Source organism: Paramormyrops kingsleyae, chromosome 19 (assembly GCF_048594095.1).
Source record: "Paramormyrops kingsleyae isolate MSU_618 chromosome 19, PKINGS_0.4, whole genome shotgun sequence".
Taxonomy (NCBI): Eukaryota; Metazoa; Chordata; class Actinopteri; order Osteoglossiformes; family Mormyridae; genus Paramormyrops; species Paramormyrops kingsleyae.
The window spans coordinates 395,096-512,029 of record NC_132815.1 but is presented as its reverse complement, the minus strand read 5'-3'; the positions used below and the strand labels follow the sequence as shown (position 1 = coordinate 512,029).

The following is a 116,934-nucleotide window of genomic DNA, read 5'->3' as shown; positions in this document are numbered from 1 at the left end:
GAGGAGGGAGGAATCAAAAACGTGGACTGTCTGGTTCCCCGAGGACTGGTTTGGGAAACAGTGCTCTACATTATCTTGAGTTTACAGAGACTGGTGTGATAGCAACAAAACATCATCCAAAAAAACATCAGTAACACTTTACTTGAGGGGACATGAATAATGTAGTACTACATGCTTACTTAATGCATTAATTAACTATTTAGTCATTTTTGCCCCCTCAAGTGAAATCTTACCAATATTAACTAATTAGATAAATGTTAATAAACATAGTGGCTGAATGGAGTATATGAACCATCACGATTGATTGATGGTGAACAAGTACCTAACTAACATTTGGTTAATCAATGCATTAAGTAAGCATGTACTACTACATTATTTATGTCCCCTCAAGAAATGTATGACCAAAACATCGAATAAGAGGCAGCGTTGTGGGTGGGGAACGACCAGACTCATTAGAGCTAACAGGAAGGCCACAGGAGCCAAAATAACTGCTTAGTACAGCACCGGCATGCACCGCTGAGCAGATGAAAATGCAATTTGAACATTTTAAGTGGAACAAAATTAAATTGTGTTATAAAGTAATATTTGGAAAATGTGACTTGTGTTAATCATAGCAATGTGTAATAATAATTTACTGTATATGTATTTATTTTTGACAAATTAATTTATCTGAATGAATGATCTCTTGCACACCCTGGGAGAAGCGCTCGATCGGACTCACCTCTGGGATTGCAGAAAGGCTGCTCCCAATGCACGGTCCCTTGGATGTTACCTTACCTGGGACTGCAAAAAGGCTGCTCCCAATGCACGGTCCCTTGGATGTTACCTTACCTGGGACTGCAAAAAGGCTGCTCCCAATGCACGGTCCCTTGGATGTTACCTTACATGGGACTGCAGAAAGGCTGCTCCCAATGCACGGCCCCTGGGATGTTACCTTATCTGGGACTGCAGAAAGGCTGCTCCCAATGCAGAGATGTCTAACAAAGTGGTCACTGACTGTATGTGACATGCAGTGGCCTCTTCATCCATCTCCTCCAGGCAGGAAAAGAAGGGCTGCGCGGTAGCCTACCATGACTCATTCACACAGACCAGCAAAATATATGAACAGCTTAACAGCGTAAATAAACAAACCACTTCCACACGCCACTTTCACTCATGGAGGAAGAAATAAATTCAAAACAAAGAGGAGGAATCAGTTTTCATTACTGGAAATATGAAGTGTTTTAGACACTTGATTGAGCAAGCCCAGTGCCAACATCCTGCTTTCTCTTACGTGGATGATCTTGTCCCGGTTTGTCTCTTCATGACCCTGCACTGAGGTGTAGTCTCTGGCTCACACTAACAGGCAAATGTGGTTCACCTGGCTTCCCCTGCGCCGATGGATTTGGACTCAGGAGCCCTGAAATTCAATGTTTCGATGGCAATGGCAAGTGCTGGAATCGCAGCCTCCATGCTCAGCAACAGCTAAAGGACAGTGCTTGTGGATTTTTCCATCATATTCTGTGCCAGAATAATTCTGTAACATTCTGTGATTATGCAGTGCACACAGATTTACTAAAAATAAAAATGAGGTTTAGTGCTTTGCCTCCTGTTGCGTCTTTGGCAAGTGAACAGAAAATCATCCTACCTGACGCTGTGTTTATAAAATTCTCCTTCAGTCAGAAATGACATCAATACATGCAATTCTCCTACCCCCATTACCACTTTGAAAGTATCACCCCTGGACTGCAGAATGCATCTGGGTGGGGAGGGGGCAGGTCCACCTGTCTGTTTGCTTTTTTAAAAAACTCAGATACTGTATATTCTCCTTATGTTATTTATTTGATTAAAATATTACAATTTAATTTTAATTCTTTATTTTTACCTTGTTTATTGTATTATTGTTTTGGATTTGATTTAAATTTTATTACTATGCTATTTATTTTGCTACCTATACTGAGACCTGAGTATGTCATTCGTTACCTTCAGGTACAACATGTTTCAGAATAACAATAAACATCCTTAAAAAATGTTTTGACTTCAGACTGGTGCTGGTGCTGCTTCTGATGGCAGGACAAACAGTTGAACAGAAGCAGGGCATTCAGGAGAGACGTCACAGGCAGAGGGACAGACAGGCTGGATGGACGTCACAGGCAGAGGGACAGGAAGGCTGGATGGACGTCACAGGCAGAGGGACAGGCAGGCTGGATGGACGTCACAGGCAGAGGGACAGGAAGGCTGGATGGACGTCACAGGCAGAGGGACAGGAAGGCTGGAAGGACGTCACAGGTAGTGGAGGCCTCGCAGGCAGCAGGGTAGGCAGGATATCTTGAACATTTGTGGTCTCCAGACAGCACAGCCCAGGAGGGGAAATACAATGTGCAATTTTGTGCAAGAGGCTGGAAGAATCACACGACCAAGCAGTTACCCGGGCCCCCAATGCAGTGAAAATTACCGGCAAGTTGACACTGGGACCCAGCCCTGCAGTCAGCACCACTGTGTTTACGGCTGCTGGAATGTAACATTAAAAACACACCATTCCTGTAGGGGGGGTCTTCTACAACCAAGAGTTCTTAGTCAATAATGATTCTGTGGCCTCCAGCCTATAACGTAAGTGATTATAAACATCTTAACACGCATTTAAACTCAATATGTGTCATATTCATTGTATTATGCAGGTAATAACCACATTTATCCATCCATCCATCCATCCATTTTCTGTAACCGATTGTCCTTTTTTTTTGGGGGGGGGGGGGCAATGTCATGTGCGCCTGCCGTTCTGATATAACCTTCTGCCTAAACTGCCGAGGCCACTCACACTTTTCTCCCTTACGATGCATGTTGACGTTTGGCTAATGCTGCCGATGATGTTAACTCCACACATACAATCTAATTTACCAAATCTCAACATTCAATATCTATCCAATATTGTTTGCTTCGCCTGAAATTCACATTTTCGTTTTAAAAATCAAAGGTTTGCTGCAAACTTTTATTAATAAAGTTTTTTTCGGTTTGCATTAAATCATTTCTTGGTAATTCTTGATTATTCATCGCTACCTTTTAAATGATGTTTCAGAAGTCACCCGGGCACAGCTCCTCCGCTTTGCAGTCCATGGTATCAAAGGGCTGCAGCACAACTGCATTTCTTTGCAGCTCAAATTGAACTTCTTTAGACTGATTCCTAAGAGGCACGACAGACGTTTCCCCACATTCTGAACACAATTTATGAAGAAAAAGAAAGAAGTGCAAAGTCGCCTCTGACATTTCAGCTGTAAATGAAGCATAAAAATTTGCATATTGAAATTTGTTTGTGTGTTTTACATCAAGTGTGAAAAAGTATGAGTCCTCAGAAAATTCTCCAATTCAATTCTAATTAACCAGGACCATGGAACATACAGCATTTTTCCTTCATCCAGGATCTGGGCTGCTCTTTAACGTCTCTGAGACATGGCCAGACTCAAACGGAGTCATAAATGTTTGTGCAGAAACAGTCAGAGAACTAAAATGTGTGCCGTGGATGATGCAGCATGCCTGGATGTCGGCGATAAATCCTGCCACAGATCTCTGCCTTGAAAAACTCCAAACACAGCAAACCGTCTGAATCTTCAACGGAAACCTGGAGTAACATCCGGAAGCATTCAAAGCTTTCAATCTGAAAGAGATTCAACTTTGGTCTTAATCTGAGTGCAGCACACCTTAGCTTGCAATCTGTGCCTCAATCCTCCAAAGGAGATCCATTGCTTAGAAGTTGCTACTCTAGTATGTAGGGCTTGGCTTATCTTGGCTTGGCTTGACTTGGCTTGGCTTGACTTGCCTTAGCTTGCCACACCTACTAACGTGGAGCTCTATGGTAGGGTCTTGTAGAATGAGGTTGTTCTGATCAAGGCCCAGAAAAGGTTCTGCTGTACCTTGGAAAAGCTTAAATTGGGCAATTGAAAGTCTATGACCATAAAAAGTGCACATTGTTGTGGTTTAAATCACCTGCTAAAAAGCTATACCAAAAACGAATCATTACCAAGCACGTTAGCAGAACTATAGGGCTTTGAACGCAAAATCTGTCACAAAGCGAAATCTGGGCTGCTCTTCTTTCAGCAGAAACATCCCCAATAGTCCAAAGACAACCACACTGTTGTCTCTCACAGAGATTAAACTAGGGTGATAATCCATGTCAAGGAGGACACTTTGAGCTATTTCAGGTCTTACAAACACCCTTAAAACTGAGAAGCTCCTGTACTCGGCTAAATAGTTCCATTCTTTTTGTGCTTTGATTTGTTTCCTTGACTGAAAGACTCATCCAGCTGTTGCAAGACTGAATAAATTGATACATTCTCAGCGATACACAGGCTAAAAACTCATCCTCAAAAGACACCCTTGTGTCCCAGGAATAAACCTGCAATTATATCTAAAGTCCCAGCTGTTATCGGGGTGACGGGGTCCTTCAGGGACTCTTCAAAATCCATTAAATTAAAGACTCATGAAGGTAAAATAGAGGCAATGAAAAAAAAACCAAGTCTGCCGCACATAAACAATCATAGGACAAATCAACTAAAATTAGACACCTATTCATAACTAAAGAGAACTATTCACAAAGCATGAGAGCGCATTTGAACGTGCAGCCAAGAGATGCTCTTCAATCAGATTGGAGTTGTCCACTCTTTTAAATGGAAAGGTACTTGAGTGCAGCACACATATCCAGCAGAATAATCCAGACTTTCACAAACAATCCCCAGACTAGTTTATATGGGGAAGACAAACTACCTTACTGGGTCGCTAGAAGTATTAGCACTTAAAATGGACATAACAATTCTGTTCCCATGGAGTAGGAATGTAAGTTGGGGCTTGTTGTTATGTGACACAAGGGCTAAACAGGGAGTAATTCAATAATTATTACATTGCGGAGACAGAGTTCTCTTCAGACTGGCCATTTTGGACTGCACCCCTTATGTTCTATTTGTTAATTGCCTGTTTTCATTAAATTATTACATAATGAAAGAGATCAGCACATCCTTGATTTTTCATATGTATAATATGGTTCCTGGTACTTACCTGTAAAAGAAGTTTGAAGCAAACAGTATTAATCCATTTTGAGAAAATATAGGGTCCAAATTCAACCCCAAACTGCTTTTTATTCTACTGTAGTGGCATTTTCATGGCACAGTGGAGCTTCTGCCTTTTTATGAAGGAGAACAAAATGTTTAAACTTGACAGCTTTGTAAAATCTGGGAAAGATTTATAAATTTTTTCCCCCTGAAAAATTAACTGCAACTATTTCATTTTATTATTTTTTGTTTGTTAGCTGTGCTATAAGTGGGATAAACCACTTTGTTAGTTATGCTAGTTTTAGTCACCTGACAATGTTTAAAAGACTTTGGTTTCATTTTAAAACTAGTAATCTGATTAAATCAAACTCTGTAACACCATTTATCTACCATCTTTCGTAGGAGAAATGAGACCATTGAATGTCGCTAATTTATTTCATAGCTATGCACGTCCTATCAGTGTGGCACATTAGTCCTGCCCTTTTCCACGTAACTATACACGCAGTACTATACACCGGCCTGAAGTCTATTCCACGAGGCAGAGCATGCCAGTCTGCACGCCAGTCTGCACGCCAGTCTGCACTCACTCCCACACACAATGGACACGTCATACTCGCCAATTCCCCTAAATTTCACAGCTGTCTTCACAATAGCTCCCTTATAATAAAACACTACATAGAATGTCTGCCAATTTGTAGTGTTGTTTGAATTATCAACAGCAAACTGGCTGACTGTAGTGTACTATGAAGGACCCATAATGCACAGCAAAATGCATTACACCAGGGTTCCCCATTTCCAGTCCTGCATGATCAGACTCCAGCTCCCTGCTGAGACACACATAATGCAGCAGGTAATTGACTGATTAAGGTGTGTTTAACAGGGACCCTTTTAGCCAATGACATGTCAGTAAGCAGCGCGCACAGGGCACTGCTGCGTCGGGATGCTTTCAGGGCCGCTGCCAGAGCTTTTAGCCAATGACATGTCAGTAAGCAGCGCGCACAGGGCACTGCTGCGTCGGGATGCTTTAAGGGCCGATGCCAGAGCTTTTAGCCAATGACATGTCAGTAAGCAGCGCGCACAGGGCACTGCTGCGTCGGGATGCTTTAAGGGCCGCTGCCAGAGCTTTTAGCCAATGACATGTCAGTAAGCAGCGCGTACAGGGCACTGCTGCGTCGGGATGCTTTAAGGGCCGCTGCCAGAGCTTTTAGCCAATGACATGTCAGTAAGCAGCGCGCACAGGGCACTGCTGCGTCGGGATGCTTTAAGGGCCGCTGCCAGAGCTTTTAGCCAATGACATGTCAGTAAGCAGCGCGCACAGGGCACTGCTGCGTCGGGATGCTTTAAGGGCCGCTGCCAGAGCTTTTAGCCAATGACATGTCAGTAAGCAGCGCGTACAGGGCACTGCTGCGTCGGGATGCTTTAAGGGCCGATGCCAGAGCTTTTAGCCAATGACATGTCAGTAAGCAGCGCGCACAGGGCACTGCTGCGTCGGGATGCTTTAAGGGCCGCTGCCAGAGCTTTTAGCCAATGACATGTCAGTAAGCAGCGCGCACAGGGCACTGCTGCGTCGGGATGCTTTAAGGGCCGCTGCCAGAGCTTTTAGCCAATGACATGTCAGTAAGCAGCGCGCACAGGGCACTGCTGCGTCGGGATGCTTTAAGGGCCGCTGCCAGAGCTTTTAGCCAATGACATGTCAGTAAGCAGCGCGTACAGGGCACTGCTGCGTCGGGATGCTTTAAGGGCCGATGCCAGAGCTTTTAGCCAATGACATGTCAGTAAGCAGCGCGTACAGGGCACTGCTGCGTCGGGATGCTTTAAGGGCCGATGCCAGAGCTTTTAGCCAATGACATGTCAGTAAGCAGCGCGTACAGGGCACTGCTGCGTCGGGATGCTTTAAGGGCCGCTGCCAGAGCTTTTAGCCAATGACATGTCACTAAGCAGCGCGTACAGGGCACTGCTGCGTCGGGATGCTTTAAGGGCCGCTGCCAGAGCTTTTAGCCAATGACATGTCAGTAAGCAGCGCGCACAGGGCACTGCTGCGTCGGGATGCTTTAAGGGCCGCTGCCAGAGCTTTTAGCCAATGACATGTCAGTAAGCAGCGCGCACAGGGCACTGCTGCGTCGGGATGCTTTAAGGGCCGATGCCAGAGCTTTTAGCCAATGACATGTCAGTAAGCAGCGCGCACAGGGCACTGCTGCGTCGGGATGCTTTAAGGGCCGCTGCCAGAGCTTTTAGCCAATGACATGTCAGTAAGCAGCGCGCACAGGGCACTGCTGCGTCGGGATGCTTTAAGGGCCGCTGCCAGAGCTTTTAGCCAATGACATGTCAGTAAGCAGCGCGCACAGGGCACTGCTGCGTCGGGATGCTTTAAGGGCCGCTGCCAGAGCTTTTAGCCAATGACATGTCAGTAAGCAGCGCGTACAGGGCACTGCTGCGTCGGGATGCTTTAAGGGCCGATGCCAGAGCTTTTAGCCAATGACATGTCAGTAAGCAGCGCGTACAGGGCACTGCTGCGTCGGGATGCTTTAAGGGCCGCTGCCAGAGCTTTTAGCCAATGACATGTCAGTAAGCAGCGCGTACAGGGCACTGCTGCGTCGGGATGCTTTAAGGGCCGCTGCCAGAGCTTTTAGCCAATGACATGTCAGTAAGCAGCGCGTACAGGGCACTGCTGCGTCGGGATGCTTTAAGGGCCGCTGCCAGAGCTTTTAGCCAATGACATGTCAGTAAGCAGCGCGCACAGGGCACTGCTGCGTCGGGATGCTTTAAGGGCCGCTGCCAGAGCTTTTAGCCAATGACATGTCAGTAAGCAGCGCGTACAGGGCACTGCTGCGTCGGGATGCTTTAAGGGCCGCTGCCAGAGCTTTTAGCCAATGACATGTCAGTAAGCAGCGCGCACAGGGCACTGCTGCGTCGGGATGCTTTAAGGGCCGCTGCCAGAGCTTTTAGCCAATGACATGTCAGTAAGCAGCGCGCACAGGGCACTGCTGCGTCGGGATGCTTTAAGGGCCGATGCCAGAGCTTTTAGCCAATGACATGTCAGTAAGCAGCGCGCACAGGGCACTGCTGCATCGGGATGCCTTCAGCTGCATTCGGAAATTACAGTTTTCCGCTCAAATCTTTGCCCGATCTCCTCATTGGTATATTTTAATGTTCAGAGACTGAGAAAACTGATTGATGCAATAGTTAAACTGCACATATACAGATGATTCAAACAAAAGCGTAGATTGTATAAGTAGATATTCCTATAGATAGAGTCAGAAGGTGTGAGCTGGATGCTGAAATTTTATGGAAGAAATTGCTACATTATTCAGGTATAGTTGTCTTTTTGAAACCATACATTCTACTTAAATACTGGACATTATTCAGAAACAACAATCTTAAAGTCCATTCACACTGAGGTTTGTACATGAAGCCCAGATTCTCAAAGTTTATGGTATGATTCATTTGCAGCTCTATGCAGACACACAGTATTTTCCTGTGTGATGCAATAGGACAACTTAACTTACACTCAAATAGTGTTACTATGACCTTCAAAATGAAGCGGTGAGACAGACTGACAAGTGAGAGAGAGAAAGAGAGAGAGAGACAGAGTGAGCGAGTGCAAAGACAATGAAAAGGTAAATGCAGCAGTGGAGTGGAAGGAGGTGCAAGCAGAGAGACTGCAGGAGGTATGAGTCAGTCCCAGCCTGCATGCTTTAGATAAGAGAAGCTGATTGTCAGTCACTATTTTTGGGTGTCAGATATGTCACTGTAGAATCATTACCTGAAGGTGACAAGGTGCCGTTCAATGGACTGCAATGGATGGACAGTGGGGTGTTCGTGTCTGAGTGGCCAAATGAGAAAGATCTGCACCTCTATCAGTACTCCACAAACACAGATGCATGGTCAGTAATGTTTGATGCATGAAAGTAAATTGTTAAAATAAATCAGTGTGACCCTGGAGGCTTATCACACACGTTGGGTAGGACCTTACTCTTATATGACCAAGGTCAACTTTTTATATTTCAGCATATGAATCAGTCACTAGCAACTGCAAAAGTAACTAGTAAAAGTAACTAGTAAAAGTAATCTGCTCGGAGCAAAGCTACTCCACACCAGCTGGTACTACAGGGCAAGAGAACCCGATGTCTCATTTTTTACATGAAAAAATCCACACTGGTTATACAAGGATGGCAGATCAATAGATATTCATAGTTGCATTTGTTATACAACAAAAAGGAAAATGATTTGAAGAGAAAAATATGAAATGTGACATATTGCATGTCGTAGTTCGATAGTTATGAAGAAATCCCATAAAGCGCTGAATGACAGTTATATGGGGGTTCAGTCTGAAGCCTGAACGCACATTCTGTCTCTGGACTGTGAGCCAGCGGGTACAGACTCAGGGGCTCAGTGAGGTATGTGGGGTTGCCCACCGTGGAAAATACTTGACACACAGGGCTACCAACTGTCACGCATCTGGAGTGACACTTTCAGACTCTCATACTCATGCAAGAAATCTTATGGCAAACCCGTATTATTCCATCATAAGCCTAACATTAGCTACATCGAAAGCGTTGGAGTGGTTTGCAAACCTTACAGATTAATGTCATACAAACATGTAAATGTGTGGGCAGACTTGTCTTGATTTGAAAAACTGGCATGGCAACTCTATGGTAGTTCCCCGTGGAACCCTATGGTAGTTCCCTGTGGTATATTATGGCAGTTCCCCGTGGTATGCTATGGTAGTTCCCTGTGGAACCCTATGGTAGCACCCTGCAGTGACCTCTAATCAAAATGACAAAGAGAACCAATGCAAACTCAGTTTTCCCACTCATTGCCTTGAAGGAAGGATTTTTTCTATATAAGATGCACCATTCTGTTAACCAGCAAATCCTAGAGGTCAAGAGGCATGAGAGATTTATATGAAATAAAAAAGGGTAAAAAGTGAAGCAATTTGCTTTTAAATGTCAGTCAGTTACAAAGTCTGCTGTGGCTTAAAGGCTGGTAAACATATCAATATCCTGTTTAATCTGCGAAGATAAACATTCATTATCAAAACGGAAGAAGATTCTGGCCTGATAAAAATGTGGCCTTTATGTCTCCATCATTGACTGGCACGCCTCCTCTTTAGGCAATGTGAACCGATACTCTTCTGTCTGTGTTTCAATAGATGCACATGACTGACATTTACTTCCTGAAAGATGCTTTTGTTTGCAGAACATCTCTTTCATGAGCATCACAGATTTTGTATTGACCCTGAATCATCAGGAGACGGTGTGGAGTGCTTTGCCAAACATACCAACCAGTGCACAGCTCTGAGAAAAGTATAATAAACAAATAATTGGCATAATTACTGGTGGCAACAAGATACTTTCCATTCCCCTATTAATTAACAATGATGACTTCTTGATTGCTTGATAATTACTTTATCGGTGAGATTAACTTGCTCACGATTGACTGTTTAGTTTAGTACTTGCACCAATAAAATAATTTTTCCTGCCAGCTTTTCTCGCTCTTCCTTCCCTAGCACTTGCACTACAGATGGTTTTTCTAGAAAAAAGGTTCCTGTCTTCCTTTAACCTTAAAAGACCAGGGGGGAAAAATCCAATGTGCTGTTTATATAATTAAGCCCCTCGGGGTCTTTCTGCGGGAGAGGAATCACGAGTTCATAGGCGAGTGAGAGAGCACAGTCGCATGAAGACATACGTGGATATATTTGTGGAAACACATGGCAAGAAACTGTGACCCCGGTAGGAAGCGAAACATCATTAATCGTATGCGACTGCACTCCGGGAGCAGCTTTAAAGCCTGTTTATTACTTCTCCGCACACGTACTATAAGACGTACCCGCTCTAACGTTTATGATGCGTTTGACGTCACTGTCCGCCTCTGTGGACGAACACCTGCTGCGCTCCAAGTTTGTTTACGCGCTGCGCTGCACAAACTGTGCATGATCGATTCGCTAGCGTCCACTTAAATACCAACATGGATGCTGTTGACAAGCGTTATGGTAGTTTTCAGACGCTACAGACCATTTACAAGGTAATAAAACTATTACATACGTGTAAATGTGTGTGTGTGAGTGCAGACCTATCTCGAATTGAAAATCTCACGCCAGCCAGCTCACCAAAGTTGGCAACCCTGTGAGCTGGCTCTCTGAATTTGCGAAACGGACACAAAACTCACTGCTGTGGTACGTGTGCAGAGAATATCAGAATAATTTAATTTATTTAAGCAATATAAATACAACACGTTGTGCGCATGTGCTAAGTAAGCGGCTTGACCGGAGAACTATGAACGTTTCCGTGTACGCATACGCACAGTGGATACGCGAGTGTTGCGCTTCTGCGGAGAAGTATGAACCAGCCTGTAGCGAAGAATATACATATAACAAATAATATAAGATTGGTCTTGGACCTGTTAGATTACCCAGAATTGATTAATGATGATGGATTTATTCTTTTTGTTGATTCTTATAAGGCATTTGACTCTGTAGAACACCTATTCATTTTTGATACACTTATGAAATTTGGCTTTTGAAATTACTTTTCTGCAGCTATCAAAGCTCTTTATAGTAACACTAACAGCTCTGTAAAACTTGTAGGCGGTATTTCCCGTAGATATATCCAGAGGAATCAGACAGGGTTGCCAAGTCTCTCCAAACCTCTCTGTTATTTGGTCAAGTGAAGTCCTTGCTTACCATATGAAGGCTAGTGCTCTAGGCTTAATGGTCAGAGAATTGATAATAACCAAATTAGCTGATGATGCTATTTTTCTACAGGACGAAAAGCAGATTCATATTCCTATTGAAGTCATACATTAATTTTCCAAAGCCTCTGGAGTGTCTCTGAATTTATCTAAATGTGATGCCTTATGGTGAATGATGATCAGGTTAATCTAGTCAAGAATGAACTGTCAGAGAATGTTGTGAACCCTATTATTATAACATTCCTGTTAAAAATTGTATACTAAGGAGTAACTATTACTAAGGACCAACATTGGAGAAGTACCCTAAATTTGAACCCTATTATTCAAAAAACAAAAAAAGACTAAATCAAACTGCTGTCATTTTGTGTAGATGAATAAGACACACTATATTAAAAAAACAGTTGGAACTTTTTGAATTTTCAAAATTAATTTGATTTAGCAGCTGTCTCAATATCCTAACTCTATTTGGAATGTCATTCCACTCCATATCTTATCTAAACTGGGAGGTATTCATTTTTGCATGATTTGTTATTATAATGTCAATAAAATTCCTGTTAAATTTCACAGTCAGGCTTTCTTAACTTGGACTTTCATTTACAAACACAATTTTTCACCCCATTAGTTCTTAATGTGGAACAATCAGGATATTATATATAAACACAAGTCTCTTTTTTTAGAACACTGTTTTTCCAACAGTATTATATTGGTGGATCAATTATTTAATGTTACTGGTTTTCCTGTTACTTATGATGAGTTTCTGTCTTGCTATGGTATTCCTGTAACACCAGGGGAACACGCAAGCGTTTTGGGGCTATCCCTCTGGGCTCTGTGCGCTGTTTAAACAGCAGCCACCATTTACCAATCAGCAGCTTCCCTCCCTTACTCCAATACACTCTTCTGCTGGAAAAATTCGTTTCTCATATTACTCACGTAAAAGCAAAAATCCTATGAGATCTTTATTTCAAAAAGATTCAGTCACATTGCTATACACAATATCATGCTGGAACAGATTTGTAGAGAACATTGATTGGGAAGAGGTCTGGCGTTTGTTAAATGTTTTCGAAATATAAAGTGAACATTGACTTAAATTGTACCTTATGTTCTGAATGTCCAGAAACTGTTGTTCGTTTATTCTGGAACTGCCTCTTTGTTAAAACATTTTGGCAAAGTGCATGTGACTTTATTTCGATAAATATTTTGGTTGATTTTGTTCTTCTATGGAAACATGTTATTTGGGCTTAATGGGAATCAGCAAAAGCCCAATTCCTAGAAATATTTGATAAATCTTATTGTTTTTATGGCTAAGTTTCATATTCACAATGTCTTTATAGGAAACGCTGTTTTCTCTCCTTTAAGAAAGAAACTAAATATGTTCAATTAGGCCCTCTTCAAACCGTAAAGCAGTGAAAACTTTAATAATATGTTTAATTTATTTCTTTAGAATTGTATATAGTGCTCTCTAGCATGTATTTTTTTCTTATTTTATTATGGTTATATAACTGTACTCTGCAATGTTCATTTATTTAAAAAACAAAAAAAGCAGCCTTTAGCTGGAAGAGGCCGCGCGAGTCCCCGGACCCGCTGGTGGCCGTACGAGTCCCCGGACCCGCAGGTGGCCGTGCGAGTCCCCGGACCCGCAGGTGGCCGTGCGAGTCCCCTGACCCGCAGGTGGCCGTGCGAGTCCCCTGACCCGCAGGTGGCCGTGCGAGTCCCCGGACCCGCAGGTGGCCGTGCCAGTCCCCGGACCCGCAGGTGGCCGTGCGAGTCCCCGGACCCGCTGGTGGCCGTGCCAGTCCCCGGACCCGCTGGTGGCCGTGCCAGTCCCCGGACCCGCTGGTGGCCGTGCCAGTCCCCGGACCCGCTGGTGGCCGTGCCAGTCCCCGGACCCGCTGGTGGCCGTACGAGTTCGCAGTCCTTAATGAAGCCCCTTAACTGCACTGTGCAGCTTCCTGACATTTGGTTAGGTATTTTCAATATGACAGGAGGGAGAAAAGGTGCTCCTGTCACATGCTGGGAGCTGGACGTTCAATCCCATGACCTGCTTAGAGCTCAGGAACCCGAATGTCACATTTCTCAGTATGCGCTATTTACATGATTCGTGGCAGATGCGTCACCTCTGTTATATGTAATCATTTCTGTATCTACTTTTTGTGGAACACCATGAAATGTCATTAAAGTCCTTAACATGAACAAGAACAAAATGAAAAGACACCCCTTTGAATTTCTGTGGCCAAAGTTTATTGTAATTTATGTGTAGAAGCATTTGATTAAATGCTGTAAATATCCGTCCCTTACTGTCCTGTACAAAACACTGCAAGCATAGTGACTCCAGGTTATATTGGTCAGTGATCCTGTCCAAATGCTGCTTCTATTGAGCGTGTATGAGTGTTGATTTTGCTGAATGCGGGGAATCAGCCATAATTAGGGAGGGAGGGAGGGAGGGAGAGAGAGAGAAAGAAAGAAAGAAATAAAGAAAGAAAGAAAGAGAAAAATCTCAGTTGTTTTTGAACTGTCATTCAGTATTGGTCATGCAGATCTAACAAACTGAGAATAAACAGCATTCCCCGACAGATCAAACACAAGAGAAAAACTGCAGAATTGTAAAGAACAGCTTTCATTATTGGCTTTGTTCATGGTTTCTGGTTGAAAAAAAACATTTTTCCAGAAGCAAAATTCAAAGGCATACAAAGAAGTGAAGACTAGGAACAAAATGCTCAGATCGAATTGTTTTATAAAAAAGAGATTTAAAGTATTTATGGAGGTTAAAGCATATTTGGAATTCACTTTGTTTTTATTTTGCATATTTCAGTATAACGTGTGCTTTAAAAAGGCTGAGGTAAAATTAGTTATTAATTCTGTTTAACAATATCAATTTCACTGAAATTGTGAAAAGGCATTAAGCCAGTCTAGCATTAAACTAAAATATAATGCAATATAAATTATTACCAAATGAAATTAGCAATATGACAAAAAATAATACAAAAAAATGAAAAGATTCTAGTGCCATTCATATAAATGTGAAATTCCATTAAGAACAACACATTAGCCAATGGAATGAGTTAGTAAGACAACATTGTAACAGAGAGTTTCCTTTTCAGTCCTGTCTGCACTCCTGACAGGTCTTTCTGTTTCACCAGGAGCCTCAGATAAACAGCTCAATCCGACCATCAGGCGTCGTTACCAGCACAGCCTTTCTGAGGCAGCCCACTGCAAACTGGAAATCTATTTTACAGATTTCAGTCACATGTATTAAGGTAAGGTCTATGCTATGCAGGACTGTCAACCTGTCCGTACGCAAAGTGTCCATGGCAAGACTTGTCTGTGATAAAAAGAAAATGTAGGCTACATCTCTAAATACCTTGTCTGTGGTAAAAAATTCATTTTGATCAAATTGTGTGTGAGAATTCGCTATGGTTCTGAGTGTTGTGTATACCGTCTGCACGCACTTCATTATAAATGCTGCCTCAGTCATTTACTTTGGTTCATTTTCCGACATACAACCTCTTACAGTCACTAGGTTACCTTGAGACGTTAGTAAGCCTTAGTCACGCCTCATGGTGAATGATGATCAGGTTAATCTAGTCAAGAATGAATCTAGGCAACATCTATGTTATAGCTGTTTATCTCTGTATTGAGTATATATTTGCTCAGAAAAAAACAAGGTTTAACATTAGAATATATTAATTAACTGAATTAGTGGTAACTTCCTGAGGTATCGATTACCCAAAGAAGGTGTATTGGTTGGTGAGTTCTGCAAATGCATGGGCATATCTGATGGTTACTGCAAATAGCAGGGTGACTTTCAGAGAGTTTTTGAAATGTATCTACTGGCAGACTTCTACAGATTTAGTTTTATACCTAAATAAGCATCATCTCAAAATGATGTCCTTTGATTGCCTAAGACTTTTGCACAGTATTGCATTTATATTCTGAACGGTGGATAATGAGGATGCAGAAAAGAAACAGATAAATGTAGCAGCTAATATAAAGGGTGGGGGAGAGCTAATGAGGCCAAATAAGCACTGACCATCTGCCATATCACATACTGGATAGCAGTGGTTCTCAACCTGTTTGAACCTAGAACCTAGAATTTTTTCTGTGCCAGCTCAGTCGCGACCCTATATCGAGTACAGGTTTAAATGAACATTATGATCAAGCACACAGTGCAATTTATGCCAATCCAATTACTATCTCACAAATCTGATTGGATGTGCCAGTGACTTTTAAATTATGCATCTGTGGTTTGGCTTCTTGGATTGGTTGACTGTTCACTATTTTTGCTCTAAGCATTTTCAGACCCAAGACCCATTTATACAGGTTAATTCTAGGATTGGAGCTGGGAAATTTGATTGTGGATCACCATAGGAGCTTGCTGGTTTTAAAATGCTTACATTTCCAACTCTTCATCATGATCCTTTCAGAATTTGCCATGACCCATATTTGGGTCGTGATCCATGGGTTGAGAATCACTGCTATAGTATAGCTATATTTGTCATTTTAAACATCCTACATACCTCGAGCCCATAGACTCCACTTAACATGCTACCTAAGCAGGAGCCTTTGAGTTCTACTGCTGGAATAAACATCTGTGCCAGTCAAGTGCCAAGTTTACTCATACCTACATGTGTGTTACAGAGAGCAAGACAGGGTGAGTCTGTTACAGAGAGCAAGACAGGTTGAGTCTGTTACGGAGAGCAAGGCAGGGTGAGTCTGTTACGGAGAGGAAGGCAGGGTGAGTCTGTTACGGAGAGGAAGGCAGGGTGAGTCTGTTACGGAGAGTAAGGCAGGGTGAGTCTGTTACGGAGAGCAAGGCAGGGTGAGTCTGTTACGGAGAGCAAGACAGGGTGAGTCTGTTACGGAGAGGAAGGCAGGGTGAGTCTGTTACGGAGAGCAAGGCAGGGTGAGTCTGTTACGGAGAGCAAGGCAGGGTGAGTCTGTTACGGAGAGCAAGGCAGGGTGAGTCTGTTACGGAGAGCAAGGCAGGGTGAGTCTGTTACGGAGAGCAAGGCAGGGTGAGTCTGTTACGGAGAGCAAGACAGGGTGAGTCTGTTACGGAGAGGAAGGCAGGGTGAGTCTGTTACGGAGAGCAAGGCAGGGTGAGTCTTACGGAGAGCAAGGCAGGGTGAGTCTGTTACGGAGAGCAAGGCAGGGTGAGTCTGTTACGGAGAGCAAGACAGGGTGAGTCTGTTACGGAGAGTAAGACAGGGTGAGTCTGTTACGGAGAGTAAGGCAGGGTGAGTCTGTTACGGAGAGTAAGGCAGGGTGAGTCTGTTACGGAGAGCAAGGCAGGGTGAGTCTGTTACGGAGAGCAAGACAGGGTGAGTCTGTTACGGAGAGTAAGGCAGGGTGAGTCTGTTACGGAGAGCAAGGCAGGGTGAGTCTGTTACGGAGAGCAAGGCAGGGTGAGTCTGTTACGGAGAGCAAGGCAGGGTGAGTCTGTTACGGAGAGCAAGACAGGGTGAGTCTGTTACGGAGAGCAAGACAGGGTGAGTCTGTTACGGAGAGTAAGGCAGGGTGAGTCTGTTACGGAGAGCAAGGCAGGGTGAGTCTGTTACGGAGAGCAAGGCAGGGTGAGTCTGTTACGGAGAGCAAGACAGGGTGAGTCTGTTACGGAGAGTAAGGCAGGGTGAGTCTGTTACGGAGAGCAAGGCAGGGTGAGTCTGTTACGGAGAGCAAGACAGGGTGAGTCTGTTACGGAGAGCAAGACAGGGTGAGTCTGTTACGGAGAGCAAGACAGGGTGAGTCTGTTACGGAGAGTAAGACAGGGTGAGTCTGTTATGGAGAGCAAGACAGGGTGAGTCTGTTAGAGTTAGTTTACACTAAATACTAGAAGCTAATTGCATGAAAATGTAGATGCAGCTTTTTGTGAACCACTTCAGGTCAGCTTTTTACATAAACTAGACCAGCCGGAAATTAATGTTTCTACAAAAAAAGAATAAAAAAGAACTGCTGAACCTAGGAGACAAATTAGCAATAAAAGAAAGCCAGTTCTCTCTAATCACAGATGGGATCTCGGATCACCGGAAAGTTCCCGTGTGAATTACTGACGTGCATCATGTTGGTGAAGAGAACGATTTTGCTGCTGCTGTCCGACACAATACAGTAAGGCCCAAATGGCAGACTGGGATCTCTGACAGTACACTAAGGCCCAAATGGCAGACTGGGATCTCTGACAGTACACTAAGGCCCAAATGGCAGACTGGGATCTCTGACAGTACACTAAGGCCCAAATGGCAGACTGGGATCTCTGACAGTACACTAAGGCCCAAATGGCAGACTGGGATCTCTGACAGTACACTAAGGCCCAAATGGCAGACTGGGATCTCTGACAGTACACCTACATGGAGGCATCAGTCGGTTTAGCTGATGTGTGGGAGTCGTCTGCACTGCAGACAGAAATAGCTGTAGGTGCGATCCAATCCCGGGAACAACGGGCGCAGGCGGGAACCAACCCTGGGCGGGCACCAACACACTGCAGGGCAAACACACTCACACAGCCACACGCACACGCTCACCCAGCCACAAGCACACGCTCACACAGCCACACACTCACACAGCCACACACACATGCTCACACAGCCACACGCTCACATAGTGACACGCTCACACAGCTACACGCTCACACAGCCACACGCTCACCCAGCCACATTCTCACCCAGCCACACGCACACGCTCACACAGCCACACGCACACGCTCACAAAGCCACACGCTCACACAGCCACACGCTCACCCAGCCACATTCTCACCCAGCCACACGCACACGCTCACACAGCCACACACTCACACAGCCACACGCACACGCTCACCCAGCCACACGCGCACGCTCACACAGCCACACACTCACACAGCCACACGCACATGCTCACCCAGCCACACGCTCACACAGCCACATGCTCACCCAGCCACACGCTCACCCTGCCACACGCACACGCTCACACAGCCACACGCACACAACTACAGTGCCAATTTAGACACGCCAATCAGACTGCCCAGATTTTTAAAAGATTTTCTTTATTATTCAAAATCGTGCTTAAATTGAAATCCGTTCTAGTTTTTTTGCAAAGTTCAGTTTTATCGCTGGCGGCTGTTAGCTAAGTTATATCGGACCATCTTGCCTTTTTGGCACCAAACTGTTTTTCTGCAGCTCTGATTTGTCCTCATGGACAGGCACACAAACTGTTTGCTAGGTAAAAGGCACAAAGTTTTATTTACATTTCAGCACAATTACTTGATTTTTACTTACTTTCTAACAATTGTAAATTTACATCTATGCCATCCATCCATCCATTTTCTCCTGCTTATCCGAGGTTGGGTCGCGGGGGCAGCAGTCTCAGCAGGGAGACCCAGACTTCCCTCTCCCCGGCCACTTCATCCAGCTCCTCTGGGGGAATCCCGAGGCGTTCCCAGGCCAGCCGATAGACATAGTCCCTCCAGCATGTCCTGGGTCTTCCCCGGGGCCACCTCCCAGTGGGATATACCCGGAACACCAAACCTGGGAGGCATCCAGGAGGCATCCTAAACAGATGCCCGAGCCACCTCATCTGGCTCCTCTCAATGCGGAGGAGCAGCGGCTCTACTCTGAGTCCCTCCCGAATGACTGAGCTCCTCACCCTATCTCTAAGGGAGAGCCCAGCCACCCTGCGGAGGAAACTCATTTCGGCCGCTTGTACTCGCGATCTCGTTCTTTCGGTCACTACCCACAGCTCGTGACCATAGGTGAGGGTAGGAACGTAGATTGACTGGTAAATCGAGAGCTTTGCCTTTTGGCTCATCTCCTTCTTTACCATGACAGACTGATGCAGCGCCCGCATCACTGCGGATGCTGCACCGATCCGCCTGTCGATCTCCCGTTCCATCGTCCCCCCACTCGTGAACAAGACCCCGAGGTACTTAAACTCCTCCCCTTGGGGGAGGACACGATCCCCGACCCGCAGAGAGCATTCCACCCTTTTCCGGCTGAGGACCATGGTCTCGGACTTGGAGGTGCTGATTCTCATCCCAGCCGCTTCACACTCAGCTGCGAACTGTCCCAGTGAGAGCTGAAGGTCACGGTCCGATGAGGCCAACAGAACCACATCATCTGCAAAAAGCAGAGACCTAATCCTGAGGTCACCAAACCGGACACCCTCAACGCCCTGGCTGCGCCTAGAAATTCTGTCCATAAAAACTATGAAAAGAATCGGTGACAAAGGGCAGCCCTGACGGAGTCCGACCCTCACCGGAAAGAAGTCCGACTTATTGCCGCCCATGTGGACCAAGCCCTGGCACCGGTCATACAGGGACCGAACAGCCCTTAAAAGGAAGCCCGGCACCCCATACTCCCGGAGCACCTCCCACAGGACCCCCCTAGGGACCCGGTCGAATGCCTTCTCCAAGTCCACAAAACACATGTAGACTGGTTGGGCAAACTCCCATGAACCCTCCAGAACCCTGCGGAGAGTGTAGAGCTGGTCCACTGTTCTACGGCCAGGGCGAAAACCACACTGCTCCACCTGAATCCGAGGTTCAACAATCCGGCGAATACAATAGACCTTACCAGGGATGCTGAGGAGTGTGATCCCCCTATAGTTGGAGCACACCCTCTGGTCCCCCTTCTTAGAGGGGGACCACCGCCCCGGTCTGCCAGTCCAGAGGCACTGCCCCCGATGTCCACGCGATGCTGCAGATGCGTGTCAACCAAGACAGCCCCGCAGCATCCAGAGCCTTAAGGAACTCCGGGTGGATCTCATCCACCCCCGGGGCCCGGCCACTGAGGAGCTTTTTAACCACCTCAGCGACCTCCGCCCCAGAGATAGGGGAGTCCACACCCAAGTCCCCATACTCTGCTTCCACATTGGAAGGCGTGTCGGTGGGATTGAGGAGGTCTTCGAAGTATTCCTTCCACTGGCCCAAAACGTCCCGAGTTGAGGTCAGCAGCACCCCATCCCCACCATAAACAGTGTTGATGTTGCACCACTTTCCCGCCCGGAGTCGCCGGATGGTGGACCAGAATCGCCTCGAAGCCGTCCGGAAGTCGTTTTCCATGGCATCGCCAAACTCCTCCCACACCCGAGTTCTTGCCTCAGCGACCGCTGAAGCCGCACCCCGTTTGGCCTGCCGGTACCTGTCAGCTGCCTCTGGAGTCCCACAGGCTAAAAAGGCCCGATAGGACTCCTTCTTCAGCTTGACGGCATCCCTCACCACTGGTGTCCACCAGCGGGTTCGCGGATTGCCGCCGCGACAGGCACCGACCACCTTACGGCCACAGCTCCGGCCAGCTGCCTCCACAATGGAGGCGCGGAACATGGCCCATTCGGACTCAATGTCCCGCTCCTCCCCCGCGACATGGGAGAAGTTCTGCCGGAGGTACTGTAGGAGTTGAAACTCCTCCTGACAGGGGATTGTTTGCCTTGGGTGACCCTACCAGGGGCATAAAGCCCCGGGCAACTTAGCTCCTGGGATCATTGGAACACGCAAACCCCTCCACCACGATGAGGTGTCGGCTCCATCTATGATGTTTCCTTAATCTCCTTACACAAAAATGTTAATTTTGTATCGAAATTTGTTAGTGTTGGAGCAACAGATGCATTTATAGACTCTGGGAGCAATAATATATTCATGAATAAAACATTACTGGGTCATCTTAAGGCCTCCAAATTGTGGGTGGCTGATATACCATAAAAGCAGATTGTTGGCTGCCTGCATTTTGCTGGCCATTAACTGAAGCACTTTCTGACAGATGCGGAGGAGGCTTCTGGCTAATCTGGAGGGGGGAGCTGTTTTTGCAGCTATTGTCCTCCCCCAGCACTGATTGCCTTAATGGATCAGTGAGGCTGTTACCCAGAGCAGCAGCGATGGAGGCTGGGGCTCTCATGCTTTCTGCTCTGCTTTGAATTCAGTAACCATTGATTTTTATTAGCATTTAGCTGCCGCCTTTTATAAGGCCTGATGAAAGAGTTTAAAAAGTTTCTGAGTTGATTGCACGGGGCAGACAGGGACACAACAGAGCCTTCAGCAGGGATATGTGTGTGTGTTTGACTGTACCACACGAGGTGTGTGTAAAGAGACCCACGGGGCAGACAGGGACACGACAGAGCCTCCAGCAGGGATTTGTGTGTGTGTTTGACTGTACCACACGAGGTGTGTGTAAAGAGAGCCCACGGGGCAGACAGGGACACGACAGAGCCTCCAGCAGGGATTTGTGTGTGTGTTTGACTGTACCACACGAGGTGTGTGTAAAGAGAGCCCACGGGGCAGACAGGGACACGACAGAGCCTCCAGCAGGGATTTGTGTGTGTGTTTGACTGTACCACACGAGGTGTGTGTGAAGAGAGCCCACGGGGCAGACAGGGACACGACAGAGCCTTCAGCAGGGATATGTGTGTGTGTTTGACTGTACCACACGAGGTGTGTGTAAAGAGACCCCATGGGGCAGACAGGGACACGACAGAGCCTCCAGCAGGGATATGTGTGTGTGTTTGACTGTACCACACGAGGTGTGTGTAAAGAGAGCCCACGGGGCAGACAGGGACACAACAGAGCCTCCAGCAGGGATTTGTGTGTGTGTTTGACTGTACCACACGAGGTGTGTGTAAAGAGAGCCCACGGGGCAGACAGGGACACGACAGAGCCTCCAGCAGGGATTTGTATGTGTGTTTGACTGTACCGCACGAGGTGTGTGTAAAGAGAGCCCACGGGGCAGACAGGGACACGACAGAGCCTCCAGCAGGCATTCAACAGATTCAGGCTTGTGGCTACCAAAGAGAAAAGGGCTAAAAAGGAATGACATTTATTTTTAAACAAATCAAATCAACCAATTCATGCTGCATGCATTGTAATGGAAATATATATAAATGGATAATTCAAAAGTTGTGCTGATGTATCAATATACTACAAGTGAAATGGTTGCATTTTAAAAGATTAAAAACATAAAAGTTGTGGGTATGGGTGAGGTTGCCATAGGAACAGACAGTACTCACATTTGCTTGATCCCAGTGGTAAGATGACAATCGCGCCGAAACAACGCGAGTAATATGAAAAAAGCAATGTATGATTTGGGAGTCACTAGCTTGGGCTGTTTCGCTACGGCTTGTGATACACGACAGGCTGCGATCACAGCAAAGTGCAAGTGACGCTGTTAACGGTAGGAGAAAAATTGTGGGGCATTTTAAGCTTTCGCCACCTGTTTATCCTGGAAGATATTCAAACTGAACCTCAAATGACTGAAAAACACTTAAAACAAGATGTATAAATGAGGTGGAACAGAGTATGTTATGTCTGTTTCTAGTAGCCTAATTAAAGCTTTTTTGGCTTACATTTTTTCATTTGTATTTACTAGTTTAAAAAAAGAGCTCTGATTGGTACTCGTATGGGCCGATACCCTCTGTTCAGGTATCAGGATTGTAGCGCCACTGAAAAAGTGGGATCAGTGCACCTCAAATGATATTATTAAAGTAAAAAGAACCCTTGTATTGGAATCGGATCAGAACTGAAAAAATGTGGATCGGCCCATTCCTAATCACAACATAGTAGAATCTATTATTATACAGAATTATATAGAAAATGCTGCACCTGCCCAGAATCTACATGTGCAGAGTTTGCATGTTCTACATGCGTCGTTTGTGAAGAAGCTTAAGTTAGTTACTTATTCGCAGCTTCCAAATTGTTTGGCTTTTTATTCATAGTTTCTGATTTGTTTGGCTTTTATTTGCAGCGTCTGTCCTCCAGTTTCTCCCCACAGTCCAAAAACATACTGAGGTGAATTGAAGTTACCAATTTCCCTATGTGAGAGTGAATGGTGTGAGAGTGACTGGTGTGTGAGTGACTGGTGTGTGAGTGACTGGTGTGTGAGTGACTGGTGTGAGTGAATTCTGTGAGTGATTGGTGTGTGAGTGATTGGTGTGTGAGTGAATGGTGTGTGAGTGAATGGTGTGAGAGTGACTGGTGTGAGAGTGACTGGTGTGTGAGTGAATGGTGTGAGAGTGACTGGTGTGAGTGTGACTGGTGTGAGTGTGACTGGTGTGAGTGTGACTGGTGTGTGAGTGAATGGTGTGAGTGTGACTGGTGTGAGTGTGACTGGTGTGTGAGTGACTGGTGTGTGAGTGAATGGTGTGAGAGTGAATGGTGTGAGAGTGACTGGTGTGAGTGTGACTGGTGTGTGAGTGACTGGTGTGAGAGTGACTGGTGTGAGAGTGACTGGTGTGAGAGTGACTGGTGTGAGTGTGACTGGTGTGAGTGTGACTGGACTGGTGTGTGAGTGAATGGTGTGAGAGTGACTGGTGTGAGTGTGAATGGTGTGAGTGTGAATGGTGTGAGTGTGAATGGTGTGAGTGTGACTGGTGTGTGAGTGACTGGTGTGAGTGTGACTGGTGTGTGAGTGACTGGTGTGTGAGTGACTGGTGTGAGTGTGACTGGTGTGTGAGTGACTGGTGTGTGAGTGACTGGTGTGTGAGTGAATGGTGTGAGAGTGACTGGTGTGAGAGTGACTGGTGTGAGTGTGACTGGTGTGTGAGTGAATGTTGTGTGAGTGAACGGTGTGTGAGTGAATGAAAGTGAGTGAATGGTGTGTGAGTGACATGTGTGAATGACTGGTGTGTGAGTGAATGAAGGTGAGTGAATGGAGATGAGTGAATGGTGCGAGAGTGAATGATGTGTGAGTGATTGAGGTGAGTGAATGGTGTGTGAGTGACGTGTGTGAATGACTGGTGTGTGAGTGAATGAAGGTGAGTGAATGAGGTGTGAGTGACGTGTGTGAATGACTGGTGTGTGAGTGAATGAAGGTGAGTGAATGGTGTGTGAGTGAATGAAGATGAGTGAATGGTGTGAGAGTGAATGGTGTGAGAGTGACTGGTGTGTGAGTGATTGAGGTGAGTGAATGGTGTGTGAGTGAATGAAGTGTGAGTGAATGGTGTGTGAGTGATTGAGGTGAGTGAATGATGTGTGAGTGAATGAAGTGTGAGTGAATGGTGTGTCAGTGACTGGTGTGTGAGTGAAGAAGGTGAGTGAATTGTGTGTGTTTCAGATTTAACTGTATTTGACTCTCCCTGCCGGCCCCTGGAGGATGGGCTCCCCCTTTGAGTCTGGTCCCTCCCAAGGTTTCTTCCTTCTAGGGAGTTTTTCCTTGCCACTGTCGCCTATGGCTTACTCACTGGGGGCTTTGGGTGGGGATGCTGTAAAGCACTTTGGGACAATGTAATGTTGTGATAATGCGCTATACAAAAATAAATTTGTTGTTGTTGTTGTTGTTGAATCCGACAAATCTGGCTGGGCGACCATGAATAGGACAAACAGTTACAGAAAATGGATGGATGGATGGAATTTTCAATATTGACTTATATGAAAATAATCATTATGATAAAACACTTTGCCATATCGCCCATCCCTACTGAATGCCCTCCCTCATTGTTAGACTTGCAGACACTCACCTTGAAGTCACACGCCTCACTGACGTTCATTTTTTGTGTGCATGATGCAACGTGAGTAAAATCGAGCATCAGAACAATGTGGTAATTTAGTAACTAAACGAGTGAAATCCATCAAAGTTTTGAGTGAGTTTGTGGTGATGAAGTAGGACAATCTCCATGAAGGTCATACAGCGACGGCAGCCTTTTATGTCTTCAGGCCATAAACACCTGATTTAAAGTCAGATGAAGACTCAGAGTCAGACATGAATGCTCTAAAGTGCCATCCTAAGAAAATCTCATCATGCAGCTGCATGAGATTAGTAAGGAAATGTGATTTGTCATTTATCGCTTTCATTTTCACTGTGAGTCAATGCCTGATCACTAATTCAGCCCTAATTCCGCTACTTAAAGTTTTACCATGTACTAATGCTCTTTCCCAGAAATCTATTTAGACACTATAAATAATATGAAAACAATCTTTCAACTGTGATATATGTATAACAGCAGATATCAGTATCTTCTTAATATCTGTTTTACAAATTACATTTTCAATGATATGCTATCTTTTTCTCAAAAACAGTTCTGATAGTGAGAAAAAATGCATAACAAGCACTGATATACTAGTTTGGAAAATAGGTGTTTATGAAAATGTTAAGCTGTTGTACTGAGTGAGTCTCATGCAAAACTCACAGTCAGACCTACTGGTGTCAACATCTGGGCATTTTTAGCAGACACCATGCATTGCATTTACATGACATACTGTGGAAAAAAAATCACTATCACCATTTTTCTGACTGTTTATCATCCAGCACAATCAGGAGTTCCTATTCCAGCTGTTTTGCTCACTGGGAATGTCCTCAGGGTATTCTGCAGCCACAGCAGCTACACGGCTTGTAAAGCCGGCTGTTAGTGACAGAGGGCATTATTAATGCAGCATGAACGTTCTGTCTGCCTGGAGCAACTGCTTTGCCCACACTGTAGATCCCCTGCAAGCTGTGATCCAAAGTACATCTGTTAAAATATGAAATCATGATTCTTGAAATGCGATGATATTTTCCTAGCATGTAGTACTAAATCAAGCAGATATGTGTTTGAGGCAGAATAATTGTATTAAGCAGCTGCCAGGACTAAGTGACACCATGGCCTTTCGCTAGAGCCGACACGGCTCTCTCTCGGCAGTACGGCCTTTCACCAGCGGCGGCACGGCTCTCTCTCGGCACCACGGCCTTTCACTAGAGCCGACACGGCTCTCTCTCAGCACCACAGCCTTTCACTAGAGGCGGCATGGCTCTCTCTCGGCACCGCGGCCTTTCACTAGAGCCGACACGGCTCTCTCTCAGCACCACAGCCTTTCACCAGAGGCGGCACGGCTCTCTCTCGGCACCGCGGCCTTTCACCTTTTTGAGGTTCTGAGTGCCCCCTTTAAGGTCCCAAGTGCTGCCTTTGAGGTTCTGAGTTCCCTTTTTCAGGTTCTATGTGCCCTCCTTTGAGGTCCTGATTGCCGCCTTTTAAGGTTCTGAGTGCCGCCTTTGAGGTTCTGAGTTCCCCTTTTCAGGTTCTATGTGCCCCCTTGAGGTTCTGAGTGCTACCTTTTGAGGTCCTGAGTGCTGCCTTTTGAGATTCTGAGTGCCCCCTTTGAGGTTCTAAGTGTCTGCTTTTGAGGTTTTAAATTCCACTTTTAAATTACCTAGGGTGATTCATTCGGGGGGACACATTGCAGCCAACAAAATTTACCCCCAGTCGGCAAGTCTCACCAATCATCAACCATCATTCTAAATTAACTGCGGAGAACCCATACCACCCACCAACCCCCAGCTGGCAAAAAAACATCACCCAGTCAAGTTTCCTTGTGGCACTGTTCTGCATAACGGTGTGCAGATGATATTGTGTATGATCTCTGTTATATTACATCAAATACAGTGAAGTACGTGGAGCACCTCAGTAAACAGTAGACATTAGAACTAGTTTTTGGTGTCTTTATATTCTTTACTTACATGACGAGTCCTGTTGCTCTGTTCTCAGAGGAACAGATATTAGTTGAATTACACTGCCCAGCCAAAAAAAAAAGTCGTCATTTGAATGTATATCAGCAAATACTGGATCATTATTACAGCTCAGCTACGCTATGCAGCAATAAAGTGAAGTCAGCTGAGTACATGAATCTACTGAATGGCCAGGTTACACCTCCATCCATCAACAATGGATGTTTTTCTTCCCTGTTGGCATGGGCATATTCCAGGACAAGAATGCCAAGATTCATTGGGTTCAAATTGTCAAAAAGTGGTTCAGGAAGCATGAGGAATCATTTTCACGCGTGACTTGGTCACCACAGAGTTGTGACCTTAACCTCATTGAAGGTCTTTGGGATGTGCTGAAGGAGGCTTTACGGAGTGGTTCAACTCACTTGTCAATGCAGGATCTCGGTGAGAAATTAATGCAAATATGGATTAAAATAAAGGGTGAGATGTTGCTTAAGCCTGTGGAAACAATGCCATGAGAAATGTGGGCCATAATCAAAGCTAAAGACAGAGTGTTGGCAACAAGCAATTATGCTATCGCTCTAATCTAGCAGATAGAATCCACATACATCTAGAGGACATTTAGCAGGAGAAATGTGAGAGGTGTTTGTCAGTGTGCATGTACTAACACTTCTGTCTTTTTTGCCGTAAATGTGTGAGGCCAACAGAGCCTGTATTTCCCACTTTGTTGATTCCTCCTACTCAGAACCCAGAAGATGCACCTAATGACACAGTTATATCACAGCCCAAGAACAGAGTTAGCAAGCCAACCTAGAGGTCCACAAGTGGGCCAGCTGTTAAATAAAATTATAGATAACTTTTGCCAAAATATTGTCAGTTTACAAGAAGAAATTGCAGCATAGCAAAGAAGAAAGCTTAGGGTGAATGACTGCTAACGCTTGGGCAAAAAAGTCTATATGATAAAAACAGGATGTTCTCTTGGCTTGCTGAGTTCCTAGTAGGAGGATGAGTGGGAAGTATTGGCTGTGGAATTAGTCAGGGTTCTTTGAAGAAAGAAGCAGAAAGACAATGTTGGTGTTATGGATGGAGGAAGCTGGGGCCCTGGACCAGCCCAGCAAAGCAGGCATTGTGCTCTCCATTAAACTGGTGCACTATTAGTTCAGCTGATGGAGCTGTCACACCACGCTCCAGAGGGCCCTTCACGGCATTCTGAAGCACTGCTTCAGCTCTCCATACGCTGGCAGCAAGGCTTCACACTGATGCACTCTAACAGGCTGTGGGAGGCATCAGGACTCCGAGAATCTGGGCTGGGGAGATTTCAGATCCGAAGGTTGTGAGAAGAGCACTGGGTCAGGTTGTTAGCACATACAGACACTTTCAGGGGGCATGACTGCAAAGAACCAAAGTCATACATTTCACTACAATTTTTAAATCCACACCTATTTATCCACATAAAATTAAAGTGCAGTTCTGTTATATTGAAAGTGTTCGAAAAACACATGACAGAACATATAAATTCTGCAAAATATGGACTAAAAATCTAGTACAGCATCAAATTCCAAGTGTTACATTCTCAACGTATAATTTTTTTTAATTCTGTATTAAAGATGAATTTCTTAAATGTATCATAGATTTAATAATTGAAGAAAAGCACATTTGGCGAGCAAGGGCATTGGCAGCCATGGATAACTTGGCAAATTCAAGACTTTATACCTGAGAAATTTTTTTTTTACACATTTACCCTCCTGACACCTGACAGAACCCGAGAGACCCGTACTGTCCCAACAGCACCTCATATCGAGAGACCTGTGCCCTCCCAGCCCCCAAAAGAAACCGACACTGAAGGAACCATGCCCTTTCGATACCAAAAGAACATGACATGTAGGTACCTGTGCCCTTCTGATATCCGACAGAACCTGACACCAAGGGACCGGTGCACTCCCGATACTCGACAGAACCTGACAGCCAGGGACTTGTGCTGCCTTCCGAATCAGCATCTACAGCCCTTTGTCATTCCTTCCCATATCCCTACTTCCCTAAACAAACCTCTCCACTTCTGGGGCTTCCTGCACATCCACATCTGCCACACCTCCTTGCCTGTCACAGTAGATGGATGTGGTTTAAATTACATCGAAGTAAATGATGTACGGAAAGAAAAGAAACCATTTTTAAAAATAACTATGTTGTTATAAATAATTATGTTGTGCTCGCGTTGACTTATTGCTAATATCTTGTCAGGTTGTACTGAGAATGGATAGTTTTAAGGCAAACTGCCCCAAAGACCAGGTGTACTGTGATGAAAATAAAGTAGGGGGCAGTGTATAGGATGCTTAGTGTTTCTATGGGAACTGTAAAGAACCCAGTTCTCTGTTGCATATGAATAATGCTGGAAATATGAAGGGGGAGAATTCCAAGACTTTACCTTGGCTGAGCAAAGGCTGGTGATGTTACAGACAGCCTTATCAAGTCCTAGCATGCAGGTATTGTAGAAGACAGGATACACTTCTTAGTAATACTCTGCCAAAGCTTTTAAAAGTATAAACCTCTTTAAGGGGACAGCATCAGAACAGTGCATGACTCCATGTTACATTTACAAACTAAATATTTTCATTGTTGCCTGTGACGTCTGCCTCAAGGTTCATCCTTCCCTGCCATTAAATACAAAAATTCAAGCACAGAGCGCTTGTGACTTTAAGTGACTTAACATTACTCATGCAGTACAGAGGAGTGAAAGGTGACTTAACATCGCTCATAGGTTAACACAGAGATGCAGAACAGCAGAATGTTAAGTGAGGTGTTATGTGAGAAAATGCTAGAGCTGTCCTTTTTCAATGACAATTTCCATAATGATTAGCAGATATCTGTGCTGCGTTTACTGACACTGCAATTTTTTCAAAGATGTCATTCATACTTCTGCCATATTAGGTTCTTTCATGCTGTCCTCCTTTCAGACATGGAGAGAGTGATAAATGTTGGATTATGATTAATACTGTCAGAGAGATCCAGATCAATTGACGTCATATCTGAGGTGAGCTTGCTGTCTGAACACGCAGTAACTGCACAGGCAGTCTATTCAAAGGCTTGCTAAACACAGCAGGATGGTAAGTCTATAGCACAGGCAAGGTTATCTGTCTGTCTGTCTGGAAGCAGGTGCCAGTATGTTTGTGGGATAATAGTGGCAGGGAATTCCCTCAGTAGGAGATGAAGTAAAAAAACATAAAGACAGCTATGTGTTTAACGGGGGGCTTGGTCAACTGCGTGCATATGGATGTGTCCCCACTGGCCTGTGTCTTTGCAGAAGTGTTTCTGAAATGCTCTGTCTTTGCGCTTCCTGTCTGCTGATGTGTGGAGAGACCTATTCCCATGTGCTGCAGTTTTCCTACCCTCACAGACACTGAACAGATCCCAGAAACATCTCTGATGGCTCTCTGTAAGTGCGTACAAATGTTCCAGTACAACCTGCCCTCTGCACTCTATGGGTGTCTGTTTTGGACTGGAATGGACTGATATATTACTTTTGCACCCACAAGGACACACACACACAAGGAATTTGTTTCCAGCAGTTGGTGTCTCATCGGTACATTGCAATACAATAGAACAAAACAGTACAGATTAAATACAATATAAAAGGCATCTTATTTGCAGACAGAAAATGAACATAAAGTGCAAACAACATGCAGGGTGCAAAGTGCATGGGATGTCTTAGATTCAGTTCAGTGGTGCCTTGTGAGTGGAGCAGGGTGTAGCAGTCAGGGATATTAATAAGGAAACTGAGCCTCCTCCGGGATGGGTTCAGTTATAGGCCAAGCTGAGCCTCCTCCGGGATGGGTTCAGTTATAGGCCAAGCTGAGCCTCCTCCGGGATGGGTTCAGTTATAGGCCAAGCTGAGCCTGCTCCGGGATGAGTTCAGTTATAGGCCAAACTGAGCCTGCTCCGGGATGGGTTCAGTTATAGGCCAAACTGAGCCTGCTCCGGGATGGGTTCAGTTATAGGCCAAGCTGAGCCTGCTCCGGGATGGGTTCAGTTATAGGCCAAGCTGAGCCTTCTCCGGGATGGGTTCAGTTATAGGCCAAGCTGAGCCTGCTCCGGGATGGGTTCAGTTATAGGCCAAACTGAGCCTGCTCCGGGATGGGTTCAGTTATAGGCCAAACTGAGCCTGCTCCGGGATGGGTTCAGTTATAGGCCAAGCTGAGCCTGCTCCGGGATGGGTTCAGTTATAGGCCAAGCTGAGCCTGCTCCGGGATGGGTTCAGTTATAGGCCAAGCTGAGCCTGCTCTGGGATGGGTTCAGTTATAAGCCAAGCTGAGTGCTGAGTCCGAGGCGCGACTGAATTCGTCTGAAGAGAAGCTTATTGCAACCATTAAAATTTGAAATGTAGAAATAACTGAATTAATTTTAAATAAACCAAACATATATTATTTGACCGTTTTAGAAATACAGACACAGTAGAGCATAAAAACCTCACTAAGGTTGTTTTTATCTTTTACGAAGCCGTGTTCCTTTGACCCCCAGCTGCTGGGAAGCAAATGCTAACCTTTCATTCTTCATTGATTGTGAACTGCCATTCTCAGGCCAGCTGGGTGAGGAATTAAACATGATGAAATACATAAGGAGCGGTGGCCTGTCAGTAAGATATAAGCCAGTCCGGCTGCTTTTTCTCAGTCATCTGGCAGCACACCAACTTATCAGATCCACTGGGTCATATAAACTCCAGAACCGGCTCATGATTTTAAGTTCTTCAATACGTTTAAAATTCCTGTCAATAGTTTTCCTCTCTCAATATAAATAGGAGATATCTCAGAAAACATACCTGCAATATTACTTCATATTTTATTGCAATCTCTAAGTATGAATAAAATGCATGTGTGCCAGATGCGGGGAGAGTAGGGTGGCTGCCTTAATAACTGTGTCATATCTCATATAGTACAATTACTACACAAACATTCATAATTGATATTTGGCTTATGCAGGTATTAATATAGCTTTCCTTACAATGCTCACAGCTGCACACATCACAGCCATTTCTGTGCTGGGAGCAGGCTGCGATCTGCCATTTATGATGCATCAATACTTGTACGGTGCAATGTACCAGCTTTGCATCAGCCAGGGTCAGTTTGTGCTACTGTACTTACAATTTGGTGAAATTGATTCTTTTTTATGATTCACATTTTAAAAATGGGCCAGTGCTATTTGGGACTTTGCCATCTTGCTCATTTGACTTCCTCTGCTGCCCCCTGGAGGACGGGCTCCTCCTTTGCGTCTGGTTAGGGTTAGGGCTTCCTCTGCTGCCCCCTGGAGGATGGGCTCCCCCTTTGGGTCTGGTTAGGGTTAGGGCTTCCTCTTCCGCCCCCTGGAGGACGGGCTCCCCTTTGGGTCTGGTTAGGGTTAGGGCTTCCTCTGCTGCCCCCTGGAGGATGGGCTCCCCCTTTGGGTCTGGTTAGGGCTTCCTCTGCTGCCCCCTGGTGGACGGGCTTCCCCTTTGAGTCTGGTTAGGGTTAGGGCTTCCTCTGCTGCCCCCAGGAGGACAGTCTGGTTCCTCCCAAGGTTTCTTCCTTCTAGGGAGTTTTTCTTGCCACTGTCGCCTCTGTCTTGCTCACTGGGGGCTTTGGGCAGGGATAATGTGAAGCTCTTTGACACAATGTATGTTCTGAAAATGTGCTAAAAATTGTGTTGAACTGAATTGTTGAGGGAAACAAGGAAAGGCAGAGTGTAAGAAGGCAGAGATCACAGCAGAGAGCAGGACTCTGCTTTGGTGTGACTCACCTTTCTCCTCTCCAACTGATGGCTTCCTTGTTCTCACAATCCATCAAAACCGAATCATTAATCAACATCCAAGACATCAGCGATAACATGAGAAAGTACACTCTTCATCGTCATCACTATTTTCATTGTGGACTCTGATAAATGGGTGTCCCAATTATGGATATCAGCATAACACCATCACTTCCCAGATAAAATTAGGCAGTGCTCTATAGAAGAGCATGATGCATGCCGCCTCTGCACCAGTCTTTTAATAAATGCTGTTCTCCATAACAAGCTGACCCTAAGGAAGGAACCTGCTTTATACTATACAGTCTGTGAAGTCTGAACATAATTTGTTTTCCCTGTTTTGTCGTTCATAGTGAATTTGAATCTATTATTCCTACATGTTTGATCTGCTTATCCTGCTCGGGGTTTGCTGGAGTGATGCCTGACTGCTTATCTTTGGACTGCAGAAGGACTCCTGTTTGACACAGGGAGAGCATGAAAACTCCACACAGCCACACACACACACATGCAGACACACACAGACACACACATAGACACTGAGACACACAAACAGACATACAGTCACACACACAGACATACAGACACACACATAGACACTGAGACACACACACAGCCACACAAACAGACATACAGTCACACTCACACGTACACACACACAGCCACACAGACATACAGTCACATACACACAAACAGACATACACACTCACACATATACACACACACAGACATAGTCACACACACACACACAGCCACACAAACAGACATACAGTCACACATGTATACACACAGACATACAGCCACACACAAACAGACATACAGTCACACATGCATACACACACACACACAGCCACACAAACAGACATACAGTCACACATGTATACACACAGACATACAGCCACACACAAACAGACATACAGTCACACATGCATACACACAGACATAGTCACACACACAGCCACACAGACATACAGCCACACAAACATACAGTCACACATGCATACACACACACAGACATACAGCCACACACACACACAGACATACAGCCACACACACAGACATACAGCCACACACACAGACATACAGCCACACACAAACAGACATACAATCACACACGCATACACACAGACATACAGCCACACACACACAGACATACAGCCACACACACACAGACATACAGTCACAAACACACGTATACACAGTGCCTGCCTCAGTGTAACTGTCAGCGGTGTGACGCTCAGTGCCTGCCTCAGTGTAACTCTCAGTGGTGTGATGCTCAGTGGTGTGACGCTCAGTGCCTGCCTCAGTGTAACTCTCAGCGGTGTCACGCATAGTGCCAGCTACAGTGTAATGCTCAACACTGGCTGTGATGAAACACTCAGCGTCTGCTGCGGTGGAGCCGGAAAGAACCCAAAACCAATCCTCGGTTACTAAAACTGGCTTTCTGGATAGATGGACATCAATGGAACCTTCTAAATATTTTGGGACTTATAATACAGAACACATGACCTGAAATTTCTAGCATCCTTCAGTCCAACAAAATAACATTTTTATGCCACAGTGATAAAACATTTCTCATATATGCTGGTGATGCAGACTATGAACTTTTCTTTCTGCTCACATTCAGGTTTACTGATAATCATTCTTTATATTGTCTGATTTTTTTTGTATATTGTTTAGGCTTTGCTTGTAATGTCACAGAATACAGTACTGATGAGGCAAGCAGTATTGGAACATAAGAACATAAGAAATTTATAAACGACTAGAGCGCATATTGGATGTACCATCTTATTATGTTTTCAAATTGTTTGCATTTCTGACATACTGATGGTTAAACCGGGAAAAATTGTACTTGCAGTTTCAGTTCTGAGTTTACCAGCTTGCTTTTGGTAATAATTATAAAGGGAAACATGATTTTATTATATAGGTACTTATTATTATTATTATTATTATTAAAATTATATAAATTCAGTGGTCACTTCATAAGATTTACTTAACTAGTACCAGGTACTAGGTGTTTCCAGAACTGCTTCTTTATTCTGTGTTCTTTATTCAGAGAGACCTTTCTGCACACCACTGCTGTAATGAGCTGCTATTTTTACACTTCTGGTGGTCTCTTAGCTTTAATGAGTCTTCTCTGACTTCTGCCATTAAAATGGGGGTTTCTGCCATAGACCTGCCCCTGATTGGATGTTTGTTTGTTTGTTTGTTTGATTGAACATTCTCTGTAGTGGGTGGAAATCCCAGAAACAGGGTCGCTGTTTCTGAAATGCTGGAATATTTGGCATCGAAAATCATATCGCGTTCAAAATCATTTAAATCACTCATATTAACCATTCTAATGCTTAGCCAAACAGTGAGTGAACCTTCTGGCCTGGCACAATATTTTCTAAAATGATGCTAAGAATAGTAAGGAAATACATATATGTGACATACCTTGCATAAAACGCACAGGGAGCGCTGCTTAACGTGCCTTGAATAAACATAAAGAGTCGATTGTGAGTCCGGACTTGCACGATACGCTGTATCGTTATTGGTGCGGAGGGTTTGTCCCTCTTTACCTTGGGATGAAAAGACGAAAACACACGTCAAGGCCCGCAGTCTGAATTATGAAGGGCTCAAGCGGTTATAATTAGGAGCAGCCTAGATGAACGTTCACCATCCATCTCCCATTCCAATATGCACAGCAGCCCCTGTGGCCAGCACTTACAAACATACTGCTCCGCAGTGGCATTCGTTGTATTCCTCAGTTGTTTGATTGTCGTTTGCTCTAAAGCCAAACCACACAAATATTAAAAATGCGTACATGTGGGAGAACAGAAACAAAACACTGCTGGCAGACAGGGCTTAGGTTCGACAGAATTCCACTTAACAGCTGCAATACAGAATGACATGGTGGAGCGATGGATGTTCTCTCTCCTGAAACATTTGGCTCGAATACCTACTCGTTTCAAAGCCCTGTGCTGGTTCATTGTGCAGCCAGCATGATTAGGCCTGATGGAAAAGATTGTAATGGTTATTCCGCTCAGGAAATTAACAAGGAACCAAGAGGTATAGTAGTAGGACAAAAAATAACTCCTGCGACATTCCGGTGACTCATTGGCATATTAGAATACCAGAAGTAATAATAATTAAATTAATATAACAAATGGACTGTCAAAGATCAAAATAATAAATGATGTTTGCAAACTCCGTTGTAGTGGCTGTTTTATTATTGATGACAAATATATTCGTCATTCTTGTAGCACAATCCCAGACTCTTTCTTTAAAATGCTTCTATGTTAAAAAAGTACCGTAGTGAGGCATGGTTAATTTGTTATGAAACAGAGTTATAAATTACCTGGATATCTTCAAGAGTCGTTTGTCATTTTTGCCTTCATCCATTCTTTACAACCACTGATCCAGTGATATCAGTCAGTGCGTTTACATGACGTTAGAAAATATCCAGTTATTGTGTTAGTCTGATTAAAACTGGACTTTAAAACTACATGCAAACAATAATAATAATAATAATAACAAGTCAGTCCAACTGAAATCATACTAAATTGGATTTCTTGAAGTCGGACTAAGACACCCAGATTGGGAGTCGATTTATATATACGCCCAATTGGACTCAAACCAGCCTAGGCGCTTTGCAAATGGTCCACAGTTTCCAGAGTTACTAATAGACCATGGAGGGTGTGCCCCAGCCTTGTGTCCTTTGACAGAAACATACTGATAGACCATGCAGGGTGTGCCCCAGCCTTGTGTCCCTTGATAGAAATACACTTATAGCCCATGCAGGGTGTGCCCCAGCCTTGTGTCCCTTGATAGAAATACACTTATAGCCCACGCAGGGTGTGCCAGATCCATATTCATTACATGAAAATTTGTCTTAGTTTTTTCTCAGATTCACTCATCACTCTCATGCACAGTTCCTTTCTCTATCACACGTTGCTGCTGTATACACATCTGGTGAGTTTACTAGAAGCTGCTTCATTTAACTGTGCCACACTTATTTGGCTCACGTCAACAAGCACCTGCAGAAACTTTAATACATTTTTGATTATTTTGATCGCAGCCACCATTGTTGCAGATAGCACTACACCATAGCAGACTTTTATCAGATTTATTCAATAGGTTTACCTTTTTCCCAGAAGAAATTTATTCATCTGTATTGGTCTAAGCTGCTCTAGGGACAGCCAGTATATGAAAAGACTTTTGAAGGCTAATAAAAAATCAGCCAATAATAAAGCAGTGGTTCTCTGAAGCCGGTGCTGGATGGCAAAAAATTTCCTAATGTTAAACACAGAAAAAACAGAAGTACTGGTGATTGGTCCCAAGGCTGCAAGAAATAAGTTCCACCATCTCAGCATTAGTGGCCTTGCTACACAACCTAACACGGTGGTTAGAAATCTTGGTCTTCTAGTTGATTCAGATCTATGTTTTGATGCTCACATAAGAAGTATTACTAGAACAGCGTTTTATCATCTACGGAACATAGCCAAGCTTAGTAAGATGCTCTCACTTTGTGATGCAGAAAAATTAATACATGCCTTTGTAACTTCCAGACTGGACTACTGTAATGCCCTCCTTTCTGGTTGCCCGTCTGGATCCTTACATAAACTTCAGCTGGTACAGAATGCAGCAGCCAGAGTTCTCACAAACACTAAAAAATTTGATCACATTACACCAGTCTTATCCTCCCTTCATTGGTTACCAGTTAAGTCTCAGATTGACTATAAAATACGGCTATTAACTTATAAAGCACTGAATGGCCTTCAATCAGAATACAGTGATCTGCTGACCTCATACAACCCCTTGCGCTTGCTTCGTTCTCAAGGTGCGGGATATCTGTTGGTACCTAGGGTAGAAAGAGCTACGGCAGGCTGCAGAGCTTTCTCCTATAGAGTTCCTCAGCTGTGGAACGGTCTTCCACTGGATCTGCGGATTTCAGGCTCACTCTCAATATTCAAGTCTAGACTAAAAACACACCTGTTTAGTTCAGCTTATAGGGACACTATAGTTCTAACTCTAGCTAACTTCTCACTCCCAGTTAGACCTATAGTGTGAGGTGTAGAGCTGGGTGGGGATCGGTGCCATTGGCTTTGGATAAACTGAATTGACAGCGCTGTCACTCTAGCTTCACAATCGCTTGTGGGATTGGAGTGCTGTCATTTCAGGGACTCCCCATGCCTGCATTCCCACCTGCCTCTCCCTCCTACTTATGCTGCCATAGCCATATCTGCCAGAGCATTGCACTTCATATTGCACTCATCTAACTTTTAGCACTGCCTATTGTCTCCCCTACTTTGACTAATGGCACATTTTATTTCCCCTACTCCTCCTGGGGGGTGCTGCCTGGAGCCCTCAATCTATCAAGCTGTCCAGCACACCCTGCTACATTTGACGTCGCCTCTACCAATGACGTCCGTGCATCCAGCTCGCCGTTCTGGCTGTGTCATCTTCCTTGTATGACCCACTCCCTGCCTTCTGGTTGCCTGGTGATTGGAGGGAGCGTTGGCACCGGCTTGCCATCTTCCCCCTGCTGCCCATTTGTGTCTCAAAATTTTCTGTATTTGACTCTCCCTGCCGGCCCCTGGAGGATGGGCTCCCCCTTTGAGTCTGGTCCCTCCCAAGGTTTCTTCCTTCTAGGGAGTTTTTCCTTGCCACTGTCACCTATGGCTTACTCACTGGGGGCTTTGGGTGGGGATGCTGTAAAGCGCTTTGAGACGGTGTAATGTTGTGATAATGCGCTATACAAAAATAAATTTGTTGTTGTTGTTGTTGTTGAAGCCGACAAATCTGGCTGGGCGACCAGGCAGGAGGCGATGGAGCCAACCCCGGACCAGGACGAGGAGCCGAAGGTGGTGGAGGGGAGGAGGCAGGCGGACCGAATAGCTGCAATGGCAAAGAAGTGGGTTAGACTCACTCTTTATATAAAACCTAGATCGATGTGTTTGGACATGCTTGCATTCATTAGGTCTCTTAATTTGAACTTTCGTATTAACTTTCATATATACACAATATACATATATACACAAACACAACATACAGATATACACAAACACAGACACACATACACACAGACACACATGTACACTCACATACACACAGACACACACATGCAGACTATTAAATCTAGCTAATTACTTAGGATGCTTTTTATATTTCACACAAGATCTGTGGTTTATTTTTTGATGAAATGATAAACATTAATAAATAAATAGAAATATGTATTAATAATAAACCAGGCCATATAATTAAAATGGCATTTCTCACTTCACCAACCATGCTGTCTCTATTTACCTGAAACGGCCTCTTGAGAAAGAAACCTGTACTCATCTTATTTGAATGTCTGATTTTTTTTTTATTATTAAAACCTATATTACCTCTAAAAACATAGGTCAAGGACTCCAGAGACCTTTAAAATTTTATTAAAAAGCATTACAGTAAGTGGATTTGTTTTAGGTAGATTTTAAACATTTTAGCAAAAAAGTGTTCCATTTTTCAGAATTGAATTGTCCACTCAAAATCCTTGAGAGTAATTTGGAGAAAATATGCATTTGCGAAGAAAGCCACACTTTATATTCTGTCGCTCAAAAGCAGCGGGTGTTATGCACAGAAGCGTCACACGCCGATGAAATTCACAGCAGATGCGTCGGCGAGGACGGTCACCATTTACCAGTGCAGAGGCGGTACTTCGCATTAAGTCGCTAGCACCGAAGGATGCTTCTGGGATTAATGAACAAGTTACTGCGGTTTATTACTGAGAGTCCTAATAAAAAACCTAAGGATGATCATTAAAAGGGAATGAAATGTCGCTTGGTTTGAAATGAGCTAGGGTGAAACGCAACTAATGGTGCACTACTTGGGAAACAAGCTCCGGCGCGAACAGGTTCAGAATTCTTTACATGTATTTTTTAAAGAATAAAATATTTTAAAAGCCGCATACCGATATAAATCCATCAAAAATCGTTATGCGGCTGAAGATCATTTTCTGGAAAACCGTGAAGATGTAGCCTATGTTACCTTGTAAACTTTATCGATTTCGGCAATAACTTACAATGTTTCAAAGCCTAGTAAGCTACTTTATTATAAAAATGCGAGGTAAAAGTATGGAGTAAATGATGGGTTAACACCCTGGCGTAGAGCGACAAAAACATTCACGAAGAAGCAGAAATTGAAGTTATGATAGAATTACCTGGGGAGCGAGGTCACTTTCAGAAAGCGCTCCTGAAATATTGAAATAAACACACGTGTGCGTTTTGTATGAAACAAATCCGTGCCATTTTTTCCTGGAGGGAGAGTAAGCAGCGGTCTTATCTTTGCATGGAACATTCAACTGCGGAGGGCATGATTATAATGGAAATAAGCACTGGATTCTCTGGGAGAAGGAGGTAGGGTTTGTTCTTGTTACTATTATTTTAGTTATTGCTGTTGATAGTATTGGTGTTGTTGTTACTTAAATGTAGTATATTTATTAATATTCTTGTAGAAAAGGTGGCATCTTCTGTACTATAAATTAACCCAGGTATTCCGATGTAGGGGGCATGTGGGGGACCCCTAAACATACCCCCCCCCCCCAACCCGGTCGGCAAAATTTATCGTTCAGTAAAAACGATGAGGCCCCAAAGTCCAGGGTCGATAATTTAAGTCGATAATCAGTCTGTCCGCATACAGACATTCGTATATTGAAATGCTTACTTTATGTGCTTAACGTGGGCTGTTGGTGCAGTCTGCTGGGGTAATTGTCAGTACCCTGTGAACAGAAGGCTGGTGTGAAACGTTATCCCAGTGTGCTGCAGGTGGACAGAATTAGTTTTCCAGACACATCGGTGTGAAATTAAGCTATTAAAATAGAAATGAGAAAATGTAACGACTGATCAGTTAAACTTGTTTTTCGACTAAACAGTATGTACAGTATGCTGCACTAGCAAACGGTAGTCTTGAAGGTCTATTCCCAATTTTCCCATTAGTTTTGTTGCGTCTCCACCTTTGAATACTGTAAATAGGCTTAAACCCAAGGTTTTAAATGAAGCAAACTGATATTGCAGATCATATAGATATTTAGATATTTGATAGATATTTAGATCATATAGATATTTGTGTATTGCGTATATTTTATATACATTTGTGTTCTATGTGTATTTTGTATGCAGTCATTAAGGGTTGTGTAATTTTTCTTTCCCATGTGGATACTGGAACCGTTTTTTTTTTAGGGTTTTTCGGTTATCGCATTAAGTGCAAGCTAAGCTAAGAAGACATGGTTTCCCTTTACGGTTTAAGTTTATGTAAACGGTGCCGATAAAGGCACCAGCTCTTACGCTGGTTTCGGTTTTTAAATTTTATTTAAATAAATTGTGAATGACCAGTTAAGTAGCCTATTCGGCCATCATTTTGAAGGCTACAAATATGGTGTAATCATGATTGGTTCAGTGATAATGTGAGTATTGATATGATTGGCTGTCAGGGTTAATATGTGTATTGATATAAATCTGGATAAATGTCTCTTCTGTATACTCACCTTATTACATTTTTAGTCAGATGGTGGACGAAGAACACAGGGAGGGTGAAGTCAGCTCAGACGATTCTGATACTGATATGATTCATACTTTAAGAGGAAAACGTTTCTGAATATGTGTATATTTGGCGTGTATGTCTTTGTGGTAATTTTAGAGACTAACATTAAATATATTTTGATCTCGCCAATATCCTTTAAAAGCAGGAATGTCCATAACTATGTCAAATGTTATCTAAACAAATGTCATTTTGAATTATGTATGAGCTGTAAGCTGCCTGCACCGTGCTCCCCCCCCCCCCACCACCGTAACCACCATTCATGACGAAGTTCAGCTCTGAGGAGCACGTTTCTCACATTCCATTCCTCGGACATTATAACCCAGCGCTGCAAATTGATTATCATTTTTCTATTTTACCCTGCAAAGACAAACTCTGGGTCTGGCTTTGGGTGACATTATCACTCTGGCATTTAAACAAGTTGTCCTGGTTGCCCATAAATTGTAGTGGCCTTGTCTCATCTCGACATGTTATCAATGTTCAGCAACAGAGAAATTGAAATAACTGAAATACAGTTTGTCATAACAGCAAAAAAGAAAAACTGTCCATAAACTTGAGAATGGCATTTATACAATGAGGATGAAGTTAAAAACATAAAAAATACATATATGTGAGAGATTGTTGTCTTTTTCCAGTGTGCTGAATGCTGAATAAAGTGTCTCACCATTCGGTTTCTATCAATGAGACAGAAATGTCTGTGTCTGCAGTTGGTTACCTGAGGTGCTGTTCTGTAATGTACAAGGATATTGCAGACAGCCAATGGAGCAGCATGCACACGTAGCACTGGGCCTACACCCTCCCTCTAATCCTTTAAGAGAAATTATATCATTGCACTCACCCGCTGCCTGTCATCTTCATGTATGGGGGGCAGTATGTAGCTCAGCCTCTGTGCCTGTGATTAAAAGCTCATTGGTTCAAGCCCAGCCTCAGCAGAATAGTCACATGTCCTTGGGCCCTTAAGCAAGGCCCTTAACCCCCAGCTCTGTTTTCTCTTCCTGAGAAAATATTATATTCAGTAACCCCCTTTTTCATTCTACCTGTCCTTCCACAGCTTCTAATGTGTCTGGTCACATTGGTGCTGGTCAGACATTTACTCTGTCGTCTGACATCACCCCCTTTGCACACCTGGCCGAGTCCTACCCCCATCATGGAGAGCTTGAGCGAGCTGCAGAACCCCCTTCTGGATAAAAGCAGCATGCACGTGGGGGAGGGAAGATACAACTATCAGGGCGACTTCTCCAGCAGCCAGTACCAAGAGAATATCATCAACTACTTTGTGGCGGGAAGCTGTGGCAGTAGCAAGGCCAAAGCCCAGCAGCTGCTGGATGCCACGTCTCTACACCTGGCTGTTGAAGCCTTCTACAGGCCCGACTTCATTCTATACAAAGACAACCTCAATCTGAAAAACAGCAACTTAAACAGCGAGTGCTGTGAGACGACCTTCACAGAGGACAAGAATGCAGCAGCAGACGTTGATGGCTCTGAGGAACCTCAGGTTGGATTGGCGGGAGAGTGCAATGGTAAAATCCAGACAGTGTCTTATGAAGTGGAGGAGGAAGACTACCTGGAGTGTGAGGTAAGAGAGCAGATTTGCTCAGATATGCATAAACACTGTTCGCTCTTGTAGGAGTAATCCCAGTAGATATATGGACAAACACTGTTGGCTGTCGTATGAGTAATCCCAGTAGATATATCCACAAACACTGTTGGCTGTGGTAGGAGTAATCCCAGTAGATATATGCATAAACACTGTTGGCTGTGGTAGGAGTAATCCCAGTAGATATGTCCACAAACACTGTTGGCTGTGGTAGGAGTAATCCCAGTAGATATATGCATAAACACTGTTGGCTGTGGTAGGAGTAATCCCAGTAGATATGTCCACAAACACTGTTGGCTGTGGTAGGAGTAATCCCAGTAGATATGTCCACAAACACTGTTGGCTGTGGTAGGAGTAATCCCAGTAGATATATGCATAAACACTGTTGGCTGTGGTAGGAGTAATCCCAGTAGATATATGGACAAACACTGTTGGCTGTCATACAGTATGAGTAATCCCAGTAGATATATGCATAAACACTGTTGGCTGTGGTAGGAGTAATCCCAGTAGATATGTCCACAAACACTGTTGGCTGTCGTATGAGTAATCCCAGTAGATATATGCATAAACACTGTTGGCTGTCGTATGAGTAATCCCAGTAGATATATGCATAAACACTGTTGGCTGTCATATGAGTAATCCCAGTAGATATGTCCACAAACACTGTTGGCTGTCGTATGAGTAATCCCAGTAGATATATGCATAAACACTGTTGGCTGTCGTATGAGTAATCCCAGTAGATATATGCATAAACACTGTTGGCTGTCATATGAGTAATCCCAGTAGATATGTCCACAAACACTGTTGGCTGTCATTTGAGTAATCCCAGTAGATATATGCATAAACACTGTTGGCTGTGGTAGGAGTAATCCCAGTAGATATGTCCACAAACACTGTTGGCTATTGTAGGAGTAATCCCAGTAGATATATGCATAAACACTGTTGGCTGTGGTAGGAGTAATCCCAGTAGATATGTCCACAAACACTGTTGGCTGTCATTTGAGTAATCCCAGTAGATATATGCATAAACACTGTTGGCTGTGGTAGGAGTAATCCCAGTAGATATGTCCACAAACACTGTTGGCTATTGTAGGAGTAATCCCAGTAGATATGTCCACAAACACTGTTGGCTGTCATTTGAGTAATCCCAGTAGATACAGTATATGCATAAACATTGTTGGCTGTGGTAGGAGTAATCCCAGTAGATATATCCATGAACACTGTTGGCTGTTGCAGGACTAATCCCAGGAGATATAGCAATAAATACTGTTGGCTATTGTAGGAGTAATCCCAGTAGATATATGCATAAATACTGTTGGCTCTAATATGAGTAATCCCAGTAGATATATCCATCATTTTCAGACTTGCTAAGTATGATTAAATTTCCCCATGAGATTTAAATCTCATGTTTATTATTTTTCACAGCTGTGAATGTGCTCATAATATAGAATTCTAAGTGTCCATTCACACCAATGCACTCCGATTGTGTTGGCTCTTTATAAAATAAAAAACTTTGTGGTGACTCTCCATTCATTTCTACGGGACAAACTCTTATCCCAACTATGACAAACTTAACCCCTACCCAGCCTGATACTTAACCATAAATAACCAAAGAAAATGCAAGTTTTGCATTTTTAGTTTATTGATTGCAGTCATTGATTTTTATAAAATTGTGTTTCCCCTTGCAGGGACCGAAAAACTGGTCCTCACAATGTCAAAATAACAGTTTTTTTATCCCAATGCTTTGGTCCGCATAATGTAATATATGCCTGACTCACACACACACCCCGTTTGAGTCATGCCCACAGTATTTTGCAGGCCATTTTATGGTATTTTATAGATGTTTCCCTTGTTTGTTGTTGGATTGGCAGGTATGAATCATCCTTAACAGCTCTCTCATTGTCATTTTTATTATTAATTTGATACAGTGTATAGCAGCTGTAGTAAGCAGTAAAAATAAGGAGCAGCATAGTGAATGAGCAGTAAAAGCAGCAATAACTGTGTGCATTAGTAGTGTGACCAGGATGGAGTATTCTGTGAGAGCATGAAAGCACACTCAGGAAGTACTGGGGCTGGAACAAAGAACATAAAGCAGTAACCAGGGTGCAGCAGGAGCCACGCATACTAAGGTCTACTTGTGTACTAACATGTGGATGCAACTTAACATTACCTACACTAATTTGCACATTTACACACATACAATAACTGCACAAATACACCACTTATGAGTGGATCATTCATACTATGGATACTGACAGCTGATTCCGATAGCCAAAGTAATGAAAAGGAAAGTTTTACCTTTGACCTCCTCTGCTCGAATTTTGTCAGCAACTTTAAGAAGATCCCACATATTTTGATAGCTCACTGTCAGGTTACACAGGTTTTTTTATCCCCCATCTTACTGTTCTCACTGCAGCCAGACTGAGATGCATGCAGAGAAGATATTCAACAATTAACCTTCCTGTCATGTTGGGCAGCCCCAGTAAATCTGATGGAAACCCTCCATACAGCTGCCTTGGTACCAGATGCATCTCCATACCCCTGCCTACACAGTACTCCCAGCACTCTGCTCAATCCTGGGCTAAGGTATACAATACTCCCAGAGAGCAGCACTGCTCAGTCCTAGGCTAAGGTATACGATACTCCCAGAGAGCAGCACTGCTCAGTCCTAGGCTAAGGTATACGATACTCCCAGAGAGTAGCACTGCTCAGTCCTAGGCTAAGGTATACGATACTCCCAGAGAGCAGCACTGCTCAATCCTGGGCTAAGGTATACGATACTCCCAGAGAGCAGCACTGCTCAATCCTGGGCTAAGGTATACGATACTCCCAGAGAGCAGCACTACTCAATCCTGGGCTAAGGTATATATACTCCCAGAGAGCAGCACTGCTCAGTCCTAGGCTAAGGTATACGATACTCCCAGAGAGCAGCACTGCTCAGTCCTAGGCTAAGGTATACAATACTCCCAGAGAGCAGCACTGTTCAGTCTTAGGCTAAGGTATACAATACTCCCAGAGAGCAGCGCTGCTCAATCCACTCCGTACTGACTGGCCAGGGCACCTTCCCTTATGCCCCGCCTCCTGACTGGCCAGGGTTCTTTCTCTTATACCCCACCTCCTGTCTGGCCTGGGTTCTCTCTCTTATGTCCTGCCTCCTCACCGGTCAGGTCGCCTTCCCTTATGTCCCCGCCTCCTGTCCGGCCTGGGTTCTCTCCCTTATGTCCCCGCCTCCTGTCCGGCCTGGGTTCTCTCTCTGATGTCCTGCCTCCTCACCGGTCAAGTCGCCTTCCCTTATGCTCCACCTCCTGTCCAGCCTGGGTTCTCTCTCTGATGTCCTGCCTCCTCACCGGCCAGGTTGCCTTCCCTTATGTCCCCGCCTCCTGTCCGGCCTGGGTTCTCTCCCTTATGTCCCCGCCTCCTGTCCGGCCTGGGTTCTCTCCCTTATGTCCTGCCTCCTCACCGGCCAGGTTGCCTTCCCTTATGTCCCCGCCTCCTGTCCGGCCTGGGTTCTCTCCCTTATGTCCCCGCCTCCTGTCCGGCCTGGGTTCTCTCTCTGATGTCCTGCCTCCTCACCGGCCAGGTTGCCTTCCCTTATGTCCCCGCCTCCTGTCCGGCCTGGGTTCTCTCCCTTATGTCCTGCCTCCTCACCGGCCAGGTTGCCTTCCCTTATGTCCCCGCCTCCTGTCCGGCCTGGGTTCTCTCCCTTATGTCCCCGCCTCCTGTCCGGCCTGGGTTCTCTCTCTGATGTCCTGCCTCCTCACCGGTCAAGTCGCCTTCCCTTATGCTCCACCTCCTGTCCGGCCTGGGTTCTCTCCCTTATGTCCCCGCCTCCTGTCCGGCCTGGGTTCTCTCCCTTACGTCCCCGCCTCCTGTCCAGCCTGGGCCCTACTCCTGATGCTACATGACACTAATTGCTCAGGTGATTCTTGAAAAACGACTGAATGGATGAAGGGGAGGATGGATGGAGCCATGAACACGCTCTGCATTGCCAGCCGCAATGTCTGAGGTTGACTTTGTTTGTCAAGTCAGTTCATGAGTCATTTAACTGCTCTCGGGGAAGAGAAACTGGTGCTTAAGTGTTTTTCTGGGGCTCCTGTCTTAGAGACGTGTGCTACCTACTGCACGTGTTAGTGAATAATGTAATAGAGGCTATTTTTGTCTTCCCAGAGGACAGTGCAAATTGATGATTTTACCATCCCTTGATGGTGAAATCTACCTCATAGTAATATTTTATTGCTGAATTTTTCCCTCGATGTTGACATGCATTATGCTGTTGGAATGAGTCTCTGAGAGCGTTTTCTGTAAATGTTTAAAAAGTATGAACTCTTTCCTTCAGGGAAAACGCCCATAAGCTTATCTTAATAAAGCCAGGACTATGTCACATTGAGTAACAGCTGACTCATTATATAAAAATCTAATTGCTTTCACAGGTGTTGAATACAGAAATTTCTCCCTCATATGTTCCACATATATTACAAAATGATATAAAGATATTGAAGCGAAGATTTTAAACTCATTACACATTAAAAAGAAGTGTGCTGAGTTAATTGTTATAAGCAGCTCTGATACTATTCGTTAACGACACCCGTCTCCACCCCCGTCTACTTGTCTGATGGTTCTGTCCAGGAAGGGGGTCGACAGCCTGCCTACAGGGATAGGAGTGATTGCTACAGATGACTCCCACCCACAAAAGCAATGTCGTTTGCTGGCACATACTGGTGTTCTGGAGTGCACTGATTAAGATCACGCCACAAAATGCAGGGAGCTTTCCATTGGACAGTAAACTCCAGAACATTCTACGGGCAGCCAGTGAAACCCCAGCTTGTGATCCATTTGCAGGTTTCAGGCTTGGCATATGTTAACATTTCTATGGCTGAAGTAAAGCATCACAGTGAGTTTAGCTCATTATATTGGAGCTTCCTAACAAGCAAACTGGGATATTACATAATGTTGCTGTTTATGCTTTGTGTATAGTGAGATGCATTTATCACAAAGAATCATACAGCAAAGGAATGAGTTACCAGTCTGTGCCAGGCAGCATTAAGCCACACAGAACAGTGAGGGCTCAAATGCTCCTCTGTACTCAGCTTAACATCATTTTGTTACAAAATAATAATGGTAATAATGTTGTGTTGCTAGTAGAGTTTAGATTCTCTGCCCGAGCCCGAGCCCAGACCCGACCCGACCCGACCCGTGGGCCGGGTCGGGCCGATATTTCCTGCCACTATCTTCGGGCCGGGCCGGGCCGGGCCGGGCTGGGCGGGGCCATGATCAAGCATTTGTGTGTGGTTTTTTTTTTTTAAATCATTACTTAATTAGCCTAATTGGGTGGAGAGCTATGCCATAATTATAAATGTAGCTCCCTCCCGTAAGACACGAGCACAAGAGTCCTTTGCATTTAACTGAGCCGACGGTTTATTCGAAAGACAGTGGCTTCATTATTATCACCATCATGGCAGACGTGAGAACTAAATACAGATACGGAAACACAAAATCAAGCACATTTACTTACAATATTAGCTAACAAACATTGAAATTCAAATGAAATATAAACATAAATAACAATAAAGACAGCTTAGAGAATTCATATACAGTTAACACGAACCTCAGTTAGCATTTACATTTACATGGCTAAATACAACAAACTTAACTAAAACTTAATTAACACATACCTCGTTGGCTGCTTACGGAAAGATTTAACCTTTTTCTTAACCCTTTACTTAAAGTTCGATGCCGAGCACACAAACTGGTTCCAGCAGCAAGCGAACTGGATAAGTGAAAACGTGCTTTTCTTCTAAACGTGTCTCAAAAATCCATTCTGAATAAACAAACAATGCAGTTTACATGCTTCGTCCTTGTTGCATTTTTCATTAAGATAAATCTAAACTAATTTCTGTAGTTCAAACAACTTAGAATTGTAGTTGAGAACGTCTGTTACAACGGCTCACGTATTAAAAAATAGTCGGGTTTAAATCGGGCTCGGGCTCATAATTACAGTTAATGTGTCGGACCGGGTCGGGCTCGGACACAAGGTGCACGGGCTCGGGTAGGGTCGGGTTTAATTTTTTGGGCCCGATCTAAGCTCTAGTTGCTAGCAAGATTCACCCAGCCTGTGTTGCCCTTGAGGAGTAGTGTGTGAATCACCGTGGAGATGGTCCCTGGGTCAGTCTTAAATGCAACATAACTGCTTGGTTTGAGGCTTGTTAAATTGCTGTAGATGTCGTGCCACAGCACCACCAGGTATACGGCCAGGGAGCAAAGGCGTCATAATCACTGGCAGTAACTGGAAACACACTGTGGTGCAATAGGTGTGTTAATGTTGGTTCATGTAAAGAGAATGAATATATTTTCAGAATGGACGCTAAAGTGTGTGTGTGTGAAATACATGCTATAATTCATACCATAACTGCCATTTTTAAGAGATGATGTTTATTATTATATATTAATGGTTTAGTAGTATCTACAAACTTACTGTAATATTTTAACTTATGCACTTGCTAATTAACTCCCCATCCACCTTCCATACTCTAGGTCTTCTTACTCCATACTCAGAGTCAGAGAGTGTGAGTGGCACGCCCGATGAGTGAGAGAGTCAGAGAGCATGAGTGGCACGCCCGATGAGTGAGAGAGTCAGAGAGCATGAGTGGCACGCCCGATGAGTGAAAGAGTCAGAGAGCGTGAGTGACACACCTGATAAGTGAGAGAGTCAGAGAGCGTGAATGGCATGCCCGATGATTGAAAGAGTCAGAGAGCGTGAGTGACACGCCCGATGATTGAAAGAGTCAGAGAGCGTGAGTGACACGCCTGATAAGTGAGAGAGTCAGAGAGCGTGAGTGGCACGCCTAATAAATGAGAGAGTCAGAGAGCGTGAGTGACACGCCTGATAAGTGAGAGAGTCAGAGAGCGTGAGTGGCACGCCCGATGACTGAAAGAGTCAGAGAGCGTGAATGGCATGCCCGATGATTGAAAGAGTCAGAGAGCATGAGTGACACGCCCGATGATTGAAAGAGTCAGAGAGCGTGAGTGGCACGCCCGATGACTGAAAGAGTCAGAGAGCGTGAGTGGCACACCTAAGTGAGAGAGTGAGAGAGTCATAGATAAGTGAGAGAGTCAGAGAGCGTGAATGGCACAGCTGATGACTGAGAGTTGGCAACCCCGGGTGCAGGTCATTAACAACTCAAACACAAAGGCTACGAATCACTATGTTCAGGTGTTCATAATCACGAAAGACTCTAGCAAAGGGGTGACCAGCGACACTAAATGACCAAATGTTTCTTCTCTTTAATTGTACCAAATAAGTGGTAACACTTTGACATAAACTAAAAAAAAACATAATCTAAGAAAAATGCAATCATGGAGAACGGACATGTCTCACAACCACACTATGTGACCAAAAGCTTGCTAATCCTAGAAAGTACAATGCTGTTGTACCTTTCAATCAGATCAAGTTCGTATATCGCAGTCAGACATTGTGTCAAAATGTAAAGCAGGTTGAACTGCACAAATGTCTCTCTTCCCTGCAGAGTGACGGCTCCAGTGACAGTGAGAGTGAAGACAACTTTGTTGTGGCGCCCCCTAGAGATCACCTGGGCCTGGCCATCTTCTCCATGCTCTGCTGCTTCTGGCCTCTGGGCATCGCAGCCTTCTACTTCTCGCAGGGGGTGAGTTCTTTCGCAGCACTCCCATAGGGAGCGTGGGCGTCGCCGCCTTCCAGGGGGTGCGTGGGCGTCTCCGTCTTCCAGGGGGTGCGTGGGCGTCGCCGCCTTCCGGGGGGCGCGTGGGCGTCTCAGTCTTCCAGGGGGTGCGTGGGCGTCTCCGTCTTCCGGGGGGCGCGTGGGCGTCTCAGTCTTCCAGGGGCGTCTCCGCCTTCCGGGGGGCGCGTGGGCGTCTCAGTCTTCCGGGGGCGTCTCCGTCTTCCGGGGCACGCGCGGGCGTCTCCACCTTCCGGGGGCGTCTCCGCCTTCCGGGGGGCGCGTGGGCGTCTCAGTCTTCCAGGGGCGTCTCCGCCTTCCGGGGGGACGCGCGGCCGTCTCCGCCTTCCGGGGGACGCGCGGGCGTCGCCGCCTTCTACTTCTCAGAGGGGCGTGAGGCCCTTATCCAGCACTCCCAGGGGGTCCAAGGGCGATGCTGTTATCAAGTAACTTGTATGAAGTAATCTTGTCTTGTACACATATTGAATAAGAGCAATTACTTATATAATGATTGACACCTCAAGCATGTTCTTTGCTATTTCCTGTAGGTTTTCTTCAGTCCAATTTTAATACTTTGCTTCTTTGGTTATTATGAAAGAAATTATGTTAGTGTTGGGTGAATGCAGGACACATTATGAATAATTTAAAAGAGAAACAACAGGGTGAATGATGCAAATTACTGCTAAAAACAGGAGAGAGACTGTTGTTTGTCTGTTTTCCATTTAATTTTTACTGGGAAAGTGTGAACTCAAAACAAGCTCCTTAAAGAATAAGTTACAGTAGATGTTTGCATTTTGCATTAATATTACATTCTTTGTAATGATCATTAAATTGTTTCATATATGACAGCTTGTGAATATCAAGAGATTAGACTTTCATTGACACTGATAGCTAGACAACAAATTTTGGGCATTTTTTTGGGCATTTTCGGGCACTTAATATCAATGTCCACGATTCCCACACATGGTTACAAATGCTACTGTCTTTGTTCAGCCATGAAAATGTCTCATTTCCAAATCCTGTTGCATTAAACAAACCCTGTTTTCTGTCACCAGCAAGTTCATCGTGATGAGCTGGAAGGTTCCACGCAGGCATAGGATATAAGGCAGGATCAGCCTGAATCAGAGGAGCACACACTGACTGCTGCCACAGACTGTGCACTTTTACACAAACATCCCAGTTGACACGGAACATTCTGGGAACCAGAAACTGTTAGCAGGGATGGTGATTGTTAGGGAAGCTGAGGGGGCAGCACTGATTCTGCCCCCCCACCCCACCACAGTTGTGTATGCCGTATGAGTTCCCTCCTGCAGTCTAAAGACGTGCAGTTTAGCTATCTGAAATTTCTGTAAGACCCTTAGTGTGTCTGAGTGTGCATGTGCAGCATGTGCTCTGTGATGGACTGGTATCCTGTCCAGGGTGTAGCCCAGCCCTCTGGGCTCCAGGCGACATTGACCAGGGTGAGCAGTTAGATGATAGGCTGTTGGACATTATTAATAGAACAAAACATTTATGTAAGCCAGAAGCATGCCGATATGGCCAGATAACACGTGCATCACCATCACTAAGCAACAAGGATTGGCATTTTTACAGATGGAAAGTTAAGGCACTATAATTAAAAGAACAGATAGCCTTCTTCACTGATGGCTGCTGTGCATGATGTATTACACATGCACGGGAATAGCTGGGTGTAAAAATACCCAGATCAGTGCTTGCCATTTTGGGGGGGAAGTCAATTTAACATTCAGAAAAATGACAGTGAATGACCTGGCCCACAGCAGATAGGGAGGAATCATATCCACATTACATGCAGAGAAATAAGACAAGACCATCCAGCTTCATTCAGCTGTGAAAGTCAGGTGGATCCTTGAGCTTCACAGAGTGTTGATGCATGCATGATACTGTCGTGCTGCTTCACCAGCCTAATCAGAACATTCATCAGGGTAGGGTTGGACTTTTATGCTAATGCTGATGAAAAGGTTGGGCTTTATATGCTGAACCTCCCTAAAGCGCTCCAGGCATCTTAATTCTCCTACGTGTGATTCATACTGCCTAATAAATGCAGTCTTCCAGCATACTGCTGTTAGTATGCTTTTATACTGCCCCAGGTTAAAGTGAAATTTAATTTCAAACTGTGTCTTCCATTATTCATCTAGATAGAGTATGTCTTTAGTAATAATTAAGTCACCAGTTAAAAGCATTTCTGGAAGAAAATGAGCCTGAGAGCAGCGGTATTCCATTAAAATACCATTTGGCATAGCAAGCTAACTCTTTATCTGATACCATTGACTGCTAACATAGCAGGCTAACTACACCTGAAACAGATGACTGCTAACATGGCATGCTAACTCTGCACCTGATACCGTTGACTGCTAACATAGCAGAGTAACTCTGCACCTGATACCGTTGACTGCTAACATAGCAGAGTAACTCTGCACCTGATACCGTTGACTGCTAACATAGCAGAGTAACTCTGCACCTGATACCGTTGACTGCTAACATAGCAGAGTAACTCTGCACCTGATACCGTTGACTGCTAACATAGCAGAGTAACTCTGCACCTGATACCGTTGACTGCTAACATAGCAGAGTAACTCTGCACCTGATACCTCTTGACTGCTAACATAGCAGAGTAACTCTGCACCTGATACCGTTGACTGCTAACATAGCAGAGTAACTCTGCACCTGATACCGTTGACTGCTAACATAGCAGAGTAACTCTGCACCTGATACCGTTGACTGCTAACATAGCAGAGTAACTCTGCACCTGATACCGTTGACTGCTAACATAGCAGAGTAACTCTGCACCTGATACCGTTGACTGCTAACATAGCAGAGTAACTCTGCACCTGATACCGTTGACTGCTAACATAGCAGAGTAACTCTACACCTGATATAAAGGACTTAGGATTACAATGCACCAACAGCACTGTAGTTACAGCAAGTGCTGGTAATTTGTTCCTTCTAGACATATATGACAGAGAAATATGTAGATGCAAGGCCTATAAAACAATGGTGTCTCACCGCAACCTAATTTTTACCATGCTAGCTCAGTCACGACCCTATATCAAGTATAGTTGTAAGCGAATGCTATGATCAAGCACGCAGGGCACTCTTCAATTTGTGCCCCTAACCCTATCACACAAATCTGATTGGATGTGCCAATGAATTTTAAATTAAGCATCTGTGGTTTAGATTCTTGGATTGGTTGAGTGTTCACTTGTTTTGCACTAAGCGTTTGCAGACCCAAGACCCATTTATACAGGTTAATTCTAGCATTGGGACTGGGAAATCTGATCGTGGATCAGTATAGGGGTTTGCTGGTTTTAAAATGCTTACATTTCCAACTCTGCCTCATGACCCTTTTAGAACTTGCCACGACCCAAATTTGGGTCGTGACCCATGGGTTGAGTGTCACTGCTGTAGGAGATAGCAGGACGATGGCAGCAGATACCTTTAAGATGGGTTTTTCTGCAGTGTGTTATGGCTATAGTTAGAACTTTGCTCTCATCATTTTCTGTTTTCTTCCTTTACAGACTAGCAAGGCCGTCACAAAGGGAGACTTTCCGCTGGCAAGCACAGCATCCCGAAGGGCCCTTTTCCTAGCTGCCCTCTCCATCACCGTTGGCACCGGAGTGTATGTAGGGGTGGTGGTGGCCCTCATCGCCTACCTATCCAAACCTGGGCCTGTATAGCAACCAGGTGCCTCGGAGGGGACGTCACGTCTCATCCCAGACATAGAGCACTTTCACTCCATCATGATTGTATTTTTCACTCGTGCCTCCCTGTCGGTTAACTTGGAGGAAAAGCAGGCAAACGTATCATATCACTATGTGTGGAAAAGAGGGTGACATTTTGGAATACTGACAGCTGAAGAGTCCATATTAACCTTGAAGGAACCGCACTGTAGCTTGCCTCTTGATGAGTGGAATTTCATATGAATGAAATGAGTATCGTGGAATAAAAGGAAAAGGGGCTGAGGAAATGGCTAATTAGCGGCCTTATCTCCCTACAGACTCAACAGGAGACCTGCAGCAAGATTTAATGAGAACGCAATCTGCCAGGTTCTGTTCTGTGAGGAGCCTGAATGTAATATCGGCTGCACTGGTAAACTGCATAATCTGTATAAAATGTCAAAGGTGTCATTGTCTGAGTTGTTTTTTTTTCTTTTGGAAATATCATGTATTTGTTTATATCTGGAAGTAAAACAAATTCTTATTCAGTTACAGATTACTAATATATATTCATATATTGTGAAATTGTGGAAAAACTCTCACCTTGGACAGATAATACTAAGATGAATAAGTCACTTGTTGTGTAATTGAAATAACCATTAAATAAAGTTGCTATAAATTAAATTGCTGGCTTATTGAGGCCTAGAATCGATAACTCTGTTTCTTGGGTACAGGTGCACAGTGATGTGAAACTAAATCTGCAACAAGGCATCAAATAATTGGTCTCCACCCCATTGTTCTGTCACTGTTTGGGTCTTCACCTTTAAATCACCTTTGATTTTATACACCGGTGGCAATGGGTCTGAATGAAACACCTGAATTCAGTGATTAAGAGGTGTGTCCCAATACTTTTGTCCATGTAGTGTATATCCTATTAATATTTGTATACAAATTACCAACACTGTAATTATATACAATGGTACCTCAGTTCTCGAACTCATTAGAACTCAAATTTCTTAAAAGTCGAACCAACCAGTTCGAAAAAAAAAAAAAGACCTAGAACTCGATCTGAATCTTAGAAGTCGAACCGTGAACGCTGACCTAAGATAACTTGTATGCGCAGGGAAATGAGTCACGCGGCACATCTCTCAGCGGAAACAAAAGGTAACGCTTCAGTCTCAGCCTCGCATTCGCTGTGAGAGCATCGTGCATGTTTACACTAGCTGAATACATATATTTATACAGTAAAAATACATTTAGACAATGATAGACAATAACAATAATTATTATATAATAAAATACATTTTAAAATAAAGATTTCTTATTCATTATTTTAATATCATTAATAATAAACAATTAATACTTTTAATTATAATAATATTGTCATGCCGAGTAGGGACGGAACAGAGACAAAGGCGCAGACGTCAGGGTATTGGGGAATATGGGGTTTAATTACAGGTAAGGCAGGCAAAACGCAGACAGACAATACAATGACCGGACTGGGGAAACAAACTGAAACGTGGACTAAATACAGAGGACTAATAACAACAACCAGAAACAGCTGATCACACGGGGATTCCACACGAGGTTAATGAGGGGGCGTGGCATTCAGAAGGAGCGGACGATCGGGGCAGGACACATTGGTATTTTTTTTTACTTTACATATTGTTTGGATACATTTATTTTCTTACTTTACAAATTACTGTTTTGATAAATGTGCTTAGATGTGTTTAGTGCAGTATATGCTCTTCTTGTTTTATCCTGTCCATTTTGTGCTTTAGTGCTGGAAAAAAAACATATTTAGGTGTAATATTTCTCAGATATATATTAATGCATGGGTCTGAACGATAAATACATAAGCATAGAAAAAGCTCTAAATGACTAGTTTTGCTTTAGGCTTTCATGGTCAAAGTGATGTGGATCCAGGAGGAATTTTGAGGTTCCAGTTGTGTGCAGTGGACTGTTACAAGCAACATTTTCCAGTTGTGAGGCTGTACATTAGTTCTAACTGACATTTAGTGCTTAGTGCTTTAGTTTTGCATAATGACTTTTTAAATCCTCTCATGTGCTCTGTAGAGCATAGCCTGTAACAATACAGTAGGACAAATGTACCAATTAATTCTCCTCTTTACTCCTGCTAGTCAGGCCAAGTAAATATATTTTCATCTCCAAGTCAAAATGATTTCACGACACAATAATGAGTTTGAGAAACCTACATTGCCTGGAATTGTTAGTTACAAGAATGGAACCTTCATTTGAAGGAAGTAATAGTTTTAGTTTTCAGTGACCTTCTGTGACTACAAAACAAGTATCTTAATCAACATAGCTGAATGAAACACTGAGCTCCACTTCAAGCATCATCTGCCAGAGTGCCTCAGCTCGTTGGCAATGGTTTTCACACAAAAAAGAAAAGGAAACACCTCTTTTTCCACATACCATTTTTTCACACTCTAGATAACACCTATGGTTTTCAACCATTACATTCAAGGATTCCATCTAAGGGCACAAAAGGCAGAGGTTCTGGGCAGCTATGAATTATTTCAAGACAGACATGACACAATCTACATAGACCAGGAGCTTTGAATTATGTTGTGGCATTGAATGTCATGTGAATTTATGTCACTGATGTCTCTACTGATGTTCAAACCAAACTTACACCCTTGCCAGGGACACTACAAGTCTCATAAATTTTTCAGAGAATAGATTTAACAAATATTAAGACAATATATAAATCATAAGGATATACAACATACAATGAGTATGAGTTAGAGTTAGAGAATACAGTACACTGCACACTATACACTACAGTATACTATACTATACAATCCAATAGTACGCACAGCAAATGTACAATACAGTACAACACTGCACTGATCACAGAACCTTCACAGTGCCATCCTTGCTGATAAGCTCTCCTAGCGTGCAGAACCCAGGCTGCAGAACCCCAAACGTTAAACCTATACTGGTGTGTTTCCAAGCTGGAACAGTGAGGACAAAGTGTATTGGATTCTTCTTTGTCTTTTTAAAATCTGAGTATCTCTCGTATAATATGTGTCCTGCGCTTTGCTATGACTCAAACAGCTCGGCTAGAACCCAAGGCTTGCGTTGCCATGTGAGAAAACTGTCCTGTGACCTTCTGCTAAGGGAGACTGTGCAGGATTAGCATGGCTGATGAATTTCTTGTATGACGCAGCTTGCATTGGACATATGAGTGCAGAAGCAATTTGTCTGGTGTTTCACAGCTTTTTCTTCTTTTAACAATTTCTTAATGTAATATTTACAAATCATCAGAAAAAGGCACGTGAAATTATTTAATTACATTTTAAAAATATGATTATTATCAAGATTGTTTTACCTACTAAGGATTAACGTATGTATATTTTTTCTTCAACCAAATGTATATCCATTAAAACATTTAATGAGGCATACACTGTATTTTTAACTGTCAAAAATATCAGACTGAAAAGTATAACTACTGAGAATAATTAATTTGATTACTCTTATTTTCAAAATGCTTTCATGGACTATGACCCTGCCGAAAAATCCAACACAAAATATAGATGTGTCATAATAAATTTGAGGCTTCAAAAGCTTCCACAGAGAGGAAAAACATCCGTGAAACTGGGTCTGCCTCCCACCACTCTGGTTGGGCACAATAGAGTAAATTATCTGCAGCACATCCTCCCCCTCAGACACAAAAAAAGAATAAATAAAAAGATGAGAGTTACTGTGGCAACGGGCTGTGGAATCCCGGCCCAGCGGGGTCACCTAATGAGCAGCAATGAAAGCTTAGGTACATTAGGGAATGATGGTCACTTTAGAAGGCTGAAAGCTCCAGGATCGCTAAACGGTTTTTAAAAAATTATTTTTGGAGGGGCTGAGTTGAAAAAGGATGAAAAATGTTAATCTTGCTTATCTACAAATTTTACTTGGATTGATGAATATATTCTGCTGATTAGAAACTACATACATTCTATTACAGTTTAACTATTACAAGAAATAATGGTGCTGTGCTGGCTTTATGCGCCAAAGTGGGTGTGTGTGTGTGTGTGTGTGGTGGGGGGGGTGTTCTGCAGAGTATTCAAGCAAGGGGGGGTGCATGCTTTGCTGCCATGAATTAGCAAATGAATCACCACAGCTACTCCTCTGCAGACAGCAGGTCGCAGGCCAGGCCAACGACACCAAGGCCACATGCAACTCTGTGCACAGAAAGCAATGACATCCATCCTGGGGAGGATGTCATAGGCTGGGGAAGCGGGGTGGCCATTTTGGCTGAGCCACTTCTGCACAGGCCAGGCCAACGACACCAAGGCCACATGCAACTCTGCGCACAGAAAGCAATGACATCCATCCTGGGGAGGATGTCATAGGCTGGGGAAGCGGGGTGGCCATTTTGGCTGAGCCACCTCTGCCAGGCCAGGCCAACGACACCAAGGCCACATGCAACTCTGCACACAGAAAGCAGTGATATCCATCCTGGGGAGGATGTCATAGGCTGGGGAAGCGGGGTGGCCATTTTGGCTGAGCCACCTCTGCACAGGCCAGGCCAACGACACCAAGGCCACATGCAACTCTGCGCACAGAAAGCAGTGACATCCATCCTGGGGAGGATGTCATAGGCTGGGGAAGCGGGGTGGCCATTTTGGCTGAGCCACCTCTGCACAGGCCAGGCCAACGACACCAAGGCCACATGCAACTCTGCGCACAGAAAGCAGTGACATCCATCCTGGGGAGGATGTCATAGGCTGGGGAAGCGGGGTGGCCTTTTTGGCTGAGCCACCTCTGCACAGGCCAGGTTCAAGGCCAGCAGAATCCTGAGGGATCTGCAGGGTGCAACCTCAAAACCCCAGTGAACAACGGTGGCTGCCCTTTGTCAGCTAATGACAGCTCCACCTACAGTAGCAACCATCTATTCTTCAAAGACTCATTTATCCTAACCATTTCTCGTAATGTCTCAATAGGATGGTTTAAAAAAATAATAATACAGTGGAAACTGCTTAAAGTGATCACGGTTATAATGATCAACCAATTATATAGATCAAAAATCTTAGGACAGAATCAATCCTGTTCAAATACTGTTTAAAATATTTGCTTATAGTAATCAAGTAGTATGCTTATGGTGTTCATTTTGGGTTTTGTTATACTGTACATGGCAGCATATGGAGAAAAGTAAAACAACAGCAATTCAGTTTTTTTTTTAACTTTACTTCAGTAGCCCTATTTTGTTTTGCTTCTGGCTAGCTTCCTGAGCCTAATGCTGTGTGAACAGAAAACATGACAGGAAAAAAGTCATTTTCTCTCAATGACAAATACAGAATCATCAAAACTTGTGATTGCCAAAAACGAGCTAAGATGTAGCAACAAAGCTACAATAAGCTGTATTTTATGTACAGTACTATACTGCTTTATGCAGTTCAGTAATTTAATTTGTAATTTGAAAAGTGTTTGAAACAGTTGTACTGTATTTTTAAAGAATGCCTCCTTTGTTTTTGGAACATGATACATCTACTGTCAAGAAGGTAAATTATATAATTGTTTTGCTGAGTTAAATGACTTTCCTGTGTTGTGTGTTTGCACTGAATTTCTTTTGAATTAAATTCTTGTTACTGTCATTCCAATTCAAATTGTCACGCCCACGCCCACAACTGGGAACAATCAGGGTTTCACTCGAGGTAACGAGGGGGTGTGGCACATGGAAGGATCGTAGGAGCAGGTCACTCCGGGCGCGCCTCAAGGGAGGCAAAGTACGAGATGGGACCGAGGACACGGGACCTGGAAGACAAAAGCAAGGAGCATCAACGAGGGACTGGGAACAGGATGGACACACAAAACAAGTACAAGGGCAAGAACCAGGATAGAACCTGACACAGAACGGGAAACACGAACAGACAAACCAGAAAAGAAGACACCGTGGAAACACCAACAGGTGGAACGAAAGGGTCAGGAGTGAACAAGAGAGACATTGAGGGATGAGGAGCAGAGACAGGAGGGACAAAACCAGGGGCCAGAAAGGGAAAGGATAGGTGGGAACCTCAGCAGGCGAGGAGTGGCAGTCGGAGGGGCCACAGGCGACCATGAGGCCGGAGCTGAGGGAGACCTCGCAGTGGGAGAGGAGGCAGGCGGAGGGACAGGCGAAGCAGATGAGGAGGGAGTTGGAGAAGGCACCAGGAGAGGCGAGGAGGAAGTCGGAGGGGACCACGGCGCAGGTGAGGAGGAAGGAGCAACCGCAGCAGGCAACGGCGCAGCCACAGCTGGAAAAAGCGCAGCCGACCGACGAGCCGTAGTGGGGTGAGCCACAGGTGACTGATGAGCTGAGGCGGGGGAACCCGCAGGCGACCAACAAGGCGGTGGAGGCGGGACCGGAGGCGGGACCGAAGGCGACCAACGAGTCCTCGGAGGGGGACCCGCAGGCGACAGCCGAACAGGAGCCGGTGGACCCGCAGGCGCCCCCTGAGCCCCAGCCAAGGTGAGAGAGGGCCATGTGTTTGAAGCACTGTTGGGGGCAAGTCACTCAGTTAGAGTAATAATGTTACTTTACGTATTACTTAGTATCAAAAGTAATTAGTTACTTTACTGGACAAAGACTTTACTCAAAGGTAACGTTGATGACAGACCTAGGGAAACATACTTGAATGTGGACTGAAATTCAAAGGATAAGCTGGAAATAACATCAAACAGCTGGGAACAATCAGGGTTTCACATGAGGTAACGAGGGGGTGTGGCACACGGAATGATCGTACGAGCAGGCCATGACACAGATAGCAAGCAGAATGTATTGATCATCTGCAAGAATAACCCTTTATGGATTTGATAGAAGGAAGTTGTGAACAGTATTTGCCATCTGTGTGCTTGTGAGTCAGAGTGCCAGATGGAAAACTATTACACCATCATTTATTCCCTTCTATAGTTTCAGCATCCATCTTATGTTGGAAGACTATCCTCTGTTCACATACATACAAACAGAACTATTGACAAAAAAAACAGTGCAAAATAAAGCACTTCTCTACAACGTGAGAAGATACTGTACAATGGAGATACTATACAGACAGTGCTTTGATGTTGAGTTAAACTCAACATCAACATCAGTGTCTGGCAGTTTTCTGCCAGATACAAGATACTAATCCAATTTCATTGAAATCTGGGGAAGATTCTGAGCAGATGGTGGTAGGCTTGTGAGTGAAGTGTCTCAGTACTCTGATCGGCATAGGTGGATCTGGCTGTAGTGGAAAGACACCATGTGTTTGAAGCACTGTTGAGGGCAAGTCACTCAGTAATAATATGTAATAATAATGTTACTTTACGTATTACTTAGTATCAAAAGTAATTAGTTACTTTACTTATTGTATTACTATAACAATGTTCTTTGCATCGTTGAGTGACACGAACTCAAAAAATGTCTTCCAGTTTTTGAAACTATACTCCTGTCTCCCACCTTCGTCATCCATCATTATTGAGCTTTTTAAGAAGCACTGGCCTGATCTGTCGCGCAGGTAACATTAAGTGTCATTGTTCTTTATAATTACTCTGAAGAAACATCTGCACCTCCTACATAAGCATTTTAGGCGTTAGACAGTTAATTTCACCCACAACCCTGTTTTTTATATTAAGTTTTATTTAATAATTCTGTTATTTACTTATACTGTGTTTTCGTTTCGTTATTATTTTTTTATTTGCTTGTAATAGGCCTCTGATCTGGTTGGTTACGTCGCTTCTTTGGGATTCGCACATCTTTCTTCATAATCGGTCGCGAGCCCTGCAGAGAACAGGTACGTTTATTCGCGCGCCACAGTTGGTCGCGAGGTCCTGCAGAGGAGAGGTACGTTTGTTCACGCGCCTCGATCAGTTGGTCGCGAGGTCCTGCAGAGGAGAGGTACCGGTAATATGTTTGAAAATTTCTTATGGTACGCCTACTCAAGATTTTATCAGGCTTCCAGAGGCTAACTGTTCGTATATATTTAAGACGCTAAAACGTAACATACGTGTTTGTTTTTCATTTTAATTAGACCTACCGCGATATACATTCACAAGAATCAGAGATGACTAGTATTTTTGATTGGTTATCCAAATAACCTGCCTCTGAAACGCAATACAAACGCCCCATTGAAGACACTTACGAACTCAAAACAATGACAAACGAAGTTAAAAAAAAAAAGTTAATCGCGATCTGGTCGGAAGAACTGAAAACAAAAAGATGACATGACAAGAAAAAGTATTGCTCTTAATACATTAGTTTAAATATACAGTATTCTGTTTAAATATACAGTATTAGGATCCTAGCGATGTGGTTTAAATATTGGGGTATCGGCGCGCTTCTCAGCTGGTGGCGAGCCCTGCTGAGAAGAGGTACGTTTGTTCACAGCGAAGATGAAAGCATGCCCCCCCAACCCGACTCTTTTAATCGGACGTTCGATTAATTTAAATGAACAGTTCGACAGAACCGGTTCTGTAACAATCAAACTTCCCCTCACTACCCCTCACGCCAGGGGTGTTGGGGACACTGGCTACGCGAGCAAGCGCACAGGTGGAAAAATGTTTGGAAGAATGGATTAGTAATACAGTATTCTCACAGCCAGATGGCGCTATTTTTTAAGCTATGTATTTTTTTTCTGTTGCCTCTCTTTGCTTTCAGGAGGAAATGCATTCAGTTTGAGCTTACATGAGTTTAGGAGAAAACCGTAAACACCAGAGGAGAGTATCAGCTGCGGAAAAGCATACTAAGTGTTCACCACACCTAGTTTTCTACATCAGAGTATGATCGACCTGTTAAAAGGCCCAGTTAGTACCTTTGATTCACAAAGCATTGAACTGCTGCTAAGTAAACATCTTTCATAACCTGAAAATCGAAGTTTAAAATCAGCGATCGGATATCTTCACCCAGCGGTTTGTCACGTGCTTCTGGACTTTACACTGTAGGGGATATTGTATATGTGTTAGTGAAAGAAACACCACGCATCGGCAGACGGCAACTGAAAGCTGACTTTACCTTGATATTATTGGTACTTTGGCGACGGCGTTCAGCTACTTTGCTGTCATGCAATAGGAGACTCAGAGAAGTTGCAACTATGTCACAGATTACGCGAGCTGCAGGGAAAAGACCCGAAAGGTAGGGTAGTTTTGAGAAACAAACACTTAACATTCATCAGAAACACGTCACATTAATCATTATGCACAGTGCACAATTGATGTTCACCAAACTAACGAGGTACATATGACTTGATTTTAAAGCTTTGGAGAAAGGTTCTCCGATGTTGAATATTTGTATTACTAACTAAGTGAGTCAACCTGCAGTAACCGGATTTTTGATTATTTGAAGTTACCCATATGCTTATAAAAAGGTGACATCTGTGTTCACTTTACACAGCACTCAGTTTTTTCTTTCTTCCCCCCTTCAGGCCAAAACTTGACCTGAAGTTTCTGCAGAGATTCTGCTCTATTCAGAGAGTCCTTTTCCCGACGTGGTCCAGTCAAAATGTGCTCATGTTTGGGACTTTGTTGGCTGTCACACTGTTTGGTACGGTCCACTTTGGGAAGGATACAGCTTAATGGGTGGTGTTGAGCCTTTTTTCACACATTTTCCAAAACACTTAAAAGTAACAATTTTTCAGTCAATGATACTATATCGACAACTTAAAATGTACTATTAATACAAATGGGCATTTTCATATATTGTGACATCTTTGTGCTTTCCAGAGCAGCTGATAATTTACCAAGTAGGTGTCATTCCAAGCAAGTTCTACAAAGTGCTTGCAAGCAAAGACTTTCCTGGTTTTAAAGGCCTCTTGTTGTTTGCTGGGCTTCTGATAGTGCTGAACTCCATGGTAAGTTCATGTCAAACTAGCAGCTGAATCATGTCTGAAGGCTTGTAAAGGTCAAGAGTCTGTAGTGTGACATCCACAGAGCTTATGGCTCCCTTAACCAGTAACCATCAGTAAACCATTTGTTAAACAGATGTCTGTTATCCTGCTGCTAACCAAGTTAGGAAACTTGCGGGGTTAAATGTGTGAAATTCTGATTCTCCTTCAGACCCGCTGAGTTTCCCTAGAGAGTACAGCAGCAGGACTGATACAGAACACTGACACTGATCTGTCCTTCATACATGGTTCTGGATGTTGCAGGCCGGGCTGCAGCACGCTCACAGCTGCAGGGTCTGATGGCAGTTTTGTGTTTTCGCTCAGCTGAAGAGCCTGGACCAGTACATCTGCAGCCTGATGTATGTGAGCTGGCGGAGGGCTCTGACTGAGCGGCTTCATGGCTCCTACTTCCAGGGCAGGGTCTACTACACGCTGAACGTGCTGCGTGAGGATCTGGACAACCCGTACGCCCCGGCTGCTGTGCTCAGTGACTGACTCGCGCCCGTGTATCAAACGCGGGGCGGTATTCAAATGGCCCTGTGTACAGTGATGCTTTGGCTTCAGCTGCTGTGTAATGATTTAGCATTTAATGTAGTTCAGTGCCATGAAACATCTGTTGCTCCGCCAGTTGCGGCCCTTTCTGTGTCGCCTGGCCCGGGTCTCTGGGCTCCTCCTAGCCCTGTGCTTCCTGCCCGAAGGCCTCTTTGAAGTGTGAATAAGTGTGCGGCATCTGAAACCACGCGTGATAAAGAGCGAGGGCCACACTGCCGCTGCCTGGACAGCCGGAGAGTGACGCTGCTGTCTGTGTGCCAGAGACCAGCGTATCAGCCAGGACGCGGAGAGGCTGTGTAAGCAGATGAGCGCCATGGCCAGCCGCCTCATCCTGTCCCCCTTCACCGTGGCCTATTACACCTACCAATGCTTCTACAGGTGACGCCGGTGACGGTCCCGCCGACCCTCCCCTCCCAATGAGTATCCAGCACAGACACCCTTGTCTGTATCATGTTCCTCTGCTTCCATCCGCAGCACCGGCTGGGTTGGACCCGTCAGCATCTTTGGCTACTTCGTCGTGGGGACCCTCACCAACAAAGTGCTGATGGGCCCCATCGTGGGCACACTGTTCGAGCAGGAGAAGCTGGAGGGAGACTTCAGGTACGGAGCTGCTGTGAGGCGCTCGGCCCTTTGCCAGCCGCCTGAGCTTTCCTGTGTCCTGGAGCCACTCTGCAGATTACAAAATCCTTGCTCACAGCATCACTTTCTACCTGAAGGAGCAGAGAGGATATTTCTTGCCTAAATATTGCTCTAAAAGGCATTCTAAAGTGAGATAATAGCCTACTAACAGGGCCACAGCTGAGGTGTAGTGGGTGTGACTGCAGCCTCTCCCGTAGTGACTGTTGCCTCATTGATTAGATATTGTCGCAGTATGTTTTCCGCGACTACGCTGGCTACAAGGCTGTGATTGGACAGATATTACATGATGATAGTGAAAACTCTGATAGCAAAGCAAACTGTCAGATCTGCTTTCCTGCTACGACAATGATCTAGATTTCATTGGTGTGTTTGTGTTGCACATGTAGAACAAAACGATTGTAAAGCTGTTTAGTGTGCTCATTTTAATCAGGTCACTCCATTAATGTTACTTATATCTCAATAATCACTGCATTTCAGAAAATGGAGCACCTGTTGAAAACTTATCAGGGTCAGTCTAGAAATTTCTTCAGTAAAAATTATGGTCAACTGCTGCCATTGGTTTTGCTAACTTAATACGGCTAGCTTTTGTTTATTTTTGTCTTGTATGTATTCTGCATTTTTATGTATAAAATGCTCAGTGAAAAGGACAGTTAACTGAATGTAATCATTTAAAGCTCTCACTAATTAAATACACACTATAAACAGCTATCAGCATTGCTTACAATGTGGTCTTCAATACAGTTTAAGATTAGTGCCTTGTTTTCTCCCAGATTCAAGCACATGCAGATCCGGGTTAATGCCGAATCTGCCGCCTTCTACAGGTACGTCAGCAGTCAGGTGGTCTTGTGCAGTAACAGCTGCTTTGGAAAGGAGTTGTATCCTTGTGTTTGACTTTGCTTTCCCTCTTAATGCTTAAGATGGATATCCCCAAAAAGTACATGCTTGCCTGCTAGTTGGTAGCAATTCATTGCCACTAATGGTAAAGTAAATTACTTAAATTTTTATTTAAAGCCAAACTAAGTACAGCGGTACCTCAGAACTCGAACTTAATCTGTTCAGAACACTGGATCGAATCCTAAAAAGTTCGAGTTCTGATCTAATTTTCCCCATAAGAAATAATGGAAGACCAATTAATTGGTTCCCGGCCCCAAAAAACAGAAATATATTTTTTTTAGCATTTAAACACAAAATGAACCGGATAAAGAGCATATACTGTACTAAACACATCTAAGCACATTTATCAAAACAGTAATTTTTAAAGTAAGAAAATAAATGTATCCAAACAATGTGTCCTGCCTCGATCGTCCGGTCCTTCCGTGTGCCACGCCCCCTCGTTAACCTTGTGTGGGATCCCCATGTGATCAGCTGTTTCTGGTTGTTGTCATTAGTCCTCTGTATTTCGTCCGCGTTTCAGTTTGTTTCCCCAGTCCGGTCATTATATTGTCCGTCTGTGTTTTGCCTGCCTTACCTGTAATTAAACCCCGTATTCCCCGATACCCTGACGTCTGCGCCTTTGTCTCTGTTCCGTCCCCACTCGGCACGACAATATTATTATAATTAAATGTATTAATTGTTTATTATTAATGATATTTAAATAATTAATAAGAAATCTTTATTTTTAAATGTATTTTATTATATAATAATTACTGTTATTGTCTATCATTGTCTAAATGTATTTTTACTGTCTAAATATATGTATTCAGCTAGTGTAAACATGCGAATGCGAGGCTGAGACTGAAGCGTTACCCTTTGTTTCCACTGAGAGACGTGCCGTGTGACTCATTTCCCCACGTGTACAAGTTATCTTAGGTCGGCGTTCACGGTTTGACTTCTGAGATTCAGATCGAGTTCTAGGTCATTTTTTTTCAAACTGGTTGGTTCGACTTTTAAGAAATTCAAGTTATAATGAGTTTGAGAACTGAGGTACCACTGTATTATGCATTTTTGAACAGGTTATTTGATAAATTTGTTTGTGCAGTTCCACAGTCAGGCACAGTGGGATGCTGTGGGCTCACCTGCCTGATGTGGTTGACTGTAGTAGCTTGTCTGTGTGTATGGACAGGGCTGGAAAGGTGGAGCATATGAGGACAGACCGAAGACTGCAGCGCCTCCTGCAGACCCAGAGGAGCCTGATGACCAAGGAGTTCTGGCTATACAGTATGAAGCCCATCATTCCTGCTCTCAGCATGTGCTCATGCTTAGTAATATTAAACAAGAAGACTTTCTTGAGCAGGTGACTGTAGACGTCACTGTTTCAAAGCCGTTTTTATATCTATTTTTATCTTTCATCTTTAACAGGAATTCCCTCCACATGAGGCCCATCGATAACAATGTGAATTGCAGGTCTTTGGGTTCTTACTAAGGGCATCAGCATCCTTCGTACCTCTGACTCCTTTGTACTGTTGCAACTTTGCATGCATTAACTGGCAGTTTGGTTAAATAACGTCTAAGCGTGCTTGATTACACCAAACATGCCATAGAGTAGAATGGGAGACCCACGGGCAAGTCAGTGCACTCCAGAGCAGCACTGAGGCTTCCGTCTGCTGGCATAGTGACCGGCCAGTGAGTCAGTGCACTCCAGAACGGCACTGAGGCTTCCGTCTGCTGGCATAGTGACCGGCCAGTGAGTCAGTGCACTCCAGAGCGGCACTGAGGCTTCCGTCTGCTGGCATAGTGACCGGCCAGTGAGTCAGTGCACTCCAGAGCGGCACTGAGGCTTCCCTCTGCTGGCATAGTGACCGGCCAGTGAGTCAGTGCACTCCAGAGCGGCACTGAGGCTTCTGTCTGCTGGCATAGTGACCGGCCAGTGAGTCAGTGCACTCCAGAGCGGCACTGAGGCTTCTGTCTGCTGGCATAGTGACTGGCCAGTGAGTCAGTGCACTCCAGAGCGGCACTGAGGCTTCTGTCTGCTGGCATAGTGACCGGCCAGTGAGTCAGTGCACTCCAGAGCGGCACTGAGGCTTCTGTCTGCTGGCATAGTGACCGGCCAGTGAGTCAGTGCACTCCAGAGCGGCACTAAGGCCTCCATCGACTAACTGTGGATGCTGACCACACTGTGGCCCTTCTTCCATGCAGTTGGGGTGAACACCTTCGACTACCTGGGGGGCTTCCTGAGCTACATGGTCATCGCCATGCCCATCTTCACAGGGGTGTATGATGGGCTGAGTCCTGGGGAGCTCAGCGCCCTCATCAGTAGGGTGGGTGTGCCCGATGGCTCTCTCTCTCCCTCCTTCCTACCTCCCTCCAGAAAAACCACCATTACTTTTAAGAGATGTTCCAACTAGGGATGTAAATAAGCAATTTCAGCAGTTTCCTTCAGGATAATAAGTGTTCTGATTCTAATTCTGAAATCATTGGTGATTTGAGTTGATTATGATTACTTAGATTTGATGCATCGAAAATCTTTCATTTCTACCACAATTCGATTTCACTAATTGATTATTCGATTATTTTGATAACTTAAATTAATTTTTTAACTTTGCTGAAAATTCAAAAATATACAAATATGACCAGTGGAAAGTAATTTCATACCTAGGTTAACTAGTGCTGTGTGTGTGTGTGTGTGTGTGTGTGTGTGTGTAGGTGGGTGGGTGGGCCGTAAACATGATCCTAAGTGTTGGGGGGGGGGGTACCAGCTCAGAGAAGTGGAATGAGGTTACGTAGAGTTTCATTCGGTAGAAAATAAACTATTGGTTTGAGACCCAGATTTAATAATCGTGACAGGCCAGTGCTTTGAGACCTCTAATAAGTGATGAATGTGCAAATGAGATCTCTCATCCACCATCACAGAAACCTCCATGACTGATCTCCAATGCAGTCATCTGTTATTTGAGTAGGTGTGCAGGTAACTTTGAATGATATTTGTGCTACAAAAGAGAGGCATTGCCTTTATGAATATTAGTAAACCTGCTCCTGCAGTCCGGTTTCTTTGCTTGTCTGCCTGCATGGCATGAGTGATTGTGCATAATCCAGAAATAGGATTATCCTTAAGAAGGAATTTCCCCCCAAAATTGATCAGAACCGATTCTGAGTCACAGATCAATGCAGTTGGATCACGACTTTAATAACCGATCACAGTTCGTTAATACATCTTTACACCCCAAGTTTCAGCCCGAGTGATTGTCCGTAATGTGCCTCTTTCACTGACAGATTTACTTGTCAATAGTCATGCTCTATTTTTTTCCCAGAATGCTTTTGTCTGCATCTACTTGATAAACTGCTTCACTCAGCTGATGGACCTGTCCACAACACTGTCTGATGTGGCTGGATACACCCACAGGTATGTGTGCATGGCTAATCACCCTGTACAGCATGGAGCGGCCCAAGTTTCATCCAAGGCATCAGTGTCACGTGACACTGTGACCTTCAATCCCTGATGGTTGGGTGACCATTTGCAGGATTGGCGAGTTGATGGAGGTGATGGACGACATCATCCGGAAGCAGTGTGACTACGATCCTACATCCGGGGATTCGTATGACTTTGACAGGTGAGACCCGGGATATGTTTGGCAGGGAAGTGGGTGGAATATTCCGGTCACACTCCCCACGGATGGGTCCTCTTCTCCCTGGCAGCGATCTGGATGCCCCGCATTGCCATGTGGATACAGCTTTCATTCTGGACCGGCTATCCTACAAGTCTCCCCAGTCGGACAATCTCCTAGTGAAAGACCTGAGCCTGAAGATCAGCCAGGGGACACACCTCCTGGTTGTGGGCGACACAGGCACTGGGAAGACCTCCTTCCTGAGGGTCCTCAACAGGCTGTGGGAGTCTTCCAGTGGTTAGAGAGAATGTCACCTTTACTGCTTTTGTATTTTCACTTTATATATCCTTTTTAAATTCTACTCTCTTCTGCCTTTGGTCAAATCACAAGTTAGTCCAACTGCTAAAGGATTATATTACCGTAAATGAACATGTATAAACTCCACAGGAATATAACTGCTGTGCTTCCCTGTAATGCTGGAGGTTGTGTTTGAAGCACAGGTGACTTACTAGTTTTGAAGTAAATCTCTGGGTGCCGTTCTGCAGGCTTTGTCCAGATGACCACGTTCTTTGGACCCCGTGGCCTTATGTTTCTCCCTCAGAAGCCGTACCTGACTGATGGAACGTTGAGAGAGCAGGTGTCTTGGTTCATGAGATTATGCCAGTTTCACCAACAGGAATAAGAAATCATCATGTCCTAATCTCTGTCTTTCTCCCTCCCATTTCTCATAGGTTATCTACCCCTTAAAGGACACATACCCAGTCTCGGGTAAGATGTGCTTATTCATTTGGAAAGGCCTTGTGTAGTGATATGGTTGTGTAGGGATGGACTCTCATTATATTGATAGTAAATTTCTGGAGAGGCACCTGACAGGCCTCTTTCTACAGGCTCTGTGGACGACGAGAGAATCCTTCAGTTCCTCGAGTTGGCCGGCATTGTGAGTAGTTGGAGTGTAATTCCTCATGGTCCATGCTGACCCTGCATTTTGCTTACAGTCACTGTCATTGTCCTGTAGTCAAGTCTCTTGAAGAGGACAGGGGGCCTGGATGAGGAAGTGGACTGGAACTGGTAGGGTGACCCTCTTGGGTCTGCAGACACCGTCCTGTCTTCACAGATGGGTGGGATAAGACTCTTGGTTTGTTTGATCAGTCTGTGGTGATGTCTGCAAAGCTATGCATGTTTAATGATACAGGTACGATGTGCTGTCGCCGGGGGAAATGCAGCGGCTGTGTTTCGCCCGCCTCTTCTACCTGCAGCCCAAATACGCAGGTCAGGGTCAAAGCCTGACTCTCATTAACGTTACCAAGTCTCTAGCAGAGTCTGGGCAATATGGCTGAAATGTAAGCTAATGTGTGGTTTAGCATGTGTGCAGCCTACGTGAGATGTTAGCCAGCACTAGTGTGTGGGGCCACTTGCAACATGTCTGCTGACGTTAACGAGTCTCGTGTTAGTGCTGGATGAGGCCACCAGCGCATTGACTGAGGAGGCGGAGGGGAAGCTCTACCGAGCCTGTAAACAGCTGGGCATGACGCTGGTGAGCCTGGGTCACCGCAGCAGCCTGGACAAGGTCATTCTCCTCCAGATGCCACCACCCTGCTCCACAAGTTACATCCGTAGCACTGGTGCACGGCTACATAAATGATGGTGACGAGCTGTAGGTAATTATCACAGGAGTCACAGCGGCGGTCTGTCCTTTGCTCTGCAGCATCACGACATGAAACTGAGGCTCTGTGGAGACGGCAGATGGGAGGTGACCGAGCTGAAAGCGTGAACTGCAGAGAAGCCGCTGAGATCCAGCTTTTACCTCCCGCTTCCATAAAAGCACCTGATAGAGTTTTCGTGGACTCGGATACCTTCATAGGTGCTGACACTGCACATGCGAAAGGCCTTCAGCTGCTTTTTTATTACATTTGTATTCTGATTCATGCAGAGTTACAAAGGATGAGCGTGGCTGTTTGATGGCCGTGCCGACTATATTAATACTGGTTTTAAGGGTAAATATTGATGAACACGGCACGTTATATCGTTGTGTTGCGTCACAGAACACATCACAAGTATGTGAAACTCCAGCGGCAGCGTGTCTAAGCCCAATTGGCTGCTTACGTTACCTCTAAAAGGTTGCTGGCTTTCATATCTCAAACAAGGTTACTCATAATTCATACTCATGTTAAACTGTGTATATCATATTTTTTTTCTTCTTTTCTGTTGAGAGTTCTGCTGAACTCACTGCTTGACTCGTGAGGAACCCTACTGAACATGGGAGATGTGCAAATGGCACACGCACAGCTTTTTTTCCTCAATTTTTAGTTACATTTAACATTTCATTTAAGTTCATAAACTCTGTCTTGGTAGGTTAAAGGACCAAATAATGGACAGGCAACTGGGGATGTGGTAAATATAATTAGAAAATATAAAACTCTGAAAAGACTCATTCATCATGTCGTCATTCTCCCCTCTGACAACCAGTCATACACCCAACATACAAATGATAAAATATTTAGGATGATAAATATATCCACCTGTATGCATGCATAAATAACACAGCCATACAGACTATATATATGTACATTCATACATAATGTGACCATATAGACTATATATGCATAAATGCATGCATACATGACGTAGCCATGCAGACTATGTTCATATGTACATGCATACATAATAGTTTCTCAATTATTAGCAATTACTTCGCACAACATATGGCTCAGCAATGGGGATCCATTAATGTTTAACCAGGGAGAGTCCGGTCAATCTACCGACAATGAACATGAGAATTGACTTGCCTGCATCCTTTACTGGTGACGGGAGCTAAAGTTTCCTCTGCTGGGTGAGGCAACTGGAAGTGGCTGTTAAGGCATCATCAGGTTGTAGCCATGATTATTATGGCAAATTACTGAGGATTATCCCCACTTGTTTGACTGGGGCAGCTTTTCTGCTATGGGATGGTTAAACAGAAGCTTAAGCAGGCTTTTGGACAAAAACATGGAGTGCTTCAGAGGTTCTCTTTCTGCTCTCTTTTGAAGCAGATCAGTTTAACAATAGCATGACTACATGGAAGCAAAAATATCTGATTACATAAAACATTTAGAATGAGGGATGTGAGTCAATTACTACAAATTATATAATTGCTATCAATCAATCACTGATTAAAATGCTAAATGATAGTAAATAGAGCACACAAACACACAATGGTTATTTAAAAAGTAGTGATATTGAGACGACATATCAGACGGCCATAGCCATTTCTCCATTCATAACTGCCAAAGACTGGCAGTTGGTGCATGTCCCTAAAACCACGAATGGTCGCATCCACAACACTAATCATCTCTGCAACATCATGCATCAAGTCTCGCAAGTTGTCATGAATGTCGATCTCTTTCAGCTGATGCCCTCAACAGCTCTTAGGACCATTGCCAGTGGTGGTGGTTTTGGGGGGGACGTCACAATCGCTGTCACAATTACATTTTTCAGCCATAGTTTATACACTAATAAAGAATAAGGCACCAATAAAGAACTAATAAGGCAATAAAAAAGCATTAATAAAACACTATAAGGAAATAAACTGAATTGTACTGGTGAGTCACCGTTGGAACATGAGCTGGACCAACTTCTGTGTTTCGCTTCTTAAATTGGAAATCATTTCTCAACTTGGGGAAACTGCAGAAAAGCTGAAACAGTGGCTCAGATTAACTAACTGAACACATCACCTATTCGAGAAGCACCGGGAACAGCAAGAAGGACACATCTGAAGAGAAAATGTTTCTGGCTGGGTTTATAATGACGGTGCTCCTCCTCTCAGGTAAGACACAGGCTTTGGTGAAAATGGAATACAGCTAATATCCTTCAGCTCTGTATTACGTTGCTTACTGTTCCCATTCATGGCAGATTCGATCACTGCAGCTCTGTGTTCATGCCCAGGCCTCTCAGGCTGTGAGTGACCTGCTTGCCATGTTTCTCTCGCAGGTGTCAGTGTAAAGTCAGCTGCTGTAAACTCCCGGGAGGGAGATGATGTTACTCTGCTGTGTTACAATGTGGTTTATCCTGACTGCTCCTCCACCACATGGATATATTACCCCTTACAAAGTAAAAAAAGCATTGTACTGATTGATCGTGGAAAAATCAAAGACTCACACCGAAATGGGAAACTGAGGCAGCAAGCAGACTGTTCTCTGCACATTAATAATGTCAGCACTGTAGATGCTGGGCTCTATACATGTCAGCAGTTTGTTACCATCTTTAAGCATGGAGATGATGCCGAAGTTTATCTCTCTGTTCTTACCAGTAAGTTTGCTTTTTCCCTGAGAAATCTCATTACTGCTACTGTTTTACATCTTTATACTTCCTCCACACAAGCAGCTGTACATCCGTTCGGGTATTTAATGAAGCAATCAGGATATATGTCTGCGTGTTCTTTGTGTTTTTCTGAATTATGTAATTTCTAGTCACAAGACCACAGAGAGCAAAATTTGTGAAGTGCAGAAAGGGAGAACGGCTGGGTGTGTCACTCATTGGTGCAGCAGCAATATAATATAGTATCACAATAAAAGGCACCAAATTACAAGTGCAGCTCAACTGAAATATTATTTTCAGTTTAAGATATAGAAACAAAGGCAGAGAAATTTGTGAGATGGACATGATGATGATAGCAATTCCTCTCTATATCTAACTTTCATGTTCTCGTCTCGAGTTGCTCCAGTTCCAGGGCTGGAGGCTAGCAGGGCACTGCAGTGTCTGCTGTACACCCATGAAGGTCCTGGACGGTGTGATCGTCCCCCGTTTCAAACTCTGTCCCTGCGGTGGGTTAGTGACACAGACCCACTGGGGCAGAGAGATCTCAGCTCCCAGACACACACAGGCCCCTGTAACTCCACTCTGCGGATTAACCATCAGAGGACAGAGAACGACCAGACGAAATGGCGATGTCAGCTCCTTGATAAGAAGAAGGTGACGCTCACATACAACTACACATCTGGTAGGAAATCATACAAAAAAATATTACATGTGAAATTTAATATTTAGGCCTGTATTATAACTTTATGCCATATTTAATTGCACAGTATACATGTATCCAGTATTTTGGATTGGTTATTTTGAGGAAAATGTACATGTGCCTTTTGGTAATATCATAAACATAATTTATGCACAATGAGGTGGTGTTTATTATAAAGACATCCTTACCCATGCCATCCCAGCCAGCGTGTCCCCCTGCTTGTCGTCCTCAGCAGTCAGGACAGGCTCCAGACCCTACACAGTATGAGAAGATGGATGAAATTGTTCAGCTAAACTGCTAACAGTGAATTTTTGTCTTTTATCCGACTGACAGACAGCTCAGGCTACAGGCAGATGGCTGCTATAAACATAGGTATGGTGAGGTAGCCATCCGGACATTTCTCTTTATAAACAATTATCTGTACATTACAAAAATCCTTCAACTGATACTTTACAGTAAATTATAGTATAACAATATCACAGTATCAGCTATTAAAAGGTAATAAGTTGTACAATTCATATACATATATATATATATGTGTGTGTGTGTATGCAGGAGGGTGAAAACAAGTCCCTCCTTTTCTCCCAGAGCTTCCAGTGAGATTGACAGTCTTCTTCCTGGCCCTAATCACACCCCCCATCATTGGTGCCGCCCATTACATGAGGAGGAGGAAAATGCTTCCAAAAGGTGAGGAGTGTCTCCCTCCACTAGCGAGACACTGTGAGATGATACTGTATGTGCAATGGTGTTTGAGGCAGAATACTCTTGTATTTCAAATTATTATGTGTTACCATAGACTTTACTCTGCAAAAAAACAATTATATTTTGTTTTTCTCCCCAGGGAAAGAGTATGAAAACACTAGGACAACAGCATCTGCTTTATAGCAGTGCATTATTTTCACCTATATATTCATTATAATTGCTGGCTTTTGCATTAATGTTTATGATTATCCAGCATGTTTTACTGCTCAGGACTTATGCTTGACTACAGTTTGTGGGGCACCACTCAGGCATCTAAACAAACGTAAGCATTTCAGGATGGAAGGGCCTCATGCCATAAGCTCCAAGTCTATTAGATCAGGTTATGAAATACGGACGCAGAAAGCATGGGATTTAAGTATGAATTTCAATAGTTTCAGTACAAATCAAAAGAAATGAATGATGCATCCACACAATGGATGGCAGTTCTGTTGTGTGCTCAGGCATTGGACTGTTTTTTTCTTTCTCTTTTGTATATAGCAGGTGTGTCCCTGCCAAGTAATCAGATCTCCACAGTTTATATAATGAAAATTAAATGGTCCAGTATTCTTACACATTTCTTACATGAATTCGAATTTATTCTCCTATCATAAAGGACTCTATACAGTGTACAATGTTATTCATATCTTTAATAAAGTTTTCTAAGAGTAATACTCATTTACCTTCACAGACTCAATAATATTAACATATATAATGAAATACTGATGTTGACCAGGGCTGTGCAGAGACCTTCAGAGGGGCAAGATGTTAGAGTACCAACTATAGCATAACCTGCCAGAGCACTGCGACAGATATTCAAAGAGATTGGAAAATGGAGACACAACAAACCACATGAAACACTATAGGAGAGTTTGGCATTACTGCATTGTTGTAATTTTTATCTGAAGATTACTCCCAGAGCTGAAGAGTCCTTTCAGGCTGCTAAAGGACATGATCAGCTGGTGTACTCAGACTGTTTCTCGTCAGTGTCTGCTGGGGCTGTAAGCAGGCAAAAATGAAAACCAGAAGGCATGCTGGGCACAAAGCAGTCCCAGGTAAGTTAGGGAAGGCTGCCAATGTGAAAGGCTGGTCAGTTATGGATCTGTACTGTATGTAATACATAATGAAGCAAAAATTAAACAAAATAATTATATATTTTAGCTGTAGTTTATTAAAATACACACAGAACAACAAAATAAATACTAATAAACTGTAGATTGAATGTTCTGACAAAACTGAAAAATTCTGACAAAAATAGTGCACTGTGAAGGAAGACAATCTAGTTTTATTACATTAAGAAGCAAAAAAAAATTCGTATGATAAACATAATTATTTGTGTTTCGTTTCTTGAAGTTATTTCTCTCAAATGCAAATATATATATGGCCTAAAAAGGCTGACAGATATTGCAACAACAACGTTAAGGATTTTTATCACTAAACACATGCTGTCCAAAAAGCAAAGCAATTGTAGAACTAACTTGCCTAAAATGAATGTAGCTGCTTCTGCACAATTTTTTTTTTTTTTTTTTTTTTTTTTTTTTTTATATATTCCCTCCTCCACCCCCCCTCTGCGGGGGACTGTATCTATTTTTTTTTTTTTTTTTTTTTTTTAAATCATTATTTATTTATTTATTTTTTATTTTATTTTATATTTTTATTTACTTCCTCAAAAGAAGGAGAGGGAGGGGGGGGACAAAGGAGAAGGAGGGAAGAGAGAGAGAGGGAGAGAGAGGAATGGAAAGAAAACAGAAGAAAAAAAATAATAAACAAAAGAAAAACAAAAAAAAACAAAAAAACCAAGAAAAAAACAAAACAGATAATCTGCTTCCATGTCTGTTGAAAAGAGAAAGACAACATACAACATCTGTACTAATCACAACGACCATCAAACGTTAAATGTTGTTGAACAGCACACACAACCAGCCTTACAACCCATGCCCAGAAACAACAGCCGATCAAGACAGTGTGTGTCCGTGAGCACGTGTCCGTGAGCACCTGTGTGCACACCTGTGTGTCAGCGCGCTGGTGTTCCTAAGGTTTCTCCAAGTAATTGTCTAGTAGTGTGTGTGGGGAGCCACAGCCCCGCCCACCCAGGACATGAAGTCGACACGGGGGAGACCCGGGCCCCAGATATCCAGAGGCCCCCCAGGGCACGGGAACCCCAGGAGGACCAACGCAGGGACAATTGCAGCCCCCACCGAGAAAAGGGCAGAGGAGCGCTCCGGAGGGGGGCCATCCGGCAGCCACATCACAGGAGCCCCAGGGGGCCGTGGCGACGAGCACGCAGGCCCCGCCGGCGGCCGGCCACACCAGGGCAGACCGGACCCCGGGCCCAGAGATCCAAGGGACCCCCCACCCCCCAGCCAGGGCCCCGACAGAGCCGGAAGGGCCAGGCCCCGGCAGGCAACCGCCGAGAGTGAGCCAGCACACACCAGAGCATCCAGCCCCAGACATCGAGAACCACCAACGCATCGGCGGCCGGGGGCCTCATCCACCAGCAGGGAGTGTGGCGGGGGGTAATAGAGCCTGAGATGTTATTTCAGGTGGAGTCTAAGACCCAACCTGACACATACGTATAGACAGACAGGCACACACATACACAAGCATACGTTCCCACCCTCATGCACACATAAACAAATATTCACCCATTCGCCCAACATGAAGACACAGAAATGAACGCCGTACACACAGTCACACTCCCCATATATACTCTATACTCCGAGATCTAGGCACCACCGCCCCCAGAGGGGCAATCCGCCACCAGACCTCGGAGATGGATCCCTTTTTTCCTCTGGCATGGGGACAAGAAGACCACCCCGGACCCCACAGCAGCCGAGAAGCCCACCAGCCCAGACCCCGACCGGACGGCCAGCTCCTCCCAGCCCCCGGCCCCAGATGGTGAACAGAGAACGGGGGTGTGAAAAGACCCCATGCTTCCCTCCGCCCGCTCATATGTGGTGTTGGTGCGTGTTGTTCTAAAGTGCTTTAAAACAGGGGAAGGGCATGGTGCTAACCACCCTCTGCCAATCAGCAGCTGGTGTCAGCTCGGCCCCTCCCCAGAACCCTCAATGTCTATATGCAACTTAAAATTGAGAAGTGGGCACTGGCACCAGAGGTAAGGCTGAATGAACAGACCGCCCTCTGGACGCCATTCCTTGTGCCCACCCCCAAGGCCCTAAATGTATGTGTCATGAGAGAGTAAGTAATGAGAGTGTCTAAGTTGTGATGTGTGATTGAGACACAGGTGGCCACGGGAGGACAGAGGAAGAATCCCCTGCATCCCAGCGATGCACCTGCACCTCAAAGCCCTATATGTGTGTTGGGGTGACGGAGCGGGAGGAGGGAAGCATTTAGGGATGGGGAGGAAAGGATCGGGGGGGGCAAAGTACCCCCCCTCTGGAGCCAGCCCCCCCGCTGACCCCCATAAGCACCCCCGTTCCCCGAAATCCACCCAGGGCGGGAGAGCCGAGGCCCATCCAGTCCGGGGGCCCAGAGCAGCGGCACCACCGGGCACCACAGAGCCCGGGGCAGCCAACCAGACCCCACCACAGAGGGAAAAACTACACCCACCCCACCATTCAGTCAACTCCCAGACTACATAAGACAACAGACACCCAGGTTTGGTCCATTCTCCTACTCTATTGGATTCCCCCCCACCCCCGCAGAGTGGATACACCTGCGGGCAGATGGTAACAACCTCCCCACCAGCTAAAGAGGCCCCCAGCCCCTCCAATGCGCCGAAGGTCCCCGCGCCGGGGCCGGGCCCCAGTGCACGCGCCAGCCCACACCCCGGCGACCCACCCACCAGGACCCAAGCCCCCCCAGCCCAGCCGGAACCCCAGCCCGGAGGCAGAGCGCCCCCCGAACCCCAAGCCCGCCCCGGACCCACCCAGGAGCAGCACGGCCGCCAGGCTGGTACCCTACGTCCGCCGGCACAGGCTACCCCAGCAGCGCTGCATGCAGCCACCAGAAAGACGCCACCCAAGAGCCACCAAAGCCCCATCCAGGCCAGGACCGCAGTCCCAGCGCCGAACCCCCCCAGAAACCCCCCCCCCCCCCCCAGGGAACCCCCAGACACCCCAAGCCCATAGGCCCCCCCCCCCACACCAACAACAAAGACCGAAGCGGGACAAACCTGCGACCCCCCACCGCCACTAGGTGATGGAGCTGATCAAAGGAGCCCAGAGAGATTGGTCTAATGTGGCGGCAGAAGCTGTATCAAGACTAATATGGTCCAGCAAACTCTCTCTATATTGGTTGATATTAAGGTTATTTTTATTTTTCCAGTTCATGAGGACAGTCTTCTTAGCAATGCATAAAGCGGTGAAAGCCATGTGGGTTGTGTTAATCTCGGTAGTGACACCATCTAAGTCACCCAACAAGCAGACTGAAGGAGAGGCTGGAATGGTACATTTCAGACACTTTGATAAGTCCTCACAAATCCTGCGCCAAAACATCTGAACAGGTGGACAGAACCAAAGAGCATGGATGTAATTGTCAGGTGTATCCCCTTGACAGTGTGAGCAGTTGTTAGAAGATGTAAAACCCATCCTGAACATCCGATGCCCTGTATAGTGCACTCTATGCAGGATTTTGTATTGTATTAATTGTAAATTGGGACTTCTAATCAGTTCAAAAGTTTTTAAGCATGTCTTAGACCAGAAATTGTGGTTCCAGCTGATTGATAAATCTGCCTCCCATTTTGCAATAGGAAGGGATATTGAATCATCCATTTTAGAAAGTGTCCTGTATATTTTAGACAGTAATTTGGGGGTTTTGAGATTAAGGAATTCTGCCACCCTTGGTGGTATTTGTAATTTGATTTGAGTAGACTTGAATTTCCTTTTTACTATAGATTTAACTTGTTGATATTCTAAAAATCTATTCTTGTTAATCCCATGTCTTTTAACTAATAAGTCAAAGGGGATAAAGTCTATTTCTTCAAATATATGTTCCAAGTATTTAATACCTTTACAACTGCTTCTGCACAATTTACGGACTGCATTAAAACCCTCAGCGTCACGTAGTATGAAGTCTGTATTAAGCACTGCATACACTCACCTAAAGGATTATTAGGAACACCATACTAATACGGTGTTTGACCCCCTTTCGCCTTCAGAACTGCCTTAATTCTATGTGGCATTGATTCAACAAGGTGCTGAAAGCATTCTTTAGAAATGTTGGCCCATATTGATAGGATAGCATCTTGCAGTTGATGGAGATTTGTGGGATGCACATCCAGGGCACGAAGCTCCCATTCCACCACATCCCAAAAATGCTCTATTGGGTTGAGATCTGGTGACTGTGGGGGTCATTTTAGTACAGTGAACTCATTGTCATGTTCAAGAAACCAATTTGAAATGATTCCAGCTTTGTGACATGGTACATTATCCTGCTGGAAGTAGCCATCAGAGGATGGGTACATGGTTGTCATAAAGGGATGGACATGGTCAGAAACAATGCTCGGGTAGGCCGTGGCATTTAAACGATGCCCAATTGGCACTAAGGGGCCTAAAGTGTGCCAAGAAAACATCCCCCACACCATTACACCACCACCACCAGCCTGCACAGTGGTAACAAGGCATGATGGATCCATGTTCTCATTCTGTTTACGCCAAATTCTGACCATTTGAATGTCTCAACAGAAATCGAGACTCATCAGACCAGGCAACATTTTTCCAGTCTTCAACTGTCCAATTTTGGTGAGCTCGTGCAAATTGTAGCCTCTTTTTCCTATTTGTAGTGGAGATGAGTGGTACCCGGTGGGGTCTTCTGCTGTTGTAGCCCATCCGCCTCAAGGTTGTGCGTGTTGTGGCTTCACAAATGCTTTGCTGCATACCTCGGTTGTAACGAGTGGTTATTTCAGTCAAAGTTGCTCTTCTATCAGCTTGAATCAGTCGGCCCATTCTCCTCTGACCTCTAGCATCAACAAGGCATTTTCGCCCACTGGACTGCCGCATACTGGATGTTTTTCCCTTTGCACACCTTTCTTTGTAAACCCTAGAAATGGTTGTGCGTGAAAACCCCAGTAACTGAGCAGATTGTGAAATACTCAGACCGGCACGTCTGGCACCAACAACCATGCCACGCTCAAAATAGCTTAAATCACCTTTCTTTCCCATTCTGACATTCAGTTTGGAGTTCAGGAGATTGTCTTGACCAGGACCACACCCCTAAATGCATTGAAGCAACTGTCATGTGATTGGTTGATTAGATAATTGCATTAATGAGAAATTGAACAGGTGTTCCTAATAATCCTTTAGGTGAGTGTATATTACGACTCAGATTTTACGATTATATATTATAAAGATTGAGAACAAGAAATGCCATGCCGCCCTGTTTGCCAGTGTCCCCATATCGATCTATGAGTGTCACTGGCTGCTACTGCTTCACACCCACAGGCATATTATTCTTTGGTAAAATTCTTCTTGATAAAAGCAATGTACAGGCAAAAAAATTGCCTTGCCAAAAAGGGGAGAAGGGGCAGATGAATGAGCATCTAAAACATCCAACTTTGCGCGTGCATGTTGTTGGTAGAAGACAATATGATGTTCATGTAAAAAATCGGCTTCTCAGCGAAAGACCGGAGTTGGGACCTTTCCTGTTGTGTCTCGTTTTCACCTCGCAGACAAAAAAATGCAGTTTTAGCGAGATGTCATCTCTAAAATGCACGATATATGCGATCGTGTGTATTAGGGGTCCTCAACCATTCGATGATCGGTAAAATCTGCCGACCCAGGGGTGGGATGCTGGCGGTTAAATTTCTGGACCAGGATGGTTCTGGCACGCGAACCGATTCTTGGAAACCCAGAGCACTTGCATGTACAGTGGCCAGAGATTGTTGTCAATAAAGTTATTCAAACAGACGCATGCGCACTGACAAAATGACGTCTGCGTGCGTGTGCACGTAATCAAGGTGCAGCTGAACAGCGGGCGAGGTAGCTGAAGGAAATGGGGACGATGAAATTCATGTTGGTGACGGACTAGGCTTACATGAAAGGTGTGATTAAACGAGTTACTCACTTAATAAGTACTTGCTGTCGGACCGGTTTTATTGTGACCCCCCGGAAGCCCGAATTTCGACTTCAAGCATGTACCCCTCTTGGGGAAATTATGGCGGTGGTCATCAGCCTCCCCCGGGTCCTCCGCAGCATTTCGGAATGAGACCTCCGCATTTACGGGGACCGCCGCCTGCCGGAGGGGTGTTCGGGGGTTACAGCGCCCCTGCCCCCGCGGCACCAGCGTCCAACTTCTCCAGCCTCCGGGAGCAGCATCTTCAGCAAATGCAGCAGCTGCAGCAGCTGCATCAGAAACAACTTCAGTCAGTGCTGCACAACAACGGGCCGTACGGCAGCAACGCCGCCAGCGGCTCTTGGCAGGGTAGTGGCGCTGGTTATTCGGTTTCTGGTTCCAGTGCTCCGTCTTCAGCTTATCAAGGCCAGCAGCCCCCCAGAGGGCCCACATTCCCCGTGCAGCAAGAAGCACAGCCGCCGCCACCTGAGCCGGCGCCGTCGTTAGTGCACCAGAGCGGCTCCAGCACCCCGGGAAATGTTCATGAAAGCACCACGCAACCGGATCCCGCTGCTTCTGCCCGCTCGGAGAAGGACGAGAAGCCCGATTTCTCCTCTATGACCTTACAGGTGAGAGGCTCTGTTCTCTGACTTGACCTGCATTCTGTCTGAGAAGGATGTTATGTATATCAGATCTGGACAGACAGTTTTCGATGGACGTATGCTGTCTGAAATCAATCGCCTCTATTAAGCGTTTATTTTAAAGAACAAAACATTTGCATTTAAAGTTTTAGAAAGCACAAGGAAAACTAATTGGACAGTTCATTATTAATATAAGTTCGGCTCATCTTGTTTAAGAAGGACCTGTGGTGTGGTCCCTGTCTCCATGAATGGTTTAGCTTCTAGATTTAGACAACTGTTAGGTTTAGGTTTAAGCTAGGTTTGCTTGTCTCGTGAGCATCCATTAGTAACAAGTTATTTCTGAAACGTTTCACAATAAGGAGCAGCAGCAGTACTGGTACAAGCAGCACCTTCAGAATCTGCAGAGGCTGAAGACTGAAAAGGCCAAACAGAACCAGAACAATGGTGAAAGCCAGCAGACACCCAAAAATCAGGGCTCTGCTGCGCCTCCACCACCGGTGGAGCCTCCAAAAAGCATGCCCCCTCCACCTCCTCCCAAAGAGGAGCCTCCACCACCTCCTCCCCCTGAGGACTCTAAGGTAAGGAAAGATATCTCTCTAATTTGTGCTCATGACTTGCATTGAGTCATGTCTCAATGCAGACTTTTTTAGCTAAATGCAGTTATTCTGTTTGTGTGTTTCCTGTTCTTAAATTTAGTAGAAATCTTTGATAGGTTTAATCATGGTAACGTTTTAGTTTAAAAGGGGTCATTTCAGGACCTCCTCCAGTTGGGCATAATAAATGTCAGTGTGTTGTTCCTTTTTCTAGTCACCAAGGTATAGTTTCCTACTTGGAGACCTTGACAGGTTTCACATTCTTCAGGCCATAAGCTGACATTCAGCCCGTGTCCCCTGTCCCCCTCCTCAAATTATTCCATACATCATGTTATTTATTTACAGCCTGTGAGATAAATCCTGGAGTAAACGGCAATTCTTGTAGTTAACATTATGTTGTGACACTTTTTTTCCACTATCATTTCCACATTGTAAGACCCTTCTGGCAATAAATCATATTTTATTAGACACTTCTGCCTGTCGACATTAGACAGTGATTCTTTTCCAATGCTAAACGGTGTTTAGTAATGTCACTAAGAAGGGTTTTAGTTTTCATTGCAAGAACATTTTGATTCATAGCTTGTAGTATTAATTTTATGTATTTCACTTTTTTAAGCTTTTTTATTTTTTAGTCTTTTCATTTTTACTGCTTCTCTGTTCATTCGTTTATTTACCCATTTATATATCAGTTTTCTTGTTTCCAACCATATATCCTAGGTCGATGTAACAGGCCACACACAGTCTTCATCTTATCGGCTACTCTCTCTCTACAGTATTGGTGTATTATTTTGAAATATATTTAATTATTTCATTAGTATTTTTTTAAAAGTCTGCCGAAAAAACACAGTTTAACGTGTCACTGCCACTTCAGACCTTTTAGTTGTAAGCATTTTAACCATGCTTAAGGTAGCTAATAGCTGGAATTAAGTGTTTGCTGACATCAGGGCAGCTGAGCTGATTTTTTTTAAAAGATTAATCGTGAAAACAATATTTTTGTGCACCCTAACTACCTCTAACCAGTTTTAACCATAACCAGCTCACAGCCACAATTAGCATATTGTTTCTTATTTTAGGTTCTGTCCATGTCAAGAACTGAATTCATTCATTTCATTGTATGTACCAGACCGTAAATGATGTGCAGAACAGTAGACAACAAATACATATACTGTAGCAGCCCTAGTCTGTTTGCGCAACTTGTAGAAGCATCACCAGCTTATTTGATGCACTAGAGGTAGAAAGATTCTATCTGACTGTTGTCTAATCACACATCTGTGGGCCCCTGAGCGAGGCCCCTAACTCCCATCTCTGGGGGTGCTGCATGCTGGCTGACCCTGTGCTGTGACCCCAAGCTTGCTGTCATTTGTCTCTCAGAGAGGTTAGGAAACAAGAGAATTTTCACATGGGGATTAATAAAGTATCGCTGTTCTATTCTGTCTGAAATATCACATGGTCCTGGTCCGTATCTTTGTACTAAGTAACACATATAAAGACTCCCTGAGTACAGAAGTAAGACACGCTACATTTCTGTTTTGTTTTCTGTTTAAGTTTGTTATAAAAAGAAGTTTGTATCTGGTGGTCTTGTATCATATTCCAGTTTCCTGTTTGCAGTGTCCTCTTAAGTCATGATTTTTTTTTATCGCTTGACATGCTTATTTGCATTTGCAAAAAGTATATAAAATTTAAACATTGAAAATACTAAATTCTGACTCTTAATGAACTAAATCTTGTGTTCTCTTCTATCACATATGGTCGCCTGTCTTTAGCTGAATTTGTATAAATGCCATGAACAGCTACACTCATCACTCTTTCAGCTGCATAAATGTAGCCCTTTTTTTATTCCTTTATTTTCACTTTTTTTTTTATTTTTTAAACTGTCCCACGGCCCCTGCCGGGTGGCTGTCCCGTGGCCTCACGTGCATGTCCTGTGATCGCTTGCAGTCCCTCGTCACTGCCCCAGGGGACCCGGACGAAGTCGCTCGTCTGCAGCAGCTGCAGGCTGCCGCCGCACAGTGGCAGCAGGCCCAGCACCAGAGGGCGGGCTTCCAGTACCAGGCGCTCATGCAGCAGCACGCGCAGCTGCAGCAGATCCTGCAGCAGTACCAGCAGTTTGTCCAGCAGCCAACGCACTTACAGGTAAGGTCCCCCTGATGCCTTTGCTTGCCGCCTGTCCCCAGCAGCCTCCTGACGCCGCCCTAACCATAACCCTCTCTGCCTTCCAGAACATGCCAGTGGACGTGCAGCTGAGGCACTTCGAGATGCAACAGCAGCAGTTTGGCCCCGTTTATCAGGAGTGGAACCGTCAGTTCAAGCTGTGGCAGGATCAGTTCCAGTCGTACCCGCACCGGGACCAGCTGCAAGAGTATGAGGCGCAGTGGAAGCAGTGGCAGGAGCAGATGAAGTCCACATCCGTGCACCTGCAGGAAAGGGTCACCACCCTGCGGGCCATGCAGCATCAGTATGGTGGCGCCCCCTTTGGGGGAATGATGGGCATGCCGCCTTACGGGCAGTACCGGTCCCCTTCCTCGGAGACACGCATGCCCCCGCCCCACCCCATGAGCACGCCGCCCCCCCCACCCGTAAAAGTGGAGGCAACCCCGCCTCCTCAGTGTCCCCGCCCTCCAGTGCCACCTTCCATCCAGCCTCCCCCACAGGGTCCCTGCCCACCAGTGCCACCCTCCATCCAGCCAGCCCCACCCCCACAGGGTCCCCGCCCATTGGTGCCGCCCCCCAACCAGCAGGCCCCACCCCCACAGGGTCTCAGGCATCAAGTGCCACCCCCTGGCCAGCAGCCCCCGCCCTCACATGGTCTCCGCCCACCAGTGCCGCCCACTAGCCAGCCAGCCCTTCCAGCACAAGGTCCGCCCCCAACAGGGCTGCTCCCCGGTCAGTCGCCCCTACCCGCACAAGGTCCCCAGCAGCCAATGCCGCCCTCTAGCCAGCCGTCCCCACAAGGACCTCGGCAGCCAGTTTTGCCCCACAGCCAGCCAGCCCCATCCCCACAGGGTCCCCACCCACAAGTGCCCCTCCCCCCCAGCCAGCTGGCCCCCCAGGGTCTTCCCTCCGGACCCCGTGTGTCTCCTCCCCCTGGTGCTCCTGAGCCATGCCCCCCGGCTCCTACGGCACATGCGATGTCAGCCTCTCCGTCCTCTGCAGCCCCTTCTGCTCCTTTAGAAGCTCGCTCCTCTCCTGGTCCCTCGATGCAGCCACCCCGACCCTCGGGCCCCCAGGCTCGATTTGAAGGCCCCAGGGGACCCAGGTAGTTTGACACGTATAAATAACATTTTTATTATACATCTGAAATGCTCTTGCTGGGAAACACCTGGGATCCACACTAATGGATGATGTTTGCTTACAGGTTTGAAGGCCCTAGAGGAAATGGCGTCCTCAGGTTTGAGCAGAGATTCGGTCCCTCTCCTCGTTTTGAAGCCCATCAGAGGTTTGATCCCCCACCACGGGGACCCCATGCACCCCGTTTTGGTGGCCCAGTGAGGTTCGAACCACCCGTGAGGCAGAACCCACCCATGCGCTTTGAAAGGCCGCCTGGACCCCCCAGACCACCTCAACCCCAAATGGTAGAAGCTCCGGTGCTGGCAGGTCCTCTGTCAGATGGTGCTATTCAGGCCGGCGAGGCCCGGATGCCCAGAGCGACTCTTCCAGAGGAACCCGAAGCAGCAGCAGAGGAACCCGCAGCTACAGGGAGCTTGGCCTCCCAGGAACTTGTATCGGACGACATCTTGGACTCGTCAGATGGCTTCTTTGTTCAGAGTGACCCGATCCCGCAAACTACCGTCAAATCAGAGCCTCAGAAGAAGCCTGCCCAGCCATGTGAGGACACTGGCAAAAAAGAGAAGCCAGCTTTAGATACAGGTAAAGTGTCGGAGTCACCGACGGCGTCTCCCGCACCAAAAGCACCTCCTATAACCACAAACAGTGACTCCTTCAGTCAAGGGGGGGGGCCTGTCCGTGGCATGGGGCTGCCTCTAAAGCCCAAGGGCCCCGGGCCGGCTCCACCCAAACCTGACCTGGCAAAGCCCCCACCGACGTTCCCACACACAGACAGTGAGATGGCACCTCCCTCCTTGGGGCGGGGCAGGGGACGGGGCATGTTGCCCACGCCTGGGAGAGGGCGGGGCCGCGGACTTCTGATGGGGCCGCCGCATGGCTTTGGCCCCGGCAGCGGCCAGTGGGGAGAGGATGTGGAGATGATGCATCACAGTTACAGAGGGAAGGAGGATGCGCCGGAGTGGCAGGGCACGGAGGGTGGTGCAGAGGTGCGTGAGGAGGACATGTGGGAGCATGAAGATGATGGCCATTACCAGGAGGAGTATTATGAAGAGCCTGGCAGGAGAGGACCACTACCACCTTCCCGGGGGAGGCACTGGGACGAGCCACAGCCCGACTACTGGGGGCCCGGTGAGCCTTATTGGGCTGAGAGGAGGCCCCCGTTACGCTACAGACCCCCGTTTCCTCATGAGGAGCCGCGGCGCCCCCCACCTCCCCCTCACAGTTTTCTCCACCACGGCCCCAGAAGGCCGCCCCCTCCGCCTCATGAGATGATGGAGCGGGAAGCACGAGGGCTGCCGCCACACCGCCCCCCCATGGAGCCCCCAGGGCCCCCCCGTCACCGCGAGCCGCCACCCCCCCTACCGCCCATGCACCGCGACATGCCGGAGCGTGATCTGAGGCGCCCACCCCCCCCACAGCGGGAGATGCTGGAAAGGGAGCACAGGGGACCCCCCCTGTTCCACCACGACCCTGGTGACAGGGAGCCAGGTTGGCCCCCACGCCGCCCCCTACAGCCACATGACGGCATGGAGCGAGAGCAGCGGTGGCACGAGCCCCTGGAGAGGGAAGAGTGCCGGCCTGAGCAGGACTACCCTGATGAGTACGGTCCAGAGGGCGAGGAGTACCAGGAGCAGGACTATGAGCCCGAGGAGGGCCGCTACGGCCCCAGGGGCGAGTGGGACCGGGAATACCACAGCGCCTACCCCCAGTACCCGCAGCGGGGCCCACCGGAGCGCTTCCGCAAGGACCAATGGGGGGGTGAGCGGGAGCGGCCCTACCCCTTCGAGGGAGAGCCTGGAGAACGGGGAGAGTTACGGGTGCGAGAGTACCCTGGGGAGTCTGTGTTCCGGCGAGACGGCCTGCCCCCACCCTCTTACCCACCGCCGCCTCCTCCCCCACCTTCGATGCAGACACATGGCTGGGAGCCGCCCCTGCAGGACAGGAGCTTCCCCCCCGACGTGGAGCAACGGCCTCAGTTTGATGGCCGTGCGGAGCCCCGCCTTGAGCTGCAGCACCCCCCTCCAGTACCTGGAGCCCCCGGTGGTCTGTCAGAGCCTTCGGGGGAGCCGGCATCACCTGGAGCCGCAAAGGGCATCCTGGCTCTGTCCCAGAGGCAGCACGAGATCATCCTAAAGGCTGCACAAGAGCTCAAAATGATCAGGTAACACCATAGAGTGTGCATGCTGTCCTCAGCTGGAGACCCATCTCACCCCACTAAGACACATACCGAGGCTCCAGAGGGTGACCCGTTTGGTCGCACATATGACCAAAAATCAGACAAATTTTAAATATTTAATAACACCTTTTTAAAATCATTTGTTGATAATGGGCTATTTTATTAACACTTGCTGCCAATGTTGATCTCAGTATCCATTAATAATCTAATAAAACATGTTAGTTGTACTATCAAGCTAAATGTAAGTGATTTTTAAAAATAAACTCCTATAAACATTGAGAAATGTACAGTTTCAAAAATGCGGGGCTAAGAAACCCATCCTGTGTCACGTGTGAGACCTCCAGAGTGCCCCCCTCCCCCTGCAGCATTTCAGCAGCAAGCCGAAGCTCTTTCTGAGAGCAGAACACACTTTTAGGTCGTTTGAGTTTTAGAAATTTTCAGCTTGTCAAACACTTTAAACATTAGCATTTTTCAGTAATGAAGTTTTTGCAATTTTTTTTGTGCTGTGATTCAAATAGACATTGACCTGCACCTTTATTCCTCTTTCTGTCAAATCCCATACACATTGATAGTTACGTAAATGACTGTAAAGGTAACCCTCAATGTGTTATTGTGGCACTAAAGGTGCAGTGAAGAATTTGGGTGCATCTAAATTTTGTGGCAGTGCATCTAAATGAAAGTTATGCGCACCAGTTCAACAACGCAAAAAGTTTGTCTGGAGGCCTACGCATTCAGCCTTTTGTTTTTTGTCTTTGTCTATGTTGTCTTGTTTGCTTTTTGTTTTCAATTTTAACATTTACCTGATGTGTTCCAGTTTTGCATATTCTTTGCATATTGTACATATTGAGAAATTTGTGATTTTTAAATAACATTTTGCTTTGCTGGCAGAGAACTCCAGGAGACTAAGAACGCAATGGGCGAGTTTCCCAAACCAGAGGGAGTAGAGCCAAAACCAGAGATGAATGAGGGCCTCCTGGGTTTGGAAATTCCACCGGAAGTCAGGAGTGCCCTCCAGGTACCCCTCCCAATTTCATTTAGTCACCCTTGCCAGAATGGGCCGCCTCTCGTTTGCGGTGGGGTAGGGCCGCGCCTCGTTTGCGGTGAGGTAGGGCAGCGCCTCGTTTGCGGTGAGGTAGGGCAGCGCCTCGTTTGCGGTGAGGTAGGGCAGCGCCTCGTTTGCGGTGAGGTAGGGCAGCGCCTCTCGTTTGCGGTGGGGTAGGGCCGCCTCTCGTTTGCGGTGGGGTAGGGCCGCCTCTCGTTTGCGGTGGGGTAGGGCCGCCTCTCGTATATGGTGTCAGTCAGCTTTAGGTTGAAAGCAGTCTGTAATATTGACTTCTCTTTAGGCCACCAGCCTGCTGCCCGACTCCAGCCCGGCTCCTGCTGCTCCATCATGGGATACTGGAGGTGCAGCCCCAGCCTCAGAGCCGGGTTTCCTCTTGTCACAGGCACCCCCTCCTGCCCCCGCCAAGCCTCCGGTAATCTCTAGGACAGTGGACTATGGGCACGGACATGGTAGGTGCCCATATCTTATGATTAATCACATGCTTATTTCAGCCAGTCAGCTTCTTTTACCTTGTATCTCATCCTGTGTGCTAGTAAGGATTTTCATTGTACGATTGAAGATTCTTTGTCACATAAAGTGACACAAGTACAACATGTACCCTGATTTGGTCCTGGGACTGTGAGATAAAGTTGTATAAATTAAGTTAAATATGAAACGACTAAGGCAATGAAAATATAGAAGAAATATCCCAAATAAACATTACACAGTATCTGTAGTGTGCAAAATAATGTGTGTGTGTGTGTGTGTGTGTGTGTGTGTGTGTGTGTGTGTATATATAAATTTGTATTGTGAAATGCAGTGTGTGAGCTTGTTGGCATAAATGTCATAACTGCAGGTGACAGTGAGGCCGAGTTCCTTCAGAGTAGAGAGTGGTATTGTGAACAGTAAAGAAGGTTTGGTGGCACATCCTGATCTAGCATTCGTATGGCCAGAGGATAGAAGCTCTTCCTGAACCTCTCTGGACCATAATACTCCTGACACGTTTGCCTGACTGCTGCAGATCTAACAGGCAGTTAGTGGGGTGACATGGGTCTTTGATCCTGGTTGCTCTGAACCTGCTTCTCCAGGTGTAAATGTCCTGCCGAGACTGTAGATCCGATCTGGTGCACCACTCTGCCGCCTGGATCACACTCTGTAGACCTTTAATGTCCTGGACACACCTGCTGCAAAACCAGGAGGTGATGTTCTGGGTTAAGACACTTTTCACAGCACCAGAGTTAAAATTCAGTGGCATTCCTGCCACTGTCTGCTAGACTTTAACAGAGCTGTTGGTGAGAGTATTAATGTTTGTCTGCAGTTGGCGGCATTTTGACAAAAAAAAATGTGATGTTTCACTGCACAAGCAGCCTTTACATTTGCTGTGTGCAGGGCTTGTTTTGAGGGGGAATAGATCTGGAGATGTTAGTTGTTGACTGTTGGTCTGATTGTTAGGCTCAGGTTTTTAATTTTCAATTTGTTTGATTTTTGTCCCTAAAGCAGTATATAAATGTCATAGCATGTTGAATGTAAAATGTAAAATGCGCACACTTTGTGACATACGACTGTAGCCCTTCATTGTCTTGAGGTGCAGTACTGTATGTAGTTATGTACTCTACATTGGATTTGTAGGCAAATCGGAAAAATAAAGATCTCGTTTATATCCTGGGGACTACCTGTCTTCTCAAATGATGGTAATCGTGTCTCACTAAAACACATGCTGTAGCCGTGCATTTGACGGTGGCTTAAGTGCTTGAGTTTGTCAAACCTCTTTCAGATGCCGGAGCCACGGTGGAGCGAATATCCTACGGAGAGAGGATTGTCCTGAGGCCGGACCCTCCGCCTTTGGAGAGACCTTACGAGAAAGGTCAGCCATAACATCGCTCTGTGTCAGTGCGTGTGCGTCTGCATATTCTTGTAATTCTTACATTGTGGGGACCAGATTTCCTTATGTGATTAAAAAAAAAATTACCTTATGGGGCCATTTTTTTCATTCCGCAAGATGAAAAATCTGAACACAATTATAAAGTTAAATATGTAAAAAGTCTCGCATTTTATTTGGTTACTCATGGTTAAGTTTAGGGCTGGGTAGGGTTAACATTGTCATTGCTGGGATTAAGGTTTACCCCATACAACTTAATGGAAAGTCTCCATGAAGATGTGAGTGTTTCATATCCACCCCCCCGCAGAGGTGACACCAAGGTCATACAGCGTAATCAAACACCATTTTCATGCTTTAAAAATTGTCACGATCTCTCAATATAACAGTGAAATGTGATGTTAATGCAGAGTGCCAAGTAAGTTTTGCTTTTAGGTAATATTCCAAACAGAAAATGTTACAGCTGTATTTTATTTTTGCCTGTTAAGTTTGAGGCCATTTTTGCAGAATAAGAGTGCAAAATCATTAACAGAAATCTGCCCTCATGTGCATTAATGATTTTTTTTGGTATAATTGTCTTGAAGAGCCTCTGGGCTCCAGAGACCCATTCGAGCGAGACCCCTACTACGACCGGCGGCCTGATCCGTACATGGAGCGGCGGGATTATGGCCGTGAGCGGGACCCGTACCGCGACAAGCCACCCGGGGACTATGAGCGCGAGCGCTACGAGAGGGACCGATACACCAGAGATGACAGGTGCCAACCGACTTCAGTTCAGCTCGCGTGAACATTTCTGCAGTTTGCAGCCGGGAGGCGCTGTCTGCAATAATCACTGCCTGCTCTCTGCTTCTTTCCTTTTTAATTGCAAGCCAACATTCGGTGGCGCTTGAAGGAAGGTATGGCTCGCTGTGTTGCGCGGATCCCTGACAGTCGGTATCGGCTGAGGGGTGTCTGCTCAGTTTCTCGCTGGGTCTCTCTGCGTCGGCTCACCTTTCTGGCTCTTGCCTGTCGGCTGCAGGCTGCCCCCGGGACCCCCGCCCCGCCCAGGGCCCTTCAGGGAGCGAGAGCTACGGGAAGGCCGAGGCAGCCGGGACCGGGAAGACCATTATGGGAGGCCTCTCTACGATCGGCCGCCGCCGTATGAGCGGCTGGCAGATCACGGACCTCTGGGATACGGAGGTACAGGGCAGGGCTTGTTGTCAGTGTGTGCGTCCTGTGCATGGTACATATACAGAGGTGGACCAAAACCTTATGACCACCCCCACGTGGAGCAAATAATGCCGGCTTTCTCTTTGAAACGGTGCGTGTCACGTTCTGGAACATATTAGACATTAGGCTAATGTTCGGTACTCGTAGTCGACATGTTGAATGCAAAAGAAATTGGGCAGAGGTAAAAATCTGAGTGACTGACAAGGATCAGATCATTATGGCCAGACCTCTGGGTCAGAGCATCTCTGAAATGGCATGGTTTGTGGGGAGCTTGCGGTCAGCCATGGTGAGTGCCTGCTGAAAGTGATCCAAGGAGGGAAAAACCATGCAGCAGGGTCTTGGGTGGCTAGGACTCGACAGTGTGGGACAAGAGGGAAGGCTGTCGTGTCTGGTATGATCAGATGGCACAAATGGCAGATAGTTTCGATGATGATCATGACAGTAACGCATCACATTCAGTCCTGCTGTTTATGGCACTACGTAGTTGTGGATTGGACATGTCGGTCCAACCCATCCCTCAGCTGTTCAACATGGACCTGGCCGTCCACATGATGTGACAGCAAATGGGATTCAACTGACCATGGCTCCCTGCTCCAGTTCTGATGCTCTTGTGTCAGCTTGAGCACTCTGACCGGCCTGCATTTACATTGCCTTGTACGCAGCAGGCCTTGGTGTCTTGTGTCTCATGACACGACTCCCGTGATCATCTCCAAATTATCTGCCATGTGGCCTTTGGTCACATCGCACATGAACGAGTCCTGGCCACCCAACACTGTGATGGTGGTTCATGGTTTCATCGCTCCCAGTAAGTACTCACTATGGCTCACTGAGCTCCCCACAAACCTTGTCGTTTTGGCAATATTCTGGCCATAACGATTTGGCCCTTTTCAGAGTCACTAAGATCTTTACCCCTTCCCAATTTCTTCTGCATTCACCATGTCACCATATCTTAGCTTACCCTCAGATTTATCCCAGACCTTGACATGTGCTGTTTTCAGAAGTTAGTCAACGTTATTATTGTCATGTGGGTGTGGTCATAGTGTTTTGGGTCATTGGTATATAACCGATGGTAAAACAATCATTTTAATTTTGCTATGATGTGCCAGCTTAGCTATTTCAAAATGTCCCCTAAAGTCACCCCAGGATTTGCCGTAAACATGCCGTGTGTTTCATTCGCCAAACTTTCTACTAGTGGTTGAGTCAAGCGTCTCATCAAACTATTCAAGCTAATTCAGCTAAGTGAGTGGGTGGTGAAATTTTAAAAAGTACATGGGATGGTTGGGATTGCGCTGCAGAAAGGCATGGGAGTGGTATTGTAGCCATCCAAGAACACATCAGGAATATTTCAAGCAACAGAAGAAGGGGTTCTTGCTGTTTTGTTTTATTTTATTTTTTTAAATTAGTGAAATGTCCTGGCAGATATACCACTATGCACTGAGCCGTCGTCAGCCGTGTGCCGCGTAGCCTTGTCGGTCTTGTCTCTTGGCAGCGTTAGATTTTCTTTTGAGTGTTTAAATTTTTTTATTTTCTTCTGCTGCAAGCAGAATAGCCCATGCAGATGTGCCTTTTGACGCATGCCTGAGCGATAGCCGCATGTATGAGCTCTTCTGATGCCATCTGGTGGTTCCTCTTGCAGCTGACAGGAGGAGCTACCCGGAGGATCGAGTTCCTGTTCCTCCACCTTCGTTGGCACCACCGCCCGCCGCTCCACCACGCGTTGAGAAGAAGCCTGAAACAAAGAATGTGGAGGACATTCTGAAACCCCCTGGGAGAGAGAACCGCCCAGAAAGGGTACATCTCCGCAGTCTTTGCTGTTTTTAAAGTGTGCAAAACGTGAGATTTGCTTTTCTTCATTCTTTATTCCTCAATTCTGTTTTAGATTGTAATTATAATGAGAGGCCTTCCAGGCAGTGGGAAAACCCATGTAGCCAAGCTGATTAGGGTGAGTCTTTTCTTCTTGTCCTTATGGAGATGTAGTAGCTCTGAGTGCGTGAGATGTCAAGATGATGCTCCTCCTTTCTAAGGATAAGGAGGTGGAGTTTGGCGGTGCCCCGCCTCGCGTCCTGGGGCTGGACGACTATTTCATGACAGAGGTAGAAAAAACCGAGAAGGACCCAGACTCGGGAAAACGCGTCAAAAAGAAGGTGGGGATCTCTGCGCGGCTGGAGCGATGTGGGTGTGGGGTGCGGACTGCAGCATGGCTGTGCGGATGATGTGAGGTGCCGACGTCTTCTGCACTGTAGGTCCTGGAGTACGAGTATGAACCCGAGATGGAAGATGCCTATCGTAGCAGCATGCTGAAGACCTTTCGCAAGACGCTGGACGATGGCTTCTTCCCTTTCATCATCATCGACGCCATAAACGACAGAGTGAAATACTTTGATCAGTTCTGGAGTGCAGCCAAGACGAAAGGCTTTGAGGCAGGTCTTCATTATATAGCAGGCATATTCGTTGAAATGGCTTCAGGTCAAGGCTTTTCACGGCCTCATTTTGATGGCTTAGTTTTTCCCCCCTGTTCAGTTGCTTTTAGGTACCAAAGCCGTTCTTCATATTGGAAAATTAAGTTTGTAGCATTCGTTTGTCGTTCTCAGGTGTATCTGGCTGAAATCACTGCAGACAACCAGATGTGTGCGAAGAGAAACGTGCATGGGCGCAAGCTGAAGGACATCGCAAAGGTCTGCACACAACCGCAGCAGAAAAGCCAAATCGAATTCAATGTTCATTTGCATATCTAACATCTGAAATGGCCCCTTCAGCTCCCTGTAGAGAGAGATTCTCATTCTGGATTTAGCTTCGGCATGTAGTTGCAGGTAATCATCGGAATGTTCTGTTTTCAAAAGGTTTGAGCGCTAATATGGTGGTTTGCTGTCTTGCAGATGGCCAGTAACTGGGAACCTTCACCTCGTCACATGGTGCGTCTGGATATAAGATCCCTGTTACAGGATGCGGCCATAGAGGAGGTACAGTCTGCCGTAAGCTGCATAGTATAGCGTCCGGGCGATGGAAGAGCTGCGGCCTGCCGTAAGCTGTATAGTATAGCGTCCGGGCGATGGAGGAGCGGCGGCCTGCCGTAAGCTGTATAGTATAGCGTCCGGGCGATGGAGGAGCTGCGGCCTGCCGTAAGCTGCATAGTATAGCGTCCGGGCGATGGAGGAGCGGCGGCCTGCCGTAAGCTGTATAGTATAGCGTCCGGGCGATGGAGGAGCGGCGGCCTGCCGTAAGCTGTATAGTATAGCGTCCGGGCGATGGAGGAGCTGCGGCCTGCCGTAAGCTGTATAGTATAGCGTCCGGGCGATGGAGGAGCTGCGGCCTGCCGTAAGCTGCATAGTATAGCGTCCGGGCGATGGAGGAGCTGCGGCCTGCCGTAAGCTGCATAGTATAGCGTCCGGGCGATGGAGGAGCTGCGGCCTGCCGTAAGCTGTATAGTATAGCGTCCGGGCGATGGAGGAGCTGCGGCCTGCCGTAAGCTGTATAGTATAGCGTCCGGGCGATGGAGGAGCGGCGGCCTGCCGTAAGCTGTATAGTATAGCGTCCGGGCGATGGAGGAGTGGCGGCCTGCCGTAAGCTGTATAGTATAGCGTCCGGGCGATGGAGGAGCTGCGGCCTGCCGTAAGCTGTATAGTATAGCGTCCGGGCGATGGAGGAGCTGCGGCCTGCCGTAAGCTGTATAGTATAGCGTCCGGGCGATGGAGGAGCTGCGGCCTGCCGTAAGCTGTATAGTATAGCGTCCGGGCGATGGAGGAGCTGCGGCCTGCCGTAAGCTGTATAGTATAGCGTCCGGGCGATGGAGGAGCTGCGGCCTGCCGTAAGCTGTATAGTATAGCGTCCGGGCGATGGAGGAGCTGCGGCCTGCCGTAAGCTGTATAGTATGAAGTTTCCCTAAATGTAGTATTCTTAACTCTGTATGCACGTATCAAACTATTAACTGACTTTGCAAATGAAATTAACTTGATTGAACTCCTGGCCTACAGGTGGAGATGGAAGATTTCAACCCCTCGGAGGAAGAGCAGAAGACAGAGCCCACAGCGGCGGCCCCTGAGGAGGAGGACGGGGATTTGGTAGGATTCAGACTCGCTCTGCATGTCCCCCCCCCCCCCAGCATCACACGCTTCCCTAGTATCTCCATGTGTTTGTTTTAGCTGCATTGGTCGTAGGTTTAGTTACAGATCTAGTAAATTAGAAATACATTTTGGTTGCATTGCCATTGCAGTATGTCTCTTCCCTCTTTTTAACCTTGATATTACTCTGCTGTGTTTTACCTTGACATTAGTTATTTATTACCGAGCTTTTACAACAAAAAACAGCTTTTGACTAATTAGAAGGCATAGAATCGGGGAGTAATCCAAGTGAACGAGAATACCAGAACTGTTGCATGTAAGATCTTAAAATGTACATTTGCTGATTACGCCAAATATTCTACACTTAACTTTTAAAAGGCCAGTGGAACATCAGCTTGTGTCCTTTAAATAGTTTACATAATGCACATTATTTCCCCCCTCATGAAATCAGTTTTTTTTTTTTTAAATAATTGTTTTCATTGGAGGGGAAAATATCGTCATCAGGTTGATTTAACCTTGTAGCATATTTCAGTGCAGACACAATTTTCGCATTTGGGTTCATATTATTCATATTTATTTACATTCCGATGAGTTTCTCATTCTTTATATCGCTGTGCATACAGGAGATGCTTGACAGTGGTGATTGTTTTTCTGGTTTTTATAGCACAGTGCTGTAGTGATTGAAATGCACCATATAACTCGCCTTACTTTTAGATAATACATAACGAAGCACACAAGGGTTTCTGAAGGCCTGTTTTGTAAAATAGCATTAATTTCCACCTTATGCTGAACAGTAACCACAGGTTACACAGAAATACTGATTTTATTCCCTCTTTCCCCATTTAAAATTTTTATTCATTTAATATTTATTTTGTGCCTTTTTTTTTTTTAAGTATGCAGCTGAATAGACTTAACAGCATATAACCATAACGATGGGCTTTTTAAAGAGAGGCTGTGCTTTGAAAGTGAATATGATTCATTGATCAAAGTCGTATGAATTGACGTCGTGTGACATGCCTGAAGCCTCGGTGATGCAGGTCCAGCTGTTTGGGTTATATCGACATCTATAAACCCAGGCTTTTCCTGTTGCAGGACACAGTATGACCTTTGTAAGCGAAGCGTTACTTTATTTTACTAAGCGTAATACTGACTCGTATGTGTGCCATTTGGACGAAGCCAGCTGAGCTGAAGAGGTGGTCTGGATGGACGTAGCATCCTCTGGATTAATTAGCATATAATATGTGCTGGAATACATGATCACATTTTACAAATGGTTCCTATTGTAACCAGTTATTAGTGAAAGATTTTCATTTTTGTATAGAAATGTACTTATTTAAAAAATTCACATTCCAACTGCAATCTGGCAATCTATGTACATTTCCATACATTTACATGCATTTAATTCAGCAGATACTTTTGTCCAAAGTGACGTACATGTGAGGTAAATATAACATTACAAACGAGCACATTATTAATGAAACTGAAATCCCGTAACATACACGACTGCACTGACGAGCTCCCTGACTGTAGTTCATGGTGCATTGCCTGTGCTGTACTTGGGCTGCTCTGTGTTGCTTGTAGGAAGCGTGTGTTTGTATCTTGCTGTGGTGACTGGATCTCACAACTTGTGTACAGCATAAAATATAAATGATATTTAGTTGTAGTGGAGTCTGTTTTCATCGGTTTTATGTCACCCGTAACAGGATCTGAATAATTGTTGGGTTTTGTCCGAGGTGGAATGTCTATCAGGTGGAGTAGTGAACATGAAATCAGTGTTTTCATGACGTCAAATTAACTGGAAAAATTAAGAAAATAAAATGTGTCCTTCACATTTAGCTAATAGCTACTGCTACATAGCTGCATGCGGTTTCTATTGAAGCGCAAGTGGAAAGTATCACATGGTTCTTTTAGCACGCTTAGCAGGTCTCAGCCTAAAAATAAGTTATGATGCGCCTTCAGCGACATGTTTGCATGTCCACACACACACACACACACACACACACACACACACACACACACACACACGCCCGCGCACATGAGAAATTATGCATGCTGCATATGTTTTGATCCCAAGTGCTTTTTGGCTCTAATTTGGCAGAACATCACCCATGCACTGGCACTTAATTCCGTCTTGTCATGACTGGCAATGCGCGGAGTTTCTGCCAGAGGTGCCGTTGGGTAGCTCAGGATAACAACTAAAACTGTATTAAGTGTACAGCTTAGTATTCGGCTGCATTACATCACTGATTTAATTCAAGACTAGTATTGATATGCACTAATATTGAAAATGCAATAGAAAATATTAGCTTGTGTCCATTCTAAGGATTATGGGCAAGTGCCTTTTATTGCTTAACTGCTCATTGTTGTAAAATGTAATTACCTATGAATATATCTATGTGAAATAAGGGAAAGAGGAAACAAAAACAAATGCAGTGCAGGCATGGAGTATCTGGACGTGTTTCACTTTGGTGCAAATGTAACTTCCCAGGTTTATCTTAAGCTGCCTTGCCTGTGTTTAAGTAACAGGTCTTTCACAGTGTGCACGTGCTGAACCTCTGTGCCGTTAGATGTCAGGCGCCCAGGTTTACGGAGAGGCTAACAGTGTGTTCTCAGTGATCATTTCACAGTTGAGCTGAACTCGTCCCTTTTCAAACACCATGACCTGTTTGCATGCTGGTGTTTTTCTTTTTTTTTGGCACATGCAGTGAAATTATTTTCCTGTTGATGCTGTCTTACTAACTGCCATCTCCCTCCCAAATCCCGCTGCCCCCCTTCCCTCCCGAAATGTTCCAAGATCTAACTGTTGGAGTCTCTCTCTATGTATAATATAGGGTTACATTCCAAAAAGCAAATGGGAGATGGACACTTCTGAGGCCAAGCTTGGTAGGTATCGTTTGTTTTCTGTTTTTATCTTTTGTTTTCTTAGCCTTTTAGCCCCACTCTTCTGTGCATTGCAGTTTGAGGTTGATGACTCTTTGCACAGTGATGTCCAAGTTCCCCAGATTTCCAATATGGTGATGTGCAGTTTTGCACTGTGCATAAATGTTGTGTTTAAATGATTACTGTGCTTAAATAAATAACTTTTAAAAACTTCACAGAAGTGCTGCTCTTTGTTTCGTGCAGACTTCGCGATCGCTTTCCAGGGGCGGCTCTGTTGCTTTCGCCAAATGTTTTTGCTCTCCGAGCACAGAAAGCGACTTGGGTTACACTTGGCAATTGAGGAGCAGTAACCTGTGTAACCAGGTCCTCAGTGGCTGCGGTATTTGCGGAAAGGCGCATTTATCTCACCCCTTTCCACAAATACACAATGCAGCTGCCCAGAGTACAAAGCACGATGTACCACCAGCCGGTCATTACATTAAAACATCAGATAGGTTTCTTGTGTCACCAAACGGGAAAAATGACAAACTGTTTGTCCAGGAGTTAATGAAACAGAGTGTGAATCTCACACACCAGGTATCTCCAGCCAAATCGAGGTGCCCCTATAAACCCTAAAATGCAGATCGAGGTTTTGAAGTTGGACCGCTGCCATATACTCGCTTGATCATGCGTGTGAAGCAGTCTTCCGTTTCAAAACCAGGAACTCTGTTGTGCTGTGGTATCCTAAGGATCGTGGGTTTATTATTTTTATGTTTGTATATTTGGTTGGGCTATTAATTGGGATTTTATGAGGAGTAGGTAACAATCTTCAGTTGAAGCATTTCTGGGAACTGATCAAGCATTTTGGCTCTACTAAGCTATTACCAAACGATAAAACAAATCAAGGTTCGGTCGGGTATTTCTGCACTTGCGAACTCGTATGATGCTGAAACATTGGCAGATCGAGTGCTGAAGTATCTCTGTCAGGGGATAATGGATTCTCATGGAGTGTAAGTAGAGTTTCGTTCTTTCTGTTGCTGAGGCCAGGGCTGCAAACTGCTTTTGTCATGAGTTCCGGATGCGGGGGTCTGTCCTTTCGGGTCGGCACTCACCAGGCCAGCGGTGTTTCTTTGCAGACAAGCTCGACGGACTGGTGAGCGGTGGCAAGCGCAAGCGTGGCTATGACGGCGTGTCTGGCATGGAGGACTTCCTGCAGCTCCCTGATGACTACGCCACGCGCCTGTCCGAGCCAGGCAAGAAGAGGGTAATGGCCTGCTCCTCCATTGCGGGAGCGCTCCTCCCACGTAACAGAAAGGCAGCCCGACCAGTCGGCGGCGCCCCTGGGAATCGTTGGTAGTTGTCTGCTGGTGACACGGCCCGCCCGGGCCTCTTCCCCGTCTGCCATAGGTGCGGTGGGCCGATCTGGAGGAGAAAAAGGATGCGGATAGGAAACGTGCTATCGGCTTTGTAGTGGGCCAGACGGACTGGGAGAAAATCACCGATGAGAGCGGACAGCTCGCTCAGAGAGCTCTTAACCGCACAAAGTATTTCTAAGAAGAGGATTTTACAGCCAAATCAGTCGGGAGCTGCAGGCAAGTTTTCATACTCTGAGCTTAAGCTGCTTCTGTGTTGGACAGTCATACTGGACAATTTAGTATAGAGCACAGAGCTGGCAGAGTTTCAATTTATTTTTGGTTACTAATTGATATGAGCCTCTTCAGCATTTATTCAGACGCCCGTTTCTTTGTACAAATGAGTAAAATCTTGGTTGTTCCGCATAGGGAATGCACACTCATTTCTGTTTTTTTGCCTTTAAGTGTATTTTACATGTTTTTTTCCTCCAAATATATTTATATATATATATTTTATTTCAGCTGGTGTCGTCTTTCTTGCAGGTTGCTGACTGAAAATGAGCCCCCCCACAAACACTGAAAATGACCATGTACTGCAGTACCCTTGTAAATTTTGTCCCCGGATATCCCAAGTAGATATTCTTCAGTCTGCTTTCCCTGACACACCCAATTTCACAATTTAAAATGACAGTAATGCCAGTGGTCTCATTAGGCGGTGAATTAGTGCTTTTCATTTTGTACTTGATGTACTGTATGTACACCAGTGAGTACTGTTGCCTGTTTTAACATAAAACAATAAATGTCTGAAACCCCCTTCAGGAGCAGCTTGTGGGCGATCGTGTGGCTTCGTATCTTTTCTTAGTGCGAACTTCAGGTTTCTCTCCATGTGAAACTTGTACAAACAGAATAAAGTCTTTGTGTGGTGAACAAAAAATGCAACATCATCATATGCATCAAATACTAAAATTGTGGAAAAAAGTGGAAAATAATCTCATGGTTTTACTTGCCATTTCTCAGAATATAAAACAATCACTGTAGAAATTAAATTTCTTAAATGCCCTTACTAATGCAAATAGATGACATATTTAATAGAAATCTATCAGTCCGGTTTTATTTACTTTTGTCAGAAAGAAAAGTTCACAAAATGAACGCTTTGTACTGTGAAAGGCAGCTCGTGGTGCTGATGACCGGTCTGGACCAAAACAAGGTACCTCTGTGTTTGATCAACTCTGACCTCAATCCTGACCATGAATTTCATCAGGTGAGGAAAGAGACTTACGAGGGTTTGGGTTCTGTGACGCTGGTGCTGGGCTTTGACATTAAGACATGGTCTGCCTTGAATATGAACATGAAACGTTACTACAGAGGCTTGTCGTTTACAGATCATATACTCACTTTCATGTTATACAGGGTAGTTAAACGGTTGCAGTTTTTAATGTTTCAAAAGAAATCATGCACATTAATTGCATCTGTGTGTTAAGTTCAGCAACTGGAAAATAAACTTTAATGGCTAAACACAACTTAGAACTAATTTTCCCATATCCTATTTCAGTTAAATTTAAGGCTTTAAAATAAACTAGGATAAACCAATTAAAATTTTAGCATTCTAATCTTTTAATGTATTTTTCATATTGGATGTAATTTATAAATCGACTAGCATGAGTTACACATTTCAGGGATGTTTTTTTTTTTTGCTTTACACATCATTAACATGTACAAGCTTTACCTTGAGGATAAAATCATAAACATTTCAACCAACTAAATATTGTCACAATGATTGTTGGGTTTTGAATTCACAAAATGTAAATTGTCAAAATCTTGCGTTATGAAAAGTTTAAGGTGTGCTTCAGTGACTTGATCCAGCTGTGGGCAGGAAATGCCAGCTTTATATATGCAGTACTGTGTAAAAGTCTTAGGCAGTCAAAGAAAATGTTTGCTTGTCTTGGTAATATGTGTATATTTGCTCAGGGGGAAAAACAATTTAACATTATAACATGGGCAAATTAACAGTGACGATAAAAATGACCAAGAATTTCGTCGGTTCTCCCAAAAGTTACTGATGTCTTGCTGGATGAACATCGCTTCAGTTCCCTAACCTCTCCTCAGAGGAACCTCGGCCATTCTGTGTATTTATTAAATTTCACCACCAGCTCATTCAATTAATTTAATTAGTCAAGAAAAGTCAATATGATACTGATTAGTGAAACAAAGTGAGGAAGTGGTATGTATTGGATGGATGCTGCAAATACTGTTGTAATTTTAGGAGATGTTTTGAAATGGCTGGCACACTTTGACAGATATGTCAGTTTTACACCAACACGGAGATCATTTAAACATTTTCTGTGACTGCTTAAGACTTTTGCACAGTACTGTATGCAAAATCAATATCTAAGAACAGGCGAATGATTTAAAATAATCTGGCACATCTCCATCCAGTTTGCAGATGACTTTGTAGATTGCTTTCTTCCATGAAGGGTCTTTATCTTTAGCCTGTAAAATGGCATTGAAAAATTCTTTCAGTGTGACTTCGGCAACTTCTAGAAATCTCTCAGGAACCTGTGTTGAAAAGACAGAAAATACGGTAAATGACGACATCAGCGCAGGTGGGGTGTGCCTCACTTATTAGACTTTAAAGGGAAGATCAGCTTTCAGCTTGTCTCTACAAACAGGCTTCATTCTGCTTTTTGATGTTCCTTTGGGTGGAATCGGCAGCCATACTTTTGGAGTCCTGATCTTTTTCTCTGAGAAACAGAGCCTGCTCATGAACAGCACTGGGAAGGTCTCTTGAAATGTGATAGGTTACAGATTAGTAGTTACCCTGTTAAAATTGTAATAAGCAATCTTTGATGATTTCATCAAATAGTAACCTATTAAACTTGATTACCAAGGTTTTATACAGGGCAATAAAGCCAAAAAGTCCCAATGGCTCATTTCACTTTTTAAATATCTGCAGTTCATAAGTAGGATTAGGTACCTACTGAGAAATGAGCATTTCTCTGGGAAGATGGTCAGTACCATGCCATCTTTGGACAGAAAAGAGTGTCGAGGACATGTGTTCTGGGTTTATATCTGTGACATATTTGTTTCTTGCCGTTCTTCCTTAGTTAAATTTCTGTTTCTACTGTTTTCATAGATGGGGGGAAAAAAGCATATTCTTAACTGCTACATTTATGTCTGCATACATGCCGTGTGCTTTGCTGTCTTATGTACGATCAGTTAACATGAACATACAAAGGGTGCATATCCGACCAACCTGGAAGTCGTTGGCTTTATTGTAGTGCGTGTTGAGGGCTCGGAACAGCTCGGAGTCCCGGGTGACAGACAGGTCCCTCGTGCTGCCAGACCCATCCAGGATGGCCTGGCGGGCAAACTTCTCCATTTGGATGTAGTAAAATTCACGGAAATTGCTAAACCACTTGATGAGCTGGGAGGTAATGCAGCGATTAAACTGAGGAAATGAAGAAGCATGCTCAGGTCAGTATGAAATTACCTGCTGAAACATTTTACTGAAAATCCTGATGCCTCTGCCTGTTACACAGCCTTCCATGACATTTGCAATTTATTTTTCCAACCGAAAAGGTAATAATAAAATTGTTTATACTGTCTAATCTCTGGCTTGAGATTTAATGTTTTATTTAATGTTGTGATTAATGCATTAATGCACAAGGATTTCTTGCTAATAGCACAGCTTACATTGGCTCTTACGGATTGTGATATTTTTCCCCTTAAGATTGCAATTTAACTACAAGCTTTCCAAATTAACATTAGAGTACAGTAAAGCTCAATGTCTTGGGAGTCTAGTCTAATTTACTATTTTGCAATAAAGTCCAACTAAATAGGGCAAAAGAGCAAGAATTCTACTCATACAAGTCTTGGCTTTCCGGTGTAGAAGTGTTCCTGGGGACCGCCTCATTGTTAGCGTTAAAGGCCATTTTGCTAACCATTTGCATGTTTTTCCACTTTTTGTTTGGTGAATGATGAGTAAAAAGAGCAGAAGGCAGGACATACGTTTGACCTGGTCCTTGATTAACTTTTCACCAGGAACCCAGGCTTTCAAAATGAAATGGCCAAATGGGCAGGGTCATGCACTGTGACTGACTATGTACGTATTATTATTACAAAGGGGAAAAGTATGACTGCTTACCTTCACATCAGGGAAGAAAGATTTCAACACACTGGAGCTGGGATAGCGAGTGTAGAAGAACATTAACTTCGCCTTCTTCAAATGATTGGGAGTTAGACCTTCCTGAATGTTCCAAAGTTAAGGACTAGTTTTATATTTTAAAACGTGACTTTTTGGATTAAACACAGTCCAATAAATTGTAGTAAGATTGTATATGGCCTTTTGTAGGTCTGAACAATACAGTAATTTCCAGCCAGTTGATCATTTCTACCTGAATAGGACTCTTGAATCAATTATGCTAATTAATCAAATGGGTGCTGGAACACAACAAATGCAGAGTGCTTCTGGGACTTATCAAGCCCGAAGTGAAGGAAGAATTATTTGCAGTGCGGCCTCCAAGAATTAAAACTTGCATCAAACCCATGGTCGCTCATTTGAAGAATACAGCATGAAGAGACTGCCTGGGTTTCTAATTAAAAACACAATAGATGGACAGTGAATTCACAAAGGATTCAGCAGTAAATAATGACTCCTATTTACAAAATAGCTTTTGAAATGACTTAAGGGATTTTAATTAGAGACTTCATGGTTCTGCATGTAGGCTAATGTGCGCTGGCACCAGTTTATACTCTGTCGTCTTCCATGAGAAAGCATCCATCTTGTTAGATTTATACACTCACCCACACGTCTTTATATTCATATCTTTCAGGGGACCGTCCATTCATTTCTATAGGGGAAAAACCCTAATCCTGAATATAATAATTAATCCTAATTAATAATCCTACAAACCTTAACCATAAGTAACCAAATGAAATCTTTTGACATCTTTAGTTTTTTGATTGCAGTCATAGATTATTTATTAAATTAAATTTCCCCTTGTGGGGACTGAAAAAATGGTTCCTATAACATCAAAATGTCAGGTTTTTATCATTTGCTGGTGTATTTGGTTCCCACAATATAATATATACATAACAGACACACGTCACCTGCATAAAAACGTAACATTTACCACCGTTTTCAATGTTACTTTTTTTTTTTTTTTAAGGATGTTCCTCAAGGTTTGCTTCCATCTGTAGCTGTACTTTTTCAAATGTATCCTGTATGGATTTGAAATTGTTACCTAATATACAAACTATGTAGCTGGAGTTTGTTTATAAAGGTCCTAATCAGATGCCTTGAGTTCATTTGCCTTTGACATTCCTCGAATCATTGTGCTCTAATTATATAGGCTGCTGTAGTTTTCTTTGGACTTACCAAGATCAAAGGCTGCATTCTCCTTGAGGTCTGTATCCTTGATATTGCACCAGACCTCACCCAGTCATCAAGGCCTGGGAGGAAATTGGTGTAATCTTTCTGGTTTACCTTTGTTAACAAAGGCACTATTTGATCAAAATAAACCCATATATATCTCAGTACACCATTGTTAGTCAATATAAAACAGCAAAAGAGTGCATAAATGCAATATTAATATTGAATTTTGTTTTCAAAATCATTGCCTGTTTCATTTATAGTAGTATGTGTTTATATGACAGTGGCTGAACAGAAGACTTGCATGGTTGGTTTGGCATTTTCTAAAACATTAAACTATGGCCCACATTACTCACTGAGTATGAACCATGACTGCTCGCTGAATCTCAGAAACTAAACCATTGATATAAACCTGAAAACACACTTAGTTTTTGAACAAACTGCCAAGCATTATTAAAAACCCATAATCAGAATGAGGAATAATTTGACCTCGGTGTCTTTAAAGGATATGTTGAGTGACAGATATGGGTTCCTCTCCACCACACCCTGCAGATTTCCATGCTCCAACTTCACCTGAGAGAAGCAAGCAGCCTCCATCCTCTCCTGCCCCAGAGATGCTGGTTGGGTCTCCGTGGCTTCAGTGTCTATGTGACTGGAGCTCAGTTTGGAACATGCTTTGGAAGAAGACCAGGGTAAGTCCAGAATTTGCGGAGAGGACGTGTCTGTGGGCAGAATCCTTTGAAGGGGAACCCTGAGATCATCATGGGGCCCATATTTGAGGAGGTTTTCCAGAATCTCATTCTGAAAAGGGACATTCTGTTTGAATTGCAGTGTCAACTGTGTCATATCGTGGGGTTGTTTCAACACCTGGTTCATAGGGCATGGCCGAACAGAATGTGGATTGCGAATGACTAGAGGCAGTGCTTCAGTTTGATCTTCTGGATTTTGCATGTCTGCCCCCTTGGTAAACTCTGCTGACTGAGCTGTAATCACATCTGCTCCAAGTGATGGTTCTGGGGAACCACTAAGCTCAGAGTTACAGTCTAACCCTGCAAGCAGTCGTGGGTGTCGGTTAGATATTGCAGAGGAGAAGTTTTTAAAAACTAAATCCACACTTCTGCTTACAGCCCTTGATAGCTCATGTTTAAGCACCTCTAATAGTTCCTGATCCTCCTTATTGTGCATGATCTGAATGTTGCTCTTCTGCACTGTCTGTTTTTGACTCATCCTGACATGCCTGGTTTTCCTTTCAAACTCACTGTCTGGGTCCACCCGGAGTGCACAGTCTGGCCATTCCAAAAACTCCTTCTTCAACAAGGTGTTATGACAATACATGATGTTTGGAAGAACCTCTTCCATCCCATCCTCCTGCTGAGTTTCACTTAGATTGTCAATTTGGAGGAACCTCTCTTGGAGATGTTTGAGGAGCCTCTGCATGTTCTGTAACTGCTGCCTAAGACTGTGACGTTCCTCATCCTTAATGCTGCTGGTTCTTCTAGGCATACAGCCCCCTTCCAGAGTATGTGACATTTGCATCCACTTTTCTTCCCTTGACCCCTTGACGCTGGTGCCTGATATCTCCCACTCATGGTGTGGTCGTGCCTTGGGAGACCCTCCCATTCCTCGGATTATGTTCTCTACTCTTGCACGCTTGGCCTGGTGGTGCTCGTTGTGTGGTGGGTCTTCTTCAGAACCAGCTGCCATGGAATGTTGCTTGGTCAGATACATACCCTCCTTGAAGGAGCTACAGCTCCAGTTCACTTGGCTGGAGTCTGCAGTGTAGGAACTGGGCAGAGCAGTTGCAGGTAGGTAGAGGAAGCTTTCCTTCAAAGCCTTCTTGTTTTGGATAGTCTTCCGCAGGAGCTGGGAGATAATGGAGCTATTTGAATAGGATGTCAGAGAGTCCTTATACATTTTTCCATGAAAGCAAGAATGGAGAATCTCTGGTTTGTCCTTCCTCAGGTAAGTATCACTGGAAGAATCCATGCTGTTGCTCCTCACACTAATGTTCCTATGAAAATGATGTACTACATGTTAATGTCCATCGAAATGTAATATATCTGAAAATGACAAATATTGCTATATGTATCAGAATATGTCACTTTTGTTTCAGGGAAAACCTTGAATAAAAATTTCATTTCAAATTCACTGTCTCAGTTGTAACTTTGTATTTTTGGTTACTAAGACTGGGAAGATAAATACTATTAACTTATATTGATCAAGTGTAGTGCGTGTGACAGAAAAGGCTTTACAGTATGTATTTGCTTGAAAATACTTGACAGACAGACTATTAGTATTCAATGGGAAATAAAGGTGCTAACAGTGGCAACATGAAGCATTCAATAGTACAAACCGAAGACAAATACTAGAATAATTTATGACAAACATTGTAGTGTTGCTGATTATATGTAGGTAGCGGTGTTATATTGTCATCTTGCTGGTCTATTATATTATCTATCTTGTATTAATTACATGTCAAACCGCTTTACTTGAACTGCTGTTTAGAAAATGTAAAATGATAAAAACTGAATTTTAGATATTAATTGTATGGTGGGGAGGTTAAAATGGTACAGTAGCCTGTGTGCAGTCCTGTCCATTGGCGATCATGTTGCAAGGCTGTGCTCTCACAACAAATGACAGCTGTTTAGTTTAACATGAAAGTGTAATGTTAAGAAAATACTTACTTAACCCTTGACCTATAATCTGTGTAGGCCTACTGCCATATTTATGGCTTATTAAAATAAATATGAAAATAAGTGCATATTTTATTAAGTGTATTAACATTCGTTTCTAGATTTATTAAAATCAATCCACAGCAGTTTTTGTTGAAAATTTTACAGTTTGAGAATTCATTTTTTATTTAAATAAATGACTGAATGGTACTTTAGCGTTAAATAATTCTCAGAACGGAAAAAATGGTGACATACTGAAATATATCAGTAAAAAAAAAATCATATGACAAACAATTGCGTACTTTTGTGTCAGCTATTTTGCTCGACAAAGCCAAGTGTTATTTGCAAAAATAAGATACTGCAAATACATAAAGATTTTTGTGTAATCAAGCTTAATATTGGTAATGTGATTTCTGCGCTACGGAGGATATACAGTACTTTTTAAATTTAGTAGTAAGTTTCAAGTATTTTAGAAGCAATGCATGACTTTAAAAAATTTTAAGATGTCTACCTTATGTATTTTAAGAAAAACATGTAACATACTTTACATTAATAAAGCCTAAAAAGCTACAGATTTAATAAACATGCATCCAACAACAGAGAAAACGTGACGGTACGGAGAAGATGCTGCTCTACCTGTTTGCGGCTGTGAGACGCTGCGCCCGCGCCAGCGGTGACATCGGCCTCCAGCGAACGAAGGCGGCTATTTAGCCGGAGGAAGCCAGCGAAGGCGGAGAGGTGTGGCCAGACACAACAAATCAGTGCTCAGCCAGCTCATTATAATTACCCTTCTCGTGGAAAAACAGAAAGAAGTAAAGTTGTCGTGGTGTAAGTGGGTTGTGTGACTGACACATTAGGTATGCACAAAATGTTTTGCAGAGAAATTAATAAAATCTCTCTACCTTGTTTCACAGGAAAACAAAACAAATAGGCAAGTATATGTAACGACGGGAATTTGACGACTTCCGGCAACTTTTGAGAAAATGATATTTTTCTTAAGTTAAGGCTAACGTATGTGAGAATTACCTCAAGACATGTACCTCCTGTGAATATTATTTCTTTGTAGTTTACTACTACTGCCTCAGCTGCTACTACTAAGAACAACACCAACAGCAGTAAGGCTAGATAGATGGGTGGATGGGAAATAACATTTTTATTTGTTCAGTGAATGGATGAGTGATAGCGAGCGGCGCGACTGCCCCACCGCCGTTCGCTTCGCTCCGCCGCCTCCCCCGTTATCCTCCCGTTAGTCCTTCCCGCACTGCTCCCTCTTCGCCGCCACCCCCGTTATCCTCCCTTTAGTCCGGCCCGCACTGCTCCCTTTCCGGCGTGCTCGTCACTCACCGCGCTGTCCTGCTCCCGTTTTTCGGGTGCTCGCTCGCCGCATTCGGAGAAAGGGGACAGTCTGCTGCCGGAGGCCGGGGCCGCAGAGTTTGAAGTCTGATTCGTACGGCTGGCCGCTGGGCCAAACCAGAACCTCAGGGCAGCGTGACCCGGGATTCCCCAGCTCAAGTGAAAAGTACCGTGAATGTGAGCACTTCCGTAGCGATGATCTGAATCAGGGGCGCAGCTAGAGAATTTGGGCCCCCTAACCGGACAAATCCAACCCTATGCAACTGTCGTAGCTGCACACCTCCCAACCCGAAATCCAAATGAGCTATTCAAAAGTTTCACTTATTTTTGATTAACTTTACTTTTCTAATAGGTATGTAAATAATGGCCCTCAAGTCAATTCAAGTCAGTATAATGTTTAGTGAAAGAAGGACTCGATGCATCATAAATAAATTTATCTCACGATTTTACTATTTTGATAACCTAAATTCATACCTTTTTTTAGTCTCACAAAAAAAAAAATCATTTATTACCATGGGAACTTAATTACACGCTATTGATGTAATACAAAGAAAGTAGCACCTCAAAATTTTTTATTTTGTAAGATTGTTCAAAGGCCAACTGCTGAACTGTACAGAAAAAATTAAACCCCATAAAGCAGAGGTCTCCGGTCTCTTGTAGGATGAGTAAACATACTAATGCTCATTTTCAATGACATAATCTGTTTTACCTTGATCCTTGTCACTCACCAGGACTGTAGAGGGAACAGTGAATGTGTAATCATGATCGAATTATAAACCTGTTGCGGGTCACTACCTTGACTCATTTTATCTTATATTTATGAACAGAAAGACCCATCGCCCCATGACCTGATATTACATATTGTTGCGGTGTTCAGTGTTTTTGTTCAGGCGCATGTTGAGCTCTTGTTATATGTCATTGTATGTTGCAGCCGCTGATGACCATAAAGTACCTTGTACCTCAAACAAACTTTTGTACATTTTAAATGATATATTCTGTTTTAGCCTGATGCTTATTGTCATCCACCGGGATTGTAGATGAAACGGTGAATTGTGTATTAATGACCTGCATCATAAACCCACATAATAAGCCTGTTGTGGGTGGTGAATGGACCAAAATCCCCTGTCCTCCAGTACTGAAAATGGCTTATTGTTCAATGCATCATCTCCGTTATTTTCATAGTTGTCTTTTTATTATTACTGATAAAGTTTCAGTATTAGCTGGCAGTATTGACCAAGATGGGAACACTGGGCTGATGGCGATATCTTGATTTTTAATGAATGTCGGCCAGTACCAATATGTCGTGCATCTCTAGGGCAAACATTATTTTTCCTTAGCTATCTATTTAACTACCTCTGGGTCTTGAGCCTTGCTACCATAGCCCACAAAAAGAAAAGCTTTTTGTTATACAAAACAAAGGTGTGTCTCAAAAATATCATCAGTGTGAAGATCTTCACATGCAGGCTGGCTGTTGCTGGCTGACCAGTGCGTCATGAGGGCAAAGGCAGGGATGATTCCCTCTAGGTCAGGGGTGGCCAGTCTTGCCTGCAAAGGGCCGGTGTGTATGCAGGTTTTTGGGATAACCTGTAGGTCAGCTGTTCAAACCCAGGTGTGAGGACTTTTCAACCAATCAGTCGTCTAATTAGGGAGCGAAAACCCGCCACACACAGCGGCCCTTTGCGGATAAGATTGGCCACCCTGCTCTAGGTAAGACAGGAAGCGAGTACAGAAGACGTCTCATTTGATGGTGACGACACTTTATTGATCCTTGTGGGGAAATTGCTTTTTTGCCCTTTGACTTGCTCTGTAAAGGAGAGGGGGTAGTCGCCCATAGTAGCACCCTGGGAGCTAAGGGTCTTACTGAAGGACCTGCAGACAAGCGGAGGCTGGGCTCAAACCGGTAACCTTCTGATCCCCGTCACAGAGGCTTAGCTCCCTGAGACACACGCTGCTCCCATTTGGTTCTGTTTGTAAATAAATAAATAAATAAATAAATAAAGATAAAAATATTTACTTTGCATACAGTAACACATTGCGAAAACTAATTTCAGTGAGTCTTTAGTAAAAGATTATAGAATTATGCTCAAAATTTTAGGGACACTGTCACTGAGGGCTCCCTTTACCGTGCCTCTGATTTGAATGCAGCCACCTACATTGTCAGTGTGGGGCAGGCCTTGCTGACGTGGGGAAGTGCTCCCTTTAACACTGGGAGGATGCTCTCCACCACATACCTCAAGGAGGATGTGTGAGGGCTGAGCTGTCAAAGGCAGCATGCTTCAGGCACCTCAACAGGTAGCGGTGATGGTGGGCCTTCTTCTCAAGGCTGGTCGTGTTGATGCTCCAGGTGAGGTTCTCAAAGATGTGTGCCCCCAGATAATTAAAGGAGGAGACCCCCTCAACATCTGCACCTCCGATGTGAAGGGATGGGGGGGGGGGGGGGTGTGCGTCTCACCAGCCCTCTGATATTGTATTGGCATATTGGCAGTAGTATAGATTGGCACTAAAATACACATGGAATAAAATAGATGGCATTTTTCCTGCCACACCAAGCTTATTGGGTGAGCGTTATACTGGTTCTTCCCAGCTGCTAACACTGCTGTTACCTCATACAAGTTGAAAATCAATCCTGAATTTGTAGCTTTTTTTGCAGGGCAGCCTTGACGAGCGGATGACCTGGACATACCCAGGAGGTTCCCCCATGGACAACATGGAATGGAAAAATCCTTAAAAACGAGCACAGACTGATCAAAGGAACTAAAGTCACTGAGATATTCAGTCTTTTCCCCCCAGTACTATAGTCCTGAGTAATACCTAGAACTGCACGATACCGCATCATATTTGTGCTTAATATTATGTGATCTATAAAACAGAAAATGAGATGAAATTTACCAGGAATAATCCAAAAAAGCCAAACAGAACAGGAGGGTGTCAGATAAGTTGGTTGTGTGGATGCAAGTTGGCAGACATCAGTGCCAACAAATGTGATGCGATTGCAACGTTTTAGATGAAGAGCATAAAAATGTGCTGGGTCTCTGACTTTTGGGTGCTATATGAGTGTTTACTTATGGCCGCGATGTCATAAGAAGATCCGTATAGTACCGAGTTTACGCCCGTCATCTAAAGCCCTGGTGAAGGAAAAAAAAAAAAAAAAGATTATGAAGAGGTATTTTTCAAATTTGTTAAAGCTGGACAACACACAGTTTGCCAGAAAGGTTTTTAGTTTCATCAAGATTGTATCTGAATTATTAATTCGCTCATATTATTAAACAGCAAATCCATACTTGTGATTTTTAAAAACAGGGAAAAAATAATAATAATAATAGAGCCCTGGTGATTATTGTACATGCGCATATATGGCAATTATATTACAATGTGCTTTTGAGCAGCCATAGTAACATCTATTGGCTCACAGAATTGCATTTACCTGTTACTTTAAAAAACATGTTTTGTGTGCATGTGTGTACACATACCTTAAATTATGTATAATTAAAATTCATGCTGAATAAGGTATTTGTGTTGCTGTTTTTAGGGGAGATGCATGTTGGACTGACAGACTGAATCTGGTAAGTGAATTCAGCTGCCAATCTAGCATGTGACACAAAACTCTCAGCCAATCTTATTAACATATATTTATGATTTAACTACCTAGAAGAAGAGAAACTGTGTGGTCACCTGCTGTCCACCTGGACGCAGCCTAATACCACTGCACTGGAGAGATTTGTTTAGGGGCGTTAGCCACCTTGTAAACCGGTACAAAGAGGGTCTAACAGGCCCATTCTCAAACTCAAGAGTCAAAAACATAAGTGTCTTTAAGGTTGTTAACCCTCAATTTGGGACAGGGAGGGTTACGAATAAGGCTAGAATGACTTCTCACACACATCTGTGTTCTGGGTCCACGAAGCACTTTCTAACATCACCTAATAAAAATGAAACATGGTTAGTCATGAAGTGAATCTGATCATTAATAAATCCTCAAGTCAGATCTGATTATTACTCAGATTATAAGTACGGGATTCCACATAGGGACTTGGTCTTGCCCATCTGAATGAACTGGAAGGCTTTGTTTTGCAATGACTATCAATGAGTTGATCAGCAATTCATGGCGGAGCAGCATCCAGAAGATGATAATGCCCCAGAAGGACCTGAGGGTAATAATGCTTCTGAGAGGTTAAGTACGCCTCGCAACAGGCCACTCAAGCAGGCAGCGCCGTCCACTTCTGAAATAAATGTTTTGATAATTAGCTGTTGCTATTAGCTGATAATACTGCCGCTCTTTCAGCTGGTTAGCAGTCCGCCTACCTGGCCAACGGCTAAGTCTCCCCTTCCCAGGGTAATATGCTCCTTGGCGCTTCCTGCTCCCATTCCAAGCCCTGCCAGGCTGTGCCCTTCATTCTGTCCTTTATCTTATTTACATGGCGGACGCCGGTCATTGTAAAGCTCGTGTGGCTCAGCAATGTGTCATATGCTGCACGTTAGTGGGTAACGACCTGTTTTATTTGGTGTGTCCTGAGCGGCTGTCTTGTTGCAGCACTGGGAGGTGCCATGGCTCAGGACACACGCATGGTTTCATGGGGCAGTGGTGGCCTAATGGTTAGGGAAGTGCACTTGTGATTGAAACGTTGCTGGTCCAAATCCCTGACCAGCAAATCCTGACCCCAGGTGCTGAGTTAGTTACCCCCTGGTATATCACAATGTCACATATGGGTTAAATGCATTGTGAGCTGGGGTGTGTCAGCAATGATAACACAGGTCTATTAAAAAATGTTTTGTTTTGTTTTTTTTCAGGTGCCAAGGTTTTTTGAATGGATTTAGGGTTTTTTGAGCGCGCTGAATTTAAAAATCCCATTACTTTTGCTGAATTGGTTCTAGTTTTTGAGATAATAGACATCCATGAAAATAATGCATTCCCCCAATGCGACTTGTGTGTGATAACAAATGCAATAGCTTTTGGTCTGTCTTTTGACTCTTTAATGAAATATCCCAAATAATTTCAATTTGTAGGCCTACAATGCTATAAAATCGACTTTTTGAAGCCAGAATTCAACTGTGAATTTGCAGAGGAAAGAAGTCAGCTACAGTATAAGTTTGGTTTATACCCAAAAAGTTCTGTCTTAATAAGTATATAAATACATATAAAAATTATGACTTCATCAAGAAGAGCCTGCATCAACAATCCTGATGTATTCTGCTACATCTGTGGAGAGTACATGTTGTGAAGAATTACTTGGGTAATCACAGAGCAGACAATTATGAAGAACTGGTGCAAGATATGCTTGCTGACTTCAGAAATTTGGAAGTTAATATGAGCATAGCCATTTAAACAGATTTCCAGATAATCTTGGAGACTTTAGCGAGGAACAAGGCGAGAGGTTCCACTAGGGTTAGGGTTACTGTTGGAGTCTCATTTACATCCATCCATCCATCCATCCATCCATCATCTTCCGCTGGATCCGAAGTTGGGTCGCGGGGGCAGCAGTCTCAGCAGGGAAACCCAGACTTCCCTCTCCCCGGCCACTTCATCCAGCTCCTCTGGGAGAATCCCGAGGCGTTCCCAGGCCAGCCGAGAGACATAGTCCCTCCAGCATGTCCTGGGTCTTCCCCGGGGTCTCCTCCCAGTGGGACATGCCCGGAACACCTCATCAGGGAGGTGTCCAGGAGGCATCCTGACCAGATGCCGAGCCACCTCATCTGGCTCCTCTCAATGTGGAGGAGCAGCGACTCTATTCCGAGTCCCTCCCGAATGACCGAGCTCCTCACCCTATCTCTAAGGGAGAGCCCAGCCACCCTGCGGAGAAAACTCATTTCGGCCACTTGTACTCGCGATC

The 116,934-nt window shown here is 44.7% G+C and overlaps 5 protein-coding genes across 18 annotated transcripts; 4 read left to right on the top strand and 1 right to left on the bottom strand.

Annotated features, from left to right (window-relative positions):
• Positions 1–10,662: 10,662 nt before the first annotated feature.
• LOC111844392 (synapse differentiation-inducing gene protein 1-like) lies at positions 10,663–55,041 on the top strand. 4 transcript variants are annotated; one of them, XM_072702993.1, is made up of 7 exons: positions 10,663–10,750; positions 14,846–14,962; positions 38,612–38,732; positions 42,447–42,971; positions 50,516–50,653; positions 54,220–54,320; positions 54,699–55,041. In XM_072702993.1, exons 4-7 carry the CDS (start codon positions 42,453–42,455, stop codon positions 54,982–54,984), a joined length of 1,044 nt encoding a protein of 347 aa, XP_072559094.1. In that variant the 5' UTR covers positions 10,663–10,750; positions 14,846–14,962; positions 38,612–38,732; positions 42,447–42,452; the 3' UTR covers positions 54,985–55,041. The 4 variants fall into 4 exon arrangements, with proteins under 4 accessions (XP_072559094.1, XP_023668601.1, XP_072559095.1 ...); XM_023812833.1 differs by lacking the exon at positions 10,663–10,750 and adding an exon at positions 10,898–11,042; XM_072702994.1 differs by lacking the exon at positions 10,663–10,750 and adding an exon at positions 10,898–11,042 and having other exon boundaries at positions 54,220–54,831.
• A 7,108-nt stretch (positions 55,042–62,149) lies between these two features.
• abcd4 (ATP-binding cassette, sub-family D (ALD), member 4) lies at positions 62,150–72,307 on the top strand. 5 transcript variants are annotated; one of them, XM_023812938.2, is made up of 20 exons: positions 62,150–62,258; positions 62,987–63,460; positions 63,750–63,868; positions 64,048–64,175; positions 64,533–64,672; positions 65,022–65,138; positions 65,235–65,360; positions 66,170–66,220; positions 67,462–67,556; positions 68,475–68,596; positions 69,587–69,678; positions 69,797–69,886; positions 69,972–70,177; positions 70,426–70,517; positions 70,612–70,648; positions 70,768–70,817; positions 70,896–70,948; positions 71,073–71,149; positions 71,332–71,447; positions 71,586–72,307. In XM_023812938.2, the coding sequence occupies exons 2-20, from the start codon at positions 63,420–63,422 to the stop codon at positions 71,649–71,651; spliced, it is 1,818 nt and encodes a 605-aa protein (XP_023668706.1). In that variant the 5' UTR covers positions 62,150–62,258; positions 62,987–63,419; the 3' UTR covers positions 71,652–72,307. The 5 variants fall into 5 exon arrangements, with proteins under 5 accessions (XP_023668706.1, XP_023668708.1, XP_023668710.1 ...); XM_023812939.2 differs by lacking the exon at positions 62,150–62,258 and adding an exon at positions 62,265–62,700; XM_023812940.2 differs by lacking the exon at positions 62,987–63,460 and having other exon boundaries at positions 62,206–62,258.
• Positions 72,308–73,085: 778 nt separating this feature from the next.
• Positions 73,086–76,289, top strand: LOC111844455 (uncharacterized). The gene is made up of 6 exons (XM_023812945.2): positions 73,086–73,682; positions 73,847–74,164; positions 74,571–74,855; positions 75,207–75,245; positions 75,462–75,560; positions 75,715–76,289. The coding sequence occupies exons 1-6, from the start codon at positions 73,640–73,642 to the stop codon at positions 75,756–75,758; spliced, it is 828 nt and encodes a 275-aa protein (XP_023668713.1). The 5' UTR covers positions 73,086–73,639; the 3' UTR covers positions 75,759–76,289.
• A 6,211-nt stretch (positions 76,290–82,500) lies between these two features.
• On the top strand, positions 82,501–102,550 carry ylpm1 (YLP motif containing 1). 4 transcript variants are annotated; one of them, XM_023812839.2, is made up of 22 exons: positions 82,501–83,251; positions 83,623–83,841; positions 85,795–85,989; positions 86,076–87,112; positions 87,212–89,302; positions 90,206–90,332; positions 90,661–90,829; positions 92,134–92,223; positions 92,820–92,991; positions 93,105–93,131; positions 93,254–93,414; positions 95,081–95,235; positions 95,324–95,386; positions 95,469–95,588; positions 95,688–95,864; positions 96,036–96,119; positions 96,321–96,404; positions 97,416–97,502; positions 100,334–100,385; positions 101,498–101,625; positions 101,769–101,953; positions 102,257–102,550. In XM_023812839.2, exons 1-21 carry the CDS (start codon positions 82,703–82,705, stop codon positions 101,913–101,915), a joined length of 5,934 nt encoding a protein of 1,977 aa, XP_023668607.2. In that variant the 5' UTR covers positions 82,501–82,702; the 3' UTR covers positions 101,916–101,953; positions 102,257–102,550. The 4 variants fall into 4 exon arrangements, 3 of the variants coding, with proteins under 3 accessions (XP_023668607.2, XP_023668608.2, XP_023668609.2); XM_023812840.2 differs by having other exon boundaries at positions 102,236–102,550; XM_023812841.2 differs by lacking the exon at positions 93,105–93,131.
• Positions 102,551–103,128: 578 nt separating this feature from the next.
• Positions 103,129–111,385, bottom strand: LOC111844396 (prospero homeobox protein 1-like). Of its 4 annotated transcripts, none has more exons than XM_072703061.1 (6): positions 111,101–111,385; positions 110,393–110,544; positions 107,598–109,095; positions 105,858–105,968; positions 104,967–105,161; positions 103,129–104,269 (listed from the first exon to the last, which is right to left on the bottom strand). In XM_072703061.1, exons 2-6 carry the CDS (start codon positions 110,434–110,436, stop codon positions 104,102–104,104), a joined length of 2,016 nt encoding a protein of 671 aa, XP_072559162.1. In that variant the 5' UTR covers positions 110,437–110,544; positions 111,101–111,385; the 3' UTR covers positions 103,129–104,101. The 4 variants fall into 4 exon arrangements, with proteins under 4 accessions (XP_072559162.1, XP_072559161.1, XP_072559163.1 ...); XM_072703060.1 differs by having other exon boundaries at positions 110,393–110,459; XM_072703062.1 differs by lacking the exon at positions 111,101–111,385 and adding an exon at positions 110,783–110,974.
• Between the last annotated feature and the right edge of the window lie 5,549 nt (positions 111,386–116,934).

Bases quoted from the DNA above. Each gene is read 5' to 3' on its own strand.
- ylpm1 (XM_023812839.2), top strand. From the start codon at position 82,703: ATGTACCCCTCTTGGGGAAATTATGGCGGTGGTCATCAGCCTCCCCCG. The intron at 96,405-97,415 runs GTACAGTCTGCC...CCTGGCCTACAG, and splicing joins AGGATGCGGCCATAGAGGAG to GTGGAGATGGAAGATTTCAA. The intron at 100,386-101,497 runs GTAGGTATCGTT...GTTTCTTTGCAG, and splicing joins CACTTCTGAGGCCAAGCTTG to ACAAGCTCGACGGACTGGTG.
- LOC111844396 (XM_072703060.1), bottom strand. From the start codon at position 111,143: ATGCGGCGAGCGAGCACCCGAAAAACGGGAGCAGGACAGCGCG. The intron at 105,969-107,597 runs AACATATCCTTT...CCTTAACTTTGG, and splicing joins GGAACCCATATCTGTCACTC to AACATTCAGGAAGGTCTAAC. The intron at 104,270-104,966 runs GTTGGTCGGATA...TTTTCAACACAG, and splicing joins ATAAAGCCAACGACTTCCAG to GTTCCTGAGAGATTTCTAGA.
- abcd4 (XM_023812938.2), top strand. From the start codon at position 63,420: ATGTCACAGATTACGCGAGCTGCAGGGAAAAGACCCGAAAG. The intron at 65,139-65,234 runs GTGACGCCGGTG...TTCCATCCGCAG, and splicing joins ACCTACCAATGCTTCTACAG to CACCGGCTGGGTTGGACCCG. The intron at 65,361-66,169 runs GTACGGAGCTGC...GTTTTCTCCCAG, and splicing joins AAGCTGGAGGGAGACTTCAG to ATTCAAGCACATGCAGATCC.
- LOC111844455 (XM_023812945.2), top strand. From the start codon at position 73,640: ATGTTTCTGGCTGGGTTTATAATGACGGTGCTCCTCCTCTCAG. The intron at 74,165-74,570 runs GTAAGTTTGCTT...TCTCGTCTCGAG, and splicing joins TTATCTCTCTGTTCTTACCA to TTGCTCCAGTTCCAGGGCTG. The intron at 74,856-75,206 runs GTAGGAAATCAT...TCCGACTGACAG, and splicing joins CACATACAACTACACATCTG to ACAGCTCAGGCTACAGGCAG.
- LOC111844392 (XM_072702993.1), top strand. From the start codon at position 42,453: ATGTGTCTGGTCACATTGGTGCTGGTCAGACATTTACTCTGTCGTCTG. The intron at 50,654-54,219 runs GTGAGTTCTTTC...CTTCCTTTACAG, and splicing joins CCTTCTACTTCTCGCAGGGG to ACTAGCAAGGCCGTCACAAA. The intron at 54,321-54,698 runs GTATGTAGGGGT...ATCTCCCTACAG, and splicing joins ATCACCGTTGGCACCGGAGT to ACTCAACAGGAGACCTGCAG.